This window comes from Nuphar pumila, chromosome 6 (genome assembly GCF_984573655.1).
Source record: "Nuphar pumila chromosome 6, dmNupPumi1.hap1.1, whole genome shotgun sequence".
In the NCBI taxonomy this organism is placed as follows: domain Eukaryota; kingdom Viridiplantae; phylum Streptophyta; class Magnoliopsida; order Nymphaeales; family Nymphaeaceae; genus Nuphar; species Nuphar pumila.
The window spans coordinates 133,815,719-133,959,897 of NC_143254.1; the positions used below are offsets into that span (position 1 = coordinate 133,815,719).

At 37.6% G+C, this 144,179-nt stretch overlaps 2 protein-coding genes across 4 annotated transcripts; one reads left to right on the forward strand and one right to left on the reverse strand.

Annotated features, from left to right (window-relative positions):
• Window positions 1-1,776: 1,776 nt before the first annotated feature.
• On the forward strand, window positions 1,777-97,677 carry LOC149836349 (kinesin-like protein KIN-UB). Of its 3 annotated transcripts, none has more exons than XM_090009153.1 (19): window positions 1,777-2,200; window positions 2,934-3,034; window positions 3,133-3,255; window positions 45,573-45,758; window positions 45,989-46,210; window positions 46,349-46,514; window positions 50,211-50,360; window positions 50,748-50,836; window positions 52,735-52,938; window positions 53,994-54,098; window positions 72,476-72,610; window positions 72,685-72,816; window positions 72,986-73,124; window positions 73,283-73,375; window positions 82,419-82,544; window positions 82,665-82,790; window positions 96,158-96,301; window positions 96,732-96,860; window positions 96,935-97,677. In XM_090009153.1, exons 1-19 carry the CDS (start codon window positions 2,038-2,040, stop codon window positions 97,093-97,095), a joined length of 2,694 nt encoding a protein of 897 aa, XP_089865279.1. In that variant the 5' UTR covers window positions 1,777-2,037; the 3' UTR covers window positions 97,096-97,677. The 3 variants fall into 3 exon arrangements, with proteins under 3 accessions (XP_089865279.1, XP_089865278.1, XP_089865280.1); XM_090009152.1 differs by having other exon boundaries at window positions 1,788-2,200; window positions 72,679-72,816; XM_090009154.1 differs by lacking the exons at window positions 96,158-96,301; window positions 96,732-96,860; window positions 96,935-97,677 and adding an exon at window positions 83,215-83,238 and having other exon boundaries at window positions 1,788-2,200; window positions 72,679-72,816.
• An 8,650-nt stretch (window positions 97,678-106,327) lies between these two features.
• On the reverse strand, window positions 106,328-107,282 carry LOC149836350 (AT-hook motif nuclear-localized protein 18-like). The gene has a single exon (XM_090010858.1). The coding sequence runs from the start codon at window positions 107,280-107,282 to the stop codon at window positions 106,359-106,361; it is 924 nt and encodes a 307-aa protein (XP_089866984.1). The 3' UTR covers window positions 106,328-106,358.
• Between the last annotated feature and the right edge of the window lie 36,897 nt (window positions 107,283-144,179).

Below are 144,179 nucleotides of genomic sequence, written 5' to 3' on the forward strand. Positions count from 1 at the left end.
TGTCTGCTGCCTGTGTGACTGCGGATTGGATTCTGCGTTACTTCCCTTGCTGTTTACAGAGTGCCACCTCATCTACTCAGGGGAGTGTTACCAGCAAGGTACTATTTGGCCGTTTGTTGGTGTGATGCCTTGATGGTTATGTGAATCCGTGATTGCAGGCATGATACTAATTTTATTAAAATCTCTGGTGAACAATAATGAATACCTGCATTATTTGTCATGTGGGCGGCGAGCCGAGAAAAGCTGACCATGCAGCACACCAAGGACCGACCATGCCTTGCCCATCTATCCTTGACAATCTATGTGGGTGGTTAAGCAGGTGTCCAAGTTCTCCGGTATAATCACAAGAATGCCATTATTTGTATCAATATATTATAGGAGGGTCAAATCTTGATGGATCGGGCTTTTGATAATACCAGTCCAATTCGGTCTTGCAAAACTTTAGGGGGCGTTTGGTTTGCGGAAGGCCATGGACAAGGACACCATGTCAACACCGCATCCCGTGCATTCAAATGCCCCTTTAGGTGGGCCATATTCAGAGACTTGCTACCAGTCGGTGACACCTAGTTTGCAGTCAGCACTCTGCCGGTGTTGACCGAGTTTCTTCAATTTCGAAGATAGCCACCACTTTCTTGGTTCAATTAATGGGAAAATGCCACCTTTGAATTAAAAAACCTTCAGTGGTCTAACCAATCCAATTGTTAAATCATTCTAAAACTAAGAAAATACACAAAACAACTTATTTGCAATAAGCTTGAATGCAAACCAAAAACCAAATTGCTTTCTCATCTTTTTCTTTTTCTATTAATGACTCTATACCCATCATCCAGACTGGATGCCCAACTGCTGTCATGATTCTTATTAAACGTTCATTACCAATTGTCTTTACTTTAATAGCCAACTTTATCCTGTCTTACATTTTTTTAGAGAGAGAAAGAGAGAGAGCACTGATCTCTCCCCCATGATTGATTGTTTTTTTTTGATAGTCAAGCTGGGGTTAGGAAGACACCTACCAGTATATTAAATGATTGAGAAGGAAACTGATTCTGAATACAAAATCATCCATCCATAAGTGGGTGTCAATCAAGGGTCCCTGTCCTTCCAAGATTGATACAAACCCCTCTAGCTAAGATTGATACGTTTATCTACTCAAAAATTGTATTTACAGTAAAGAAAACTGACCTAAAATTGTATTTACAGTAACGAAAACTAACCTGTACCTTTCAAAACTGACCTGTACCATGATTGATTGTTGGTAACAGTCAAACTGGGCCGTGGCTATTAACCCGTGTGGTAGCGAGACATCCCCATTTGACAATCCGACGAGAGCAAGACGCATGTGACAAAAGCGACCTGCAGGCCTTCCCCATGGCCATGGGTCGTGGAATTTAGGGCTCCCCTTGTTATTAACCAACGATAGCGATTGATACTTTGTTTCGAGACATCAAAAGTGTCCATCCACACCACACCCACCGCCACCGGAGTTGAGGGTGCAAAGCTAACCTCATCATCTCGTCTAGGCGCTGTCTATATCAAGTTCCCCATCTCGTCTAGGCGCTGTCTATATCAAAGCTAACCCAATTTTTTTTGGCCCAATTTGGGTTTGGAGTCTGGGCTGGGTTCCGGCCCTGGGCTAGGTTCATTTAGGGCCAATCTGGTTATTTCGTGCAAAATTAGTGGCTTTTCCGTTAGTCGTTCCATGAAAAGCAAAAAGGCTCCGACCCTGAGTTCTGAGCCAGGTTTCATTTTTTTTCCCTTTTTCTTTGGTTTGCGTCTGTCAGGATGACGGGTGGGCCACGCGCCCGAAAGCAAAGCTCCGTACGCGCGTTGAATTGAACCGCCCCCCCTCTCTCTCTCTCATATGCTCCTCTTTTCTCTCACTAGATTTGAAACGCAGGCCTCCATTTTTTTCACCTTTTCTTGTCTCATACGCTTCACACACACACACAGACACGTCCACACGCAGTTCTCTCTCTGTCACTCTGTGGTGGTTTCTGTTATAGTGAGGATGATGGAGTGAGTAAGGGGGTGTAAAGCATGGCTAGCAGCGGGAGCTACAGGAACGGGACTCCAAGGGGACAGATGAAGATCGAGAGGCCCCTCTCCATCAACTCCGCCGTCAAGTCCTCCGCCACCAAACCCAGGCAGCCCTCCGCCCTCCGCCGCAGCACCATCGCCTCCCCCAAGGACGATTCTGGTGGTCCGTACCTTCTCTCCTCCCTTTCTTTTCCTTTTCCTTTTCCTTTTCTGAGTGAGATTTGTGTGTTGTATGCTCTCTCGTGATCTCTTGTTTTTTCCCCCTTTTTTCTTCTACTGGGAAGTTTTGCGCCCATCGTACACGCGATTGCTAGAATTAGGGTTTTGTTGATGGGCTATGTGTTAGATGCAAATGGCCTACTTCTCTGATTTATCCTATTAGTCTCGCATTCTGTTCAACGATTTTAGGTTAAAGCTGATGCTACATTTCTTCTGCTTGGAAGTGAGCAATTGCTAGAGAGTGTAGTGCCTTTTGCTATGTGTTTTAGATCTTTCTCGAATTAAATCGTTTCAGTCTGTTGTCGCGGTTTGATTGCTTGCCTTGTGTTTCTGCAGTGGAACTTCTGCGCACGTGACGATGGTTGTCTGTGTTATATAGAGGGAGAATTCATGTTCTCTTTGCTTTGATGCCCAACTGGGCAGGGAGTTTTATCTCAATTCCGTTAACGGATTCTATCTCCCTGTGGAGTTTGGATTATGGGCGCCATTACGTTCTTTTCTTTCATTTTTTTGTTAGTTATGGGGACATATGCGGGTTGTTTGAGTGATCCTCCTTGTAATGTGGAGGATTCACAACCAAATTGCCCATCGAGTCTTGTTGGTTCTACTCGTTGCCAGTGCAATGTTGTTTGGCAAATGATAAATAATTTTTGTTTTATTTGTTTGCCTTTATCTAGTTCCAGGGAGAGTCCGGGTGGCTGTCCGACTACGACCTCGGAATGCAGAGGAGTTGGTTGCAGATGCAGACTTTGCAGACTGTGTAGAGCTTCAGCCTGAGGTGTGTCTCATCAGGGCTATCTGAGTTTTTCATTTCCTTGTTGGGGTTCGGTGCTTCTTTGATCACTTCTGTTCATGGTTTATTGGTTTATGATCCAGCTCAAAAGGTTGAAACTGCGAAAAAACAACTGGGATTCTGACACGTATCAGTTTGATGAAATCCTTACTGAGTTTGCCTCCCAGAAGCGTGTCTATGAAGTTGTGGCGAAGCCTGTTGTGGAGGTACGTTTACAACTAACCTATGAACCCTGCACAACATTGCCTAGACAAAATGTAGGTTACTTGTTATTTAAGGAATAACTAGTTTACATAAGTAGTTGAGGTTAGAATCCGATGTTTGCTTGCAACATTGAGAAAATGAAACCTTCGAAATTGTTGTACTAGCAACTATTCTTAGGATATGCAATAGAGGCTGTATAATTCCTGGGGTTGGTGGGTTGTATGAAAATGTGTCCATGAACCTCACTCTAACTGCATCTACAAGGTGTCTCATATTGTTTTAAAAACCATGCAGCTGAAGAAAAGAAAAAAACTCTACTTGGAAAACCATGTAGCAAACTTTCACAACATTTCGAGTGTCAGCAAGCAGTTGTTAGGACATGTTTCTCAAGCTCATAATTGGTTCAATAAATTTATATTTACTAGTTAGTAACTTTGTGTCACATTTCATATGCTTTATTAATGACTCTTATAGTCTACGTAACTACACTACCTTAGCAACATATCATTCTGTTTCCCTACAAACTAACATAAATAAACCAAATGTTCAGGCTAAGCCCAAATTTATCAACTAAATTAAACATAGAAGACGTTAAAAAGCTAACAATGTGAACGATGAGATCAATCACCAATTAAAGGGGTTAGGACATAATATGGAGCTCTGAATTGCTAGTTAACCACGTAAGTTGCAACTTCCAAGTTTGCAAGTTTCAATTTTCAACTATTTCATAACCTTCTCTAGTTTTCAGCTTTAAGCAACTTGGCCTTTTGGAAGTGTCAAATACTCTGCAGTGATAAGAAAGTGACCAAACAGAAATTCAATGTATAACCTAGTGAATAATGATTAAAAGTTCTGTAGTTCGACTTGTTGATAGTCTTTTTTTAAGGGTGCCACCTTGTCTTTCTTTCATTAATCTATTGCAAAAGCTTGTTGATCAATCACCTCGGCAAGGTAGGTATCAATTTTCAATCTTCAGTAGACTAAAATATATGTGTGATCCCAAATTACATTGTGGTGGGACAGATAAAAGTTTAATCTGTAACTTCATATGTTGTTAAGTTGTTAAATGTGCTAATGATTCCTCAATGGGCAGTAGAATAGTGTTATATAAGGCACTGCTATGGTTTCGTTGATTCTGTATGAATTGAGGATAGAGAACCTCTAGAATTGGGGAACAGTTGAGTTTGATTGCATGCCTAATTATATTCAAGTGATGTGGCTACATGAATAAGCTCAGTTCATGAAAGTGCAAGTTTACCCCACGTGTGTAGTTGGGTTAACTTCTAGTTACAATGGACATCATAGATAACAGGTCTTCTCAATCAACATTTAGGCATATTCTATTAGAGCAAAATATGAATACTACTTCTCTGTTTCTGAGCGGGGTTCTTAAATGTATAGCTCCAGAAAGCTAGGATGTGCCTAATAATCTTCTAGTTGGTCTCCCTGGAATGTGTGAGAGGTCATTTAATACATCATCAATCAAATGTGCCAGTAAGTTGGAATAGCCTTACTTCTCATGCATATAGAATTGAAAAAGGTATTTGACTGGACAGGCAAATTGAGTACTCTTGCTGGTTGTGTAACAATGGGAAAAAATGAGAAAGATGAGCAGTTAAACAACATGTAAACAAGTGATTGTTGAACCTTGAAGTCTCTATGCAGCAAACAGTAGCTGATGCATGGGGCATCTATTTTGCATCATTTCACTGTTAATGGTCTACAAGTTGCCAAATGCTACAGACCCTTGTTTGAGGATTTACCTAACCAAGACAATGTGATGGGATTTGATGGATGAAATTCATCTCCATCATATACCTCCAAGGCTATGTAACATAGACACAGCAAATGACCCACCGTACCTCTGTAGACACGCCTGGGTATGGGTACCGGGTGCGGCACAAGTCCAACTATGTCCCAACCCAAAACCCAGTTTCCTTTTTTACTTGAAACTCGTTTTTCTTTGATAATAAAAATGAGAGAGAGAGAGAGAGAAGAAGAAGAAGAAGAAGAAGAAGAAGAAGAAGAAGAAAAAGAAGAAGAAGAAACAGGGGAGGTAGAAAGCTGTGGAGAGAGAGAAGGGGGGAGGGGGGAGTGTACTTGGGCTTCTGTCTTCTTCTTCTTCTGTCGAAGGTGCCAAAGAGAGAGAGACAAACGTCACAAGCCCCAAACCCTCCCTTCTTGCATTTTATTTTATTAACCAAAATACCAAACAGCCCCCTCTTCTTTTAATTTTTTTTTGTCCAACCCCCCCAATCTCCCCAAAATATCATCCTCTCATATATGTATATATACACGATGGATTGGATCCATCCCGATCCAAGTCCAAACAATATATATATATGTATATATATATATATATATATATATATATATATATATATATATATATATATATATATATATATATATATATATATATAGCTGTGTCCCTGTACCCACAATTTTTGAAATCACCATGTCGTATACCCGCACTCGTACCCCTACCCATGTGACATAGCACCACGGTTTCATCTTCTTGCTCTGTGTAAGAGTTGTTGCCATGGCTTCTCTTAACATGCATATGATCAGTTTATCTTTGTCTATGGTTTTATTTGACTCAAACATGTCTCAGATGCATGGGCATCTGACATAGCACCAAGGCTTCATCTTCTTGCTCGTATAAGAGTTGTTGTCATGGCTTCTCATGCGTATGATCAGTTTATCTTGGTCTATGGTTTTATTTTACTCAAAAATTGTCTCAGATGCATGGACATCTAGCTTGCTGTTATTTTTTGACAGAGCCTTAAGATGCCCATGTGTGTATATACTAACATAAGCCACTACAATTACATCATCTGGCATTGGGCTGCAGACATGAATAGAATCATGATGGATATAGTTATTGTCTATAATAGAACTTTGAACATATTTGAGACTGGCCAATCATTAAGGTTTTCGATTAATGTATTCAAGACTGTGAATTTCTGGGTGGAAAAACAATCAAATTCATGATGACTGAGCAATCTAAATTTTTAATTTTTGGAAATAGGAAAAAGCTTTCTTGCGTCTGATAATCTAAAGAATGCTAATATCTAAGTGCACATTTTGGGGTCATATTAACTGAGAGGGCCTTTTTCTCTACACTTGCTGGAAAATAAAAATGGTTTTTTAGACATCTTTCTCTACAACTGTGTTGTTTGTACTAGCAAGCAGGCAGGAATGGCGCACTTTTTTTAAAACCCACCTGGTGTAGTGGTTCTTTGACCACATGTTAAAAAAAGAGTTCTTGAAGATTAGAGAGACGAGGACCAATCTTGGCAGCCTTACAGCTTGTTTCAAGTAAGTGGAAGGAAGAAGAGCCACGACAAAAGAGAAGGGAAGGGTTTAATTGCCAATCTTTGATCCGAAAAAACTATGCTAGTTGTTTGACTCATGGTTGTAAGTATGATATCGTTACCCATATCGGTCGGGCCCAAAATAAGATACGTATCGTAAAAATCGTAATTTTTTAATAAAAATTTTCAAAATTTATAAAAATTATTAAAAATAAGAAAAAATAGCATTTTTTTTAAAACAATTATAATACATGAAACAATGATGAATTGCACAAAATACAACCATAAAATCACATATGAAGCATTTATGTTTCTATGAGCTGCATAAGACATCATCAAACATCAACTGTCTCACAAGAATAATGCAAAATATTAAATATCTTGCAATTAAAAACATGCCACAAGATTCATACTTTCATATTACATAAACAAAAACAAAATAACCAAGTTTATGAATATTTAAGAGTTATTAAATAACCAAGTTTTTTAAAAATATAACCTCAATCATCATCATCACAATTGTCATCATTATGTTCTTCTCCTCCGTCTTCTTCAACATTCACATCGTTTTCAATATACGTGGGCTCTATCGTCTACCTCTTCTGTTTCTTTCGTATTGATCCAATGAATGTCCTCTTCATTCAAAATGTTTGCTTCTTCTTGAGCCTATGCATTTAATGTAAAAATATCTTCAAGAATATCAAGTCCAAAGATGACTTGATTAGCTCACAAGAAACACAAAGAGAATAGGTGCACAAAGGCACAAAGAAACACTCACAAAGGAGCACAAATGCACAAAGGCATAAAAAAGTTATCTTTTATTGAGGGAGAAAACAGGAAAGTCCCCTACTACAATGGGACCCAAGGAGGGGCTCCCATATAGATATTGGCACCCCTCCAATGGTCATATTTATGACCGTTGGAGGGGTTCCAACGTCTATTATGTGGACCCCTCATTCAATAATAAAAAAACAAAAAAAGAAAAAAGGAAAAAAAAAGAAAACGAAGAAAAAGAAAATACATATTCAATTGAATATGCGAGTTACATGTGAAAAGACAGATTTACCCTTAGAGGGTATTTATAAAGAAAATATATATTTATATATATATATATATAAATAGATAGATACACATACATATATTTGGAATATATATGTATATGTATCTATAGATACACATACATATATTTGGAATATATATGTATATGTATCTATATATATATAAATATATATTAGATACAATTTAACACTCTCCCTCAAACTTATGGTGTAATGACCAAAAGTTTGCCAAAGAGAAAATTGAATCTAGGAGAATAGAGTGCCTTAGTAAAAAAGTCAGCTGATATTACATAAGGAAGATCTATAACTTTCTTTAGATATTCTTCTCTAACATAGTGACAATCCATCTCGATATGCTTCATGCGCTCATGAAAGATGTGATTTTTAACTATATAGATTGTACTTTTGTTATCACAACATAACTTTGTGGGCCCTTGAATATGAACTCCCATGTTTTTCAATAGCTGGTGAATCCAAACAATCTTCATGGTTGTAGTTGCCATTGGCTTGGTATTCGGCTTCAGTAGATGACAGAGACACCTTTCGTTGCTTCTTGCATCTCCAAGAAATTAATGATTCACCGAAGAACACACAAAAACCAGTGGTGGAGTGACAACTATTTAGATCACCTCCCCAATAAAAGTCAAAGTCAATATAAGCAATTAAATTTAGCTCAAAAGATGAAGATAAAAATACTTCCTTATTCAAAGATCCCTATATATATATCTAATGATTCAGAGAATTGCACTCATATGAACTGATGTAGGCGCATGCTGGAATTGACTTGTAACATGAACAATATGTGAAATATCAAGTCTAGTGATGTTAAGATACATCAAAGACCCAACCAATTGATAAAATATGTCCTTGACATCGTCGGATCTGGATCCGTGCGTCTATTCATATTAAGAATGGGTTCCTTTATATAATGGCAATCCTGTAATTTATTTGTATTTTAAACCTATTGTAATATTTGTTTAATATATGAGATTAGGGCTAGGCATCTCTTTGGCTTGGCTGCCGATTTTTATTGTGCATCTTCCTCTCTCTTCTCAGCTGAAACACATCTCTGGTGTTTCATATAAATATGATATTACATTTCTTACATGGTATCAGAGCAGGGCTGCGGCTTGTCTCCAAACGGTATGCCATAGAGATCTGAAATTTGCTCTTGTTATAATCCTTTTCTTTTCCTCTATCTTTTCTAAATCTTCTTGAAATCCATCCTTTCCTCTGTATCTATTCTTAAATCTTCTCTCTTTCTTTCCCTGTTTATCTTTTTATTTTCTTAAATAGGGCATTTCTCTCATGTGATGTTAAGCTTTCCTTAAGTTTCAATATATCTATTGACGTCAAATTGATTTTTCTTTGTTTCAAATGCCCTAATCTGAAAATCTCTGATTTTCTGGTATTAGACCAGTTTTATTTTGGAAGATGAAAACTGATCTGAAGTCTCTTTTGTCGACATTTTTCTATTGATCGAATCAATTTTTCTTTCCTTATTTTCGTATATTTTCAGTCAACTCTTATACTTTGGCAGCACATTATTGTGATAGCAGGCCTGGTTGCTCCAACACAAAAAAGGGGCATATTTTATTTAAAATCTTCTGTTTTCCTGCTTATTTCTACCTTCATTGGCCTTTCTTCGAACTTTTTAAATCAACTTGTTTTCAAAAAGCTTAATCACTCTAATTTTCTAACTTGGAAGAGGCAAATTGTTCCTTTCATAAGGAGCCAAGATTTGTTTGGGCATCTGGATGGATCAATTCTAGTCCCACCACTGTTAGTTCGTTTCACGGGAAATGAAGGATGATAAAGGAGATGCACCTGTTCAATATGTTCCAAACCCTGATTTTACAACATGAATAAAGCGAGACCAGGACTTGGTTGCATACATTAATTCCACGCTATCGCAGGAAATATTGATATCAATACTTGACGATTGTACAACTGGAGAACTATGGAGCAAACTTGCACAAACATACTCTCAGATTTCAGAGGCAAGAATCTTATTTTTAAAAAGGGAGTTTCAGACACTAAAAAAAGGCTCAATGTCTGTTATGGCGTTTTTAAACTAGGTGAAATCTGTTAATCAACTTGAAGTTGTTGGAAGTGCAGTCTCTGACAAGGAAAAAGTGCAGCAAACTCTCAATGCACTGGGTCCTGAATATCATGTTCTCTCCACTTCTTTATTAGTTCTACTTGTGTTACCTAGCTTTGAGGATCTTCAAGCTAAACTTTTTCAGTATGAAATGAGCATAAAACTGTTAAAATGTATCTCCAAAATCTGTGTTGTAAGTATAAATATATATACTTATATACATAGAGATATGTATACATATAATTATTATATGTATACGTATCTCCATATATATAAATATATATATTTATATACTTTTTTTATTTCCTTTTTACCTGAAAAGGGTATTCTTGTAATTTCCCATTTTGCGCATATTCCATTTTGGAATATGTTGTAATTTTTCTTCTTTATTTTTTGTATTTCTTTTTTCTTTATTTTTGTTTTTATTCTTTTCATAAAAGGTACATTGGGGGTCCCCCAATAGAGTCGTTGGGGGCTCCCCAACGACTCCTTTGGGAGCCCCCCTTTGCACCTCCCTCTTCTTGTATAAATAGGGGTGTTTCCCCTTGTTATTTCCAAAGCTTGAGAGTCTCAAGCATTTGCTTCTTTTTATGAAATACATGCATTGTTGCATGTTTATTACTTTTACGCTTTTCGCGTATTTTGTTCAAGTATTGTGAGAGTGTTTTCGTGCACTTCTTTTATAAAGTATTTATGCTTGTATGCGTATTGTCTCTTCGTAGACAATTTCACATGGTGTCAGAGCTCGATTGGTGATTGAAGATCGTGGGATTCTCCTTTTTTCGAGTGCCTCGAAAACCGCGCCTTCGGATTTTTAGAGGTTGAAGTGGTGGATCTCGCTTCTCAAATATTTTAGAAGGATCTTGTGCAAGCTAGAAGTTGAAACATTGTGTTGGTACACCCTTTTTCTCCTTTTCTTTACTCCTTAATGGGTGAGAAAGAGTCTCACTTTGCTCTTGGCTTCAAGTTAAATGGGTCCAACTATCATATTTGGGTCGGGAACATGGAGGCTCACATAAAAGGAAAAGGATTATGGGGTTATATGCAAGGCACAATTCCGGAACTGGAACCCAAAATAACCGTGATGGACGGAAGTGAAATCAAGATTCTTGAGGGAGAGGAAAGGATCAAAGCTCTTGAAGAATACTCCAAGAAGCACGACGAATGGGAAATGAAGAACTTCAAGATTCTTTCTTGGTTCTTCGCATCCGTCGAAACAAAGATTAATGCCAACATTATCAAGTTCAAAAAAGCATCGGAAGCTTGGCATTATCTCGAGAAAATGTATACATCAAGAGATCTATCCCATAAGTATTACCTTCAAAAGAAGGCCCTCTCCCTTACTCAAGGTGAAATGTCTATTAGGAATATTTTGCCGACCTTTCCTCCATTTGGGATGAGCTTTCCATGCTTGAACCAAAATGGAGTGGAGAGACAATTGAACTTCGCCACAAGCAACTTGAAGAAGATCGGTTCTTCAATTTTTTGAATGGTTTAAAACCGAAATTTGAGCAAATAAGGTCATCACTTCTATCCTCATTTACTCCTCTCTCTCTTGAAGATGTTCTCACCAAATTAAGTGGTGAGGAGACTCGTATGAGTTTATGTAAACAAGGATCAAATGTTCTTGCGGTTCCTTGTAATTATGAAGAAAACAATGAGGTCAATGCCGTATCAAGACCCGAAAATAATGTAAAGACCTATCGTCCTCCTCATTTCAAATCCCAAAATCAAGGAGGAGATGGTGGACAAAGAGGAAAGAGGGACTATAGCAAGATTATTTGTCATTTTTGTAAAGAACCGGGGCATATCAAGCCCATATGTCCCAAATGGAAGAAGCTTTTCGCCATGGCTACCACCGGTGTACCACAAAAGGAAGAGACATCATCAAGTGGGTCACTCTCTTTAAATCAAATAGTGGAAGCCCTTCAACCTCTTCTCAAGGGAGCTACATCCGGTGCCGCCGTGTCTACTTCCTCCATTCGAGGTAAAGTCTCTTGGCTTTTGGACTCAGGTGCATCTTTTCATATGTCCCCAAACATGTTTTCACTTTTTGATTACTCAAAAAATGTTTCTCCATCCTTTGTTTCCACTGCAGATGGAACCTCTCTTGAAATTAAAGGAATAGGTAATTTTGAAACTCAAGATTTTTTCATTCTAAAAATTAGATTTATACCTAAACTAAATTTAAACCTTCTCTCTGTTTCTCAACTCTCGGACCATGATTGCGATATTAAATTTTTATGTGATAAATGTTTAATACAGGATCGTCGGTCCGGGAAATTGATTGGGGAAGGCTTTAGAAAAGGAGACTTATACTATATGGAATCTCTTCAAGTTCCAAAGTCTTTTTGTAATGTTGCCCGAAACAAAGATATAAATATGTGGCATAAAAGACTTGGTCATCCTAATATCACCAAGTTATCTTATTTACATTTTGCGAAGGATCTATGTAAAAGTTCGTTTTCTTGTAATGATTGTATTCTCGAAAAAATGCAAAGTTTACCTTTTGAGCAAAGAACTATGTTCTCAACCAAAACCTTCAAAATTGTTCATTCTGATGTTTGGGGACCCGCACCTGTTGTTTCAAAAAAAGGCTTTTCTTATTATGTTATTTTTGTGGATGATTTCTCCAGATATTCATGGATCTATTTTCTTAAGTTCAAACATGAAGTTTTTACGTGTTTTAAAACCTTCCATTCAATGATCAAGAATCAATTCAACAGTAATATAAAGATTTTTAGAAGTGATTCTGGAGGAGAATATCTCTCCAACCAATTTAAAGCATATCTTGAGGATCACAGAATTATTCACCAAAGGTCTTGTCCTAAAACCCCTCAACAGAATGAGTTGGCCGAAAGAAAACATAGACACATCATTGAGACCACTAGGACCCTTCTTATTTCCCAAAACATTCCTAAATTTTTTTGGGCTGAAGCAGCTCTTGCTTCTGTTTATCTGATAAATCGCTTACCATCTAGGATATTAGGAAAAATATCCCCTTTTGAGATCTTATATAATCTTGAACCTGATTATAATAGGTTACGAGTTTTTGGGTGTAAGTGTTTTATACTTACGGATAAAAATGACAAGCTCTCTCCCAAAGCTATCCCCTGCGCCTTTCTTGGGTATTCCGAAACTCATAAAGGGTTTCGTTGCTATGATCTTCGAGATGATAAGTTATATGTCTTTAGAAATGTAACGTTTTTAGAAAATGAAAGTGGATTTGAAAAAAATGTTTCTCAACAAGAAAATTTTGATTACTCATTCCTTTTTGACTTATTGACTAGTAATGATGATATATCTAGTGATGATGATGTATCATCAAACCATGATGAGGAAAATGATGGTGATGTTGAAGAACATAACCCACTCAATGAACAAGAAAACAAGATTTCAAGTGATCCTATAACCTACTCACGTAGAAACCAAGACACCTTTATAAGTGCCATTGACCAATATAGTGAGCTTGTTCCTGCTCTCGATCATTGAAGATCTGAGAGGAATAGGAGACCTCCAACTCGTTTTGTCTCTTTTGATTCCTTTTCACCCCGGTATAGGGCTTGTCTTACTGCCATTCACTCTTATTTTGAGCCAAGGAATTTTGAAGAAGCTAAAAAATGTATAGAATGGCAAGAAGCCATGCAAAATGAACTTAATGCTCTTAAAAAGGCTGAAACCTGGGATTTCCAAACTCTACCCATAGGAAAGAAAACTACAGGTTGTCGATTGGTTTTTAAGGTTAAAACTAAGAGCGACGGATCCGTGGAAAGGTATAAAGCTCACTTAGTTGCAAAAGGGTATGAGCAAAAGTATGAAATTGATTATGAAGAAACTTTTGCTCCTGTAGCCCGAATGGTTACAGTTAGATGCCTTATTATTATTGCATTTATTAAAAATTGGAACATTTTTCAAATGGATGTAAAAAATGCTTTTTTAAATGGTGACCTTAACAAAGAAGTGTATATGGATGCTCCACCAGGCATGAAGATTCCTAAAGATAAAGTTCTTCGTCTTCGAAAGACTCTCTATGGTTTGAAACAAGCTCCCAAAGCCTGGTATGACAAATTTACCAGTGTAATGCTGGAAAATGGTTTCTCCTCATGTTATACTGACACTGCTCTATTTACTAAAAAATCTAATGCAGGGATTGTGATATTATTACTCTATATTGATGACATGTTAATTACAGGTGATGATGTTCAAGGAGTCAAGGGTATTAAGTCCGTCTTGACTTCAAAATTTGAGATGTCAGACTTAGGTTTTCTGACATATTTTCTTGGAATTGAGGTTGCCTATTCGCAACGTGGTTATTTTCTATTCCAGTCTAAACTTGCTTGTGAGATTATTGAGAGATAAGGGATTTCTGATGACAAAGTATGTGAAACTTCTGAAGTTGTGGGAGCAAAAATGAAGATTGACGATGGTGTTCTTTTAACCGATCCTACTCCTTACAGACAGTTGGTAGGTTCTTTAATGTATCTTAGCATTACTCGACCTGATTTGTCACACGCTATACACATCGTGAGTCAGTTTCAGCACGCTCCCACAACCGTTCATATGAGTGTTGTTCTTCGCATCATCAGATACTTGAAGGGCACAATAAATAAGGGAGTATTTCTATCTTCTTCTTCTGATTTAAAATTACTTGCTTATACTGACTAAGATTGGGGAGGTGACCCTAGTAACCATCACTCCACCACTGGTTTTTGTGTTTTTTTAGGTGAGTCTTTAATTTCATGGCGATGTAAAAAGCAACAGAAGGTCTCTCTGTCATCCACTGAAGCCGAATATAGAGCCATGACATCCACCACCATGGAAATTGTATGGATTCGACACCTTTTGGAAGATATGAGAATATTTATCAGAGAACCAACAAAGTTGTGTTGTGACAATAAAAATGCAATTTATATTGCCAAGAATCACACCTTTCACGAGCGGACAAAGCATATAGAAATGGACTGCCATTATGTCAGAGAAGAATACTTGAAGAAGGTCATTGATCTACCATACGTGACGTCTGAGTATCAACTTGCAGACTTCTTCACAAAAGCACTATGTTCGCCCAGATTTCATTTCCTTCTTGACAAACTTGCGGTTATCGCACCGTAAGTTTGAGGGGGAGTGTTAAAATGTATCTCCAAAATCTGTGTTGTAAGTATAAATATATATACTTATATACATAGAGATACATATACATATAATTATTATATGTATACGTATCTCCATATATATAAATATATATATTTATATACTTTTTTTATTTCCTTTTTACCCGAAAAGGGTATTCTTGTAATTTCCTATTTTGCGCATATTCTATTTTGGAATATGTTGTAATTTTTCTTCTTTATTTTTTGTATTTCTTTTTTCTTTATTTTTGTTTTTATTCTTTTCATAAAAGGTACATTGGGGGTCCCCCAATAGAGTCGTTGGGGGCTCCCCAACGACTCCTTTGGGAGCCCCCCTTTGCACCTCCCTCTTGTATAAATAGGGGTGTTTCCCCTTGTTATTTCCAAAGCTTGAGAGTCTCAAGCATTTGCTTCTTTTTATAAAATACATGCATTGTTGCATGTTTATTACTTTTACGCTTTTCGCGTATTTTGTTCAAGTATTGTGAGAGTGTTTTCGTGCACTTCTTTTATAGAGTATTTATGCTTGTATGCGTATTGTCTCTTCGTAGACAATTTCACAAAAACACCCTACTGAAGGAAGTGATCAATCAGATTCACATAATGTTTTAGCATCTGATATATCTCATAGTTTTGGGCGAGGAAGTAACAATCTTCAAAGTGGTAGGGGTCGAGGTCGTTTTGGTCAGAGAGGACATGGTATTCTTCCTACTCCGAATATGCCAGGATTTTTCAATGCAGAAAATCAAAAAAGAGTGCCTACATGTTTTCAGTGTAATAAGAAGTGTAATAAGATAGGACATGTGAAAGCTGACTTTTGGTTTAATCCTCAAAACAAAGGAAATAATAATAAACCTGAAAACAAAAAGGAATCTGATGGACAAAGATCTTCTGGAAAAGGTAGTATAGTCACTGTAGATGGAACACATCATCACATTTCTTATGTTGGAAGTGCACAAATTTCGTTGTCTAATACTTCTCTTAACCTATCAAATGTTCTTTTTGCTCCCAATATTAAAAATAATATTGTTTCTGTATCTAAACTTGTTGATGACAAAAATTCTTCTGTCAAATTTACTCCCTCTTCTGTGTATGTTAAGGATCTTCAAACGAAAGAGACATTCACTGAGGGAGAATGACGAGGAAATATGTACATTTTCAAGGAGGATCCAACTTCTCATTCTTCTTCTACCTTGAAGTCACCTTTTTTGGAGTAGACATCTCAAAGTCTTAAAACTTGTCATTCAGATGTTTTTAGTCTTTCTCAATGTAATAAGCGAAATTTGTGGCAGAGTCGGTTGGGTCATTGTAGTCATGGTTTCATTAACAAACTAGTGTCAGAAAATTTGATTTCAGAGTCCTGTCTACATTCTGTCTTTGATGTTAAAAAATGTTCAAGTTGTCAGTTATGCAAGAGTCATGTACTTCCCTTTAATCATGTTAGAAAGAGCCTCAAAAGCCTTTGAAATTGTGTATTCTGATGTAGGGGGGTCAACTCTTGTATGTTCTTCATCTGGAAGTCAATATTATGTTTTATTCATTGACAGTTATTCTCGTGTTACTTGGATATATTTTATGAAACACAAGTCCAAAGTTTTTAGGTTGTTTCAAGACTTTTGTGCTCTTGTTAAGAATCATTTCTCTTTCAATGTAGTGCATTTTCAATGTGACAGTGGAGGTGAATATTCTTCAAATGACTTTCTTGTCTTCGAAATAATGGGATAAGTAGGCGTTTGTCTTGTCCACACACCCCTCAACAGAATAGAGTTACAGAAAGAAAACATCGACATATCGTTGAATGTGCCATGAGTATGCTTCATGATAGTAACATTCTTATTAATCTTTGGACAAAAGCTTTTCATACTGTAGTTCATGCGATTAGCCGTCTGCCCATGGGAATTTTAGAAGACAAGTCCCCATATTTTACCCTTCCTGAAAGGCATCCTGACTATAATAGCTTGCACACTTTTGGTTGTGTTTGTTATGTTCATATTGACAAATCTCTGAGGAATAAATTTCAGGATAAAGAAGTGAAGTGCAAATTTGTTGGATATGCGGATGATTATAAGAGATACAGATGTTATGATTCCGTAACCAAGCGTATCAAGATCTCCATAAATGTTATCTTTGATGAACAAAATTTTGAGAGCATGTCATTAGTTCAAGAGCAGAACTCATCTCGAAATGTTGAAGTTTATGATCCCTGGTTAAGTGCAGAACTGTTTGAGAGTGAAAAGAGATCTTGTCAACCATTTTATAAAGAATTGAATTCAAATGAACAATATCTCGAACCTTCACATCTTTCTGAAAATAAAGTGCCTAGAGATTTTCATAGATTTTCTGGTCAAGTTTATATCAGAAGGGCATGAGATAATGTCTCAGACAATGTGGTGCAAGATATGGGTCAACCTTCTTTGAGAAGATCGGAAAGGATTCACCATCCTTTTAAGAAATGGGTCAACTATGATAATTTTTTCATGAATTTTCAGCTATTCATGTCTCAAGTAGAGAAGCATGATGAATCTGTTAATTTTCATCAAGCTATTAAATCACATAAATGGATGGAGGCTATGAATGAGGAAATGAAAGCTCTTCATGAATGTCAAACATGGAAAATTGTTCCTAGGCCTGAAAAGAAAAATATTGTTGGGTGCAAATGAGTTTACAATATTAAGTATAAACCTGATAGATGTATTGAAAGATATACAGCAAGACTTGTGGCATGTGGTTTCACACAAGAATATGGGCAAGACTATGATGAAACTTTCAGTCCTGTTGTTAAGATGGGAACAATATAGGTTGTTATATTTTTGGCTGTTGATTATGGTTGGCAGTTAAGCCTGCTTGATGTTAAAAATGCCTTCTGACATGGAGATTTGAAAGTGGAAGTTTTCATGGAGCAACTGTATTGAAATATGCGGAAAAGCAAAGAGTGCATTAAGCACTTACAACATTCACTAATGAACAAACAAAAGGGCTAACACCCAAACCCACAAGAGACAACACAACATAAAAATATAAATATCTCTTATTGAAAAGAGAGAGAGCTCTCTAGAGTGAAAAATACAAGAGGGGGTCACCCCTATTTATACACAAAAGGAGAGGAGGAGTGGCCTTATGTCCTTAAAAGAAGAGCCACCTAGGGGATCCCATGGAGTCGTTGGGAGCCCCCAACGGTCACAAATGTGACCGTTGGGGGCCCCATCGACTCCATGGTGGGGCCCCTTTTAGGTGGGCAAAAAACCAAAAAATAAAAAGTAAAAAAATAAAAAAGGAATTTACAAAAAAGAAAGAAAAGAAACAAGTACCCCTATTGGGTACTTGTGAAATGACTAAAATACCCCTATCGGGTATTTTAGATTATACAAATATATATGTATATAAATATATACATATATATGAATTACATATATTTTAACACCCTCCCTCAAGCTTTACGGGGATATAACCGAAAGCTTGTTAAGGAGAAACAAAAAACGAGGAGCAGCAAGGGCCTTAGTGAAGAAGTCCGCCAACTGGTACTCAGATGTGACGTAAGGTAGTGTTATGGTTCCTCTCAGGTATTCATCACAGACGTAATGGCAGTCCATCTCAATATGCTTAGTACGCTCATGGAAGGTGTGATTGCTTGCAATATAAATTGCACTTTTTTTGTCACAACACATCTTCGAAGGGGTAGAGATGACAATGCCCATATCACTGAGGAGACTTTTTAGCCATACAAGTTCCATGGTTGTAGTGGCCATAGCACGATATTCCGCTTCCGTTGAGGACAAAGATACTTTGTGCTGCTTCTTGCACCTCCAAGAAATCATAGTCACCTAAGAAAAAACAAAAACCCGTAGTTGAGACTCGGTCATTGGGATTTCCTCCCCAATCCGCATCAGTATAAGCAATTAAATCAAGTGATGAGGAGGAGGAAAGAAAAACTCCCTTAGTTATGGTGTTTTTGATATATCTGACGATCCTTAAGACTGCACTCATGTGCACGGTTGTAGGTGCATGTTGAAACTGACTGACAGAGTGGACAACATGAGCTATGTCTGGCCGAGTAATGGATACGTAGGTTAGAGACCCAACAAGTTGCCGGTAGGGAGTAGGATCCTCGAGAGGTGTTCCATCTTCCAACTTTAACTTTGCATTGATGACTTCAAGGGTTTCTGTCTTCTTATCATCGGAGATATCGGATTTAGAACAAATGTCAGCAGCCAGTTTCATTTGAGAGAGAATGTACCCTCGAGGAGAGTACACCACTTCAATCCCTAAAAAGTATCTTAAGAACCCAAGATCAGACATGTCAAAATGTTCTTTTAAAACTTTCTTAATATCATAAATGCCTTGCTCATCACTTCCAGTGATGATCATATCATCAACATAAAGTAGTAAAATAAATACTGAAGACCCTGCATGAACGAAAATTCAAACTTGTCATTACATTACTAAATCTATCATGCCAAGCCTTTGGGGCTTGTTTTAAACCATATAATGCCTTTTTAAGTTTGAGAATTTTATTTTTACCAATACATACTCCTGGTGGGGGATTCATGTAAACTTCTTCATTTAATTCGCCATTTAGAAATACATTCTTAACATCTAGTTGATAGATAGGCCATTTTTTCACTGACGCAATGGCAATAAGAGTCCTAACACTAGTCATTCTAGCAACAGGTGCGAAGGTTTCTTCATAATCTATACCATATTCTTGAGCATATCCTTTAGCTACTAACCGTGCTTTATAACGTTCTAATGAACCATCACAATTAGTTTTAATTTTGAAGAACCATCTACATCCAATTGATTTCTTTTCAGTGGGTAACAAAGTTATTTCCCAAGTTTTTGCCTTTTCAAGGGCACTAAGCTCTAAGTTCATGGCTTCAACCCATTGGGGAATATTTTTGGCCTCATTATAGTGTGAAGGTTCATGAAATGAATGCAACACAATTAGACACGCTCTATATCTTGGAGTTACGGACTCATAGGAAACAAACCTATTAGGAGGATTGGAGATCCGATCGGATCTCCTTAAAGAGGTTTCTTCTATGTTGGATCCTTGAGAGTATTTTTCTAAGGCACTTATCTGAGTTTGTTGACCACACCTAACATAGGTTTGGATTGGTCTATCACTTTCATCTATAACATTATCAAGAGGACTATCCTCTGGGTCATTCAAAGACTTAGTAGAGATTTCCTCTTCTTGAGGAGTCTCATCTTCTTGAGATAGAAGATCAAATAAAAAAGCATATTCACTTTCGTCAACTTCTTTAGTTTTCACAAAACCATTTTCATTCTCCAAAAAGGTTACATCTTTGGATACATAGAGTTTGTTATTTCTTAAGTCAAAACATCTAAAACCCTTTTGATTTTCTCCATATCCCAAGAAAACACATTCAATAGCTTTAGGAGATAATTTGTCCCGTTTATGTGTAAGGACAAAACATTTACATCCAAAAATTCTTAATCTATTGAAATCAGGTGTTCTTTCAAATAATTTTTCATATGGAGATGTGTTTTGTAAGGATGAAGATATCATTCTATTTATTAAGTAAGTTGAGGTTAAGGCCGCTTCGGCCCAAAAACTCTTTGGAATTTCTTTGGAAATAAGGAGTGTCCTAGTGGTTTCCATGATGTGTCTATGCTTTCTTTCAGCCAAGCCGTTTTGTTGGGGAGTCCTCGGACACGATCTTTGATGACAAATTCCATTTACTTCTAAATAATTTTGAAATTCATTTGCTAAATATTTTCCACCCGAATCGGATCTAAGAGTAGAGATATTACTTGAAAATTGATTTTTAACTATCATATGAAATTTTTTGAAGAAGTCAAAGACTTCAAATTTTAAATTGAGAAAGTAGATCCATACATACCTAGTGTAGTCATCGATGAAAGTAACGTAATAGGAGTACCCTCCTTTAGACATGACCGGGGAAGGACCCCAAACATCCGAATGGACTAACTCAAAATGTCTTTTGGATACAAAAGTTCGGTTTGGAAAAGGAGTAGATTTCATTTTGCCAAAAATACAATTATTGCAAACAAAATGTTTCTCATTACAAAATTTCTTTCCAAATGGAAAGGAGTACATTTTTGAGAAACTTGGTTGTCCAAGTCTTTGATGCCAAATATCAATATTTTTATCTTGGACATGGTTACTAAAAGAGTTAGTGGGGAGTTTTAAGTTGCTCATGTAATATAGATCTCCCCTCTTATGGCCTTGCCCAATCTGCTTCTCGGATCGGGGATCCTGTATAGAGCAATCCGTAGTTGAGAAGGAGATTTCACATCCATGATCACATATTTGAGCAACAGAGAGGAGATTTAAATTAAGTTGAGGTACAACTCTCACGTTTGGCACAAAGAAATCTTTTGAAAAGTTTAAAGTTCCAAAACTTTTTACTTGTAAAGATGTACCATCGGCAGTTGAAACATAGGAGTTTTTATAATTATTACATAAACCTGAAAGCTCATTTTCAAGTGGGGTCATATGAAAGGATGCTCCAGAGTCAAGGATCCAAGACGACATACCTGGAGGAGAGGAAGAAGCTATGGCGGCACCCGAGGTTGATGGTATCTTGAGTAGCGTTTGTAGTGCTTCCGATAGTTGAGCAAGAGAAAAAGATTCCTTCCCTTTGACGGCTTCCTCTTTCTTTTGAGTAGCTTCTTCAACGGAAGCAACCTTATTTTTAGGCCCTTCATTCAACTTAGGGCAATTAGGTCTTATATGACCCGACTCTTGACAATGATGGCAAATGACTTTTCTATAGTTGCCATTATAATTGTTTTGCCTTCCAAAATGTGGAGGTTTGTAAGCTTTCATATGGTTGCCGGGTTTTGATACGGCCAAGACATCATCTCCTCCCTTAATCATGTCAAGACGAGTTTCTTTTTGGCATATTTCGGCTATGGCATCTTCCAAGGGAAGAGACTTAGATCTATGTACGAGGGAAGATCTAACTTGTTCATATTCGGGCCTAAGCCCATGTAAAAATTGGAAAAAGTGTTCTTTTTCCATTTGTTCCCTCCTTAATTCCACATCCACACTAGAAACCCATTTTGGTTCTAGTACAGATAGTTCATCCCATAGAGGACCAAGAGTGCTAAAGTAATCCCTTACACTCATTTCTCCTTGCTTGATAGTCCGGATTTTTTCTTGAAGAAAGAATTGACGAGCAAGGTCTTTTTGAGTAAACATACCTTTCATGAAGAACCATGCTTCATTCGCCATCCGAAATTTGGCAATGTTGGTTCAAATCTTGAGCTCCACATTGTTCATGAACCAAGCAAGAATCTTGGCATGCTTACTTTCCCAATCTTCTACTTTAGATTGATGATCTTCAATGGCCTTCATGCAGGCATTCCCTTCAAGAGCTTTTTCTTGATCACCATCCATCTTAGTTAGTTGGAGTTGCGGTTTCGGAATGGTGCCCATAACGTATCCCCAAAGTTTTTTACCTTTGAGGTTGTTCTCCATGGCGGCGGCCCACATCATGTAGTTGGAGCCATTGAGCTTTAAGGAGAGGTCAATCTTTTGTTCTCCTTCCATGTTAATCACTCACAAGAGGATAAATGAAGAGAGATACAACAAGAAAAATATAGCTACACAACTAGCTATATTAAGAAGAAGAGCATACACAAGGCTCTGATACCATGTAATGAAATATGCGGAAAAGCAAAGAGTGCATTAAGCACTTACAACATTCACTAATGAACAAACAAAAGGGCTAACACCCAAACCCGCAAGAGACAACACAACATAAAAATATAAATATCTCTTATTGAAAAGAGAGAGAGCTCTCTAGAGTGAAAAATACAAGAGGGGGTCACCCCTATTTATACACAAAAGAAGGAGAGGAGGAGTGACCTTATGGCCTTAAAAGAAGAGCCACCTAGGGGCTGAAATGAAATGGGGATCTTCGAAACACGAGCTTTGATTAACAAGAGCAAGTGTCAAGAATGACACTAAAGCATAACCCTTAAAAAGGGTATAACTGGAAACAAAATAAAAATAAAAATGTATTCTTTATTGATATGAAAAACCAATTGCTTAAGAAGCATTGGAGTCAAATACAAGAGGGGCTGCACCCCTTTATATACACAGCTGAAAGAGGACTCAATAGAGCTGTTGGGCACAGTCCAACAACTCTATTTAGAGCTGTTGGAATGTGTCAGTCCAACAACTCTATTAAGAGCTGTTGGACTGTGTCAGTCCAACAGCTCTATTGCTAGTCAAGTCTGGACAGGACTTGACTAGCAACAGTCATTCTAGTTCAAACTGAACTAGATGACATAAAGACAAAAAATAAAAATAAAGGAAAAAAAATACAGAAAAGAAAGAAATTAAAAATGTATTTATATATATATATATAATAATATAATATTATTATATATACATATATGTACAGTTTTACATTTTAACACTCCCCCTCAAACTTACGGTACAATGAGCGAAAGTTTGTCTAAGAGAAAGTGAAATCGGGGAGCAGCGAGAGGCTTTGTAAAGAGGTCTGCTAACTGATATTCTGAAGTGACATATGTCCGATCAATTATCCCGTGTAGATATTCCTCTCTGACGTAGTGACAATCCATTTCGATGTGTTTGGTGCGTTCGTGGAATGTTCTGTTACTGGCAATGTAGATCGCACTTTTGTTGTCACAACACATTTGTGAAGCCTTTGTTGCTTCAACTCCCATGTCAGCAAGCAGTCGTCGGAGCCAAACTAATTCCATGGTCGTGGTTGCCATGGCTCTGTATTCAGCTTCGGTGGATGAGAGAGATACCTTCTGCTGCTTTTTACACCTCCACGAGATTAATGATTCCCCTAAAAAGACACAAAAGCCAGTGGTTGAGTGTCTGTTATTGGGATCACCTCCCCAATCAGCATCAGTATATGCAATTAAATCAAGAGAAGAGGAGGAAGATAAGAAAAGTCCTCGTGAAAGAGAGGACTTGATGTATCTGATAATACGCATGACTGCTCCCATATGAACAGAAGTAGGAGCATGTTGAAATTGACTTGCTGTATGAACAACATGTGCTATATCTGGTCTGGTAATGGATAGATAGGAAAGTGCCCCGACAAGCTGTCTGTAAGGAGTAGGGTCTGCAAGAAGTTCTCCATCATCAATCTTCATTTTAACATTAACAACTTCTGGAGTGTCAACTTTCTTATCATCAGTAATACCAGACCTGAAAACAATATCAAAAGCAAATTTAGTCTGAGATAATAAATATCCTCTAGGAGAATAAGCAACTTCAATGCCTAAAAAATATCTCAACAAGCCCAAATCAGTCATTTCAAAATGAGATTTAAGAAGTGTTTTGATTGTTTCAACTCCCTGTTTATCGCTTCCGGTGATGATCATATCATCCACATAGAGAAGAAGCACAATGATCCCTGCATCAGAATTCTTAATAAACAAAGCAGTGTCAGTTAAACAGAATTGAAAACCAATATCAATCATAACACGACTAAACCTATCATACCAAGCTTTTGGTGCTTGTTTAAGTCCATAAAGAGCTTTTTCTAAGCGAAGGACTTTACCCTTAGGAATACTTAGACCAGGAGGGGGTTCCATATATACTTCTTCAACTAGCTTTCCATTTAAAAAAGCATTTTTGACATCCATTTGAAAAATAGACCATTTTTTGATAGAAGCTAAGGCAATTAAGGTTCGGACAGTAGTCATACGAGCCACCGGAGCAAAGGTTTCTTCATAATCAATCCCATATTCTTGGGCATAACCTTTGGCTACTAAACGGGCTTTATATCTTTCAAGAGTACCATCACTCTTGGTTTTAATTTTATAAACCCATCGACATCTTATAGTTTTCTTCCCTGGAGGAAGATCTTGAATATTCCATGTAGAAGCCTTTTCAAGTGCATCTAATTAACTTTCATGGCTTCTATCCATTTGATATCATTTTTTGCTTGAAAATATGTGGATGGTTCTTCATATGAGTGAATTAATGCAATAACTGCCCTATATGTGGGTGAGAAAGACTCGTATGATACAAACTTTTCTGGAGGCCTCGAGATTCGGGATGATTGTCTAGTTGGAATGTTAGAATATTTCTCAAGTGCACATGGAGTATTTGACTCTTGTCGCCTGGAATATTGAATACTAGTATCTCTATTAACTTCTTCATTTTCAACATTAAGATCAATAATTTTTGGATCATCATCAAAGTTACAATCAAGGTCATATTCATCAGATGTTGATGTTAGATCTAGCAAAAAGGAGTACTCAGTGACGTCTTTTAATTTTCTAAAATCAAAGAAGCTCTCCTTTTCAAGAAAGGAAACATTTCTAGACACATATAGTTTATTATTTTTGAAGTCAAAACATCTATAACCTTTCTGGTTTTCAGCATATCCTAAAAAGGCACAGGGAATCGCACGAGGGGAAAGTTTATCATTTTTGTCAGTAAATATGAAACATTTGCACCCAAATATTCTTAATCTAGAGTAGTCTGGAGAAATGTTCATAAGTTTTTCAATGGGAGTGATATTTTGTAACGAAGAAGATGGCATCCTATTAATGAAATAGGTGGCAGTTAAGGCAGCTTCTGCCCAAAAGTCTTTAGGGACTTGATTTGCTATTAATAAAGTTCTAGTGGTTTCTATAATATGGCGATGTTTTCGTTCTGCCAGTCCATTTTGTTGAGGTGTATAAGGACAAGATCTTTGATGTGTGATGCCATGCAATTTAAGATAATTTTGAAAATCTGTGGATAAAAACTCTCCCCCTGAATCTGTGCGAAAAATAGTAATATCATTTTGAAATTTGTTTTTAACCATATTATGAAAAGTTTGAAAGTATGAAAATACTTCAGACTTATGTTTGAGAAAGTACATCCACGTATGTCGGGAGAAATCATCGACAAAAATAACATAGTAAACAAATCCTCCTTTAGAAATTACTGGTGCAGGACCCCAAACATCCGAGTGTATTAATTCAAGTGGTCTTGAAGAGAAAAAGGTTCTGTTCTGAAATGATAATCTTTTCATTTTGCCGAGAATACAATCTTTACAATCAAATGATTCAGAGTTACAAAATTTCCCTAGATTTAGAAAATGTTGGATTTTGGCTATATGTGGGTGACCAAGTCTCTTATGCCACAGTTTCAACTCTATTTTTTGAATATTATAACAAAAAGCTTTCTTCGGCATTTCCAAAAAATCCATGTAATTGAGTCCTCCTTCTCTATGGCCTTCCCCAATCAGCTTGCCTGACTGGCGATTCTGTACCCAACAACCATGAGAAGAAAAAGAAATATTACACCCATAATCAGAAATTTGATATACAGATAAAAGATTTAAATTTAATTTGGGAACATGTCTAATTTTTGGAATAAAAAATTTTTTTGTTTTATAAATTTTTTCAAAATCTCCTATTCCTTCTATTTCAAGAGAAGTCCCATCAGCAGTAAAGACCTTTGACACACTTGTTTTATTTTTAACACATTTGGATAGACTTTGATTATTTGGGGTCATATGAAAAGATGCATCAGAGTCAAGAAGCCAAGAAATTTTACCTAAATCAGAAAAAGATGAGGCTGCTGCGCCGGTTGAAGCTTCAGATGAGGAAGAGGCACCTTTGATGAGAGGCTGAAGGATCTCCATTAGTTGGGCCAGGGAAACTGGTGCATCCTGATCTTTAGGCTCCGATCCAGCAATTGCAGCTCTTTTTTCTCTCAGCTCCTTAAGTTTGGGACATTGTGGCCTGTAGTGTTCCGGTTCATGACAGTGATGACAAATAACTTTCTTCTTATCATAGTCACCATTTTGTCGGTTAAAGTGAGGAGGCCTATATGATCGAACATGATTCCCTGGTCTAGACACGGCTAAAACGGAATCATCTTCAATTTTTAAAGAACCTTTCTGGAGACGATTTTCTTCCATTGTTAACTCTTCAATAGTTTCAACAATAGAAGGAATTTTTTCCCGGTGAAGTAGGGCCGATTTAGTGGTTTCAAATTCCGGCCTTAATCCAGTGATAAACTGGTAAAAATGTTCAACATCGAGTTGTTTCTGACGAAGCTCGATGTCTTCGGCACAATGCCACTTTGGTTCTAAAAGGGAAAGTTCTTCCCAAAGTTCGGACAACCCATTGTAATATTCACGAATAGTTTTGTCTCCTTCTGTCATCATTCGAACTTTTTCTTGGAGGTTGCACACGTGTGCAATATCTTTAAGGGAATACATATTCTTAAGGTATTCCCATGCCTTATCGGCATGATCAAATTTGGCAAGACTTGAGCATTTTTTAATGTCAACGCTATTGATAAGTCATGACATTATCTTCGCATGAGATATTCTCCATTCTTTCCATTTCTTCTCGTATGAGGCAATAGCCTTGATTTTCTCTTCTTCCGATAGAGGGACGTCTTTATCTCCCTCCTTTTTAGTAAGAGATAGCTTAGGTTCCGAATCGGAACCATCCACAATCCCCCATAAGCCTTTTCCCCATATATGGTGCTTCATGATTGAAGCCCATGTTACATAGTTCGTATCGCTTAGTTTCATAGGCATGATGGTGACTTTATCATTGTCATCCATCGATTACAAGGAGAGAAAGAATAGGGATTGAAGATAAACAAGAAGGAAAATGAGAAAGAAAGAAAAAAAAACAATACAACAAGATGTGAAATCTTCTCCAATAAAGTGATAAAACACTTCTCTTCAAGTGGCGAACACTTTTGCAAACGGGCACGGAAACCGAGGCAGCTTTTCCTCAAGATTTAGTACTTCCGCGGCTCTGATACCATGAAATGAAATGGGGATCTTCGAAACACGAGCTTTGATTAACAAGAGCAAGTGTCAAGAATGACACTAAAGCATAACCCTTAAAAAGGGTATAACTGGAAACAAAATAAAAATAAAAATGTATTCTTTATTGATATGAAAAACCAATTGCTTAAGAAGCATTGGAGTCAAATACAAGAGGGGCTGCACCCCTTTATATACACAGCTGAAGAGGACTCAATAGAGCTGTTGGGCACAGTCCAACAGCTCTATTTAGAGCTGTTGGAATGTGTCAGTCCAACAGCTCTATTAAGAGCTGTTGGACTGTGTCAGTCCAACAGCTCTATTGCTAGTCAAGTCTGGACAGGACTTGACTAGCAACAATCATTCTAGTTCAAACTGAACTAGATGACATAAAGACAAAAAATAAAAATAAAGGAAAAAAAATACAGAAAAGAAAGAAATTAAAAATGTATTTATATATATATATATAATAATATAATATTATTATATATACATATATGTACAGTTTTACATTTTAACAGGGGCTCCCATGGAGTCGTTGGGAGCCTCGAACGGTCACAAATGTGACCGTTGGGGGCCCCATCGACTCCATGGTGGGGCCCCTTTTAGGTGGGCAAAAAACCAAAAAATAAAAAGTAAAAAAATAAAAAAGAAATTTACAAAAAAGAAAGAAAAGAAACAAGTACCCCTATCGGGTACTTGTGAAATGACTAAAATACCCCTATCGGGTATTTTAGATTATACAAATATATATGTATATAAATATATACATATATATGAATTACATATATTTTAATAGCAACCTCCTGGATATGCTTAAGGAGAACATAAAGATTATGTCTGTAAATTGAAAAGAGTTATTTATAGATTGAAGCAAGCCTCTCGTTCTTTGTTTGAGAGTTTTTCTTTCAAAATTCAAAATTATAGTTTTCGCAGATGCTCTCTTGATCACTCTCTTCATTTTGAAATGTTGATGACATTATTCTTACAGGAAGTTCTAACAGTCATATACAGATTGTGAAAGAATTGTTGATGTAAAATTTCAAGATCAAAGATTTTCGTAACCTAAGGTATTTTCTCGGGGTTGAGGTGGATAGAAGAGATGATGTTTTAACTCATACTCAACATAAATATACTCTTGATCTTTTGAGCAAAGCAGGTATGTCAAATTGTAAACCCTTAAACACACCTTGTATTTTGCATCAAAAACTGAGTTCTAATGATGGAGATTTATATGATGATCCCACCAAATATCGGAGTATCGTTGGAATGCTTCAATATCTTACTTTTACCAGGCCAGACATTGTGTACTCTGTTAATCAAGTTTTTCAATTCATGCATGAACCAAGAATTGGCCATGTTGAAGTCGTAAAAAGAATTTTAAGATTTTTGAAAGGAACTATTGGTGACAGTCTTCTTTATCAAATAAATTGGATTGACAATAACATGAGATTAACACTTATACCGATGCAGATTGGGTTGGGGATCCGAATGAAAGGCAGTCTATTTCTTGGTATTGTATATTCATTGAAAAAATTTTGGTGTCGTGGAGTACCAGAAAGCAAAGAGCCATTGCTAGGTCCAGTAGTAAAGCTGAATATAGATCTATGGCAGCTGGGACAACTGAAGCTACGTGGGTCTGACATCTTCTTGCAGATCTTGGAGAAGGAATCTCACAATCATTTCTGTTATGTGATAATCAGAGTGCTGTTAACATTGCTTATAATCTTATTGAGCATGGTCACACAAAGCATATTGAGATAGATCAACATTTCATCAGACAGAAGGTTGAAGACAAAGAGATTGAGCCTCGTCACATTCGTACAGAAAACCAAGTTGCAGATTTGTTCACCAAAGGCCTAACAAAGCATCAATTTTAGTTCATGAAGAACAAGTTGTCCATGGTTCATAACCTATGTCACACGGACTCGGCTAAGGAGGTGCCGCACCCGAGTCGACACGCCCCGACACGGGTGCGGACTCGGGTGCGGCTTCGGACTCGGCCCGGACTCGGTCAACGCCGAGTCGGACTCGGTCAACGAGTCCAGGCCGAGTCCGTCCACATTTTGGACTCGGTCAACTTTGACCGAGTCCAAAAATGTCCCTAAAAAACTAATTTTTTATATTTTTTATTTAAAAAAATATATATAAAAAAGGCACTGTGACTGTGCAGTCTTTGCAGTGTGCACAGTCTTTGCAGTGTGCACTGTGCACAGTCTGTGACTGTGCACAGTGCTGTGCCTGTGCACAGTGCACAATGCTGTGCCTGTGCACAGTCACAGTCATAGTCTGTGACTGTGCACAGTCACAGTCTGTGACTGTGCACAGTCACAGTCTGTGACTGTGCACAGACACCTGTGGCATTTTAAAAATAAAATAAAATAAAATTATATATATATATATATATATATTTTTTTTTTTTGCCGAGTCCCCGTGTCCAAAAATTTTAAAATTGTGCCGCACCCGTGTCGCACCCGCACCCGCACCCGCACCCGCACCCGCACCCGCACCCATGTGACATAGTTCATAACCATGCACAACTTGAGGGAGGGTGATAAAATATGTTCTTGACATCATCGGATCTGGATCTGATCCATATCCGTGCATCTATTCATATTAAGAATGTGTTTCTTTATGTAATGGCAATCCTGTAATTTTTTTTGTATTTTAAACCTATTGTAATATTTGTTTCATATATGAGATTAAGGCTAGGCATTTCTTTGACCTGGCTGTCGATTTTTACTGTGCATCTCCCTCTCTCTTCCCAGCTGAAACGCATCTTTGGTGTTTCATATAAATCTGATATTACATTTCTTACACCAGTTGCCTTTAAGGAGTGGGATCTTTTAGGAGAACCCCAACATCAATTTTTAACTTTGTTCCTACCACTTTAAGAGTTTCACAAACTTTATTATTTGTAATTCTTGACCTGTCAATAATCTCAAACACAAGTTTAGTTTGAGATAAAAAATAACACCTGTGAGAGTAGACAACTTTAATGCCTAAAAAAAATGTCATAAATCCCAAGTCTGACATTTCGAATTTATCTTTTAGTATAGATTTTATATTCTTAATCCCTTTAGTATCATCACCTTTAATTAGCATATCACAACATATAATAATAAAATCACAATTCCTGTATTGGATTTCTTGACAAATAAGGTCGTGTTTGTAAAACATGAAGTAGATCTATTTTCTATCATTAAATTATTAAACCGATCATACCAAGCTTTGGGAGCTTGTTTTAAACTATAAAGATCTTTTCATAGGCGAAAAACTTTACCTTTAGGAACATCCATTCTTGGAGTTGCATCCATATAGACTTCTTCGTTCAGATCACCATTCAAAAAGACATTTTTGACATCCATTTGATACATGTTTCATTTTTTAATTGAAGCCACCTAATAATAATAAGACACCTAACAATAACCATATGCTCAACGGGGGCAAAAGTTTTATCGTAGTCTATTCTATATTCTTGAGTATACCCTTTGGCAACTCGACAAGCTTTATACATTTCAAGGGACCCATCTCTCTTGGTCTTGACCTTGAAAACCCATCTACATCCTATAGTCTTCTTTCTACTAGGAAGATCTTGAAATTCTCAAGTTTTAGCTTTTCTAAGAGCTCTAAGCTCATTATCCATAGCTTCCCTTCATTCGACAATTTTCTTGGCTTCTTTAAAGTTTTTAGATTCCACGTATGAATGGGTAGCGTTAAGGCATGCTTTATATTTAGGTGAGAAGGATTCATAGGATATAAACCTAGAAGGGATTCTTCTAGCTCTTTTGGTTCTTCGAGGATTTAGATCATTTGTGGAGGTAGGCTTACTAGATTCACTATATTTCTCAATTACACTTCTAAAAGTATTTCTGTCTCTATGTGTATAGGTGATAGGGTCACTAGATGTTCTTTCTTTGATAGGATGATCAATAGGTTCATGAGAAAAATTGTAATTCTCTTCTATATTTTCATTATCACTAAGATAATTATATACGAGTTCATCATCACTAGAAACATCATCATTTCTAGATAACAACTCAAACAAAAAAAAGAATAATCTAGATTTTGTTTATGAGGCTCACATTCTTAAAAACCACTAACATTTTTCAAAAAGGTTACATTCCTAAAAACATATAATTCATCATTTTTAATATCATAGCATCTAAAACCTTTTTGAGTTTTGGAATATTCAAGAAATGCACAAGGAATAACTTTTGGTGAGAGTTTATCATTTTTATCTGTAATAACAAAACATTTGCATCAAAGAACAACCTATTGTAGTCGGGTTCTTTTTTATATAGAATTTCAAAAGGTGAGATTTTATTTAAATTTTTTGAGGGAAGACGATTTATAAGATAAACGGATGTAAAAGCCGCCTCGGCCCAAAATTTTTTAGGAATGTTTTGAGAAATAAACAAAGTTCTAGTGGTTTCAATAATATGTCTGTGTTTTCTTTCGGCTAAACCATTTTGTTGAGGTGTTTTGGGGCAAGATTTTTGATGAACAATTTCATAGTTTTCAAGATAATTTTTAAATTCATTTGAAAAATATTTGCATATGGTTTTTATTGATTTAGAGAAGGCATACAATAGAGTACCTAGGGACGTTCTCTGGTGGACAATGATGAAGAAAGGTGTTTCTCTCAAGTACATTAGTATAATTAAAGATATGTATGAAGGAGTAGTAACCAATGTCCGCACTTGTGGAGGGGTGACAACCAATTTTCCGATAACGGTTGAGTTACATCAAGGATCTGTTTTAAGCCCTTTCCTATTTGCGATAGTGATGGATGAGCTTACGAGATCAATTCAAGAAAATGTACTGTGGTGTATGTTTGCTGATGATATTGTTTTGATTGATGAGTCTAGAGCTGGGGTTAATGCTAAGTTAGAATTATGGAGACAGACATTGGAAGCTAGAGGTTTTAAGTTGAGTAAGAGTAAGACTGAATATATGGAATGTCAGTTTAGTAAGCAACGAAGTAGTGATGGGAGTGTAGTGAAGCTTGGTGAGCAAGAAATACCGGTGAATGATTATTTCAAATATTTGGGATCCATCATTCAAAAGTATGGAGAAATTGATGGAGATGTAAATCATAGGATAAAGGTTGGGTGGATGAAATGGAAAAGTGCAACTGAAGTGCTGTGCGATCGTAGAATGCCATTGCGGTTGAAGGGAAAGTTTTATATGACGACTATTAGGCCCGCTTTACTATATGGTACGAAATGTTGGGCTGCCAAGAGACATCATATTCAAAAAATGAGTGTAGCTGAGATGCGGATGCTTAGATGAATGTGTGGAAATACAATAAAAGATAAGATTCGGAACGAGGAGATACGTAAGAAGGTAGGTGTTGCACCCATTGAAAATAAGATGCGAGAGAATCGTTTACGGTGGTTTGGACATATTCAGCGAAGGCCTAATGATGCTCCAGTTAGAAGGTTGGAGAAATGGGAAAATATATTAGTTAAAAGAGGTCGGGGTAGGCCTAGGAAGACTTGGATGGAGATGATAGGAAAGGATATGAATGCTTTGAACCTCACCGAGGACATGGCATTGGATAGAAATGATTGGAGGAAAAGGATTCATGTGGAAGACCCAAAATGAATTTCTTTTTTGGTTCATATTGCTGACCCCAATTGTTTTGGGATGAAGGCGTAGTTGTTGTTGTTGTTGTATTTGAAAAATACTCACCTTCAGAGTCGGTCCTAAGAATCTTTAAGTTACCATTAAATTGATTTTTAATCATTATGTGATATGCCTTAAATAATGCAAAAACCTTATGTTTATGTTTAAGAAAATATAACCAACAACATCTAGAATAATCATCAACAAAAATTACATAATATGCAAACCCTCTTTAAGATATAACGACTGCCAGTCCCCATACATCCGAATGCACAAGTTCAAATGGTTTAGTTGTAGACCTAGATCTTTGTTAAAAAAGCAAGCTTCTCATTTTTCTAAGAATATAATCATTACGATTGAAGTCACTTTTACAAAGATCTTTAACAAAATAATATAAATGAGAAAGCTTGATGACATTAGGATGCCCAAGTCTTATATGCCAAACATTTATATCTTTATGTTGGACAATATTACAAAATGAATGTTTTGGAATTTATAGAAACTCCATGTAGTAGAGATCTCCTTTTCTACAGCCTTTCCCAATCAATTTCCTCGACCGCCGATCCTGTACCCAACGTTTATTTGATGAGAACTTAACATCACATCCATAGTTCGAGAGTTGAGAAATCAAAAGCAAATTTAAATTTAATTTTGGTATAAATCTAACTTTGGCAATAAAAAAAACTTTTTTTTCAAAGTTTCCAACTTGTTTGATTTCAAGAGAAGCGCCATTTGCGGTTGAAACAAAAGATGGTAAAACATTTTTTGTATATTAAAAAAGTACTGAAATATTGGGAGTCATATGAAAGGAGACACCCGAATCTAAAAGCCAAGGAATCTTACTGGGAGGAGAAGAAGATGATATGGCGACACCGAAAATGGATCCTTTGAAGAGAGGTTGAAGAGCCTCCATGACTTGACTTAATTATAATGCACCATTGTTGGAAGTAAATGGATTTTCCTCATTGTGTGGTTGAAACGTGGTAAACATAGCCACCTTCTTCCACTTTGGACAAACCGACTTAATTTGTCCCGATTTTTTACAAAAATGTCAAATAAATTTTTCCATACTCCCTTCCTTGATTCCTTCTTCCATTTTGGCCTCCTTCCCTTCCTCTTTGATTTCGATTTTGAAACTTGTTGAAATGAAGGGGCTTATATGTTTTTAAATTGTTTTCCGGCCTAGAGACGGCATAAGCTCATTCATTTTCATCTTTGGTTGGAGGCATGGCTAAAACATTTTGATTGATTTTACCCATTCCAATGCGAGTTTCTTCTCCACTTAGCTTAGTAAGAACATCTTCAAGAGGTGAAGTGAAAGAAGATAAAAAAGGTCTTATTTGCTCAAATTAAGCCCATTCAAGATTCAAAAAATAAAAAATTCGTTTTTTTTATTGTTTGTGTCGTAGCTCAATGGCTTCTCCACTCTATTTTGGTTCAAGAATAACAAGCTCATCCCAAATTGATGATAATTCTGCGAAATATTATCTAATGGTCATTTCGCCTTGTTGAAGGGTCAACACCTATGTCACATGGTTGCAGGTGTAGGTGCAGTGCAATTTCAAAAATTTTGGGCACGGGGACTCGGCTATATATATATATTTTTAAAAGTAAACAACTTATATGTATAAGATTCACTAATTATATATAAAAGTAAACAACAACGTGCAATGCAGTTGCACAGTCTGTGCAATGACTGTGCAACTGCATTGCACATATATATATATATATATTTTAAAAAATATAAAAATAAATTTTTTTTTAGTTTTTTGTCTTAAAAATGGACCAAAATAGACTCGGTCAAAGTTGACCGAGTCTATAAAGTGGATGGACTCGGACTCGGTGCGTTGACCGAGTTTGACTCTTCGTTGACCGAGTCCGACCCGTGTTGGGGTGTGTCGACGCGGGTGCGTTGCCTCCCCAGCCGAGTCCGTGTGACATAGGTCAACACCCTTTTTTGTAGGTAATATTTATGAGATAAATCTCTCGAGGTATACATTTTCTCAAGATATTCTCAAACTTGAGATGCTTTTTTAAACTTCAAAATGTTGGCATTGATTCTAGTCTTAACCGAAGAAAAAATCCATGAAAGGATTTTGTAGTTTTTCATCTCCCATTATTCATGTTTTTTGTTATATTCTTCAAAAGCTTTTATTCTTTTCTCTCCATCAAGGACTTTTATTTCTCATTTTTCAACTATAGTAGTTTTTGGCTTGGGTTCCGAAATCGTACCTTTGATGTAGTCCCAAAGCCCTTTTTCCTTGATGTGAGTTTCCATATTACCGGCCCAAACATGATAGTTTGACCCGTTGAGTTTGAATCCGAGAGAAAAATGAGTCCTTTTCCACCATTGAGGAACTTTTATGGGAAACAAAAGTCTTTACAATTATAACACTTACGACTGGTCTTCTTTTTGCTATTTCTTGAAGCACATCAACTGAGAAGAATCTTGCAAGAGCCTTCCATGCCAAAATAAAAGAGAGAGAAGGCATGCTTTTCGAGGCACCGATCACGATGGCTATGGCATACACTTTCACTTCTCATAAACCAAGCTCTGATACCATGTAAAAATGTCTTCAAGAATATCAAGTCCAAAGATGACTTGATTAGCTCACAAGAAGCACAAAGAGAATAGGTGCACAAAGGCACAAAGAAACACTCACAAACGAGCACAAATGCACAAAGGCATAAAAAAAGTTATCTTTTATTGAGAGAGAAAACACTCCAAAAGCATAAAATACAATGGGTAAAGTGCCCTTATTTATACACTACAATGGGACCCAAGGAGGGGCTCCCATGTAGAAGTTGGAGCCCCTCTTATGGTCATATTTATGACCGTTGGAGGGGTCAACGTCTATTATGTGGACCCCTCATTCAATAATAAAAACCCAAAAAAGAAGAAAGAGAAAAGAAAACGAAAAAGAAGAAAAAGAAAATACATATTCAAGTGAATATGTGAGTTACATGTGAAAAGATAGATTTATTCCTAGAGGGTATTACAAAGAAAATATATATTTATATATATATATATATAAATAGATAAATACATAGACATATATATTCCAATATATATGTACATGTATCTCTCTCTCTATATAAATATATATTAGATACAATTTAACATTTAATACATCAAAAAATTTCAAACTAATGGGATTAAATTGCTCTTTGTGCATTCTTGATGATAACTTTTCTATTTGTCTAAACTGATGACATGAAAAAAATAAAATTAATTGGGTTTTGTATGGCTAGACAAGGTCATTGAGCCTTTTGTGTTCAAATCTGTTTATTCTTTTTATATAGATTTGCTTAAAGACTCTCCAGTTTTTCTCACGTCCACTTGTACTACACGTTTGAGTAAGAATGCGAATGACAAAAACTCTCAAATTTGGAACATCACTTCTAAACCTGGTCCACCACATGTCTGAAAAAAAAAACAAGAAAATGAGAAATCAATAAGACAATAATAGATACAATCATACAAAACATCATAACTAAATAAAAATATGAAATAAAAATTGAAATAAACAAAATAAATTACCTGGATGCATCATAACAAAGTTTCACACTGCTGTAGGTCTCCTCATATCATATAATGCATTATCATAAATTTTTATTTCTTTATGAATTTGATCTTGAACGCCATAATCAGGGTTCAACCTTAAATGCAATCTAAAAGTCCCTTGTTGACTTCCCTGTTCATTTTAATCGTAAGGGAATATCTAACTGAAAGATTTAAATAATATGCTACAACATGAAGAGGTTGTTGAAGTTTCCAGTCCACCTATGATCCATAATGTTCTATATGGGCATGTATAATTTTTTCTTTCCATTCAAATTATCTCTAATGACCTCTTTTACCTTATCCATGGCCTCATAGAGATAACCCATAGTTAGTTTGTCTTCACTGTCAGCCAATCAAAGTACCTTCACTAAGGGTATAGTTATTCTCAACAACTTTATGCATGAATTCCAAAATTTACTTTTAAATACAATATCTATAATTTTTCTTGGCTTTCTTTTTTGTGCATGGGGATAACATTTTTTTAGTGAAATTTTATTATTTACTAGTCTTTGCACTGTCAAATAAAAAAATTCGTAACTGCACTACGAATCAACTCAGCATCTCTAGTGTACTTTCTCTTTAGGCCCAAAATCCATGCATGATTGTAAATAAATTTAGTAACTTCTTGAAAACATTCATCTGTGTGCTTTATCTCATCCATGGTGCCGATGTCCTCAAGTGTGAGGTATATGTAATAGGCGGGGCCAGCACACGGGGTCTAAAAGATTGACCCATAATTTTCTGCCAATTCTTTACCTTCTACCCTATAATTTACTGCATTATCAGTAATGAATTGAACAATATTTTAAGGTTGAACCTCTTGCATAACTTGATTAAATACCCTGAGCAATACATTTGCTGTCTTAGGTGTATTAGACAGATCAATTGACTTTAAAAACACAATTCCTTTAGGGCAATAGACAAGAAAATTTATCATGGTCCTTGACTTTCTGTCTGTCCACCTATCTACCATAATGCTACTCCCAGTTTCTCTCCATGACTACCTCATCTCATCACATTATGCCTTCACTTCATTCACATTAGTATTTAAAATTTTTTCTCTCAAAGCATGATATAAAAGCATTTTGTATTCAGACCAGATACTGGTTATGGCATCAGCCATGACATAAAAATGAAAAAAATCTGCGCATTGAAAGGAACATAAGCATCATAGAACCATCTCCGAACCACAACATTCGCCTGCTCAACTAAATGTTAATTGTATTATTTCATCTCTTTTTCAAAAGAGTTTTGTATGCAATATACTTTCTCATTTGACCCTTGTGTGGGTGGTGTGATTATTCAATCAAGTTCTCCCACTTGATTGAGGTGTGTGTTGCATATTCTTCAGATTCGATCCACTTCACTACATGGTATCAGATTTTGGGTGTTTCAAAAGCTGTTTTTAGAGAAGATCGTGACAATATCAAGAGGAGGATCGTGAGCTTGGCAAAATACAACAAATCACGAATTGTTGCATCGGGAAGCGAACCACTTAAAAAAAAAGTCTTGTATTTTCTTCCTCGTTGTCTCTTTCTTTTTCTTTCTCTCTCTATCTACTTGTTGTAAATGGAGAATGAGAGGGAGGTAATAGTCCCCATTCCCATACACCTAAATGACACAAACTATGTGATGTGGGCATCCATAGTAAAACATAAAATATCGAAAAATGGACTTTGGGGATTGGTTGACAGCACCAAAAAGGAGCCTAAACTCATTCTTACAAAAATCAAGAATGAAAAAGAAGTTGCGCTTCAAGGGAGGCAATGGCTAAAGCCGTTTTCGACTATGAGAAAAGATGGAAGGAACGGAGGATGGGTTATTCTAAAATTATTGGATGACTCATCAATAGTGTATATAAGTGTTCTAGTTTGGCGAAGTTTGACTTCACTAGTGATGCATGAAAATACCTTAAAGACATGTATAGTCTTAAGGATATCACACGTATATATAACATCCAAAACAAAGTAAGGACCATGACTCAAGAAGAGATGAGCATAAGTGAATACTACAATGCTCTCTCTTTTTCCTTTGGGATGAATTGGCTCTTCCTGAACCAAAGTGGTATTGCCCACAAGATGTTGAACTCCGTGAAAATCAAATCAAACCGGGGCATTTCTATCAATTCATAAATAGGCTTAGGCCCGAATTTGAATGAACTAAATCCGCTCTTCTTCATAAAGGAGGGGTCCCTTCCATAGTTGAAACTCTTGAAGAATTAACGATGGAAGAAAATAGATTGAAAAAGCTATCCACTTCTAAAGATGAAGAATCCGTGCTTGCTATGTCAAAGCTCAAAAATCATACCAAGAGCTATAAACCACATCATTTTTTAAGAAATGAGAATGGTAGAAATCCCAACAACTATGAAAAGAGAGGTGATCATGATTTTAAAAGGAGTGAAAAAATTATTTGTTATCATTGTTATGATTTTAATGGGACACATCATACCTTTTTATCTCAAAAGAAAGGAGGATCATAAAGAAGAAAAAAAAGTGGCTTCGTTTGAAAGGGAGTGAAATGGACAACTTCAAATGCACCGGCTCACTCTCTTTAGCTCGACTAATGGAGGCACTACAACCTATGTTTAAAGCTCAAACTACTTATTCGGGTGCGGCCATATCTACAAGTGACAACCATGGTAAAGACCTCTTGGATCCTTGACTCTGGTGCTTCATTGCATATGACTTCTAATGAGTATATATTGACTGAATGCAAGTTTAATCCAAATGATTCTTGTGTTTCAACTGCGGATGACACATCTTTGAAAACTAAAAGTTTTGGTATTTATCAAAAAACACCTATCTTTCACATACTAAACATTAAAGTAGTATCAAAATTAAATTTAAATCTTTTATCGGTTTCTCAAATTGCGGATTATGATTACAAAATAGTTTTTTTATCTAATGTTTGTCTAATACAGGATCTCCAGTCCGGGAAGCCGAATGGGCGAGGCCATAGAAGAGGAGATCTTTATGTCATGGACAATCTTGAATTACCAAAACAACTTTTTTTGTAATTTTGTGGAAAAGAAAGATATAAAAATTTGGCACAAAAGACTAGGACACCCTAGTGTAACCAAATTACAATTGTTTTCATTTCTTTCAATTTGTAAAAAAAAAAAATTGTATGTGAAGATTGCATTCTTGGCAAAATGAAGTCTTTACCTTTTGGACCAAGATACCTTATAACTAAGAATCCATTTGAATTAGTGTATTCAGATGTATGGGAACCGACTCCGGTCGTGTCCAAAGGAGGTGTTTCCTATTATGTTGTGTTTGTAGACGATTATAGTAGACACTCTTGGATATTCTTTCTAAAACACAAATCAAAAGTATTTGATTGTTTTAAAAAATTTCATAGTTATATAAAGAATCAATTTAAAACCAATATTTAAATCTTTAGAACTGATAGGAAAGAATATGAATGCTTTGAACCTCACCGAGGACATGGCATTGGATATAAATGTTTGGAGGAGAAGGATTCATGTGGAAGACCCAGAATGATTTTCTTTTTTGGTTCATATCGCCGACCCCAATTGTTTTGGGATGAAGGCGTAGTTGTTGTTGTATTCAAATCTTTAGAACTGATTCTGGGGGAGAATTTGTGTCAAAAGAGTTTGAAAATTATCTTGACCTAAATGAGATTGTTCATCGAAAATCGTATTCATACCATGGTTGCCAGTCGAGGAAGCGGGAGTGGGAAGCGATACGAGAAGCGGGAGAGGGAAGCAAGGCACTTTAAAAAATTTAGGAAGCGGGAAGCGTGAGACTACTTAGAAGCTAGTCACGAACCGTCTCAGAAGCGACCTAGGAAGCGAACCGGAAGTGACCTAGGAAACGAGGGGAAGCAAAAAAAGAAGAAAAAAAATAAAAATAAAATGAAAAAAAGAGGGAAGCGTGGGGTAAGCGCGCTTCCCGTAAATGGGAAGCGCACTTCCCAAAAAAAGGGGATGCTTCCCCATGCATTTCGGAAGCACGGCGTTTTGCGCTTTCGAAGCGCGTATCGGGGAAGCGCGCTTCCCCTACTATAGGGGCAATTCCGATAACTCTGATTTATACACTATTCAACAAAATGGACTTTCCGAAAGAAAGCACAGACACATTATTGAGACCACTAGAACACTTCTAGTATCTAGAAATGTTCCAAAAGATTTTTGGGCTGAAATCGCCCTTACGGTGGTCTATTTGATAAATAGAATGCCTTCAAAAAATATTGAAAATGTCTTCCCTATTGAAAAACTTTGTAAAATGTATCTTGATTATAAAAGGTTGAGGGTCTTCGGCTGCAAGTGTTTTGTTCTTACCAACAAGAATGATAAACTCTCTTCTAAAGCAATTCTTTGTGTGTTTTTAGGCTACGCCGAAAACCAAAAAGGATATAGGTGTTATGACATTGAAAGAAACAAATTGTATGTTTCTCAAAATGTTATATTCCTTGAAAATGAAAACGGTTTTTGCAAAGAAAAAATCCAAGAGAGTTGTGATTATTCGTTTTTCTTTTACCTAGTCAATGATAAGTGTGAAAATATTTATGAAAGTGAAGATATGCATGAGTCAAATGAGAATGTGAGAAGGAATCTTGATGATATAGACCTATCTCACAATAATTTATAAACCTATGCTCGACGTACCAAAGGTCACCCACCATGTGCCCTAGAAAGATGCTCTCAAAACCAATAAGTAGATTCTTCTAGCCTTAGAAAATCTATAAGAATTTCAAAAGCTCCTAGTAGATTTGTATCATATGAGTCTTTTGAACCAAGGTATAGATCGTGTCTAATGACCATTCACTCGTATTTTGAACCTCAATCATAAAATGAGTCTAAACATCATCAAGAATGGGTTAAGGCCATGAACGATGAGTTTGATGCATTAGAAAGAGCAAAAACTTGAAAAATCTAAACATTACCTAAATGAATAAAAACTATAGGATGCAGATGGGTATACAAGGTAAAAACCAAGTACGATGGAACATTAGAAATATATAAAGCTAGGTTAGTGGCCAACGGATACAATCAAGAATATGGGATAGACTATGATGAGACGTTTGCCCCAGTCGCTCGAATGACCACGGTTAGAACTCTCATTGCTATAACATCGATTAAGAAATGACCAATATTTCAAATGAATATTAAAAATGCATTTTTGAATGGTAATTTGGATGAAGATGTGTACATGGATCCTCCACCAGGCTTGGCTTTAGCATATGAAAAAACTCTTTGGTTATGTAAGGCCTTATATGGCTTGAAACAAGCCCCCAAAGCTTGGTATGATAGGTTTAGTAATGTGATGACACAACTTCATTTTAAATCTTGCTTTATTAACACTACATTGTTTGTTAAGTCTTGTAATGCAGGAATAATGATCCTACTTCTTTATGTAGATATGATAATCACATGAGATGATAAGCAAAGAGTTAACCATATCAAAGATGTGCTTAAAGTCAACTTTGATATGACAAATCTTGTTTTTTTACGATATTTTCTTGGAATAGAAGTTGCTTACTCACATCGTAGTTATTTTTTGTCACCGACTAAATACGCAACGGAGATCATTGAAAGATCGGGACTCTCAGATGAAAAATTGGTCGATACTCCGGAAGTCATAAATGCCAAAATGAAGAAAGATGATAGAGAACCCTTGCAAGATCCAACACCCTACAGACAAATGATTATGACTTTGTCTTATCTTTCTATTACCCGTCATGATATATCTCATGCTATTCATTCTGCTAATCAATTTCAGCATGCTCCCACTACAATGCATATGAGCGCTGTAATGAGAATTATTAGATATATTAAAAAATCTATTAATCTTGGCTTTTTTTATCATCCTCCTCACTAGAAATCATTGCATATTTTGATTCTGATTCTGATTGGGGAGAGAATGTCAATGATAGACGCTCAACCACTGGTTTATGTGTATTTGTAGGTGACTCTAATTTTATGGCAATGCAAAAAGCAGCAGAATGTGTCACTCTCCTTCACTGAAGCTGAGTATCGCGCCATGACGACAACTACGTCTGAGTTAGTGTGGCTAAGACAACTTCTCGAAGACTTGGGGGTTCATATTGCAGAACCTTCAAGATTATGTTGTGACAACAAGAGCGCTGTATACATTGCAAGCAATCATACATTTCATGAGATGACGAAACACATTGAGATGGATTGCCACTACATTCGTGAAGAATTTTTGAGAAAGGCCATCACATTGCCCTATCTTCCGTCTCAATATCAATTAGCAGACTTCTTCACCAAAGCGCTTCCGTCTCCAAGATTTCACTTCTTCCTTGGCAAACTCTCGATTGTTCCACCATGAGTATGAGGGGGGGGGGTGTTAATATATATATATATATTGTAATTGAAATACCCAACAAGGGTATTTCAATCTTTTCACTGTAATAGGCGTCAGCCCATTAGGGGTTGACAACCTATTTTCACCTTTTTATTTTTTATAATTTTTTGTTTTTGACTGTTGGGCCAGTAGCTTTTGGAGTTGCTCCCAACAGTCATAAATATGACCGTTGGGAGCAGCCCAACAACCATATTGGCTGCCCCCTTTAGCCTCTTGTATTATAAATAGGCCTCATGGCCTTTGTATTATTTCATCTCTTTTTCAAGACTTTCTCATTTGACTCTTGTGTGGGTGGTGTGATTATTCAATCAAGTGTTCCCACTTGATTGAGGTGTGTGTTCTTGCATATTCTTCGGATTCGATCCACTTCATTAAACTTTCTACTTATGATGCTGTACTAGGCGTTGTATGATCAAAAGTAGAGAGCTTATCTTCGTTCTCCCAAGGATGTGCATACCCCATTTCTAACTTACTCATATCTTTTTTTTTTTGTTTTTTTCTCTCAAACCAGTGAGTAATTGCTGGCATTGCCATTTCACGACATTCGATAAATTCCTTGACATGTAGGGAAAATATTGAAATGTGTTCCGGCTAAATGATGCTTCAACCAAAAGATACCACCCGAAAAAATATTTTGACAATAGTTGCATTCGATTTTCAATCGGTTTTCACTCGTTACTTGAGTGCCCCATTGCCATGCCATATCATTTGATGCCATATTCTCCCAAAAAAGCCCAATAAGAAGCAAATAATATGTTTTTTAACCTTAACCCACTTCCTTGAGTGAAAAAATGGTGGAAATGCACTATTGAGTAAACCGCAAAAGCCCTCTCCCTTGCGCACGGATCGGCCCCGAAATTGCTCTCACGACTTTTAGGGTGCGTGGATACCCTTGTAATGGCCTCTACACTAATAAAGGAGTCGACCCTTAAGAGGTCTTTAAAACCCAAAAGGAAAAAATTACGATTTGGCCCTTTTTAAAGTGCACCAAAGGTGTATCGTACGTTACAGGGATGCATCGTACGATACATACGATACAGATGCAACACAAACTCGTAGCATTATTTGTCATAGTAACAATACGTATCATACGATACACTATGATACTTACAACATTGGTTTGACTTTCTCAAGTAATACCTTCCAAAATAAGCAAATGGATCAAAACGGGAAAATAAAAATCCAAAATCGGTAATTCATAGACACTGAACTATGATTTTAATGTTTCATTGGAGAAATCAGAACTCCTTTAATTTGGACAAGAGCCAGCCTACATTTCATGTTTTTTAATATAGAGTCTTTGTTGGTAAGTCTATTCTTATCCAAAGTTCCTGATAGTATTTCATTGGGTTCATTTCCACTTTATTGGAAGGCTTGTAGATATCAGCTAATGCATTGTGAACTGGCTACCATTTGCCATTGTGTTCAAGCTATCAATGTGTTAACTAATACACAACCAATGAAAGGTTGTTAACACCGTAATCAGTATCTGCATTCTTGTAAATTAACATGAATAATTGGGCATATATTTATCATTATGTTTATTGTTGCAAAGTTGTGAAATTGTATCATAACCAGGGTATTTTGATGCATCACCTGAATCATACTCATATTTATAATATAATCAATCAAATTGATATTAAGGTTGAGCCGTTTATTGTCGGATTGACTACTTTCAGCCTAACATTCTCCACTGCATCTCCATCCTTGTATAATTTGCAATGGGGTACAACCTGGCTTTTACTCAGAAAAAAATGTAAAAGTCTGGAAACAAATTAATATTACCCTATGAAGAACAGACGACACCAGGGCATGTCTGAATGGCTGCATGCGATAATCCAGGGAAGTAACTTACTAGCCATTGAGTGATCTTTGGCTCAAATGTGATTTGGCAGTTTTTTTCCTGGGTTGTGGGGGTTGTGCGGAGCCGTGGAGGAGGGTGAGGCATGGACGAGGAACCTGGATGTGTAATTTTTTTGCTAAATATTATGATATTGGTAGAAATGCACTTGTTTATCACGTCCAAAGCAACTTTCTAGGTACTCTTGAAGTAGATTTTGGGTTCATATGTCATCCTTATTTTGTCTTGGCTCTTTTTCTTTCTTTTGTGCCCATGTCTGTATTGTTTTAATTCATATGCTGTACCTTAAGTCTACACCTGGCTCTTACGGTTTTAAGTAGGTTTTGTTTTCCTCTGTCCACCTTTCTATCTGATGCCCTTTGGTTCTCCTTGGATGAAATTGGGCCAATGTTCTTGCACATGCATTTCTAACATGAGTGCCAAATTTGGATTGTCCTTTAGTTGTGCTAGGCCTTCCAATCCCTGAAATCAATGTTGTCTTTTGGAAAATTATTGAGTTCTTGAAATTTATGTTGACGCACAATCTTCTTGCAGAGTGTTTTGGAGGGGTACAATGGAACAGTTATGGCATACGGGCAAACTGGCACTGGAAAAACTTTCACTCTTGGAAGGCTTGGAGAAGGAGACACAGCAGCTCGTGGTATAATGGTCCGTTCGATGGAAGATATTCTAGTAGATATTTCCCCTGAGACCGATTCTCTGTCGGTTTCCTACTTGCAGGTACTTGACTATAATTACATATTCCCTAAAGAGCCTCTAAAACAGTCTTTTTATGAAAGACATGGTCAATTTTAATTGTATAGAAAGCAAATTTTAGTTATCGCACTTGTACTAACTGTAGTTATTTTTGGATCATTTATTTTCACATGGGTTACATACAGTGAACTCACATGTTGGCATTGTAAGATTTGATAAAGGTGCTTGTTGATGTTCCTATTCCTTGAATGCAGCTTTACATGGAGACCATCCAGGACCTCCTTGACCCTGGCAATGATAATATCGCTATTGTGGAAGACCCAAAGACAGGGGATGTTTCAGTGCCTGGGGCTACTATGGTAGAAATAAAAGATCAGCAAAGTTTTGTGGAGCTGTTACGTTTAGGGGAATCCCACAGGTTCGCAGCTAATACTAAACTGAATACTGAATCTTCTCGAAGTCATGCCATTCTCATGGTGAGTAACCTCTTTTATTTCTTGGAATCTTCTTCCTAATTTTATTTTTTCAAAAGAATTGGAGATTTTATTTCACTTTGATTGTTAATGCATTACTTAATAACTGGCTGTTGATTTGCTCACGTGTCTTTGTTGCAGGTACACGTTAAGAGGGCTGTCAAAGGAAGGCATGACCAAGAAGTAGCTCTTTCAAGTGAAAATGGCAATAGTTTGCTCTCACTCAAAGGGTTGCGGCCATCCCTTGTTAGGAAAAGCAAGTTAGTTGTTGTAGATTTGGCTGGTTCTGAGCGTATTGACAAGTCAGGTGGGTTCTAAGCTGTAATTGATTTAACTACTTGATTGTGTTTTTTGCTGAAGGTTTCACTTGTTAAATATTTGGTTTTTCTGCTGTGTTAATGCCATAGTTTATGGTTTGAAAACCTTATGGCTCATGACTCAACCCGTTTTGTCCCAACTCAGGATTCAGCTGGGTTAACCCTGTGACTTGGCCGGGTTTTACTAACTATAAAATGGTACTAGAAAATGGCCCCTCCTTACAAGCGGGTTCTACGTGCGTGCACACACACACACACACTCTTTCTCTCCAACATGAAAAATTATTTATAATTTGGTTAACCTTAATAAATGATTAAACTATTGTTAGGGTTAAGATAGAGATAAGGAAAATCCTTTCATATTGAAAGTTACCAACATGAGGACTTTGGAGTTTAGATTAGATTAACCTCTCTCTCTTTCTCTCTCTCTCACTTCCCTATAGGATCCCCATGCAAGTTGTTTCTCTCTCTCTCTCTCACTTCTCTATAGGATCCCCATGCAAGTTGTTTCTTAATCTCTCTCTCATGTCCCTATAGGATCCCATGGAATAGTTTCTCTCTCTCTCTCTTGGTAGTCTAATATTCTCATGCATATGATTTTCCTAAAAACTCTTTCTTTCTCTAACGTCCCTATAGGATCCCCATGTAAGCAGTTTCCTAATCCCTCTCTCTCATGTTCCTATAGGATACATGTAAGTAGTTTCCTAATTTCTCCCTGTTTCTTTCTCTCCTAATTTCTCCCTGTTTCTTTCTCTAGGATCCCCATGCAAGCAGTTTCCTAATCTCTCTCTCTTTCTCTCATGTCCCTATAGGTTCCCACTTGAGTAGTTTCCTATTTTTTCTCTCTCTTGTGTGTGACGGGGGTATTATGATAATGTTTTAGCAATTTTTAAAAAGATGTTTAAACCTAGCTTAGCCTATGTGTCATTTTAAAAAAGTTTATAAAGCAGGTATTTTTGTGCATCATTGGCCCTCATTGCTCCTTTATAAGTAGTATAGATGATATATTATATAAATGGAGTTATTTATATGCAATGGAAAAAATATGTATGGCATCAAAATATTAACATATATGTAACAGTTAGATAGCATTTACTTATATAACCAATATCTGACATAAAAAGATATGAATTGTAGAAAGTAAATTCATCATTTTCATGATTCACCAAAATAGAATATCAAGCATTAGAACCAACTAAATTTTATGATGTATAGACTACCTCAACAAATAACTGTCATAAAAAAAGCCTTAGTTGGAAAATTGTGATATTGCTATTGTAATCATGATTTTCAATTTAAAGAAATTTATAAAAATCTGAAATTGTAAATAATAGTAATTAGAATAGCTGAGATACTATATTTTAATGAAAGCTGAGTTGAGAATTGGTTGACATAAAACTTAAACAAGCAAAACTTTGCTTCTTTCATCGTAATTCCTATATATGATGTTAATCATTCCCATATATGATCTTAATCATGTGTAGTTAAAACCCTAAAAATGGAAAATGTGAAGGTAGATATACGGTGACTGAGCGGATTGGGTTGTCTTAGTAGAAGGGTTGATTCGATTGACTAAGACTGGGTCACATGGTCAACCTACCAGGTTTTTAAACTATCATTAATTTTATAAAGATCTGGTGCATTTTTGAAATTCTTCTAATATGAAAAGAATCTGGGTTATGTTTGTCTATGATGGAACATTTTATATGGAAATTAGTACATTCTAAAAAGGCTGCCTGGTTTTTGAAAAACAATAAAGAAAACAAAAAAGAAGGTTGCGACTGAGGGTATATGGAGATTAAGATATCTCGGCCAACTTGCTACAGTTGGCGTGTGTACTTACTTCTTTGCTGTTAGTGGTGTAAATAGGTCGGACTTGGTTCAGGTCTGGTCATTACTGAATCTGACTTAATTAGGTCTTGCCTAACCATATGTGCATTCGGATGGGAAAAGGTAATGCTGTATTCGGGTCCACTTACCTAATTGGGCATGTGTTATATGTAATGAGGTTGGATTATTTGTTGGTTCGGATGCAAAGTTGCATATGAATCTGAATCTGATTACTAATCAGATGGTAAACCCGATCTGTTGACAACCCTGTTTGTTGTCAACAGAATCCCATCAAACCGTAGCATATGGATTTTGCTATTGCTGAATCTCTCTCTCCTCTCTCTCTCTGTGTGTGTGTGTGTGTGTGTGTGTGTGTGTGTGTGTGTGTGTGTGTGTGTGTGTGTGTTTGTGTGTGTGTGTGTGTGACTGAGATGCGGGCCCAGATTTCCAGTGAACAAAAATATAATGATTTTCTTATCATAATAGTTGATCTATTTGTATAATTTTGAATCATAAAAAGAAAAAGAAGAAAAAAACTCCTAGGGAATTATCTGGTGTGTGACTCCAAAGATTTTTGATGAAATGTGGTAATTCACATGTGATGCAAGAGTACCTTATATGAGCTATTACAGGTTTCAGCTTGAAATACCTTCACACAACTTAGTGGTTTGCTCTGCTTCTTTCACCTTCCCTTTGTGCACTCCCACAAACCTAGTGCTGCCCTGCCCTGTCATATCTTGATGAAAGAATACTCCCTTAAATTGATGCTTCTACTGGGCATTTTGATCAAGGATATCATCATTGTAGAGCCTAGTGTGAGTTGTGACTATTAACCTATTTATTTTCTGCATGAGTTTAATGCTATCCATTTGCTAACAGTATCTTGGACCTTAAGTGCATTCCCTTCTCTTTCTTTCCATCCTGTCCTTTTTGGCCTTTATTCATTTTGTGCTTGTTGGATGGGTTGTGGAGACCTTCAAATAACATCTTTATTTTTGGTTGTGTGTTATTTTCTCTGTTGCAGCTGTGATTTTTTAAAATGTTTGCCTGCTTATGAAGTCAGGATATTTGCTTCCACTTCTACAGTTTTTGTTAATTTGGCCCCCAAGTCACTACAATCTCTCAGTTAATTCCTCAGCTGCCCCTTTGGTGTCGCACACGTGGCAGAACTACAAAATTTGCTTAGATTTTCACATTTTTCTGTTTTAGTGTGTGTTCTCCCAGATTAGATTTAGGCTCTGATTCATCATTGACATTAACAGCCACGACACTGCAGGCAATCTAAACGACCTCCTATCCATATTCTATGTGCTGTGGCTAAATCACTTCTCTAACTTCTTTTTATTTCTAGTGAGCTGTCTTCTTTCATTATTTACTGTTGTTCTCTTGTTTTGCTTACTATTGAAGTAGTGAAGCGTGTGAAATATAATATAATTCTCATTCTCTTACAATGCTAATATTAAGCTCTTCAATTTCCTTTACCTACATATACTGGTAAGTTAACCAAATCGCTTGCTACTAAAACTTTCCTGATATTGGATAAATTTCAGCTTATATTGCGACTAAGGACGTAAATATGCTTATTTTGTCCTATCTTATGGTTATCTTACCTCTGTGATGTTTCGTTGGCCGTGTTGGACCCTTCTATGATCGCTATCTTAAGGCGTGGGAAGCTGGCCCAGTTTGTGTTAGCAGTTAGCACTTATTTTGCAGGCATTATTAGTAAATAAATCAGGTCCTGGAAGATCTATGCCTTCCTTCAACCGAGTCCTCCTGCAGTCCTACTTGATTACATGCTTCCTAATTGGTTTGTCCCTAAGCATGGTGGTGAAGACTGTTTTTAATGTTCTTGACAGGAAGCGAGGGGCATAACCTGGAAGAGGCAAAGTCGATTAATCTTTCCTTGAGTGCCTTGGGAAAGTGCATTAATGCACTTGCAGAGAATAGTCCCCATGTTCCTGTCCGAGATTCAAAATTAACAAGGCTTCTTCGTGATTCCTTTGGAGGTTGGATATCTTTGGCTTCCGAATCTTCATTTACTTGCAGCAAGTTAGATTGTTTGAGTTCACAGTTACATAAACATTACATTGAGTTACATGCTTGGTTGAAACATCCTGCTATGATGTAATTTGTATTTAGTGTAAAAACATCCTGCTATCATGTAATTTCATGGATTGGGAGTTTTCATTTATATATCAGTTGATTACTCACTTCAAAGAAGCCTTTGAAAACTATACAGCAATTTTTTACTGTAATTTGTGCTTTTCAATGAAAAAAGATCATTGTTCGCAAGTTTCATAATACAATCATGTTATTCTTGTTTAGGATCAATCCTGTCTGCAAATTGATCTGTCTGATCTTTTGTTACTCGGCAATTTGTTGAAATGGTTCAGGTACTGCGAGAACTTCCTTGGTTATAACTATAGGTCCATCACCACGACATCGAGGAGAGACTGCAAGTACTATAATGTTTGGCCAAAGAGTAAGTTTCTTTTATTCTGTCACTATGCAGTTTCTACAATCTGCTCAGACATAATGTTAGTTTAACTGCATGCTACTTACTGTTGGCTAGTATATATTCCACTTCTTAAAATTAAGCTTTTGTTGTTTAACAATTCCTGATATCTTAGTGCTTTCTAAGCATCTTGTGGTTGTTTTGAATCAATTTCCGACATCTTCTCTCTAAGCATCTTGTGGTTCTTTTTGAATCATTTTTTTTTAGGCTGATATATTATAAGACCATGGTTCTTAATGGTCAAATATTATTCAATTTAAATAAGCTTGTAGGAATTCCAAGGTAATTGTTTTCCAGAGAATTTAGATAAGCGTCTAGAAAGATGTCTAAATTGGTGCAGTCTTAAATTTCTCAAAACATTCAGCAGAGCAGTTTATTGATTTGCTTGTTTGATGGTATTTTGGCCTAGAGTTTTGTTTGCTTAGTAGTCCTAGGATCATTCGGAAACTAACATTGGTGTCTGAACTGGGATTAGGTAGCCTGTGTCTAGCTTTCATCATTAGGATCACTGCTTACTCACCGCACTGAAGTGGCCATTTTCTTCATACTTCATAGGCAGCTGCCATTTTGTTAATGTGAACAGTTGCATAAGCTGTAAGCAGGCACTTAGATAGGTGTATCAGGTAACTAGGTGATATTTGCATACTATATGCGGATGACTAGATTTTTCCTCTTGTTGAAACTTATAAAAACTATGACATATTTGCTTCTTCAAATACTGCAAGAAGGTTGTGCATTTCAAATTGCTTTTGTAAATGAAGATGAATAGCTTTTGTTCAAAGTTTGAACATGCATGGCAGGTGTGGTATGCTTTTTTAGGAGACTAGACCCAGTCATTAACAGGAAGTTTTGTGAAGGCCAACGAATGCATCCTTCATCAACCACACTGATTTAAAGGGACTTCAATAAGTTTAAGATATGAGTAATTGTGCCACATCACTTATAAAGAAGATGGGAGGAGGAACGGTTCCAGGAAAGATTACAAGTGCCTGATTTGGCTGGTCATGTTGGTTCTAAGCTAGATTAGCATTCATTCCTCAAAATACTGGCTAATATTCTTAGGTGCCTTTTTTGATTATCCTGCAAAGTTTTGTGGTCTTTTCTAGCTGCAGTAGGCATATAACCAATCATGACGAGGGCCATTATAGCTTTGGTAAAATGACATGCCAAATCTTTTTTGTGGATAGTTTCAAGGCTGCAGTTATTTCGGTTATTCTCCTAGATTTTCTTTTAGAAGGCTTTATTACTTTATATCAAACTGAGAAATACTTGTACATGTTTTTGATCTTAAGAATCATCGGCCTCTTTAGTTTTGTAAACATATTCGGGTATAATCATGTTATTTGTAAGAGTTCAATGTTAAGCTGGTTATGGTTAGCAAACTTGATAATGGCTTGTTACTTTGTTGTTTTGTGTGTGAATAAAGTTGCTTGTACTTATGTTTGGGTTCCTTTGTCATTTGCTTCTCCTTATGTTTGTTTTTATGTGCATCGGCTTGATGCCTCTTGGTGATCCTTATTAGATGGGTTTTTGATGATGTTTGGGTCTGAAAATTGGTGTCCCTAGAAAATGCTGATCTTGAAAATGCAATTTTCTCAATATTGGAATATGGTGGTCATACTCTTAGTGGCAGTCATGGTACTATAGATGTCAAATTCCAGGCCTTCACCTAGTTCTTGAAGGCGAGTACTCTATTTTCCAAACATGAACTTCTACATGTTGAAAGGGTTGACTTTTTTTTTCCCTTGGTGTCTCTACCATTGTTAACATGAATTTCCTATGCAGTTGTTTGTTGAATGACACATTTTCGTGAGATGAACATCTTATATGTTTCATATTTTTCTGAATATTATGTGTTGTTGTAGGCAATGAAAGTAGAGAACATGTTGAAGCTAAAAGAAGAATTTGATTACAAGAGTATGTGCAGAAGGCTGGAGATACAATTGGACAAAATAATTGCAGAACATGAGAGACAGCAAAAGGCGTTTGAAGATGAGGTGGAAAGAGTAACTATTGAGGCGCAAAATCATATTGCTGAGATTGAAAGCGAATATGCACATGCCTTGGAGGTTAGCTCTCTCTATGCTTCTAATTTTCTTAATGCAATGACATTAGGATATCTTGCTTTTACTTGAGATTGACTGTGAATGTAGACCACATAACGATCATGGATCCCAGAGGTAATTCTGTTTCTGAATAGTGTTGTCTATGTGAGATAAAGTGTTATTTTTCTTTAGAAACAAAGTTCTGCATATTCACATCCTTCACATGTATTTATTTGACATATATTACAGTTTCTGTGTCATTTTCCTATGGCCTTGTCAAATTTGAATGCAAGCTACAGTGGCAGCATAAAAGATAAAGTTTGAGCATCCAATTGTTGCTTATGCACTTAATTCCAACAGGATCTTTCTGGTCTTACTATGCTTTATAGTTTCCAATACGATCTTTCCAGTATGTTTACAATGGATATCCTAACAGATCCTGTATCATGGTGCTTAAATATTCATATGACACTGCAAGATCGTTTAGCCATCACCTCATCATCTATCTTCCCATTAGGTTTACCCTCCATGTATTGTTTTCATTCTGCAGACTTTCAACCTCTTTGTTTTTGTTTTTGTTTTTGTTTTTTCTTCATGTATCTTTTTCATTTGCCTCCTCTTTTTTGATTGTTAAAACTTAAAACAATGTTGTCTATGAACATATACATTGTTGGAGACCCTCTTGTAGGAAAGCTATCAAAGGATAAATGACGTGTGGGAGCCAAAATGTTCAATAGCACCTGGACCTGCAATTTTAACTTTACAAACTCCTGCATAATCTATTCTTAAAAATAGAAGGTTTCAACAAGGAGTTTTTTACTATTCAACATGTGATTTAAGATCAAGGATTTGGTGGTGAAATGCCATTATTTAACCATCAAACATCGTGTTCAATTATCCTTTTGTGGCAATAAAATAAAGGAAAAACCTAAATGCAAATCATTGATTTCCCTGTAAATTGGTTGTTCAGTGTCTATGTACCTTGTTGAGGGGCTGTAGAAGGTTGATAAAATTTTGCTGCTTGTTGGTTGATATCATATTTGACCTAGAATGATGCATTTTTCCTTTTTATTTTGCAGAGTGAGAAGCTAAAGTTTCAAAAAGAGTACCTAGAAGCCATAAGGAAGCTTGAGGAACAATGCATGAAGAATCAACAAAAGTTGGCCGATGAACGAGTGAGCAAGGTTTGAATGAGTAACTTATTGTTCTATTCTGTTGTTTCACTTGTTGTGATGGATAAACTTATTTTGGATATTGTGGATGTGTTATGCTTAAGCTTCATGATTGTCTTTCTTTTTTTGCTGGACATTATACTGGTGCTTTTGATATTTTCCATACACTCAGGTCACATTTCTATACCTCATCAAATTTTTATTCTCAATTTATGATTCATGTCCAATTTTATGGGATACTTTTGGTGTTTCTCTGTATGTGGAGATTCAATTGCATTTTTTTATTTGTCCTTGTCATTAGTAAATAACAAATAATTGCCCTCATTTGTAAAGCTTATTGTTATCAAGCAAAAGAGAACTCCAAGACCTATATCTGACTACCTATGTCACATGGGTGCGGGTGCGGGTGCGGGTGCGGGTACGGGTACGGGTACGGGTACGAGGATGCGGCACTTCCAAAAAACCCGGGTGCGGGGGCGCGGTAGGGGCAAAAATGTAAAATATATATATATATATATATAATTTTGAAGTTTTAACAGTTTAACAGTTAACATTTTCATAATATCATTCATCATGCATGCAATATATCAACCTAAATATCAAATTATCAATCAAATAAGTAAAACAATTACATAAATCAACCTAAATATCAATCAAATAAGTAAAGCATAAAAGAACTGAATTACATACCAAAGTATATCCTGATGAAGTAATGAATGTTAATAATTTTCTTCTTCATCATCAAATGCATCATTAGAAGGAATACTGGGCTCAGCTAAATCCATTTTGTTATGTTGAAATCATGTTTTCCCTCGAAGTCACACTCTTCTGGGTTTACATCCCAAAATTTGGATGTTCCTTGTCTGCGTTACAAACCCAATTTGAAAATGTTAAATACAATACAAGTATATTTAAATGAAAACTAATAAATAATCAAATAACTAAGAGAGCAAATTAGTACCTGTATTCATCATTGCTTCACGAAAGTAATCGAAGATTTGAATGAACATATACTAAATCCTCTGCACGTTTGCTGGTGAGTTTGTTTCTCTTCATGTTGTGGATTTGAGAATGTATGCTTCAATTTCTTTCACAACAAGATGAACTAGCATACTGCAATAGCAATCTTAATGCAAGACGTTGGAGAAAAGGTGTTTCTGATCCAAATGTTGACCACCATGTGATAAGATCTATATTATCTTCTTATCTCGCGAATAATGCCGGTCCATATAATCTCGAAGATGAAAAATTTTCAAACTCTTGTGTGACTTGATGTAGAAGATATGCTTCTGAAAAGTCTTGTCATACAAATATTTCTATGTCTTGATAGCTCTGAGTCTAAATTTGGAGGGACACGACCAATACCACCAGCCCGCCACTTATTTGCATAATATTTTGGATTAAGAGAATGTGCCATGCAATGCAAATGAGTATTGCTCTTATCCCATCTTCTGATTAAAATTGAATGAATATGATTAAAAAAATCTGAATCATCCAATGCAGGATTTTTTTCTTCATGCTTGAAAACTATAACTTGTATTTTTTCAATCATATTATCCCACATTTCATAAACTCTGTGAAGCATGGGCTCATCCTTATCAACTTCTCTTAACATTTCTCAAATAGGTTGCGTAAATTGAAGGAAGTATACCACTCTGTCCCAAAACTCATCATCAAGAATGAATTTTTTAATTTCTTGAGCCTTGATATCATCATTAGCACGATAAAATGTCCAATTTTCATCAGTCACCATGTTAATCAAAGCATTCTTCACTCTTTTAATCCTCTTCATTATCACAATGATGGACGCAAAACGTGTTTCAACAACCTTCAACTATTTCAAATCAGAATGCCTATTAAATATAACATTAGCACGACGGTGGTTAACAACAAAATTTCTAATGCTTTTGACATTTCTTTCTAAATCTTCAATCCATGAACATAAAGCATATGCTTGTGAATTTTCTTCTTTGGGGGTTGTAGATGCTCTTTAGGGTTAAATTTAAGCCGTGTGCTACACAGGAAGTCCAAAAAATATGAGGGTACTCACTCTCCAATCTCAACGTTGCACTTTTACAAACTAGAGCGTTGTCTGTAATGATTTGTACCACTTTCTGATCACCCAATTCTTTTATCATTTCTATAAACAATCCCTTCAAATACTCTGCATTTTTATATTCCCCAGATGTATCAAATGCTTTCAAGAATATTGGGCCACTAAGCGAACAAACAATGAAATTGATTAATGGACGCCTTTGAATATCTGTTCATCCATCAGACACAATAGCAACTCCATTTTGCTCTCATGAATATTTTTTAATCTCCAGCAACCTCTCCACATTTGCCCTCTCTTCTGCAAGAAGTGTGATTCATATTTTTCTGAACTTGGAGGCACATAACCACTCAAATTACAATTTGCCAAGGATGTTACTAAATCCTTTCAATAAGGATTTCTAGCCGCATTAAATGGGAGTGAACCAGAATAAAAATACCTCCCAACTTTTCTATCAAATTCTTCTATTCCATATGTATTGAATGTTGATTGTATCGTTCCTCTACCTCCTACATTGACTTTTTTTTTTCAGCATCTTCTTGGTGGCTTGCAAGTGGCACACTAACTGCACAAAAATCGGCCATTGCCTTTCTCTTCTCATATTCTTCTTGTATTTTCTTGTATTGTCTTCGCATTGCCTCATCAACTTTTCTGCAAGTTGAAATGCCATGTCATGGTATCTTCAACAAATGAGCCTTCACTCTTGTGTAAGACCCAACAAAATCTCTTTCGCAGAGCTTGCATCGAAATCTCTTGTTTCCACCACCTCCTTCTCCAGGTTTTGCAAGTTTATCTACATGTACCCATAGTGGCCCCACATCATCAATCTCACTGCAACTATCAGCAAAACTAGCAGCATAACTCACATGTTGGGATGATGATGATGCAAGTCCTTTCCCTTTATCCATCATTTTTATCCTAAAAACACAAAAAAAAAATACATTTAAATTTTCAAATCAATTATACTCGACCCCCTCCCCCTATCGAAAACACAGGGAGAAGGGGGGGCTCAGCCCCTCCCCTGCCGACCCAACAAGAGAGCGAGAGGGGGGGGGGTGGTCTCGGCCCCTCCCCTGAAATCAAAGGGAGTAGGGTGGGGGTCTCGGCCCCTCTCCTGCCAAAAACAGGGAGGGGCTCAGCCCCTTCTCTACCGAAAACAGAGGGAGCAGGGGGTGCTCAGCCCCTCCCCTGTCGACCCAACAAGAGAGCGAGAGGGGGGAGGGGCTTGACCCTTCCCCTGCCGACGCAAAAAAAGAGCGAGAGGGGGGGGGGGGGCTCGACCCTTCCCCTGCCGACCCAAATAGAGAGCGAGAGGGGGGGGGGGGGGGGGCTCGACCCTTCCCCTGCCGACCCAAATAGAGAGCGAGAGGGGGGGATCGGCCCCTCCCGTGCCGAAAACAGAGGGAGCAGTCGGGGCTCAGCCCTTCCCCTGCCGACCCAACAAGAGAGCGAGAGGGGGGGGGGGGGGGGCTCGGCCCCTCACCTGTTGAAAACAGAGGGAGCGAGAGGGGGGGGGCTCGACCCCTCCCCTGCTGACCCAACAAGAGAGCGAGAGGGTGAGGGGGGGGGGCTCGGCCCCTCCCCTGTCGACACAAGAAGAGAGCGAGAGAGGGTACGTACCTGCGAAATGAGAGGAGGAGCCTGGAAGGTGGAGCTGGGGCATTAGTAGGAGAGAGCTCGAGCTCGAGCTCAGGAGGAGAGGAGAGATTAGGGGCAATTTTTTTTTGCCCGAATCCTCCTTTTCATTGGGGATTTTTTTTAACGCCAAAAAGTGAACAAAAATGACCCTGGGTGCGTTGACTGCTGTTAAGACATATGTAATAATACATCTATATATATATATATAAATATAGATGTATTCACCATAATACCTGATAGGGGTATTATGGTCTTTTCACAAGTACCCAATAGGAGTACTTGTTTTATTTCTTTTATTTTCCTATTTTTTATTTTTGTTTTTTTTATTTTTCTAAAATGTATTTTGGGATACCAAAAGGGGCCCCACAATGGAGTCATTGGGGCCCCCAACAGTCACAATTGTGACCGTTGGGGGCTCCCAACGACTCTATTGGGAGCCCCCTTTGGTCTCACTTTTCTTAAAATAGGGGGAACCCCCCTTGTATTTTGTATTGCTTTAGAGAGCTCCTCTCCAATAAAAGAGATATTCTTTTTATGTGTGTAGCCTTATTATAAGGCCCTTCGTATATCCCTTGGTGGATTTCCTCTCTTATGCTTGTTTCATTTGTCCGTGTTGGACATAGTGAATGCTTTGGCATTCTTGAATTCTTCCGCATACTTCATTACATGGTATCAGAGCCATGCGATCTTCTAAGGTAAAATCGTGTCTCTCTCTACGTCCTTTCTTTTTCACATCTTCATTTTGTAGCAATGGAAGTCAAGATCGATCTATCATTCAAGCTCAATGGGAAAAATTACATGATGTGGGCATCCGCAATGGAGAATAATCTCAAAGGCAAGAAGCTTTGGGGTTATGTAATGGGAACCATTCCGGAACCCCAACTTAAGCTCACAAAGATGGAAGAAAATCAAGAGAAAGCACTTGAAGGTGATGCTCGTCTCAAGGCCATAGAAGATTATCATCACCAAATGGAAGATTGGGAGAGCAACCATGCAAAAATCCTAGCATGGATTATGAATAATGTCGAACTTAAGGTATGTGCAAATATTGCAAAATTTCGCCGGGCAAATGAAGCTTGGTTTTTTATGAAGGGTATGTTTACCCAAAAAGATCTTGCAAGAGCTTATTTTTTGCAAGAAAAAGTGAGAACCACAAAACAAGGCGACATGAGCATACAAGACTATTATAGTGCTCTAAATCCTTTGTGGGATGAATTGGCTCTTTTAGAGCCTAAATGGGTGGCTATGGAGGATGTGAAACTAAGACAAAAACAAATGGAACAAGATAGATTGTTTCAATTTTTATTTGGGCTTCGTCCCGAATTTGAACAAGTTAGATCCTCACTTCTCCATAGATCTAAGTTTCCTCCTTTAGAAGAGGCTATTGCCGAGATTACTCAAGAAGAGACTAGGCATAGCATGGGTAAAAGCATAGATGAAGTTCTTGCCGTATCTAAACCTGGCAATCATGTTAAAACATACAAACCACCTCATTTTGGTAAGCAAGGGAGTGGTGGAAGAAAAATGATTATATGTCATCATTGTTATGAGCCGGGACATATTAAACCCGTTTTCCCAAAGCTAAATGGGACATTCAAGCCAAAGGTGACTTCCGTTGAGGAATCATCCACCAAAGAAGATGACGACAAGAATGGGGATCTCAAAGATACTCTTGGTCAAATCTCCTTGGCTCTCCAACAAATTCTAAAGGCTACTTCTTCCACTTCCGGTGCTGCCATTGCCTCATCATCACCTCCCGGTACGTACTCTTGGATTTTAGATTCCGGAGCCTCTTTTCACATGACTCCTCATGAAAATGCATTAACCAACGTGCACACCAATTCAAAAATATCTTGTGTCTCTACGGCCGATGAAACTTTTCTCAAAATAAATGGTATTGGAACTCTTGATTCTAAAAATGTTAAAAATTTTCTTGTTCCAAAAGTTAGAATAGTTCCTAAATTAAATCTTAACCTCTTTTCCGTTTCTCAAATAGCCGACCATGGATGTAAAATATCTTTCTCATCCCAAGGGTGCTTTGTGCAGGATCTCCGGTCCGGGAAGCGGATTGGGAAAGGCCATAGGAAGGGAGATCTTTATTTTATGGATAACTTAATGCTTCCAAATACCTCATTTTGTACTTATGTCCAAGACAAAAATATTGAAACTTGGCATAAAAGGCTTGAACATCCAAGTTACTCTAAAATGTATCTTTTTCCTTTTGGAAACAAGTTTTGTAAAGAAAAAGATATCAATTGCAAAGATTGCATTTTTGGAAAAATGAAGTCTATTCCTTTTCCTATTAGAACCTTTGTGACAACAAGACCTTTTGAATTGGTGCATTCCGATGTATGGGGACCATCTCCAGTTCTATCCAAAGGTGGTTATTCATATTATGTTACCTTTATTGATGATTATACTAGATATGTATGGATTTACTTTCTTAACCTTAAATCGGAAGTTTTTAACTTCTTCAAAGAATTTCATGCAAAAGTTCAAAATCAATTTCAAAGTCAAATATCCATTCTTAGATCCGATTCGGGTGGAGAATACTTATCAAATGAGTTTCAATCATATTTAAAACAACATGGCATTTGTTATCAAAAATCTTGTCCAAGAACTCCTCAATAAAACGGCCTAGCGGAAAGAAAACATAGACATATTTTAGAAACCACTAGAGCTTTACTCATTTCTAAAAATATTCCTAAAAGTTTTTGGGCCGAAGCCGTGTTAACCTCCACCTATTTAATCAATAGAATGCCATCTTCAAAATTGAACAATATCTTTCCTTATGAAAAACTTTTCAATATGACACCCGACTACAATCGTCTTCGTATTTTTGGGTGTAAATGCTTTGTTCTTTTACATAAAAGAGACAAATTGTCACATAAGGCAATAGAATGCGTATTTTTAGGATATGGTGAAAATCAAAAGGGCTATAGATGCTTTGACTATTAAAACAATAAGTTATTTGTCTCCAAAGATGTGACCTTTTTAGAAGATGAAAATGGATTTGAAATATTGGAAAAACCAAATGAAATTGATTATATGTTTATCAATGATCTTTTGGAAGATTCAAATGATGACTCTTTGAGTCATCCAGAATTTTTAGAAAATACTCATGATTCTCATGATAATGATGTATCACCAAGTAATGGTGACAATCACCAAGTATACACTCGGCGTGAGGAAGCACAACCTATTAGTGCTTTAGAAAAATTCTTGCGGCTTAATGAACCCCTAGAAGAAACCTCCCTTAGGCGATCTTCTAGAGAATCAATTCCACCTAATAGGTTTGTCTCATATGAATCTCTCTCACCTAACTATAGAGCTTGTCTAATAGCCTTGCATTCTTACTATGAACCTTCCCATTATAATCAAGCAAAAAATATTCCTCATTGGGTTGAAGCAATGAAAGTTGAACTAGATGCTTTAAATAAGGCTAAAACTTGGGAAATAGTTCAACTTCCTCCAAATAAAAAAGCTATAGGATGTCGGTGGGTCTACAAAGTCAAAACAAAATGTGATGGTTCCCTAGAACGTTATAAAGCTAGATTAGTTGCTAAGGGATATTCACAAGAATATGGCATCAATTATGAGGAGACTTTTGCCCCCGTGGCTCGCATGACAAGCGTTAGAACTCTAATTGTTGTAGCATCATCTAAGAAATGGCCTATATTTCAATTAGATGTTAAAAATGCCTTTCTTAATGGTCAGTTGAATGAAGAAGTATATATGGACCCTCCGCCGGAAATTAGTGTTAACCAAGGTCAAACTCTTCGATTATTAAAAGCTTTATATGGCCTTAAACAAGCCCCTAAGGCTTGGTACGATAGATTTAGTGCTATCATGTTACAATTGGGATTTCGTTCATGTTATACTGACACTGCTCTTTTTGTTAAACGTGCAGGTAATAGTATCATCATCCTTCTGCTTTATGTTGATGATATGATCATCACTGACAATGATGAAAGTGGTATTCTTAATGTTAAAACATAATTTTGATATGTCTGATCTGGGTTTTCTCAGGTACTTTCTTGGTATAGAAGTAGCATACTCTCTTCGAGGGTATATATTGTCACAGATGAAGCTTGCTGCAAACATATGTTCCAAATCTGGGATTTCAGATGACAAAAATGTGGAGACTCCCGAGGTTATCAATGCTAAATTATGACTGGAGGATGGAGTTCTTCTGGATGATCCTACGCCCTACAGGCAACTCATTGGCTCTCTCACTTATTTGACTATCACCAGGCCTGATATTGCTCATGTTGTGCACTCTGCAAGCCAATTTCAGCACGCCCCTACATCTGTGCATATGAGTGCTGTGCTTCGGATCATTCGATACATCAAAAATACTTTGACTAAAGGGCTATTCCTATCCTCACTCTCTTCCTTAGATTTTTTGGCTTATACTGATGCTGACTAGGGAGGAAACCCAAATGATCGAGTCTCAACTCCTGGCTTTTGTGTTTTCTTAGGAGATTCGCTAATTGCTTGGAGGTGCAAGAAACAGCAGAAAGTCTCATTGTCTTCTACTGAAGCAGAATACAGGGCTATGACAACTACTACAATGGAGCTTGTGTGGCTTCGAAGCCTTCTTCAAGATATGGGAGTCGAAATTACCGGTGCTTCGAAGCTTTGTTGCGACAACAAAAGTGCCATCTATATTGCCAGCAACCACACCTTTCATGAGAGGACTAAATATATTGAAATGGACTGTCACTATGTACGTGATGAATATCTTCGTGGGACAGTTACACTGCCATATGTCACTTCTGAATATCAACTTGCAGATTTCTTTACCAAAGCCCTGCCTGCTCTTCGCTTTTTGTTCATTGGCAAACTTTCGGTCATCTCCCCGTAAAGTTTGAGGGGGGGGTGTTAAGACATATGTAATAATACATCTATATATATATAAATATAGATGTATTCACCATAATACCCGATAGGGGTATTATGGTACTTTTCACAAGTACCCAATAGGGGTACTTGTTTTATTTCTTTTATTTTCCTATTTTTTATTTTTATTTTTTTTATTTTTCTAAAATGTATTTTGGGATACCAAAAGGGGCCCCACAATGGAGTCGTTGGGGCCCCCAACGGTCACAATTGTGACCGTTGGGGGCTCCCAACGACTCTATTGGGAGCCCCCTTTGGTCTCCCTTTTCTTATAAATAAGGGGAACCCTCCTTGTATTTTGTATTGCTTTAGAGAGCTCCTCTCTAATAAAAGAGATATTCTTTTTATGTGTGTAGCCTTATTATAAGGCCCTTCGTATATCCTTTGGTGGATTTCCTCTCTTATGCTTGTTTCATTTGTCCGTGTTGGACATAGCGAATGCTTTGGCATTCTTGGATTCTTCTGCATACTTCATTACAGACCGCACCCAGGGTCGTGTTGACCGCACCCAGTGCCGCACCCGCACGCACACCCGCGTCGCGTCGCATTGACGCGGGTGCGGCACCTGTTTTTCCGAGTCCCTGTGACTTAGCTGACTACCACCTGAATACTCAAAAGAATCCACTACAAGAGAAGTAACAGACTACACTATTTTCCTATGTGAGTTCTTACACCTGTATTACAACTCCAGAATCTTCTTGGTCCTCACCTTGTCCACTTGGCTGTGGTGATGGAGACAAGGGTGGCCGACCACTATTGCTATCCATCTGTCCATCCTTAAGCTTAGTGATCTCTCCACTAGAAAGTATTTCGAATGCGCCACCCTTCTTTTTTCTCAACACTAGGAAGAAAGTTTTCATATGCTCATATCTTCTACAATACCGCCACTAAACTGAACTTATATCACCTCTACCACCTTCAGATCTACCACCCCCTCTTCATCCTAATTGCCTAATCACATTAAATACAACCTCCTTTAATGATTGAACACTGAGACTTAATCTTACTCTCTTTTGCCAATAGCTCAGACAAGGTCTAAACTAGGGTAGGAAGGAAGGGACGGTTTAGAATTCTGTTGCAAATGCTATCAAATTCAGGATGAAGTGCCATCAGAAAACTAATGACCTGCTGTTCTGTTGCAAATGCTATCAAATTCAGGATGAAGTGCCATCAGAAAACTAATGACCTGCTGCGGATCCCTTGCTTCGCTATCACGATTCTTGCACTCCACACAATCACCACAGTTGATAATTTATTATAGGGTAGCATCAGGTCCAACACATCAGATATCTAGCATGAAATGCCTGAATGAATTCATTTCCTTGTCTCAATGCCTTGAATTCTTACTCCAATTGATATTTTGGGGCCCAATTGTATTGTTCATAGATTTGATTAAATTACCCTCACACATCCTTATCAGCTTCATACTTCAAAATATTCAGAGCAATATTTTGCTCCACAGAGCCTATAAGTCATGATTTAATCTTTGCATTTTTTTTCTCCTATTTTACAATATCAGTGTCATAATTGGGATCACCCTTCTTTGGCTTCACTTTACTGCCATCCATATATCCTCCATAACCAAAGTCCTACACCACGGTTTTCACTTTTCACAAATTCAGACTAATAGGCATAGCTAGTGCCATCAAGCTTAACAAGAATGACTTGAATATGTAATGAAATAGAAAGAGAGAGGTGCACACACAAATCCACTATGGGATGGTGCACATAAGCCACTAAGGGCTAGAACAAGCACTCAAGAGTTCACAAGCCACTAATGGGCATAACACAAAGATAAAAAAATATAATTTTATTATATTAACAAATGCTCAAGAGAAGCATAACAACAAAGGGGATGAGATGTCCCTTATATAGGCTAGAGATAAGGACTAAAGGGGGGCCACTATAGCCGTTGGGGAGGCCCCAACAGCTATATGGCCTAAAGACCATAATGCCGTTAGATAAGAGGGAAAGGCAAAAAATAAAATTAAAAGAAATAAAAAATATCAAATCTGCCTCTAATGGTCTGGACCTATTTACACATGCAGATTTTCAAAAATACCCCTAGAGGGTATTACTTATTACAAGAGAAGAAACACACACATATATATATGTGTGTGTGTTTGTGTGTACTATATATATAACAGAATAGTCTCCTTTTTCTCCATCTCACACAAATCCCCAAACTACAATATAAAGCCTTGCGCAAGGCACCAATACAACAATACAAACACCAAGATATGCTGTTATAAATACAACTGCAACAAGAATGTTGTCAAAGCCAAATATGCTCTAAAATCACACTACTGGTGGAGTACCAATAACACCGAGTAAGCAAGAAGCACCACCAAACATCACAATATTGTGAAATGCTCGATCGGACTGCATGATTCTTATATTGTGAAAAACTCCATCGGATAACAATCAGTTTTGCAAAAGCAGCCCAGAAACTGATTACTGCCAGAAATAAAGCCCCAAATCCTCAATAAAACTCATCCAAAATCACCAAGATAATGATAAAAAATTATATCAATGGCTTCACTAGGTAAAAATCACCAGATTGCAACCATGGTTTTTAGAGGCTATATTTGAGGCATTGGAGGCTTACGCGGCTACGCCTCATGGGTCTACCTGCCTCAGAGGCGTAATCCTCACCTATATATATGGAATCCTAAGTCTCTTATGTAAAGAGGTTTAGGCCTTTACATGAGGCTTAAGACTCTATGGAAAGGCTTAAGCCTCTAAAAAATGAGTTCATTAAAAAGTCTTTGTACAATTTAGTTATTTTTAAGGTTTTCTTTTTAATTGAAATAAAAGCATTTAAAAAATAAAAATCTTGATGTAAACACAAAATTTTGTAGACTCTCTTTGAGTAGATAACTCTTATAATGATTGATATCCTTTATTATATAAGGAATTAGGCTACATAACTGCATCAAATTTACTAGAGTAAAATAAAAAAGATGAGAATCAATTTGCAAAAAGTGCATAATTGATAAACAATAAAAAAGTTTCCTCCATGCTTACATTGCTAATCTCAATTTTTGGTGTTTGTTTTTATAAAAATGATTACAAAAATCATTAATAATGAGTTAAATTTTCATGTAAAAACTTTTTCAAAATCGAATAATAGTGTAGATTAATATTTAACAATCATTTTGACACGAGAAATTCAAACAATTCAGTTTTTACTAGTATTTTGATTTTGCAAAACATTAAAGAATGAAGTCTACAATTGCTTATATTTATTGTTATTTATTTGTCTTATAAAAAGGGAATATTTTTAATATTTTTTTTTTTAAGATTTAAGCTTTAAATCTCAAAATACATTGAGGCTTATGCCTCAAAACGCCTTGTTTATACTTTTCAAAAATGTCTTGTTATGCCTTCTGCCTTTAAAAACCTTGATTGCAACTTATTTGAGCCAACAAAAACTACTGATGAGATCTAAACCAAAAGATTTCTGAAACTGGACACTATTCACCTTCAATTCCAGAAAATAGAAAAAAATCACCAAAAATCCAAATCTCATAAAAACTTTACATTTTTTATTCATATGGTTCCTAAAATGAAACACTAGCAAATGCCTACCTCAATCTAGTGAAATCCCACAAGTCTGTAATGAAATGGTGGTCTTCAACAAATGCACAAATAACTCACAAACAAGTGTCTATTGGAGACACTACAAGCATGACCCTTGAAAGGGTATAAAAGGAAGAACACTTGAAAAATAAATAATACTTTATTCATGAACAAAATGCTTAAGAAGCATGGTAATATACATTGAAGGGGTTCACCCCTATATATACAAAAAAGTGGGAGAGAGGAGAGCTCATTTTGAGCTCTCCAAAAGAGACGTTGGATTCCAACGTCTCTTAATATAGCTGTTGGATTACAGTCCAACAACATTTATTATTATAGCTGTTGGACTATAGTCCAACAACATTTATTATAGCTGTTGGACTACAGTCCAACAACTATTTGCACAGTCAAGTTCCAACAGGAACTTGATTGGATCAAATATCTAGTTTCTATTAAACTAGATGCTAAAAAAGAAAATAAAGAAAAATAGAAAAAGAAAATAATAAAAGAAAATATAATAATATTAAATAATATATATATATATATATATATATATATATATATATATATATATATATATATTACAGTTTACATTTTAACACTCCCCCTCAAACTTACGGTACAATGAGCGAAAGTTTGTTTAAGAGGAAGTGAAATCTGGGAGCAGCGAGAGGCTTGGTGAAGAAGTCTGCTAATTGATATTCTGATGTAACATATGGCAGATCAATGGTTCCATGTAAGTATTCCTCTCTGACATAGTGACAGTCCATCTCAATGTGTTTAGTGCGCTCATGGAATGTCCGGTTGCTTGCAATGTAGATCGCACTTTTGTTGTCACAACACATCTTTGAAGCTTGCGTTGCTTTAGCTCCCATATCCGCCAGCAATCGTCTGAGCCAAACAACCTCCATAGTGGTGGTTGCCATGGCTCTGTATTCAGCTTCGGTGGAGGAAAGAGAGACTTTCTGCTGCTTCTTGCACCTCCACAAAATTAAGGTTTCACCTAGGAACACACAAAAACCAGTAGTTGAGTGTCTATTATTGGGATCACCTCCCCAGTCAGCATCAGTATATGCAATTAAATTTAATGAAGATGAAGCAGACAAGAAGAGTCCTCGTGAAAGAGAGGATTTTAAGTATCTAATAATACGCAAAATCGCTCCCATGTGTACGGAGGTGGGAGCATGCTGAAACTGACTGACTGTATGAACCGCATGAGTTATATCTGGCCTAGTAATGGAAAGATAAGAAAGAGATCCAACAAGCTGTCTATAAGGAGTAGGATCATCAAGAAGTTCTCCATCATCAATTTTCATTTTAACATTGACCACTTCTGGAGTGTCTACTTTCTTATCATCTGTAATTCCAGACCTGGAAACGATATCAAGAGCAAATTTAGATTGAGATATCAAATACCCCCGAGGGGAATAAGCAACTTCAATGCCTAAAAAATATCTTAATAAACCTAAGTCAGTCATTTCAAAGTGAGTTTTAAGAAGAGATTTGATATTTGCAACTCCCTGTTTGTCGCCTCCGGTGATGATCATATCGTCCACATAGAGAAGAAGAATAATGATGCCTGCATCAGATTTCTTAACAAACAAAGCAGTGTCAGTTAAACAAGGTTGAAAACCAATATCAAGCATAACATGACTAAATCGGTCATACCAGGCTTTTGGAGCCTGTTTAAGACCATAAAGAGCTTTTTCTAGACGAAGAGCTTTACTCTTAGGGATACTAATACCAGGTGGGGCTTCCATGTATACTTCTTCAACGAGATTCCCATTCAAGAAAGCATTTTTGACATCTAATTGAAAGATAGGCCATGTTCTAATGTAGGCCAAGGCTATTAAAGTTCTAACAGTGGTCATACGGGCCACAGGAGCAAATGTTTCTTCATAATCGATGCCATACTCTTGAGCATATCCTTTTGCTACTAAACGAGTCTTATATCTTTCCAGGGTCCCATCACTTTTGGTTTTGACTTTGTATACCCACCTACAACCTATAGGTTTCTTACCCGGAGGAATATCTTGTATCGTCCAAGTATTGGCCTTTTCTAGTGCATCCAATTCTATTTTCATGGCTTCTATCCATTCTATATGATTTTTTGCTTGAGAATAGGATGATGGTTCAACATATGATTGTATTAATGTAATGGCGGCCCTATACGTGGGTGAAAAAGATTCATAAGACACAATTTTTTCTGGAGGTTTAGAGATTCTAGACGTTCTTCTCAGTGAGACTTCAGAGTATTTTTGTAATGCACATGGAAGATTTTGCTCTCTACGTCTTGAATATTGTAGACTAACATCCCTATGGATTTGCTCTTCATTATCATCATTTTCAACAACAATAGGACTTTGATCATTGTCAAGGTCACATCCAACATCACATTCATTGGATTTTGATGTTGGATCAATTAAAAACGAGTATTCAGTGACATCCTTGGATTTTTCAAATTCAAAGAAGCTTTCTTTTTCCAAAAAAAATACATTTCTTGACACATATAATTTGTCATTTTGAAAATCGAAACACCTGTAGCCTTTTTGATTATCAGCATATCCTAAAAAGGTACATGGGATTGCACGAGGAGAGAGTTTGTCATTTCTGTTGGTGAAAACAAAACATTTGCATCCAAAGACTCTTAATCTAGAATAATCTGGAGTTAAATTAACAAGCTTTTCTATTGGAGTTGTATTCTTTAATGAGGAAGATGGCATCCTATTAATGAGGTAGGTGGCAGTTAGGACCGCTTCAGCCCAAAAACTTTTTGGAACTTGATTTGCAATTAACAATGTCCTAGTAGTTTCCATAATGTGCCGATGTTTGCGTTCGGCTAGGCCATTCTGTTGTGGAGTGTGTGGACATGATCTTTGATGTGTAATACCATGTAAATTGAGATAGTCTTTGAATTCGTTGGACATAAATTCTCCCTCTGAATCAGTGCGAAAAACAAAAATATCATTTTGAAACTTATTTTTAACCATTTTATGAAATATTTGGAAGTTAGCAAAGACATCAGATTTATGTTTAAGAAAATAAATCCAAGTATGTCTAGAAAAGTCATCAACAAAAATGACATAATATGTATAACCACCTTTGGAAATAACTGGTGCGGGGCCCCAAACATCCGAATGTATTAACTCAAGTGGCCGTGAGGAAACAAAAGTTCTACTAAGAAATGGTAACCTTTTCATTTTGCCAAGAATGCAGCCTTTACAAGAAAAATTTTCAGAATTACAAAATTTTTCCAAACTTGGAAAATATTGAATTTTAGACATATGAGGATGGCCAAGCCTTTTGTGCCATAAATCCAATTCTAATTTCTGAATATTATAACAAAATGCATTCTTGGGTAATTCCAAAAAGTCCATGTAATAAAGTCCTCCTTCTCTATGGCCTTCCCCAATCAGCTTCCCTGACTGGCGATCCTGTACCCAACAACCATGAGAAGAGAAAGAGATATTACATCCATAATCAGATATTTGCGAGACAGATAAGAGATTCAAATTAAGTTTAGGGATATATCTAACTTCTGGGATAAAAAATCTTTTGGATTTTTGAAGATTTTCAAAACATCCTATTCCTTTTACTTCGAGAGATGTGCCATCGGCTGTAAAAACCTTTGACACACTTGAGTTATTTTTAAGACATTCGGATAGACTATTAACATTTGGGGTCATATGAAAAGAAGCACCAGAATCTAAAAGCCAAGGAAAGTTACCTGGACCGGAGAAAGATGCAACTGCCGCTCCAGTTAAGGCTTCGGTTGAGGAGGATACCCCTTTGAGAAGAGGTTGAAGGATTTTCATCAGTTGAGCCATAGACACAGGTGCATCTTGATCTTTTGACTCAGATTCAACAGATGCAACTCTTTTTTCTTCTCTTCTTTTTAACTTTGGACATTGAGGCCTATAGTGCCCCGGTTCATGACAATGATGACAAATAACTTTTCTTTTATCAAAGTCGTCATTTTGCCTTCCAAAATGAGGCGGCTTGTAAGTACGAGTATGATTTCCCGGTCTAGATACAGCTAAAACAGAGTCATTATCAACTTTTGGAGTATTTTTTCTAAGTCTATTTTCCTCCATAGTGAGCTCTTCTATAGTATCAACAATAGAAGGAATTTTTCCACGATGTAAAAGGGCCGATTTGGTGGATTCAAACTCCGGCCTTAGACCATTCACAAATTGATAGAAATGTTCCATATCGAGTTGCTTTTGGCGAAGCTCGATGTCTTCGGCACAATGCCATTTGGGCTCAAGAAGTGCCAACTCTTCCCAAAGTTCGGACAACTCATTATAATATTCTCGAATAGTTTTATCTTTTTGAGTCATTGTCCGAACTTTATCTTGTAAATTGCATACATGTGCAATATCTTTAAGGGAATACATGTTTTTGAGGTATTCCCAAGCCTTATCGGCATGCTCAAACTTAGCTAGACTAGAGCATTTTTTAATGTCTATGCTATTGATGAGCCATGACATAATTTTTGCATGCCCTATCCTCCATTCTTTCCATTTCTTTTCATAAGTGGCTAATGCCTTACTCTTCTCTTCTTCCGTTAGAGGAACCTCTTTATCACCCTCTTTCTTGGTAAGAGATAGTTTAGGTTCCAAATCGGAACCATCCACTATACCCCATAAACCTTTTCCCCAAATGTGGTGCTTCATAATCGAAGCCCACATTACATAGTATCATTTAGCTTCATAGGAATGATGGTGATCTTATCATTGTCATCCATCTTTTACAAGGGTAAGAGAGGAATAAATAGGAGGAGAGAGAGAAAAATAAAAAGAAAAGAAAAAGAGTAGACAAAGGAATAAGAGAGGATACAAAACCAAAATTTTTTGTAGCACAAGTTCGCCTTTCTTCAAATAAATCTTCTTGAGCCAAGAACAAGGTGATGAAACACCTTTTGTAAATGTGGCACGGAAATCGAGGCGGAAGCACTTCAAGATCTAAGGATTTCGTAACTCTGATACCATGTAATGAAATGGTGGTCTTCAACAAATGCACAAATAACTCACAAACAAGTGTCTATTGGAGACACTACAAGCATGACCCTTGAAAGGGTATAAAAGGAAGAACACTTGAAAAATAAATAATACTTTATTCATGAACAAAATGCTTAAGAAGCATGGTAATATACATTGAAGGGGTTCACCCCTATATATACAAAAAAGTGGGAGAGAGGAGAGCTCATTTTGAGCTCTCCAAAAGAGACGTTGGATTCCAACGTCTCTTAATATAGCTGTTGGACTACAGTCCAACAGCATTTATTATTATAGCTGTTGGACTACAGTCCAACAGCATTTATTATAGCTGTTGGACTACAGTCCAACAGCTATTTGCACAGTCAAGTTCCAACAGGAACTTGACTGGATCAAATATCTAGTTTCTATTAAACTAGATGCTAAAAAAGAAAATAAAGAAAAATAGAAAAAGAAAATAATAAAAGGAAATATAATAATATTAAATAATATATATATATATACATATATATATATATATATATATATATATATATATATATATATATATATTACAGTTTACATTTTAACACATATTGACGTCACTCATGAGGCATGCAATCTGAGGGTACACAGCAACAAGCCAACGATGAACCATCTTCTTCTCAATGACACCCTTACATGACACCCTCTTTGCTTGAATATTGCTCTGATACCATATCAAAGCAAAAGAGAACTCCAAGATAGAGAAAGGAAGGATATCAAAGAAGGAAGAGACTTCATTAAGCCAAAAAAAAGGGTTATGACAATATAAGGGGATTACCCCCTCACTAACAACCAGTCTGAAAAAGGAGTAGAAAAGGCTCCTAATTTTGACTTTACTACAGAAAGCTGAAAACTACAAGAATAACTCTACATATAATAAAATATACATTGAGGGGGTATCACAACCAGAAACAATACAGTATATTTTGTTCCTCAACAATTTTGATGTCCTGTGGTGGTCTAGGATCCCAGTTCTAACTCTAGAGTATAAGATAATATTTTATAAGGATTGTCTCCTAGAATGCATATTGCAGCACTTGAATTCAGAGACATTTGGTTTATGGATATCCCGTAAATTAAAGTCAAGAACTTGGAAAGCATGAATTGTGACTTATATGTTGTTTTTTATGTTCAATATGATTAAATACGAATTTTCATATTAAGTTGTTTCATATGCCTTTTTTTTGGCACAGGGATCAACATCATCTGTAATGGAGGAACTGAACCAGGTCAAAGAGTTGCTTCGGAATGAATCTCAATTAAGGCATGCTTCAGAGGAAGAGGTCAAGGCCCTTAGAAATCAACTTCTTCAGTTGAAAAGGCCAGAGGTATGGGCAATTGTGATCATTTGCTAGCATAATTACCAATTCTCAATACTGATGGAAGGATATTTCAGAAACAGATTGCTGATAATAATGAGATTTCAATGCTACGCAAGATGTTGGAAGATGAATCCATTCAGAAAGAGAAACTTGAAGATGAAATTGCAATGCTTAAGGATCAATTATTGCAACTAAGTTTGGAAGCTGATGAGGTCAGATAATTTTTTATTATCACTTCTTTTGATTAACAGTTTATTTGAGATGCTTGCACATGGTCTCTCTGATCAGTGTATAAGCCAGTTATTATTTTGGCCCATATCTAGTCTATATTTTAAAGTGATTGGATTCACATTTTATTTAACACAATTTTAATGTTTCTAGACAAGGAGAAGTCTTGATAGAGGAGCTGCTGGAAAAGTCCTTGCTGGCATGGAGTCTCTTATGGCTGCAATCAGGCATCCACATGCAAAAGAAGCAGGAAATGGGCAGAAAGCTTCAATTGCCAAACTCTTTGAACAAGGTGTACTGTCGATATGTAACTAATTTACAGAAATCTAGATGCATATATTTATATGACTTCACCTGTATACCATTACTACAAACTAGGTTTTCATAATTAGTGTGTGTGAGTCCACCTTCCTCTTGGTTTCTTTCTGATAAATTTCCATTTTGAACTAGTTGGACTGCAAAAGATTTTATCATTGCTAGAGTCAGAAGATGCAGATGTTCGAATTCATGCAGTTAAGGTGGTTGCAAACCTGGCAGCTGAAGGTATTTTAACATTTTGATGTATGATGAGGTTCTTGGTTTGCGTTTTGTAAATTTTTTGATGCTGTTGGGTTACTTCTCTTTCCAAAAAAAAACTCTCCTTTTCTTTCAAATTAGGGTTTCAGAAGCATTGATTTCAATAACTAATGCGTTGTTTGAACCTGTGTGAATCCACCCAATGACTCGCCCAAGTTTATCAGATAGTGAGTCGCCTGGACTTAATTGAGTCACATGTTTACTTACTTATATATATATATATATATATATATATATATATATATATATATATATATATATAGTGAGAGAGAGAGAGCTTCCAGACCATTTATCTCCCATACAGTCCCAGACCCCTTTAAAAAACATACTTGCATGTATTTTTTGCTTAATCTAAACACATAGATGTGATCTATATGCTTTTATTAAGTAGAAAACATGTATTAGTTTTAACAATTTCTATTTAGATGTGTTTTTAGATCAACAAAAAAATCAACAATTCATATTACAACAAAAACTTGATTAACTAAAAAAAAATTCTTGTTCAATTGATTGGTTCCAACACATGGTTTTAGTGAATAAGTAATGATAAATGCATCTACAGGTTTGGACTAAGCAAAAAAGGCATGCAAGTACATTTTTTAATGAGGTCTGAGAGATAAATGGTCAGGAAGCTGCACATTTCTCTCTCTCTCTATCTATATATATATATATATATATATATATATATATATATATATATATATATATATATATATATATATATATATATATATATATATCAGTGTTGTGAAAAGCATTGAGGCGTAGTGAGGCACTCCACCAAAAACCGAGGCGAGGCATAAAGCGTAAGCCTCAAATATTTTTTTTGAAAACTTAGTATAAAAAAATATCTAAAAATACAAATAAATAAAAAAATGCTTTATTGATGAAATAACAACCAATAAGAAATAGAAAATCTCAAATAAGTACTAAAAAATATGAGATTAACATATAAAAGTAACTAAAAACTGATTACATAACTGGAAAATATATGAGATTAACCAAAAAAAGTTAAAATATACAAAGAAACTGATTACATAACGGAAATAACTGGAAAATATATGAGATTAACCTACAAAAGATAAAATATATGAGATTATTCTAAAAAATATGAGATTAACATATAAAAGTAACTGAAAAAATGATTACATAACTGGAAAATATATGAGATTAACCAACAAAATATAAAATATACTAAGAAACCGATTACATAACTGGAAAATATATGAGATTAACCAACAAAAGTTAAAATATATGAGATTATTCTAAAAAATATGAGATTAACATATAAAAGTAACTAAATAACTGATTACATAACTGGAAAATATATGAGATTAACCAACAAAAGTTAAAACATACTAAGAAACTGATTACATAACTGAAATAACTGGAAAATATATGAGATTAACCTACAAAAGTCAAAATATATGAGATTATTCTAAAAACATGAGATTAACATATAAAAGTAACTAAAAAAATGATTACATTGTTAAATTATGTAATCAAACTTGTAATTTCGCATATATATTTTATATATATAAGGTAATACATATACATATATATAATATATGTATATGTATTTACCAATTATATATATAAAATATATATATTCCTAGTAAGGGTAGTTTAGGAATTTTACACATATTCTTTTTCGAGAATATGTTTTTGCATTTATTTTCTTTTTCTTTTTTCTTTATTCCTTTTTCTTTTTGCATTTAATGCATTGTACTTGCATTGGGAGGGGCCCAACCCACTAGTCGTTGGACCCCTCCAACGGTCACATTTGTGACCGTTGGAGGGGCTCCAACGATTATGTGGAGCCCCTCCCAAGGCCTCCTCAAAGCCATATATATATGGGCAGCTCCTCTTGTATTTTCTCAAGGGATTTGGGATTATAGCCCAACCTCTTTAGTTGTTTATGAATCTTATGACTGCATTTGCACATTTGTGATTCGGTGTGTGGTGCTTGTTGTGCACAAGTGTTCTTGGGTGTGTATGTTCACACATTTATTCTCAAAGTTATTGCGTTATCGACTAAAGTATCTTGTTGAAGGTACTTTTACATGGTATCAAAGCCTCGTTGAAGAAGAAGAATTGCGATTCGCCTTCTCTTGCATTCCTCGAAAAGCGTGCCTTCAAGTTTTTTGAAATCAAAGAGGATCACCTTCTTCGAGCAATATTTTAGGAGCCTCTCTTGTCAAGAAAGACGCGAAAAGTAATTAAGGTACGTACTATCCCTTGCATTCTTTCCTCTCTAATGGGCGAAAAAGACTCTCATTTCTCCCTTGGGTTTAAGCTTAATGGCTCAAACTATCATGTTTGGGCCGGTAATATGGAAGCCCATATTAAAGGAAAGGGGCTTTGGGGTTACGTTCATGGATTTATACTGGAACCGGAACCCAAAATTACCATTATTGAAGGAGGGGATATTAAGATCCTTGAAGGGGACGAAAGACAAAAGGCTCTTGAAGAGTATTCTAAGAAACATGATGATTGAGAAATGAAGAACTTCAAGATCTTATCTTGGATTTTTTCATCCGTTGAAACTAAGATAAACGCCAATATCATCAAATATAAAAGGGCTTCCGAAGCTTGGGTATATCTTGAGAAAATGTACACCTCAAGAGATCTATCCCACAAGTACTTTCTCCAAAAGAGGGCTTTGACTCTCCAACAAAACGACATGACCATTCGGGAGTACTTTGCCGAATTATCTTCTATTTGGGACGAGCTCGCAATCCTTGAACCTAAATGGAGTGGTGAAGCAATCGAATTAAGGCACAAACAACTTGAAGAAGACCGGTTCTTCAATTTTTTAAATGGCCTTAGACCCGAATTTGAACAAGTTCGGTCCTCTCTTCTCTCCGCCTTCACATCCCCCTCACTTGAAGATGTTATCACCAAGCTAAGTGGTGAAGAAACCCGTATGGGGATTGGCAAAAATAATCCTAGCATTCTTGTTACTTCCTGTACTCAAGAAGATGGTGAAATGGCTAATGCCGTGTCAAGACCGAGAAATAACATGAGGACCTATAGACCTCCTCATTTCAAGAATCAAGGTCAAGGAGGAAATGATCAGTATGGCAAAAGAGACTATAGCAAAGTGACTTGCTATCATTGTAAAGAACCTAGACATATCAAACCTTTGTGTCCTAAATGGAAGAAATTGATTGCAACGGCTATGGCATCTCAAGTTGAAGAACGACCTTCTTCATCAAGTGAGTCTTTTTCTCTTCAACAAATCGTAGAAGCACTACAACCTCTTCTCAAGGGAGGTACTTCCGGAGCCGCTATGTCATCCTCTTCCCTCGGTAAGACATCTTGGCTTTTAGATTCCGGGGCATCCTTTCACATGACCCCTAGCTATTGCTCTCTTTCAAATTTTTCTAAAAATTCTTTTCCATCCTTTGTATCAACCGCGGACGGAACATCTCTTGAGATTAAAGGAATAGGTAATTTTGAAAAACAAGACTTCTTTGTTCCAAAAATTCGTTTTATTCCAAACCTTAACCTAATCTTCTTTCCGTTTCCCAACTCTCGGACCATGGTTGCAATATAAAATTTTCTTCTAATAAATGTTGGATACAGGATCGCCAGTCCGGGAGATTGATTGGGGAAGGCTCTAGAAGAGGAGACCTCTACTACGTAGATTTTCTTCAAGTTCCCAAGAGTCAATTTTGCAACGTCGTCCAAAACAAAGATATTCATGTATGGCATAAGAGATTGCGTCATCCCAATATAGTTAAAATCTCCTATTTGCCTTTTGTTAAACATCTTTGTAAAAGTAACTTTTTGTGTAATGAATGCATTCTTGGGAAAATGAAATGTTTGCCTTTTCCTCAAAGATCCATGTTTACGACAAAACCATTTGAAATTGTCCATTCCGATGTATGGGGACCGGCCCCGGTAATGTCAAAAGGAGGATTTTCATATTATGTGATCTTTGTGGATGACTATACTAGGTTTTGTTGGATCTATTTCCTTAAACATAAACATGAAGTTTTTTCAACCTTTAAAAGTTTTCACATGATGATTTCAAATCAATTCAATGGATGTTTAAAAATCTTTAGGTCTGACTCTGGAGGAGAATACCTCTCAAATGAATTTAAGAGTTATCTTGAAAATTTTGGTATTCTTCACCAAAAATCTTGTCCGAAAACCCCTCAACAAAATGGGTTAGCCGAACGAAAGCACAAACACATCATTGAAACAACTAGGACTTTGCTCATTTCTCAAAACATTCCAAAAAATCTTTGGGCTGAGGCAGCCCTTCTGTCTATCTCATAAACCGACTCCCATCGAAAAATTTAAACAAAATTTTCCCCTTTGAAAAACTGTATGATAAGGAACCTGATTATAGCAGGTTAAGGGTCTTTGGGTGTAAATGTTTTGTTCTCACTTATAAGAATGACAAGCTTTCCCCTAAAGCTATTCCTTGTGCCTTTCTTGGCTATTCTGAAACCCAAAAAGGGTTTCGTTGTTATGATATCAAAAGTGATAAATTGTATGTTTCCAAAAACATGAGTTTTTTGGAAAATATTAGTGGATTTGAATGTTGTGAACCCCATAATGAAAATATGGATTATTCTTTTCTATTTGATTTACTGAATAAGGACGATGATACTAGTGATAATGAGTCAGATCAAAGTAACCCAAATGAATTTGAAACCGAGGAAAACATCTCCTTGCCTCCTTCGTCACATCAACCTATTGGATTACCTAGAGATCCTATCACCTACTCTCATAGAGATCAAAACAACTTTAGGAGTGCTCTTGACAGATATAATGATGCCACTTCCAGTGCCTCTCAGAATGAAGTAATCCCTCGTAGAACTGAGAGAAGTAGAAGGCCTCCTTCTAGGTTCATTTCCTATGACTCTTTTTCACCAAGATATAGAGCCTGCCTTAGTGCCATCCACTCTTATATAGAACCTAGATATTTTGAAGAAGCACGAAAGTGCCCTGAATGGATTAATGCCATAGACAATGAACTTGAGGCTCTAAGAAGAGCCAAAACCTGGGAATTTCAAAATCTTCCTGAAGGCAAGAAAACAATAGGGTGCAGATGGGTTTTCAAAGTAAAAACTAAAAGTGATGGATCCCTTGAAAGGTATAAAGCTCGCTTGGTTGCAAAAGGATATAGTCAAGAATATGGTATTGACTATGAAGAAACTTTTGCTCCTGTAGCTCGTACGGTCACTGTTCGATGTCTTATAACTGTTGCCTTTATCAACAAATGGAACATCTATCAAATGGATGTGAAAAATGCCTTTTTAAATGGCGACTTAAGCGAAGAAGTTTACATGGATGCTCCTCCTGGAATGGAGACTCCTAAGGGAAAGGTGCTTCGTCTTCAGAAAACACTCTATGGCCTAAAACAAGCTCCCAAGGCTTGGTATGATAGATTTAACTCTGTTATGATTGTGAATGGTTTTTCCTCTTGTTTTACTGACACTGCTCTATTTGTTAGAAAATCCAATGCAGGGATTGTAATTTTACTTCTGTATGTTGATGGCATGCTCATCACTGCGAGTGATTCTAACGGGGTTAAGAGTATAAAATCTATCTTAAAAGATAAATTTGAAATGTCTGACTTGGGTTTTCTAACTTACTTTTTGGGAATTGAAGTAACATACTCTCTTAGAGGATATTTCTTATTTCAAACTAAGCTTGCTTCTGAGATCATTGACCGGTCAGGTATTACAGATGAGAAGCTTTGTGAAACTCCTGCGGTAGTAGGAGCAAAGATGAAAATTGATGATGGGGTTCCTCTTTTGGATCCTACACCCTACAGACAACTTGTAGGATCTCTGATGTATCTGAGTATTACCAGACCAGATATATCCCATGCAGTTCATACTGCAAGTCAGTTTCAACATGCGCCTACATCCGTTCACATGAGTGCCATCTTACGAGTCGTAAGATACATAAAGGGTACTCTAAATAAGGGAGTTTTTCTGTCCTCTTCTTCTGACTTAAAATTGATTGCTTATACTGACTCAGATTAGGGAGGTGACCCAAATAACCGTCACTCCACCACTGGCTTTTGTGTGTTCTTAGGAGACTCACTAATTTCGTGGAGATGCAAGAAGCAACAAAAGGTGTCGCTCTCCTCAACTGAAGCTGAATATCGTGCCATGGCAACTACTACCATGGAGATTGTTTGGATTCACCAACTGCTAGAAGACATGGGGATCAAAATTGAAGGACCCACCAAGCTATGCTGCGACAACAAGAGTGCAATCTACATTGCAAAGAATCACACCTTTCATGAGCGGACTAAACACATCGAAATGGACTGTCACTATGTTCGTGAAGCATATCTCCGAGGAGTTATTGATCTCCCTTATGTCACGTCTGAATATCAGTTGACAGATTTCTTTACTAAAGCCTTGTGCGCTCCGCGGTTCAACTTCCTTCTTGGCAAACTTTCGGTCATCTTGCCCTAAGTTTGAGGGGGGGTGTTAAATTATGTAATCAAATTTGTAATTTCGCATATATATTTTATATATAAGGTAATACATATACATATATATAATATATGTATATGTATTTACCAATTATATATATAAAATATATATATTCCTAGTAAGGGTAGTTTAGGAATTTTACACATATTCTTTTTCGAGAATATGTTTTTGCATTTATTTTCTTTTTCTTTTTTCTTTATTCCTTTTTCTTTTTGCATTTAATGCATTGTACTTGCATTGGGAGGGGCCCAACCCACTAGTCGTTGGACCCCTCCAACGGTCACATTTGTGACCGTTGGAGGGGCTCCAACGACTATGTGGAGCCCCTCCCAAGGCCTCCTCAAAGCCCTATATATATGGGCAGCTCTTGTATTTTCTCAAGGGATTTGGGATTATAGCCCAACCTCTTTAGTTGTTTATGAATCTTATGACTGCATTTGCACATTTGTGATTCGGTGTGTGGTGCTTGTTGTGCACAAGTGTTCTTGGGTGTGTATGTTCACACATTTATTCTCAAAGTTATTGCGTTATCGACTAAAGTATCTTGTTGAAGATACTTTTACATACATAACTGGAAAATATATGAGATTAACCAACAAAATATACAATATACTAAGAAACCGATTACATAACTGGAAAATATATGAGATTAACCAGCAAAAGTTAAAATATATGAGATTATTCTAAAAAATATGAGATTAACATATAAAAGTAACTAAAAGTTGATTACATAATTGGAAAATATATGAGATTAACCAACAAAAGTTAAAATATACTAAGAAACTGATTACATAACTGAAATAACTGGAAAATATATGAGATTAACCTACAAAAGTTAAAATATATGAGATTATTCTAAAAAATATGAGATTAACATATAAAAGTAACTAAAAACTGATTACATAACTGGAAAATATATAAGATTAACCAACAAAAGTTAAAATATACTAAGAAACTGATTACATAACTGAAATAACTGGAAAATATATGAGATTAACCTACAAAAGTTAAAATATATGAGATTATTCTAAAAGATATGAGATTAACATATAAAACTAACTAAAAAACTGATTACATAACTGAAAAATATATGAGATTAACCAACAAAAGTTAAAATATATTAAGAAACTAATTACATAACTGAAAAATATACGAGATTAACCAACAAAAGTTAAAATATAGTAATATACTAAGAAACTGATTACATAACTGAAATAACTAGAAAATATATGAGATTAACCTTCAAAAATCTTGTCGATGATGTCTCAGAAATCTTGTTGTAAATTTTTTTTTTTGCGCCTCAAGCTTGCGCCTTGAGGCACAGAGGGTCGCGCCTCAAGGCGAGGCGTGCCTTTTGCGCCTCAAGGCGCGTTTTTGATAACACTGATATATATATATATATATATATATATATATATGATGATGATGATGATGAAAAATATAAATAATGTAGAAAACAAAAATAAGTTTTTGTCATGATAATATTTCATTAATATTGCAATAAAAATGTGATATTTTTAAAAGAAGTGATATTTTGAAAATATCGCGCTTTCTCAGCATTGTATAGGCCTTTGAAAGTCTCATGATAAACTCTTGATATTTTAAAAATTTGCTGATATTTGTGATTTTTGTATTAACTTTAGAGACATTCAACTACCTTAAAAGCACAAAATTACATTCAAGGGTGCAGTTGTCTTTCAGTTTTTTTTTTATTGTCAAAAGTGAAACAAGATTTTTAATAAGTAATCAGGGAAAGTTTGTTAAGAATTTAGAACAAATGTGACTTCTTTATCCTAAAAATTCACCACAAATTTTGATACTTTAGTCTCAGCTATATGTTGACAAGTCAATTTCTCATGATTTCATTGGCCTCCTTGTAAATCATAATAAAATCTCAATAAGATTGTGCAGCTTTTCAAGGTCATAAATATAAGAATGATCACAAAAGAAGATGAAAATATTTCCCAGTCATCAATTAGTAATAGTATTATTATTATATCATTGATGCTATAGAATGTCATAATTTTAAATGATATTTATGACTTTCTATATTTCTAAGACACATAGTTTACATGTTTTTATTTGTTAAACAAAACATCATAAATCACTTTTGATTCAATATGACTTGTCTGAATTACAAGTCAAGAATAACCAAGTTACTTTGGCTTTCGAACCTCGTTCAACAGCAGTGAGGTTGTCTTGGGTTAAAGGGTAATATCATTAGCATTAAAAAATTTAGTCCTCTATTTCTTTTGAATTCTAATTTTGGAAAGTTAAAGTAGTCTTGTGTAACCAATCTATTTTAAAATAATAATTTAATTGTGTGTATCTGGAAGCTTGAGTTCTGTAGATGGGATGAAGGTTGATAGTGATACTAATGGTCTTATCATCTGGGTGTTTCATTACTACCTTTTATGGTTTCTGTGTTTCTATTTCTGTTATTTTTATCAGACAGCAGATGTAATTTTCTCAAGTGCCAGTATTATTGCTTTTTATTGAGTGATACAAAATTTTACCTTCATTACTTTAATTGTAAGCAGAATCAAATCAGGAGAAGATTGTTGAAGCTGGTGGTCTGTCTTCATTGCTGATGCTTCTTAGAAGTTCAGAGGATGAAACAATACGGAGAGTAGCTGCTGGTGCAATTGCGAACCTTGCAATGAACGGTAACCTGGTTTTGTTAGTCCATTTATTCTTCACAGTTTGTTTGGTTCTATTTTTATTGCTAATTTGTTTATTGACTTTGTCACTCATTTGTAGTTCTTATCATGATTTCATTTCAACAGAAACCAATCAGGAGTTAATAATGGCACAAGGGGGTATTGGCTTGTTGTCAGTGACGTCAGCTGAAGCTGAGGATCCTCAGACACTTCGGATGGTTGCAGGAGCCATTGCTAATCTTTGTGGCAATGGTATGAATTGTTTCCTTGCTTTTATTTTTTTGTATAAGCGTTTTTCCAGTTTTGGATGATCTGTCTTAGGTTTTTTCCGAGCTATTTTGTGTCAAGGAAAATGGTTATTCACAAAGTTTTGAAGCCTTTCTTGGACATCTATGGCCAAATCGGGAGTCTTGATTTCAAAATTCAGCTCTACTTGCTGGCTTCACTATCATCTTCTTGGTTCCAGACATGGGACTGGGATTAGTTAAGTTCGATCAATATGGTCCTCTTTAGTATGTTCGTGTTGATATAGGCTGATTTGATTTCTAGACTTGCCTAATTTCCTAGCCTGAAAAGGGTTGTGTTGGTTTGATTGTATTGACTGGTTCTAACCACTTATTTTGAAGCAATAATTCTGGAATGAAATGACCTCTTTTGTTCTTCATTTTCAAAACAGAGACCTAGGGAGCATAGTTGACCATTCCTCCGCTTTTGGAAGAATCTAGATTAGACTTCCCATTTGACAGACTTCATATGCTCTAGCAGCACCCATCACCAAGCATCTTGGAAACTTGCTTCTGGAATGAAATCACCTCTTCTGTTATTTATTCTCAAAACCAAAACTAGGGAGCATAGTTGAATACTTCTCTGCTTCAGGGAGCATCGAGACTAGACTTCCAACCTTGATATGCTCTAACAATGGTCATCACTTAGAATCTTGGAGACTTCATTGGCTGTAAGTTAGGTTCCCAAGTACATTGCTTCTTTACTGTTTGCTTAGCATCTTGGAAAAAAGCAACCTTGATAACTTGTTTGCCTCTCCATAAAGGTGATTACACTTTCATCTTTGGGCCCATTCTTTTGACCTCCGCTGCGTTGTAGCACCTCCTGTTTTGGATGCTATATTACTTGGATGCTCTATTCTGCCCACGATATGTGCCTTAAAGCAAACAAAAGTAGGACATGATGGGGGTGTATGGGGGGCATAGTCAAAGGTATGCGAGGCAGCTATTTGATTGTATCTAGACATATACGGTGAATTTTGAATGCTAACAAGTTGGTGACAGCAATATTTTCCATTTTCTCTCCTTTTTATGGGACAGTTATATCTGATTAATTGCTTCTTTGTATTATCTCCTGTATCCCATGTGTTAACTTTGCAAAAAATTCTGTATCATATTTAATTATATGTATATGTTTTATTACATCATAGTTATTATTGTTGTTACTAGTAAAAAGCCTCCCTAATGGAGGCATCCAAGCCAAATATTTCAAAATTTAGAAAGAAGCTAAAAGTTTGTGTTCTCACTAAATTAATTTAAACTCTTTATATTTCCTTTAAAAGAAGTGTTTTACTAAGGGTGCCAATGGGTCGGGTTTGCTTTGGACCCAGGTGAAACCAGACTTGGACCGGATTTTCAGGTATGGTATCGGGTCCGGACTCAGGTCTAATCGGGTCTACTATAAGAGAAACCATACCGGACCCGATAAGAACTACATGAACCAGACCCGGAGCATACCAGGTAAAATAATATTTTTTTTATCATTTTATCATTGAAAAATTGCGGGTCTTAATCGGAACTCGGGTTGTGCCTGGGTCTGGTATAAAATTTCACAAACTATACCCGGATCCATGTATTAATTGGACCTCTGGGTCTGGACCAGGGTCTTAATCGGGTCTTCTTATTTGTCACCATACCTGGACCCTATAGGGTTTGGTTCGGGTCGGGTCTGGGTAAAACCGACCCGTTGACACCCCTATGTTTTACTGTATAAAAAGGGAAAAGCATGAGACAAAAAAAAAGAATCCAACTTCTCTTTTTCCTTAAATTTGCGATAAGAACAGGTACATATTATCTCTACCTAATAAACATTAGATGGATCAGACTAAGTAGATTATATATATTTTTCGGATTGAAAATAGTTTTATGTTCCCTCTCCGAAATAGATGTTGGATAGATCAGATTAGCTGGGTTGTAGATATTTTTCCATTAAAATTAGAAGTTATCTCTCTATATCGATCTCTGTCTGTGTTTCAACATTACCGAAATCTACATAAATACCGCTTGTCCAAAGAAAAAACTGAATTTTGCTGTAAACAAAACATGCTAGATGTTGTTTTAAAAAGTTCATTTATTTTGTGCCAAACTGCTTCTGCATCAACTGAAAAAGGTGAAATAGGATCCGACCCGATCCACGTCGATCCATGGATTGTGTACAGCCATGTAACGTACCTAGACTGTCAGGTCTGGATACACCAGACCTGGATCCATATCTCTGTGTTGTAACATTATAAAAGCACTGTGTAGGTCACGATTTCAACATAGAAATCGTGACAGCCAAAGTTTTCGGTTCTTTCTTCGTCTCTCTCTCTCTTCCTCTCTCTTTTCTCTATACAGGTGAAAAACTTACATGGTATCAGAGCATAGATTCATCTAAGGCTGAAAAGGTTTCCGGCAAGAGCGCCGTTCAGAAAATCGAGGTCTTTCGTTCCTCTCTCAAGTTTGGAAAATCGAGGTTTTTCGTTCCCCTCTCCCTTTTCTTCTGTTCCTCTCCATTTCCTCCCCTCTTTGCTCATTCGTCCCCTCTTTCTGAAATCTCCTGTGTACCCACACCTCACGTGGGTTTCATTTCTTTGTGAAACCGTGATCCACGTGAACTCTATTCACGTGGGTTTCATATTTGGTGAATCTGCGATTCACGTGCTCCCTATTTACGTGAACACAGACTGTGGGTGACTGTATTTCACGTGAATTGATTCACGTGAAACACCGAATCTTTCCTTAATTTTTTTCTTGACCTCCTTTTACCCAATCTCTTCTAAGTCTGTCTTTGCATATTCAAATACCTTTTTTTTATGATTCTTTACTGCTATGCTGTGAAACTTATTTCTTGATTATCCATTTCTATTCTTGTCAAAAAGGGGATATATTTAACATGTGAAGGCATTCTTCATCACGTTAATCTCAGTTTCTGGACTGTATAGAAAATGTTCAGAAACTGAGTTCCCTGAATCCGACAGCCTGCGATTCTCTAACCTTAAAAAAAAAAAAGGGAAAGCAGGCTGAACTTTTTGTGAACACTCTGGTTGACATTCTCGTTGTTTTTTATTCTCAAATGGACCCTTATCTCTCTCAATCAAATCTTTCAAGTTTTCTCAACCAACTCGTTTCTGAAAAGTTGAATACCTCAAATTTCTTGATTTGGAAGAGACAAATTATTCCTTTTATAAGGAGTCAAGGTCTCTTAGGTCACCTGGATGGAACCACTCTCGTTCCACCAGAATTTGTCCCGAGAGAAGAGAAAGATGATCAAGGGGCGAGTTCGATCGTGTATGTCAAAAATGTAGAATTTCTCAATTGGAAAAAAAAAGATCAATCAGTTGTTGCATACATCACCTCAACCCTGTCTCAAGAAGTTCTAGTTGTCATTCCCGACAATTGTACATCGCTACAACTCTGGGAGCGACTGGTTCAAACGTATTCGCAGGTTTCTCAAGCAATGATGGTTTTCCTAAAAAAAGAATTTCAGTTGTTAAGAAAAGATTCCATGACCATCATGGAATATGTGAACAAAATAAAGACCATCACAGATCAACTTGGAGTTATAGGATGTGCCGTAAGCAACAATGACATGGTGCAACAAACTCTGAGTGGATTGGGATCTGACTACAATATGATAGTCACTTCACTATTGTGCCTTCCTGCTCTTCCTTCATTCGATGCGTTACGAGCGAAATTGATTCAGTATGAAATGACTCTGAAGGGATTCTTTGAAGAAACTCACATTCACACAAATTCTCAAGAAGTTTTTGCCACATGAGTGACTTATGGTAGAGGACGAGGAGGACAAGGGCAAAGTGGACACGGAGGGCGTGGTCTGCTCCCCACTCCAAATATGTCTGCTCATGCGCAGGGATCAAGATCCATCCCCACTTGCTTCTTTTGTAACAAAAAGGGGCATATCAAGGCGAATTGTTGGCATAATCCAGAGAATAAAGGAAAGGGTACACATACAGAAACGAAAAGAAAGTTCACAAATACCAGAGATAGTGGAGAGATCAAAGATCTGCTAATATCTGCCTTGTCAGAGTTGAAATTGAAGCAGAGTGACGAAGGCACTTGGTTTGTTGACTCAGGAGAGCGACTCATGTGACAGGTGATGCAAGTAAGATTTCTAATCGTATTCCTTATTTTGGAAAAAGTAAGATTGTCACTGGAGATCGATCCCACCATCCTGTTTCTCATGTTGGAAAAATTGTCATTCTCATGTCGCATTCCACTCTTACTCTTTTTGACGTTCTTCATGCTCCTGACATTAAGAAAAACATTGTCTTTGTCTCCAAGCTTATTGATGATAATAATGCTTCTGTTGAATTTACTCCCTTCTCTGTGCAGGTCAAGGACCTACGCACGAGGGAAACATTCGCTGAAGGAAAAAGACGAGACAATATGTATGTCTTTGAAGAAACTCCATGTCATGTTGTTCGCCCTGCTCATCTGAATTCAAAGCCTTCGTTAGAGCTGTGTTCATCCTCTTCTGCCTGTGTTTTTAGTATCTCTGAATGTAATAAGCCATTTTTATGGCATAGTCGGTTAGGACATTGTGGAAGTCATTTTATTGAGAAACTTGTCTCTAATAATATCATTCCAAAAGAAAGTCTCAATGGGAATGAGAGCAGTCATAAGTGTTCCCGTTGTCTTTCATGTAAGAGTCATGTATTGTCTTTCCATTCCATTAATAAGAGAGCTTCAAAACCTTTTGAGATTATTTGTTCTGATGTATGGGGACTCACCTCAATTGTCTCTGGATCTGGGAGCAGATACTATCTAATCTTTGTTGATAGTTATTCTCGATACACTTGGATATATTTCATAAAGAATAAGTCAGAAGTCTTCTCTTTGTTTCAAAATTTTCTTTCCTTGGTCAAAAATCAATTTTCTGAGTCCAATTCAATTTTTCCAATGTGATGGAGGTGGGGAATTCTCATTCCGTGATTTTGTTTCTTTTCTTCGAAATAATGAAATAGGAAGAAGGGTGTCATGCCCCCACACTCCTCAACAAAATGGGATTGCTGAACGAAAACATAGACATATCGTTGAAAGTGCCATGAGTATGCTTCATGACTGTAATCTTCCTATCAACCTATGGACAGAAGCCTTTTATTATGCCGTGCATGTGACTGCCCATGGTTGTTCTGGAAAATAAGTCTCCTTATCAATGTCTTTTTGGAGCTCATCCTAGTTATCATGATTTGCGCGTCTTTGGTTGTGTTGCTATGTGCATATTGATCAGTCTTTGAGAAACAAGTTTCAGGACTAAGCCCAGAAATGTAGGTTTGTGGGATATGCAGATGACTACAAAGGATATACGTGTTATGATCCCACCAACAAACGTATCAGAATCTCAAGAAATGTTGTCTTTGATGGACAAAATTTTGATGACGGAGCTGATACAACAAATATGCCAACTGAAGTTTACTATCCTTGGTTGAGTTCAGAACTTTTTGCTGACTCCAATGAAGCATGCTCCTCAGATTGCGTGCAGCTAGAAGAAGAGAGTTTTAAAGACACTGGGACATCGGGATCACATAATGCAGAAGAAGTACCAAGCAGATACAAAGGCATTGTCTATTCTAGACAGAGACCGACAGCATCAAGCCATTCAGATCATGTCTCAGTCGGCAACCCAACTCCTTCTCATACTCTTGAGGTCAGAAAATCAAACCGCATACGACATCCCATTGACAGGTGAGTTAGTTATAACAACTTCTCATTGGATCTTCAACTATTCTTAACTGCTCTCAATAAGGAAGATGAGCCCATCATGTACTACCTGGCAGCCACTTCTACCAAGTGGGTAGAAGCCATGAATGATGAAATGCAAGCCTTGCATGAATGTGGAACTTGGGAAGTTGTTCTCAGACCACCTAACAAAAATGATGTCGGGTGTAAATGGGTCTACAAAATAAAGTACAAGCCAGATGAAACCATTGAACAATACAAGGCAAGGCTTGTGGCAAAAGGATTCCACTCAAGAAGCAGGGCAAAACTATGATGAGACCTTCAGTCCGGTTGTAAAAATGAGAACAATTCAAATTATTATTTCCCTGGCTGTTGAACATGGATGGAAGTTGAGTCAGCTTGATGTGAAAAATGCATTCTTGCATGGGGACTTAAAGGAGGAAGTATACATGGAGCAACCCCCTGGGTATCATGAACAAAATTGTAAAACTCATGTGTGCAGGTTAAAAAGAGCTATCTATGGTTTGAAGCAAGCATGTCGCTCATGGTTTGATAGCTTCTCGCTAGAGATTCAAAAACATGGATTTTCATGTTCCATGCTGGACCACTTATTATTTATTTTTAGAAGTCAGACTGTGAGCACTCTGTTATTAATTTATGTCGATGATATTGTCATCACAGGAAACTCTGCGACCCACATCCAAGAAGTAAAAGACTTACTAGGTCAGAGGTTCAAAATGAAAGATCTTGGAGTTCTATATTATTTTCTTGGTGTAGAAGTTGATAACCAAGCTCATGGCTTGACACTCACTCAGCACAAGTACACTGTAGACGTTCTCAACAAGGCAGACATGCAAGACTGCAAACCTCTGGGAACTCCGAGTGTGCTTCATCAAAAACTTAGCGCTCAGGATGTAGATCTGTGTGATGATCCCACCAGGTATCAAAGCATAATAGGAATGTTACAGTACCTCACATTCACCAGACCTGATATTATTTATTTAGTCAATCAAGTGTCTCAATTTATGCATGCGCCACGTACTAGACATATGGAAGCGGTCAAGAGGATCCTTAGATATCTGAAAGGGACTATTGGGGATAGATTGATATATTCACCACAGTCATATGGCAAAGATGAGCACAGACTCACTGTATATTGTGATGCAGACTGGGCAGGAGATCCTGATGAACGAAGATCTACATCAGGATATTGCGTCTTCATTGAAAAAAATTTAGTCTCTTGGAGCAGTAGAAAACAAAAGGCCATCGCTAGATCAAGCACTGAGGCTGAGTATAGATCTATGGCTGCTGCTACTGCCGAAGCCACATGTATCTGGCATCTACTAACTGAAGTAGGAGAAAAGATCTCCCACATTACCTTGCTATGTGACAACCAAAGTGCTATTAACATGCCATTCAATCCAGTACATCACAGTCGTGCTAAGCACATTGAGATCGACCAACACTTTGTGAGACAGAAGGTTGAAGAAAAAGAGATTGAGCCTGAGTTCGTCAATACTGAAAGACAAGTTGCAGATCTATTTACCAAAGGGTTAACAAAGGATCGTTTTTGGATGCTTAAAGGCAAGTTGTTCATGGTCCAAAACCATGATCAACTTGAGGGGGGGTGAAAAAGGTGAAAAAGGATCCGACCCTATCCACGTCGGTCCATGGATTGTGTACAACCATGTAACGTACCTAGACTGTCAGGTCTGGATACACCAGACCCGGATCCATATCTCTGTGTTGTAACATTATAAAAGCACTGTTTAGGTCACAATTTCAACATAGAAATCGTGACAACCAAAGTTTTTGGTTCCTTCTTCGTCTCTCTCTCTCTTTTCTCTATACAGGTGAAAAACTTACATCAAGTTTAATGCATGTTAGATTACTGTTGTTTCTAGATGAATAATTGATGGGACTTGACAAGAATAAATCAGAATTAGGGGAAGATTCTAAATCTTGCAAGGAGACTGAGTAGGGATAATGAAAGATTTTTGGTTGGCGCAGGTTTTAGATCTAGGATAGAAGAAATTCAAGAAATGGAGAAATATGAATTGTAAAGCCCAGGTTGGGATAAGATTTGATAATATGATGTGATATACTATAAATGTATGTCATTAGGCAACTATGTGTGTGTGTGCATGCGACAATAACTTCTTAACCCAGGCCATTCCGAACTTGGTTAAATGACACTATTATATTCATGTATTTATGTTGTATCTGTGTCTGTGTACCATGTCCTAATTATTAGAATATAGATTGGATATGGATCAAGTAGAGGATCCATATAGATCACGTGTATGTTATATTGTAAGGTAATATACATTACTAACTAAGGGTAGTCTTGTCATTGTAAAAGATTTGTAAAACCTATTTCACCTTAATGAAGTTTAGTACAGCTACGGGAAATCTGTGTGGCTGCCAATTCCAAGAAAAGAACGTGCTCTCTTGTTTCTCCTCTCTTCTACCACTTCTTGGTTTTCAAGACAAAGTCTGCCAACCCAAGGCAGTTTTAACATGGTATCAGAGCGGTGCAGGTTCTGGGCGTGAAGAAAAGTTGTCAAGCCCGTGCTCCATCAGCGTGAAAGGTCGACAGGTCACGTTTCTTTCATCTGTCTTCTTCTTTTGCTTCTTTCTCCCTTCTACTGAAATATTTTTTTCCTTTCAACGACATCATCCTCTGTTTCTTCTATTTTCTTTCGCTGAGTTTCTCTGTCGCAGATTTGAAACATAGATCTGTTATCGTCTCTCCTTAAGCTGAGTTTCTTTTCAATCTTATAAAGTCGAGTTCTGTTTTCTCTATTTTCATCTGCAGAGTTTCTCTGTCGCAGATCTGAAGCAGTTTCAGATCTGTTATTGTTCCTTCTTAGAGTTGAGTTCCCTTCCAGTTTGATTCTCATATCACGTAAATTGATTTGCAGTTTCATTCTCATATCACGCAAATTGTTTTTTTTTCTCACGCTACTGTTGTTTTTTTATTTTCTTCTCTATTGGTTCTGAACATCACGTTACTGCTGGTCTGAAAACTTCCTTGTCATGTCTGCTCTATTCTCATTTATTTTGACCTTTTATCTTACACTCTTGTCAGTTTTTCATCTCAGTTTCAGCCACTAGTGTTTTCATTTTAGTTTCAATCACTAGTGTCTTTCCGTTGTCAACAAGCTACCAATGGATACTTCAGGCAATTCGGGTCTTTCTTCTAACTTCCTGGGACAACTAGTTTTGGAAAAGTTAACTACCAACAACTATCTGACTTGGAAAAGGAAAATTGTTCCTTTTATTCGAAGTCAAGACCTTTCAGGCCACTTGGATGACTCCACTCTAATGCCTCCAAAATTTATCACAACCGAAGCCAAAGAGGATGGAGGATTGCCGAATATTATTCGCAATCCTGCATTTGTTTGTTGGATGAAGCATGATCAGGCTCTTGTCGCATACATCACTTCCACATTATCACAAGAAGTATTGATGCACATCCAAAGTTTTGTGGGAGGTTTTATGATGCAGGGCATCTAGAGACAAGCGGATTTGGATCTCAATCCAAATATCCAGACCCGTTCCGAACATCGCTACCCAAGGCGATCCACACGCTTGCAGGACATCCGTGGTCCTAGTGGATCTCCTAGTTAGTTGATGCTCATCGTGATCCTTTTATTGCTTTGATTCCATTACAGAATCATATTTTTGGATTTTACTTTATCAATAGTTATTTCATGTAATTTTTTTATTTTTTTAGGAGCCGGATTCTACGGATCCAGATAGTTTTGGTACCCTGTAGGATCTTTTTGTGGTACTAGAGGGTATATGGGGTCCAAGGGTAGTTTTTATTTTTTTCGCAAATTTCGCTTCTCTCTTGGTGTTGGTGCAGGATTCAATTCACAGCCTATTTGGATCCGGATCTTGATCCGTCTCCATGAGAGGGGTCCTAGGTGGCACCACTTTAGTGTGGTCTATCTTGGACCTCATTTGAATTCATGTTGACCAGCCCAAAATAAAAAATGGACTGTTTGTGGAGTTATTAGCATTTGACAAAATCTAGGCTTGCACACTCGTTTTTGGTGCAAAGCTTGGGAAGGCCAAGGTCTCTTTATTGTGGCTTTTCCCAAGCAACCTAAGCCCTTAACTAGGGAGGTAGTCCAAGGGGTGAGGGGTCTTGTTCAATTTCGAAATTGGTAGTGTGGCTGGTTCTAGAGTGAGAAAATTCAAGTTTTTGGTGTAGTTGGTGCTAAAAAGAAAGCTATCTTGGTGTGAAAGAAAAACCGAACTTCGTTTTTGTGTGGAAGGTGCTCTTGTGAAGAGGTTCTATTCGTGGTGGTTGTTCTAAGTTTGATCGTGGTGGTTGGTAATCCATCCCTACTGTTCGTGGTTTATCTTGTGGCGTCGGTTGCTTCCCAACGACGACCATTATCGATTTCAGCCCGGATATCAACATTGGGTCTTCGTTCTTGTCTTTTACTACCTTGATTCGCATTTGCTTGCAATTGTTCATGTTTTATTGTTGCTAAGTTGTATTGAATCATTAGAGAGTTGCAAATACATGCTTAGAAGAGTTTTATATTAAAATTTGTCTTCTTTGGTCTTAAGTTCTTTCGGATTATTGTTGTGTGTGAATGAACTCGGTCACTACCAAAAAGACCAAAACGCTGTTACGAGATAACAGAGGAGTCTCTGATAAAACATCTGTATCGGACTCAATACTGAACGAATTTTCGTGTTCTTTAGCTTCCTGAAAAGCTAAAACAATTTCCTACAACTTTGTAGTTGAAAAGTTTCTGAGATTCGTCCGTTTGAACCTCTGAAATTGTCTGTCAAGTTGTCGGACTGACAGAAGTCCCCTGTTACATTTCTGCTACAGAACCAACTTAATAGTGTTCGGTATTTTCTGTTTATCTGGAGATTCCCTGAATGAAATTTTGATTTTTTTGCTTCTATGGAAAGTTATAATCTAGACCTACAACTTTCATGTTTTTGGTTTTGATTGAATCGTTGCTTAGTTGCCTCAAAAATATTAATCTTTTCTGCTACTGTCGAATCTTTGAATTTTATTTTCTGAAACAATAACTCATATCATTCCGAAATTCAAAAATTGGTAGAGGACTGTAGAAAATTCCAAAAATTGCGATCTTTAGTGTTCTGGAAAGGTCTGGATCTGACCTTCATTTCTTCAGTTGTAAGTTTGTCCAAACTCTGACGTTTGAATGGTCAAAATTCCCTTCAAACAGTCTACCCCTGAATTTTGATAATCTTGTTGGACTTGTTTAGCAGTCTCGGTGTCGAGTTCGTGGAGCGGTCGTTCTTGCTCCGAATTTAGTATTTTTGGATTCGTTGGAAAGCTGTGTGAATCACGCACAACTTTCATTTGGATCTTCTCTGTCGAAACAGAGCGCAAAGATCCCAAAAATCAGTTTTCCAGAGTTCTGTCTGGACTCTATATCATTTCAGCTTCCGTGTGCGTTTGGATCGTGGATCGGTGTGTACCGAGTCCACCGTAGCATTGCATCATTTTAGCTCAGATATATTCTCAGATATCAAAGGCTAAAGTGTTGTTTCTCAAACGCGAATTTCAAATGTTAAGGGGGCAATGAGCATCATTGAATTCTTAAATCAAGTCAAAAGTATCACAGATCAGTTAACCATGGTTGGATATCCATTGACAAATAAAAAAAAAAGGTGCAGCAGACACTGAATGCCCTAGGATCAGAATATCATGTTCTTGTGACCTCTTTATTGTGCTTGCCTACGATACTCAGTTTTGAGGAATTACGTGTCAAACTCTTTCAGTACGAGATGACTCTGAAGAGCATGTCTGATGCTTCAGCTGGACAATCATCTACGCATGAGGTTCTTGCCACAGGGATGATAGTTGATCGTGCACGAGGAGGACGTGGCAGAGGCAGGGGAACTCCCTTCCAGGGTGGACGTGGGTTACTACCTACAGCAAATTCCACAATCAGTTTTTCAAGGAATGTTCCCACATGCTATCAGTGTAATAAATGAGGTCACATCAAAGTCAATTGTTGGTTCAACCCACAAAATCGAAATAGAGCGCAAAACAATAGAAATGTTGCTACATCAAGAACTGCAGGTACATTTCGGGTCAGTGATGATGCTAAGGATCTTCTCTTATCTGCGATGGCCAACTTGAACTTGAAACAGAATGATGATGGAATATGGTATGTTGACTCTGGGGCAACGACTCATGTCACCTGCAATGCAGGTTCCTTATTTTGGTAAATCTAATATTGTAACTGGAGATGGGACTCACCACCCTATTTCAAACATAGGCAACGCCCTTATTCCTTTGTCTGAATCATCTATTTCTTTATCTGATGTTGTTCATGCATCAAATATAAAGAAAAATATTGTCTCTGTATCTAAACTTGTTGACTCTACCAATTCATCTGTGGAATTTAATCCTACTTCTGTCTTTGTCAAGGATCTTCAAACGAAGGAGATGTTCGCTAAAGGAGAGCGACGTAGAAACATGTATGTCTTCAATGAAGATCCAGCCTCGAGCGTCTTGAAGCCCAAGTCTGATCATGTCTCTAAAAACATCCTAAGTATATCCAAATGTAATAAGTCATATCTCTGGCATTCTCGTCTTGGTCATTGTAGTCAAGTCTTTATTGAAAAGTTAGTGTCCAATGGTTTTCTTACAGAGATGGGAGAGAGTATCTCAAGTTCAACCCTCATGTGTGATAATAGAAGTGCTATACAAATTGCGTTCAATCCTATTCATCACAGTCGGATCAAACATATTGAGATTGACCAATATTTCATAAGACAAAAAATAGCAGACAAAGAGATTGAACCGGTTTATGTGTCTTCAGAAGACCAAGCTGCTGATATGTTCACAAAAGGTCTCACAAGTAGCCGCTTTTGGTATCTGAAGAACAAGTTCCACATGGTTCAATCCCATGCACAACTTGAGGGAGGGTATTAGAATACAGATCGGATATGGATCCAGTAGAGGATCCATATAGATCACGTGTATGTTATATTGTAATGTAATATACATTACTAACTAAGGGTAGTCTTGTCATTGTAAAAGATTTGTAAAACCTATTTCACCTTAATGAAGTTTAGTGCAGCTACAGCAAATCTGTGTGGCTGCCCGATTCCAAGAAAAGAACGTGCTCTCTCCTCTCTCCGCCCTTCTACCACTTCTCGGTTTTCAAGACAAAGTCTGCTAACCCAAGGCAGTTTTAACACTAATAGTATGACTTAGCAGTCATGGTGCAGACCCCGGAACATTGCTGAACAATTGTGTACAACTGACTTTGTATATCTTTCCCTCCAATGCAGTTTTGGCCTGACTAAACTTAGCATTCGTTGCTTAAGACACTGGGACTGTTAAAGCATAAATATCCAGGCAACATGTGAAGCCCTAAATTCTGCTATCTGAATGGAAAATGATTCTTCCTGGGGCATTTTAGTCTATTCCTGCCAACCATGGCAAGATCTGTGCATTAGAAGAAAAGTGGCTTTTGCTTATTCTGTCTCTAGTTAAATTATAACTCTGGCTTGACTGAGACATCAGCATCTCCAAGCAATCCTACACCTTCCACTTTTACTTCAAAGTTAAAACCTGACAAAATTCTACACTTTCTGATTGACACTAGGATGCCTTTGTTGTTTGTTTTTTTGGGACAGATAAATTACAGACAAAGCTAAGAGGTGAAGGTGGCATCAAGGCTTTACTTGGCATGGTGAGATGTGGACATCCTGATGTTCTTGCTCAAGTTGCTCGTGGAATTGCAAATTTTGCGAAGTGCGAATCTAGAGCAGTTAGTCAAGGTGAGTATATGATTTTGGTGATATCATGCATGTGCTGATCGCTTATTCTGTTCTTGGCTTGATTCTGATTGTTCATGATCCATCTCTAGAAAAAGTGAATGTTGACAATTTTCATGTTTGCCAGTTTGCTTGATCTGGTTCTCTGTGAATTAGCTTCCATTCCTGTTAGGGTAGATTGTCAGTTAAGGTGTACAAGCTACCTTTTGAATAGAATCCTAGTTATTTTGTATTTTTAGGGGATTCCTAGTTATTTTGTAAAATACAGTATTTTGCTCTGTGAAGATATTGGTACTCAAAAGTGGTACTTATGTACCCTTTTTCTTTATTACATTCTCTGAAGGTCTATATTAGTTATGATTGAAAGCAGTCTTCATGAAAAAGTTTAGAAGCTAATTATCTAAACAGATGATGGTTTGCCCTGTCAATGCAGGAACCAAAAGCGGATGTTCACTTCTAATTGAGGATGGGGCTCTTCCATGGATTGTCCATAATGCGAACAATGAAGCATCACCTATAAGGCGCCATATTGAGCTGGCACTTTGCCATTTAGCACAACATGGTTAGTATGATCTCACCTTCCTCACCTTGATGATTCAATGGTCTAGAGTTCTGATGATGAAATTTCCTGTTTAGAAGTGAACGCCAAAGACCTAATTAGTGGAGGTGCTTTGTGGGAGCTGGTTCGCATTGCTCGTGACTGTTCACGAGAGGATATCAGGACATTAGCACATCGGACTCTGATTTCGAGCCCCATATTCCAGACGGAACTGCGAAGGCTAAGGATAGAGTGCTGATGACTAGCAGCAATGCATATGCATATGCATATGAACGATACCAAATGCCAGCTATTTTATCCTGGAAGGAACCTCTGGTTTTTATGTGATGATGCTTGCCCTTGGTTTTGAGTGCATCGTGTGATGCAAGCTGATGACATCGTCAGAAGAGTTTAGAGAGAGAGAGAGAGAGAGAGAGAGAGAGAGAGAGAGAGAGGTGGATTGGTGGGCAAGGGAGTAGGAATAAGGGAAGAAGACTGGGGGCTTGAGGAGGGGGAGAGAAGGGGTTGGGTGCATGGGAGTGCGCAGAGGTGGGCGATGGTATTTGATGTGGTATACTGTTGCTGCTGGGGATGTCCTATGGATGACTGGTTGTGATAGGTTCTTGCATTCTTTTGGAGGTGAATTTAGATTTGATTCTTCCCTCCATTTATATCTCAGAAAATGCAGCATTGTATATGTAAGATCCAAACAAATCTCTATCCATTGTAAGAATTTACAGTATGTAAAGGCAGGATTAGTGAATTTCGTTTTTGGCTTCTCAGTCTGATTGTCACAGGATACTGGAAAGTCGTTATCCAATAATACACGTAGTAACCTCCACATAAGCAAGTCTTCGTAATGAGAACCAAAATTGTTGATAAATGGTGCCAACACTTATCAGACTTCTCTTGCACGCTTCATCGTTCTCATGTCAAAAGTTTGAACAAGAAATCACGAGCTGATGCTCTCTAGGGTGCTTAGATTGTTCTTCTTGGTCCTCCTGCTTGGCCTGTCTTTCTCTACCTGTAATTAATTTCCGAATCTCTGTTCCGGTCAGTTATTCAGATTGCTGTACTATGGGCTTCATAACGTTCACCTACGTGGTAATGGAAATGGGGAAAATACTAAAAGCACAATTGAGTTGCCTCAAATTTTTGGCTTGACTGTGACAGCATTTAATTCAGCCAATGGTGGTAGCACTCTCGGGTGTAGCGTGCATGTCATGTTTTAGAGTGGGACATTAAATAATCATAAAAAGCTTTACGTGAGTGAAACTGTGAAAGTTACCAGCGGGGGCTCCACTTGTTTGGTAGGAGCAGTTAGTGCACGACACCTTGTGTTGGGACCTTGCAAGTTCAAAACCCAATGGTACGGCTGCGCAACTGTTGCGGGCCTGCCTAACCTCAGCTTGCCTATAAAAAAAAAAGTGAAACTGTGAAAGTTAGCGTACGCTGTGCATGGTGAATAATAGGTTAGGAAGCAAGGCTATCTAATGATTGCTGGCCTCTTTGTGTTGGTATTAGTAAATTCTATTAAAGTTGCACCCATTATTGCATCATATATTGTATACATCTCAACACCAACTTCTGGCGTCAGATAAAGATCCTGTGAGCGGCAGGCCTTTCACTTTCGCTTGCGAGAATACAGAAGGTAGTGGCTGTGCTAGAAGATGTCCCCTTTGTTCTCTTTACAGCAAGTACACATTTTTTTAGCCACGATAGGTACAGTCCAAAACAGGCCGGCCATTCATTGTTCCGGGGTTGGGTCGGATAGGATCAGACCAAATCGGCTGGATCTGTAGAATCTGAATAGATCAGATCCAATCGGATCTAATCATAGCTTCGGGTTCAGGTGAGTAACTATCTCCGAAATCTTGTCTTCATTGAGATGAAGGTTCGGGTTCAGGTACCATACCATGGCTGGACCCCATACCAGCCTGGTAGGGATACCGGCTAACTAATTAGAAGGGGTGCTGCCCCGCCCACGTTACTTATTCCATTGCTGGATCGACCTTCCAGAGCAGTTCAGTCTCATGGAAAAGAGTAGACTGAACTAAAAAAAAAACTGTTAACGTTGAACCAACCAACGCACTGTCATGTTTTTTACCCCACGCAGCTATGCTCAAAGTTATAGTTTGCATAACATGGAATAGTCTGTAAGATCCTTGCTTTGGGGCTCACTTAGTCCACAATGGTAGGCTCGCTCGCAGACATGGCTTTTCGTCTCATTTTCTATAGCCGTACTCTACTTGGCTCTAAAAAGCCTAGGCTATGTTTGAATGTTCCACCTCTTTCTTATTTCTGCGTTGGTTCCTCCCTGTGAAGGCTCACGAGTAAACTGCAGACACTATTGGATCCAATGGGACATTGTTGAGAAAGAGATGTTTTTTTCAGATGAAATGAAACGTTTGATTCATAAAAATATTTTCCATTCTTTAGTTGCACGCAATCAAACAGTGACATTGCACCATATTTTTTTTCGCTCAGGACTTTTAGCAACGGTCTTAACCGCCGCTAAATCTTTGGGTGAAAAAACAGAGACTTTTTTAAAAAAAAAAAGGATGAGCGGCACTACACCATGCATTTGAATGGTTTGAAGGAAAACTCGTTCGAATATATATATATATATATATATATATATATATATATATATATATATATATATATATATATATATATATATATATATATATATATATATAGAGAGAGAGAGAGAGAGAGAGAGAGAGAGAGAGAGAGAGAGAGAGAGAGAGGAAAGAAATTCAACATTACCACTCATGAAGATCAACAAAATGTTGAACCCATGAATTGAACAAGAGCAAAGTCAAAACAAATAAGGAAAACAGAAGAGAAAAATAACATCAGACAGATAAAACGGGCTCACCCCGGAGCTGCTTGCCCAGATTGCGGCAAAAGAGAGGTAGCGTCAGCAGGAGGGAGCAGAAGATCACTAAGATGCATACACAAGATCGCATAAACATCTACCAAGATTTTATGCACCAGTTTTTGAATGTTAATCGAAATTTGATGAAAATGAGCATCGTTTCGTGCCATCCAAACAAATCACCAAGAAGTAATCAACCACGTTCGCTAGATGAACCTCCACCTCATGCTGCACCTAATACAAACCAGGCCCAAGATCAGATCTAGCGCAAAAGACTCCTCCTTAACAAACACTTTTGGATGCCTCCAGGTCCTGCTAAAGAGTTCCACAAATATTGGGCAAGACCAGAACAAGTGAAACGTAGATTCTTCTGCAGCTTGACAAAGCACGCACCAACTCAGGAGCTGAATGCCCCACTTCTTTAAATTACTGTGGGTCTTGATCCTATCGTGCAAAATTAACCAAGCCAGGACTCGAGAACGGGGAAAAGAACCCTTCGCTCAAAGCACATCCTTAGGCAACCAACCACCCCCCGGGGGGAGCAACGATCTATAGACTTTTTTAGTGAGGAACTCTCTGCTTGGCACCAGCTCCCACTGCAACCACTGACCAAAATTTCTGGAGTCCTCAAAATGGTCTCTAAAGAAGGCTAAAACCTTCAACCACGATTTACACAAGTGCGAGAACGCCAAACCCCGGGTTTCCAGACGAACTGGGATAAGAGCAGAAGCCCCATATTTAACAAGAAGCAAACAAGCACAAGGATTATCCGGTTGGTGGGCCAACCAACATTGTTTGGCGATAAAAACAATGCTCCACAGTCTGGGTGCAAAAATGCCTAAACCAACCATACGTTGAGGTAAGACCACCGAATGCCAACCAATCAAGTGACGCTTACCCTTGATTTGACACCCAAATCATAGAAAACCTGCCAGCAAGCGCGTCATCTGTTTCTCTACTCCCACAGGCATCACAAACATATACATGAAAAATTCTAGAATAGTTGAAATAACATGTCTGACTAGGTTAGACGGCCGACGATAGAGAGATAAAACGATTGCCACGAAAGCAATTTGCGCTTCACTTTTTGAAGCGTCGGAGCCCAAGCAGCAGAAGAGATGTGCTTCACATATAAGAGAGAGAGAGAGAGAGAGCAGTTGACAAGAAGCTGTTAATGTTAAGCAGTGCTTTTTAAGCTGCTAAAACTTCAGAAGTTTGTTACAAGTAAAGTCGTGTGCATGAGCCTTGGTGTTATGCCGATAAATATGTTTGAGACTTGCCTCTTCACATTGGCCCAGTTTTCAGCTCTACATTGGTCCAATGAAGAGATTAACCCAAAATGCCATGCTATTATGATGATGATCAGAGTATATAAAAAGTAGGGTGAGATTGGATCCTTAATGAGTTTTTGTTCCACTTTGTGTCTCATGAACATTGCGTATGGTTCAATATAAAGAAATCTTACCTAGGCAATTCAAAAGAATATGACCTAATTGCCCATAAGGGACCCACTCATCTGGTAAGGGTGACTTGTGAATGTCACCAAGTTGAGGGATGCCACAAGTTTGTCACAAGTTTCAAACCCACAGGTGACATCCTTGTTGCAAGATCGAAGTTGGGTGTATTCTCTGGTGGCAAGGGGAAACCTCAGGGGTTTTACCAACTGGATGCCAGCCAATGCGCGATCAGTGATGAAGGTTTTTTTTTCCCTTGCCTATCCAAAAGAAAGAAAAAAGAATATGACCTAATCATATGTCATCTCCCTTTCACATGGTGAATCTAGTTACCATCTGCTCCGATGGTTTCCTTGGTCCATTTTGGTCCTTAAAAAGAAAATGTATTTACTTTCTTAGTTTAAGCAAAAGAAAGAGAAGCAAGGCAGGATGCGGGAAAAGGGAAGACTGATGTCAACCATGTGCAAACTCCCTTTGACCAGGGAAGTCCAAACACCTTTTCATAGAGATCGACTCCTTGGGTCCATTTTGGCTCCACATAGTACTTGTCTCTATTTAAAAGAGCCCAGAAAAAAAACTAAAAAAAGTGAAGTCATCTGACTAAACACCTAATCTCAAAGTTGTTAAGAATCATTCTACATAATCTCAGCAGGAAATGGATCTACAACATTAAGGGGGCGTTCGGTTCGCGGGAACCTGAGAAAGCCATTCTAAAAGCCTGAAATCTCATGTTCAACCGAACATGAGATTTCAGGCAGCCTGTGAAATCATATCTCACGGGTTGCCCTGGATTTGGAATCAGAATGAGTCGAGGCACCCGAAAGCACCCTAAGACTTAGGCCAACCTGAATAGGATGGGCCTTCACATGGCCAGTAAGTGTTTTTTTTCGTGTGGGGTACAGGAAGAAACAACTCTACCGTCAAGTGGGATGTATTTTTCAAGGAATTTGCTGTATACGTGCTGGGGAGACATTAACTTTCAGTAGGAAATGAAACCACTCTCAGGGCGCTGCTACCATTCTACATACTCTCAGCATTGCATTGCAGCAACAGCTCTCATATTGAACCAAACTGAAGTGGCAGGGGTAGATATCAGCTGGAATTGGGTGCTAGAAGGATGGGGGTCGGCTTGACCTCTGTGATCTGAGCCCGGCATTTCAGGTTTTGTTCTCCATTTTTTGGCTTTTGTTTGGTGTTTTTATTTTTTGATTTTTCTTGACTGTATTTTAGGGTGATACCTCATTATCCCATGTCTTGTACCTTATTCTGGCATACAGGCTTTATTTGATTATTTTTCTTTCAAAATAATAAAAAAAAATCTAAAACAGGGGAGGAAATATAGGATCGTTGATTCTCTCACGAATTCCAATCATGTGTCCCCTCAATCCTTCTTTTTCTTATGCAAAAGACATACCCATTTACTCCACTCGAAGTCTCAAGATTTCTAGGAACTGTATCTCCATTTATTTTCTTAAGTTTTCTAGGAACTGTATCCCCACAACCTTTTGCTTGTAAGTCTGCTGATCCCACAATTTCAACTTAGTGGTGACTCATTACAAGGCATACGACCCGATGTAATTTTAAGCTCCTACCACAAATTTCGGTAAAAAAGCGAACAGGTAACGAACATTTAGAATTGAAGAAAATGGAGTATAGTTTAGGACAAGGACTGGTAAACGGGCGAGCAGCTCTTGATTCGGCTTAGTTCTTCTCGTCACAAACTCCTTCATGATTAATTTGTATAGGCCGACGAGCAGAGCATGAGAAGCTCGTTTAGCTTAAATGCGTCTCTGTATGGGTTGGGCTCTGGTATAGATAAAATACATATTAAATATATAATAATATAATTTAAATATAATATTTAAAAAGAAAAATGCATAAAATAAGCATACAAAGAGAACTATGCATGAAAAATATATACATGAACAATTAAGTGTTAACATACACATATATAAACATGGAATGCTTTTACACAAGCCAGATTATGTTGGGCTCATTTCATTCGGGTATGAGCCAACACGAACACAAGCCGAGCCACGAGCTCAATCCACTGGTAAATGAGCCAAGCCTTGGCTCGTATACCAGCCCCACAGAGAACCCAGTGAAAGGCAAAGGCACCCGACACGAGCCCAACAGATGCCTGCACAATAAACCCACTTATATTTGTGTTATCTCGACGATATTCAAAAGCTTATCTCTTGCATGGAGATGCGAGGGAATGCATGGTTCTCGCCAACATATCAGTCAATTGCCTGGACGTTTGTGGGGATGCACCCACATCCCATTGTCCTACAAACCTATCCATTTACGGTTCTTAATTTTGAACAAAATGAGTCCAATCTCAACCAGACTCAAGTAAACAATTGTGCTGATTTTTGTTTGAAAGACTAGTGCACTTATGATCAACATTTCGGCAATAACTGTTTGTTCCAGACAAGAAGTGATGGGCCAAATTGCCTAATCTTGTCAATAATGCTTTTTAAGCATACCATTGATAAATGTGTCATACAATACAAAGGAAATAAATGCATTGAATGTGTTTAAAAATTAGACGATGTATCTAGGTGTCATTACATCAGCTATTATCAGCATAATGGAATTTAATGATTGAGAGACGTTACTAGTTCACATGTACATGATCTATCTCCTATTTAGTTGCGCTCTTTTCATGTGACTTGGTATTTAGCAGTAAGTAAACTATTAGTGGCCTTGCAGATCAACAAAACACCTTTATGAACATCTAAAAATCATAATTTTAAGTATTTTCTACTCCATCTGAACCATTAAATGTGTTTATAATTGCTTATTGACTAATATTTCAAATTGATTTGATCTTAAAATGTAAATATTTATCATCATATTTTAGTATAATATTAGCCATTGATTTTTTTTACCTCTTTAAAATATAATATGAGCATAAAAAATCTTAATCAAATACATGTTCTCTATTGACCAAACAATGCTAAACACATCTGATGGTTCAGAACAAGCAAAAAAATACTTGAAAATAGGATTTTTGGAGGGTCCTAGTAGGAGTAGTTCCATCCCCTTCTCTCTCTATATATAGTAACTTAATTTCGGCAGCTATCTCCACATCCATCTGAACATAAAAAAAAGGATTGTTTCACATGGAGATACAGTAAAAGCGTTATAAACCAAAGTCTAAATTGAAAGTTTGATACCTATAAACATTATGCGCATTTCTTTATCTTTCCGGAATGAAGCTTTTCAGATTTGTGAGAGGTTTTCTTTTATTAAGGAATCATCTTGTAGGTTGACACATTTTTCTAGTTATAACGATTTGTGCCTTAAAGTCAGTGCACATTTTAGATACTACTGCGTAAGCATATACCTAAAGAGGAAAAATACAGAAAAAGGGAGGCGCTTTACTTTACCAGCAGTCTCCAACATAATACCAATTACCAAAGAGACAACTGAAAGCTTCGGTATCCCTCGTAAAATCATGCTAATTAATACAGATGTTCTTTTTATTTAATGATTTTATTTTATTTATTAATTTTTTAAATGAGCCAACACAGATGAATTTCATTTTTGAGAAGAGCCACAAAACCATTGAGATTCAACAAAGATATGATAGAAAACACACACAATAAGACTGTTCCCGTACTCACGGTATCAGACAGTTCCTGATTGCGACTCACATTTGTAATTTCTACAAGAAGCACGGATGGCGGACGACAATATGGAACGAAGGGAATGGAGCACTTAGTTTACTTACAGTTTTGCTTGAAAGCCTACAAAAAGACGCTACCAATAGAGAGCTAGTATAGCCTCCAGCCTATTCTCTTACTGCTATAACATGCCAAAGCGCCGGAGAAAATTGAAGATGATGCTGATGGTGACTAGCTGCTAGGTCTAATATAGGTAGGAAAGGAAGAAGAAATGATACACTTAGACCATCACTGCAGCAGCTCAAGGATGATTCAAGTATTCTGAATGGAAGTAACGAAAGAAATGAAAATGGTCGGAAGAACGAATCATCTATAAGTTAATGCCAGCATGAAGATTAAAAAGTAAAAAGGAAAAACAAAGAAAGAATAGAAAGCTGGTTTAACGTGTAATCAAGAAACTAACGATGGAATGGATGAACGGGAGGGCGAAGTTTTCAGTTTTTTGGATTTTTCGTTCTGCCATTTACTTCTTTTCAGTAGGTTTCTTGGAAAAGAACGACTACAGACGAATGCACGTGTAAGGAAGTCTTGATGGTTACACCTATCACCTATTCAACCCTCAAACATGGAAACAGTAGAAAATGTTCTACCCGAGGAAGGGAGCATCAGACACGAACAACAATCTTTGCTACGAGGGAAGGTGTGAGCTCCACGGAAGGGAGACAAGTAAACACCCTATGTACAGTTGTTTGCCTATTTTCTACCGGTGACGGTTATGGATGCGACTAAAGTTAGTCGCTCAAACATTAAACTGCTTGTTGACAAACCCCCACCACCATCTCCCTCTATCAAGCAACAGTACCAACCTGTGTCAGTGGGCAAATGGACTGAAAAAAGGTCATCATATGCGAGAATTATGAGTTTTGAATTCAATTCGTATCCTGCAGATCTTTCTATGATGCATGGGAGGGGGAGGCTCAGAAGATCCTAACGAAAATAGATTACTTTTCTCGCAAGAAATTATTTATTTTTGGAAAGCGTAACAAGAGGCACAAGAAAACACTCGTCTCTCTCTCTCTCTCTCTCTCTCTCTCTCTCTCTCTCTTATGAACACAAAGTACAAGAGCAAGGATAAATTACCAAGAGAACGTCACCATCATCCCCATTGCAGTTTCTGAACTATGCTTTATTCCTGGTGTTGTCAATTTCCTCATCTTTATTCTGGAAGACGATTCATCCTTGCCATCATCATTATCAATTGGTCATCGGCCAACGAGAAGAAACACCATCACCCAAGTCACGAATTTGTAACGAGAGGAAGGCAATCTATTTGACAAACAATAGAGAACACGGACGAGAGATATAAACGCATTCAGTGACAGTAGACCTAATTTTTTTCATCACCAATCCACTCATACATCCTCCAGAGCAATCTATTTCGCTTGATAACCAAGTAACCAACAAAAGGAGAAAAGTAAAAAAAAAAAAAGACATGGAGAAAGAAGAGGAAACAAAAAAAACGAAAGAAAAATTAGAGGTAAGAAGAGAAATGTCAATACGGTGGGCGACCGGCGGCCCAACCATAAACATCAGGAGGTAATTGACAGCTATCGAGCAGATTGGGAGGTAGGCTACGGAACAGTGTCGTGTTTGGATCAGGCAGAAGCTGTTGCTGCTGCTGCTGAGCTCCGATGCCGGGTGGAGATCCCAAACCGGAGGAGCCACCACCGGTGGAGCTTCCGGGGGCCTGGATTTGCAGCGGCGTCGGCTCCTCCTCGTCGAGCGGCAGCCGTTCGTAAGCGGCGTTGCCAAAGCAGGCGGCCATGATTAGCACCGGGCCGGAGGCGACGAGCGCGCCGACGACGCTGCCTCCGACGACCTGGCCTTGTCCGCCGGCGAGGTAGATAGTGAGGCCGGTGGCGGAGGGAGGGGCGGGGGGAGGAAGGAAGGAGCCGGAGAGGGAGAGGATCTCGAAGCGGCCGTGGAGGGTGACGATTGCACCGGGGGCGGAGGGCTGGCGGAGTGTGACGTTGGCGACGGTGCCGCTGCCGCTGAGTATGCAGACGCCGCGCTGGCGCCGCCTGGCGAAGGTGGCGACGCTCTCGCCGACGTCGCAGCCGCTCGCGATCTCCATGACGTGGGCTCGTAGGGCGTTGGCGCTATCGCGGGTGATGATGATAGGGGGCTTCGGCTTGTTCTTGGAGCCAGCCGGCCGGCCCCTCGGCCGCCTGGAGATCTCCCCTTCCACCAATTCCCTGCTTTGCCCTCCGCCATCGCTGTTCGATTCCCTCTCTCTCTTCTTCCCTCTGTTTAGTCCGTTGCTGCCGCTTTGCTCGTCTTCTGAATTCTGCTGTTGTTGTTGCTGCTGTAGCTGTAGCTGTTGCTGCTGAAGATGGTGCTGTTGAAGATGGTGGGAATGGAAATCTCTGCTGTGGAAGGGAGGAGGAAGTGAATGACCTCCTGTCACCGGATCCATCTTATTCCTTCTTCTTCTTCTTCTACTACCTCTATAACTTAACGCATAAGAAAACAAGTCCAACAAAGAATGATAGGAAACAGAAAGAAAAGCAGAAGTACTATCTATGGAAATCAATCGCCATCTTTCATGATCTATACGAAGTTGGGAATTGGTATGAGGAATTTTCAAGGGAAGGAAGGGGGATTGCTGTCGTTCTTTCCCTTTCCCTGGACTGGAAATGTGAACAATGAAGAGAAACCTTGGTTTCTTCTTTTCTTCTTTTTTTTTTTTTGGAGAGGGGGAGAGGGGGTGTCTGTTTTTCTGGGTTAGGGTTGGGTTAGGGTTAGGTCATGGATGTGGGTTGATGATGGGTTTGGTTCGGGTAGGACAGGACAGCGTGCGCATGGGCGGTGGATGGGCCCCTTTCTCTATCTCTATCTCTAACTCTCTCTAACTCTAACCCTTCTTTTGTCCCCTCTCCTCCAAATCCCACCTTAAAAAGTCCTAAGCCTTCATCATCATCACCATCTTCTTCTCCTAACCTCTCTCTCTCTCTCTGAATTGTTATCTCACTACCTCTCTCGTCATGTCTAATGTGTCGTGCATGACTGCTGGATTCTTCTTTCTTTCCTTCCTCCTCCTCCCCTTGTCTTGATTCTTGAATGCTCAAAGCATCGACAAAGCTGTCCCCAATTTGGGTTCTACGCTGTCAAACTCAAGTTCTATATATGGTAGGAACCGAAAGACACCCTTCGATTTGCTGAAAACTAGAGAAACACCACTGGGAGGTTATTGTTGGTCATATTTTTTAGTATTACGAGGCGAAAATGTCCCGTATCTTATTACAAGGCAAAGCCTTCTTTTCCACGGTAATGCCACCTTATTTTCTTTGCTTGCTTCTGACGTTCAGGAAGTCGCTGGAAGCTGTTTCATATTGGAATCTACAAGACATTTCTGTTCCTTTCATTACACTCGAAAGAACAAGTAATTTAGTAAATAACCGTAAATATATTAATTAAATCTGTTGATTTAGCTCCCTCTTTTTTAGAATGATCAAATGCAGTGTGTTAGAGATTGTTGTGAAATGCAAATGCCAAATTAACCTGAATATTTTCTTTTGCCTGTAATCCGTGAGCACAAGTCATAAAAAAGAAAAAAATTAGAACTAGCAATAGTGTTTTCGTCAAAAGTATAAGTAAATAAATAGTGGAAACAAGAGGGGCGTGTTAAAGAAATGAATGAAACATAATGATCTATAAATGCATGAGGTGTGCTTAAATCATCTTCTGTTGACAATGTCAACATTTATTAGTAGAAACTGATGCAATCAAACAATTTAGCAGAAACTGGCGACTTCCGCAGTTCCGCTCCCAAGTGAAGTCGAATTTACGGTGAGTGGAAGATGATGTAAAAAGTAATGACAGTAAAAAAAAGGAGAGAGAGAGAGAGAGAGCAGGGAGGTGCATGTGGGTCATGGGAAATCGAAGCGGACGATAATAACAAGGTCAGTGCTGTCTAGAGCTGGCTCGAATCTCGGTTTCTCTTCCACCCATGAAATGTCTATGGGCCTTTCTCTCTCCCTCTCAACCAACTTGGTCCACAGCCCACAATATACGTGTTCTTCTTGTCCACTGATGCCACCCTCTATCCTTTTCACTGATTTTGAGCTCACCGTTTGAAATAAAGATCACTTATTGTGAGAAGAAAAAACAAAAAAAAACATTTCAGGTTTGATTAGATTCAACTTTCTATCCTAATGTTGGGCGCTAAGCAGATGTTACAAAATACATTAGATGGTCCGTTTTGCAAGATTAAAATCGTGAAATAATGGACCTAAAAGAACCAATTAATGATCTACAATAATGGAGCCCAAATGAACAATTTCTTTTGACTCGGTGAGCAAACTTGTACGTGGAGGAGCTGAGCAAATATGCCATTTTAGAAGCCTCGCTTGAAAGCGATTGTTAATCCTCTTCAATTTCCGTTTTAAGAAATAACAAGAAAAACGTTTACATGTAGAGATTTTGCTCCATTGGGCCAGTTACCAGTGAGTGGCCTTCAGAGAAGCCAAGCCATTGTTGAGGAATTGGAGCGGATCTGATGGGTGGTTTGGTCATTTGAGATGCCTGAGAGGGGGTCGAAATTTCTGTACCCTAAGTTTTGGAGCTTAAAGTACAAAAGTGACGGCCACCCTCTTAATAAAGAAAATGACAAAAATACCCCTAGTTGGGGATCGGAGGTGACCGGATGAAAAAGGTCGAAATGACAAAAGTCACTTCACCGCGTTCAAAAAGGTACCATCTGCAGTCCGGTCATTTCTTGAAAAGTCCACGGACTTTTGGGTACTTGCCTGCGACCACAGACAGATTTTGGGCTTTCAATAATACCAAAGAGGTGATGTCTCTTGTATTACCATATATTCTGAAACCCCCGCGATATGCTCGGCCGTGGTCTGACCACCCTCCTTCTTTGACGTTTTTAAATGACCAAAAGGCCCTCCAAACCAAGTACGAAAGGACACAGTAAATAGAAATAATACATGCTCACCAACTCGATAACGTCTCTCTATCTTAAGCACGGGTACCATCATTGTTTCTCTTGTCTTTTCCGTCAACGCAATTTCTTTGCTCTTCTCCTTTGAAAACGAAACAGCACCCAACTGAGCCCCTTAAATTTTGAACTATTATGTTATTGGCTCTCACATTTAATAAAAACTATAGAGAGAAGGAGCGATTTTTTATTTTTTTATTTTTTGAAAAGCAAGCTGGGGTTAGGCAGATATCTATTGTAGCCTCATATGGCAAGTGGGGTTAGGCAGATCCCTAGCTTGGCACAAGAACCCGCTTTGGGATACCTGGGTGGAGAGAGAGAGAGAGAGAGAGAGATTGGTATGTAATTGATGCTCCACGTTAACAAGAAACACTTTCAGTTATTTTTTGTTTTCAATATCGACTGCATTGGTAGGACGTTGATGTTTGGAAAACAGTCATTATAATCCTGTTATTGGGTTGCTATTGTCAAATTAGTTAAGGTTATCAACCCGACCCATTAATTTAATCCACATTGTATAGCGTTGTATGAAATATCGTGATAATGGGTCTTGAACTAAAAAACAAAAGCCATGGAGGGGTCCAACAAGCTTGGAAATGCACCTTCTCAGTGAAACGTTGGGGTATACTAATCGGGCCACACGTTGGTTCCCAATAAGTGTAAAGAGCTCGAGTGTACTGTTGCTTAGTAGCAATGAGAGAAATGAACAAAGGTGTTCAGATCGTGAGTTAATATCCGCTCGAGGGGCCACGATGGTCATTGTACCTCGATGATTGCAATCTCATCATCACTTGCAGTTGCAGCAGCAGAACATTGAATGAGGACATGGCTGTCATTGTTGGGAAGGGTCGGGGACATAGCCGACCCCCGTCATGGGATGGATGAAACGGAGTGGGCAGGGTTTGACCGTATTCGGGGGATTGCCAACGAAGCAGCGTGATGGCGACTTCTCGGGAGCCACTCCTGTTGAGACTCCCAAGAAACACAGAAGAGGAACAGGACGCGTGGGGCGCGCTGACAACTCATATCGACCGAGTAAATCAGGGGCACGTTCCACCTCCCCTCCCCCCAAAACTTCCAGTTCTATTCCCCTGCTCAGAACTTGCTCAGTCAGTCCTCATTAACTTGGAGAGAGAGAGAGAGAGAGAGAGAGAGAGAGGCTATAGCCCAAAGTTCAACAAAATTCACTCTCTCGGATGAGGGGGATAAGAGGGTGTGGGAGGGAAGAGGGAGAGGGGGTAGAAGGGAGGACACAAGTAGGAAGAAGGAGCTAGTTGTTGGAGTTTGAGTAAAGCCCACGAGTGGGTTTCAGCAAGATGCTCTTTGTCGAGCATTGAAGTCTTCAAACATATGTGTGCATAGGGAGAGGTGGTGGTGGTCCACCCAGACCCAACCACAATTGCAGGGAGAGAGAGAGAGAGAGACGCTGTGCTAAGGACCAGGCCTGCGGGCACATGTATCAAGAAGCAGCTCCCCAGCAAGCGCATGCTCCCCCACGGAACCATACACTACCTTCAACCTCAAACACCACCCCCCACCTCTCTCTCTGCCTCTCATTATCCATTTCATTTTTATTGTTGAAAAATATATAGTTAGTGTTGCTTCATTTTATTTTAGCTCATTTTCTGTTTCTCCAATCGCTTTCATGACTGTCAGAATTTCACCAAAGAGGCATTCCAATCTCTCTCCTCTCGTCTGCACGTTCCTCTCCATTAAGTCCATTGTAAGATGAAAAAAAATCCAAAACTGGACTTTACTCTCATCTCCTTCCTTAGGCTAGCTGGTCAAAGTCAAACAGGCAGATTACTGAAAACCATGTCATCCCACACGTTCTTGTTACATCACCCTCATCCCATTTATTGCATTTGTCATCATTTGCAATTCCCCTATTTTACAACTATTGAGTGATTGTGTATGAGCCACCCCCTTCTTCTCATGTACGTTAAATTAGCTTGCTTGGACCTGCCCCACATCTGGGCCCGAAAATATTCAAGAACAAATACCCCAGATGCATTCTACCAATATATATATATATATAACATTACAAATTACGAAAATGATTCATATGCTATTGAACTATATGTGATGTTCTGTCGTTTCCTTTTCTGCTTTGCTTGTACATGTAGTTTCATTCCTAAGCTTCTAGAGAATCTTGAGGTTACATGCATAAATGGATAGCTATGTATAGCCACATGCATCAATTCGGATGCTTGTGTTCTCAAAAGACTCGGGTTGATAAGCCCATGTATGAATGAGTGGGGAATGCTGGGTAGGAATTCCACATGCTGCGTGTCTTAAAACCTAGGCCGAAGCTTACAAACAAATTAGGGCAACTTCGTAGCAACCGACACAAGTGTGTTTCAATCAAATATAATATGCTGCCCGTTTGATTAAAAAACAAATTCCATCATCGGTATGTGCTTACAAAAACGATGCTCATAAGGCTGTTGTAAGGACCACTAAAAAATAATTTGGTCCATGTGATAGGCACCAACGACCTGGATGCTGTGCAATGCTCCACTTCCTAACAAGTCTACTTTCCGTGCAAATGATCCGCAATGGTCGCTGCACATATGTTTTATCTTGAGAAAGGGACCAGCTAAAACCATTGTTTAATACTTAATTAATCACAACATGTTGGGTTCACACGCTATTCTATGCCCTAAACAACCGACCACCCTTAGGTTGCCATGTGATGGATGGTGATTGATTTGGATTCATTCTAACCTCACTTCACCTGCCCAGCACGACCGTGACGATCCAATCATCAGCAATGTCATAAGTAATATCATATTTAACCGATCACATAGCACCATTGCATGGGCTCGACTCAAACTCAACTGCTTGCGATTGGTTTTATGACTTATGAGATTGCTCGTGCTAGGATGCCCTCTTAGGGAGATAAGAAGCCAACCCTCTGTTAGCTAGTTACAAGTCGAGGGTCAGGATGCGGCCGGGCATCCTAAAATAAAAATAGGCCTGGCCTTAGGGTCTGTTTGTTTGATGCTGAGGAATGGAAACTGGGTTTTAGATCGGGAGATATTGAAAATTACCATGATTGTGATCTTCATTGTTTGCACCGGACGCCCGAATCCCTAAAAGTTTTTTTGAATCAGAGATTTGGCATTGGGCCCTTGACCCACCAAGATGAACTACAACAAATTAAAGGGGATTTAGCAGCGCTTACAAAGGTGAAAATGTGGGTCCTAACCAGACGGGCGGTGAATATTGATAGTCACCATCAATGACGTTTTTCTATATCACTTGATCCCCATCTCTGGAAACAGACTTCAACAGAAAAGGGCACATATTTCTTAAAGATGCTGCTGGCGTGACTTTCCCATAAAAATCCTTTCACAGGAGGAGAAGAGAGATGTGAAGAAGTTCTCTCATAAAAGGGAGGGGAAAGTTGGGGCTCACACTACCAGCATGAAATTTTTCCATTAAGATGCTTTGAAACAAACGGGCCCTAAGGGTACTTCCTGCAAACTATTTTCCTTTCTGGGATATAATCATGTTGCGGCCCAAGGGTACTTTCTGCATTCTTTTTTTTTTCCCAGGATATAACCATCTCGCTGTCAAAGTTAACTTAATATAGGATATTCGCTTGGACAGGAAGTGTAAAGCACCACATCTACTTAGTTGGGAGGGACATTTAAAGTGTTGGTTACTTACTTGGACCTACCCTTTATAGGAAGAACAAGCTCTAGGAGGCAATTGTTGTGAAAGGAATACAACATTATTTGTGCTTCAACTCCCAACAAAATAACAATTATTCAGGATAGTGTTTCGTACATGTATAAAACACGTGATGCCCGTTGCCATGCTTTGCAAAGCCAGATTAATATATATACCTTATGCTAGTAATTAACCTTTTGGCTTCTTCAGATCAATTTCTTGTTTCTTGATTAATTAATAAAGGGAATGGATAATTCTACTTTTTAATATGAAACATCCATTCTACCAATCTCTAGGAACAAGGAGAAGAAACCTTTTTTATCTTCATTTTCTGCTTTGAAGAATGGGTAGGAGAAGAAACATGGATAAAGACAAAGCTGCTACTTGTTCATAAAATTCATATACTAAACCAACTTAAAAATCCATAATTTATATCGAGAGGAAGTAATCAAAAGATTTTGGTGATGTACTTTGTGATTCTTATAATTGTTAATGTAACAGCACATTCAAGTGAACACTGAACTTTGGGAAATTGGAAAAAGTTTGTCCTTGCTCAAAAAAAATGTGCTTGATTTTCCTACTTATAATTTAATGTTGCATGTCACAATAACCTATGACTAGGGAAAAGCATAGTTGAGCTGAAAAGTGTTGGATATTGTATCTTTGAGAAGAGTTTCGTGTCACATATTTAAGATGTTCTAATCGAATAAAATAGCTCAGAGACTAATTTTTAATTGGACATACAATCTCCCAAGAAAACCGTTTTAGGTGGCACTCAAATTTTATTAATAAATCATAAGATATATAGGCGCATAATCAAATGAGTAAATAACAGATAGTTCAATGTGCAATCATTAGCAATGCCATTGTAATGCTTTGGTAAAAGGCATAAAGAAAACGTGAGGGACACCCAAGAAACCGATAAGATTTATTAGAACAGGACCGAGCTACAAAAGGGAGGACATTAAAAGCAAAAGCAGTTGTATTTTTCTGCCTAAATATGATAGGGAAGAACTACGAAACTCTAGAAGTTTTTGGCTGTCTTGTGTTGGGATCGGTTAATTAATTGTTATCCTTTCTTTATTTTCTAGCTAGCTTGTTTATTTTTCTTAAAAAAAACAAGTTAACTAGAAAATAAAGAAACGATAACAATTTTTAAACACTTTGATATGTTTATAATACTCATAATCTTCTACTGTTTCCATGATCCTTAGCTTAAAATATAACCAATGGGTTAACTGGCTGCTTCGTTGGTTTCTACAGAGTATTGACTTTGGATGAGAGCCATACCACACTTTGGCCGACCAAAGTTGTGTACGGTAGATTTGATTGCATAATATACCTTAATAAATTATCAACAGAATTAGAAAAAAAAACTGTTTTTTTCTAATGAAAACTTGCAGTATTTGAAAGAATACATAAATGGAACTTGGCTTTTGTGTGACGAAACATGAACCATTAAAGGAGTTTGGTTGTGGATACCATTTAGGAAAGGACTTGGCTTTTGTGTGACAGGCGGCAAGGGATGCACACCGTGGGTATTGAAATTTCAAAGTCCTCCAGCCTGAAGGCCTTGAGCCTTTCCTCCTCGCATACGGAGTTTGTCACAAAATCACATAGGTTTAGTGCCTTGACTACACCTGGATTGTCAAGTGGAGTGCATCTTTCTTCCTATTAAATATTGTTGGTCAAATTGCTAGCTTCCTCAGCCTTCTGAAAACGTGTAGCATGGGGGGGGGGGGGATAAATTGCAGAAACAGCTCGACTGTACCCTCTCAGATGTGTTTGGGCATCATGTGAACCGTGATAAAGTTCATGAGCTCCAATTTTTACCTCCCAAGTTCATGAACAACAATATTTCCCTTCTAAGACTAGCACCATCCAACTACTCATGTTTCATATTAGATCTCAAGGATCGGTGAATTGGCACGAGATTTAAGTTGAAAGAATAAATTAAAGAAACTTGTATCCATTCAAGATGAATCTAATGCAGTCTAGGTTTTCAACTTTAGAACATATTGTTGCATTAATTTTGCTTAGGAGTTTCTGGAGTATGGTAAGGTTACTGTACATACATGAAATATTTCTTATTAGTTTAACAACAAATATAAGTTATGTGCTTAGGAGGGTTTAAAGGGGTTAATATTTGATGCTAATGAAAGTGAGGGCTTAAAGGGGTTAATATTTGATGCTAATGAAAGTGCCAAACTGTTGAGTAGAAATCACCTTTTCCTATTAAGAAAGCGACCTGACCAAGTCGATAAATCATTTGGGGGCATGGTGGAGGTCTGGGTCCTATAAAATGCAATTAGCTAATCAGATGAATATGGCTAAGGTTACTCAAACCAGTATCATATCTGACCCTGAGACGAGTCCATCAAATAATTATGATCTGTCATGATGTAAAATACATATATATGTAAAACTCCCAATGGAAACTGCCCTGATCAGTCAGCGACCTTATAATAATTAGACTTTGGATCCACAAAGGAGGGTTAATATTTGGTGCTATTGAAGGCACACAATTATTGAGTTGGAAATCATATGTTCAAGCTGTATTGATACAATCTAAACACATACACTACAAGAAAAACGTTAATTAGCGATGGAAAGTTGAGACACATTATTTCTGTCGCAAATTTGCGACGGATTAGCTAGAGAAAATTATTCGTCCCCTAAAATCAGAATTAGTTGCAGAATTAGCTACAAAAAAATCTTTCGTAAAATCCATCGTTAATTAGCAACAAAATTTTTTCATCGCAAACTCTGTCGCAACTTTGCGACGGAAATTTTCAATCGCTAATTAGCGATCACTACAAGAAAAATGTCAATTAGCGACGGATATTAGCGACGGCATTTTTCCGTCGCCAATTAGCGACGGCTTAGCGAGCGTCACTAATCCGTCGCTAAGTTTCGTGATATTCACAGATGTAGCGATGGAAAATGGTCCGCCGCAATGTAGCGACGAACCGTTTTTGTCGCAAAAACACGCTACGGTTAGCGACGGATTGGGCGACGGCATTTTTCCGTCGCTACTTAGCGACGCCGTTAGCGACAGACATATTCCGTCGCTAAGGAGTTGTATACATTTACGCCGGATTAGCGACGAAATAATTCTGTCGCCAATCCATCGCTAATTTTCGCGTAAATCTGATCAGAACCCTTTTCCCTCTTTTCCTGTTTTCTTTCTCCCACCCTCCCTACGCAGCCCGACGCCTTCCTCCGCCGCCCCGCCGCCTGTCGCCCCGCGTTCCGCCCGAGCCGTCGCCCCGCCGACCGACGCATTCCCCGCCGGAGACAGGTTCGCCCGCCCTCCCTACGTGTTTCAAGCAGGGGTTAAACCCCCTGCCTTTCCGGCATGGGGGGTCGACCCCCTGCCGGAAAGGCAGGGGGTTAAACCCCCTGCCGTAAAGGCAGGGGGTCGACCCCCTCTGACCCCCTGCCTTTACGGCAGGGGGTTTAACCCCCTGCGTTTCCGGCAAGGGGTTTAACCCTCTGTCGTGCCGGAAACGCAGGGGTTTAACCCCTGCATTTTCGGCATGGGGGGTCGACCCCCTGCCTTTCCGGCAGGGGGTTAACCCCATGCCGGAACCGGCAGGGGGTTAACTCCTTGCGTTTCCGGCAGGGGGTCGACCCCCCCTGTCTTTCCGGCAGGGGGTTGACCCCTTGCGTTTCCGACAGGGGGTCGACCCCCCTGCCTTTCCGGCAGGTCGACCCCGGCAGGGGGTCAACTCGCTGGCGGAAAGGCTGGGGGTCAGTTAACCCCCTATGTTCCGTAAGGGGGTCAACCCTCTACCGGAACAGCAGGGGAGTCGACCCCTTGCCGGAACAGCTTCCTTTTTTGTGGCGATTTTTTTTTTAAACTGCATTTTTTTGTGCAGATTTTTCAACGGAACCAGCTCGTGCTCAGCCACCTGTGGTAAGTAAGTGACAAAAACAATGCAAATCGGGTAAATACCCGTGGTGAGTAAGTGATGCAAGCGTATCACATGTTATTTAATTTATTAGATGTAACACTTTATTATTCACACACTCACTTAGTTGTTGATATTTAGGATTGCTTTGTTGGAGTTCGGAGATCATGCTGAGCATGATTTTAATGTATGAATATGGAAGTGTTCTTATTTTTGGAGTACGGAGTCCATGCTAAGCATGGTAGTAGTTAGTGAGATATTGAAGTGTGTTTGCTGCAGGTATATGTTTGCCATTTGTTTGATATGAATGATTACGATGTATTGCAATGTTTGATGTAATTGTATCTATGCTTGCATGTAGTTACTTTCAATTTGATTTTGACTTCCATGTGAAATTTTATAATAAAAGCATGCTTCAAATGATTGTATCGTGTCATTAATAGTTTGCACATGAAAATATTAAGTTATCAATGCATGCATCAAAATTCTTGTTATTGTTTGACATAGTATATTGCATGATAAATTTGATATTTTCTTCATCGTAGCATTCTGATTGTTTTCTTTTAATTCGTTAGGATACTATTCGTAACATCATACGACAGAATGACTGCAAACCGTGAATGGATGTACCATAGGATAGTGGACAATGAGTTATCGCATGAATATATGGATGGTGTTGACAGTTTTATTGAATTTGTAACGGCAAGTGTCAGTACAGTGGATCCTACAGGTCAGATTAGGTGTCCCTGCAAGATTTGTAAGAATAATCGATTTGTAGAACCTCATAGCGTTAGACATCACCTATACAGGAAGGGTTTTGTGAGTGATTATCAGAACTGGATGTTTCATGGAGAAGAATATATGTGGATACATGACTTGGTAATATAAGTATTTGTGGTTTGCAGACAATTTGATCTAGAGTTGCAAAGCGAAGTTTCACATCTCACTGATGTAGAAGTACAAAAGGAACGTGAAACTAAGTTTGTGGAGTGGTTGAAACAGTTGGTAAAGAAGCTAACATAAATTTTGTACTTATAAACAACACTAAGTTACTTAATTGATCGTGATCACAATCATTGTTTATGTCTGTGCATAGGTTCACCATGGTGATGTTAAAGATCAAGGAATATGTGATTTAGAAAATGGTCAAACCAAAGTTGTGCAATGCTACAACGGATATATCGTAAATGGTTATCGATTCCATACAAAAGACTACGGTATAAACAAATCAACGATAAATAGTGGCGTGTGTGTCAAGGGTAGCAGCTACGGTGAAAATGAACATGATTACTACGGTGTTATAGAGGAAATAATGGAGTTGACTTACTTAGGCATGAATAATAGGGTTACGATATTCAAGTGTCATTGGTTTGATCCAACTGCAACAAAACTCGACAAAGCTTCAGGCATTGTGGAGGTGAATCATAAATCCAGGTTTGGAACATATGAACCATTCATATTAGCCTCGTAAGCTCAACAAGTTTATTATACTTCATATCCGAGTATAAAAAAGTCAGATAGAAATGAATGGTGGGCAGTTTGCAAGGTGAAATCCAAACTATACCCCGAGTATGATCAGTTACAGGAAGATGAGTTAGCTGAAGACAACGATTACTATCAATCAGATGATGTCTGTGACCTCGCTTATGGTCACGATGTTGTGCATGATATGCATGTCATATCTCCATTGGCCGATGAAACATTCATAGAGGAATGTGATCCAAATGATGTACCAAGTGGATGGGCAAACAATGAAGAAGAAGAAGAAGAAGAAGAAGAAGAAAGTCAAACTAGTGACGAGGAAAAATTCTCAAGCTAGTGAGCAAAATCTTATACTACAAACCTCTATTTAAATGCATTGCAGTACTTGATGTGAGTTGTATTGCAATACTTGGTGTGAATGATTAAAAATTTTATTTGAATGTATTGTAATACTTGATACGAATGATTCGAATGCATTGTAATACTTGATGTGAATGATTTCAATTATTTGAATGTATTATAATTTATGCAACGAATGATTTGAATTAGTGCAATACTTGATATGAATGATTTGAATTATTTGAATGCATTGCAATGCTTGATGTGAATGACTTGAATGCATTGTAATACTTGATGTGAATTATTTGAATGTATTGTATGACATATGTTATTTGTTAGAATATGGTTCATAGAGGTTATAGTGGTCGTTCATCTAGTAGTAGCCAGGCTCAACCTTCATCTTCACGGGCTCCTGTGATAGGTATATCATATAACTAATTGGATGCTTGATTAGTTCAAATGCGCATTCTGAGAATTTCTAATGTATTTTTTTACAGATGATGTTGCGCCTGTACACGACCCACCTACACCAGTTGATCAAACAAGTCAACAGCCAACACAGGAAACAGGGTCTTCTCAGGCTGGCACAAGAAGACTCATTCAAATAGTGTATATCGATAATCGACCGTAAGTATTTTGTTTTCAATTATTGCATATCTTTTAAATATTTTATATTGATATTTACTGTGTAACAATTCATGTGCAGCACGAGGTTTGAGCCACAAGAAGTAGTACGGGAGATTATGAATTCACTTCTTCAACATCTACCAGGACCAGTTGCTCAATGGAAAGAGTACCCAAAGGAGGTGTTAGGCAGATTGTGGTCCTTATTCATGGTATACAGTTGTTCCTCATAGTTAATGTGTTTCATATTTAATTTATTTAAGCAATGTCTACTAACTTTCTGAAAATATTTGTAGGCTTCGAATTGCTTCGCAACTACGGTGGAAGAAAATGATGCAAGGAAGGTGTGGCAGAAGGTGGCTGCCAATCGATTTGCAGACATGTTGCACACTATGAAGACTGCAGCAAAAACAGCATCTGGCGTAGTAGATGATCCATTACTGTGGAAGGGCCATGGTCCTATTACTATCAGGAGAGATTACTGGGATGAAATGTGCGATAAGTGGGCAGGAGATGCATTTAGAAATCGCTCTGCGAAGGTTGCACAAAATTGATCGAAGATGCCCGAAGCCCATCTACACACAGGTGGATCTAGGATATTTGGGAGCCACCTGAAGAAAATGGTAACTCATTAATATATAATATTAATTTTATAAGTATTGTTGCAAACTTGTGTACTAAATCTTTTGTTATTTAACTTCGCAGGAAGCAGAAAAAGGAGGTAGTGTACCATATAAGGATGTGTTTGTAGAAACACATAAACGGAAGACCACGGGAGTCTTCGTATCAGAGAAGGCGAGAACGACAACGGTATGTATTAATTCTATTAATAATCATTGCAATATATATGCAAGTTATCATAATGTTATCATTAATTATTAATGAATACTTTAAACATTATTTTGTAGGAGGCATATGAGCAACAGATGGTAGACCGATATGACGATGACGCTACTCAACATCCATCATTTGATCCTACAGCATGGGTGACTGCAGCAGGTGAACCCAAAAAAGGTCGCGTGTTCGGGTTTGAGAGTAATATGAAACTTCACCAGTTATTGGTTCTTCCAGTTACGGCTCGTCGACTTCTTGCGCCGACATAAGCTTCAAGCAGCCGACTATTCTTTCCGGTGATGATGTACGCCAGATCGTTAATGAATCACTGAATAACTACTTCCAATACACTGTCGCCCCCTTTCTCCGAAATGAGATCAAGGCCGTTGTTCTGGATAGGGGATCTTCGATTCCAGGTCCCTCTCAGGTATAATCACATATTCAGTTTTTTGTCTGCCTTAGAACACATATGAGCATAATCGAATCACATATATAACTTTTTGCCTACCTAAGAACACATATGAGCATGTTATAATCACATATTCAGTTTTTTGACTGCCTTAGAGCACATATGAGCATGCTATAATAACATATAGAGTTTTTTTATTGCCTTAGAGCACATATGAGCATGCTATAATCACATATAAAGTTTTTTTGCCTGCCTAAGAACACATATGAGCATGATAAAATCACATATAAAGTTTTTTTGACTGCATTAGAACACATATGAGCATGCTATAATCACATATTCAGTTTTTTGACTGCCTAAGAACACATATGAGCATATTATAATCACATATTCAGTTTTTTGACTGCCTTAACACACATATGAGCATGCTATAATAACATATAGAGTTTTTTTATTGCCTTAGAGCACATATGAGCATGCTATAATAACATATAGAGTTTTTTTATTGCCTTAGAGCACATATGAGCATGCTATAATCACATATAAAGTTTTTTTGCCTGCCTTAGAACACATATGAGCATAATCGAATCACATATATAACTTTTTGCCTGCCTTAGAGCACATATGAGCATGATAAAATCACATATAGAGTTTTTTGCCTGCCTTAGAGCACATATGAGCATGCTATAATAACATATAGAGTTTTTTTAATGCCTTAGAGCACATATGAGCATACTATAATCACATATAAATTTTTTTGCCTGCCTTAGAGCACATATGAGCATGTTATAATCACATATTCAGTTTTTTGACTGCCTAAGAACACATATGAGCATGATAGAATCACATATAAAGTTGTTTTGACTGCATTAGAACACATATGAGCATGCTATAATCACATATTCAGTTTTTTGACTGCCTAAGAACACATATGAGCATGTTATAATCACATATTCAATTTTTTTACTGCCTTAGCACACATATGAGCATGCACAAATCACATATAGAGTTTTTTTACTGCCTTAGAACATATATCATTTATGATAGAATCACATATAAATTTTTTTGCTTTGCCTGCCTTAGAGCACATATGAGCATGCTATAATCACATATTCAATTTTTTGACTGCCTTAGCACACATACGAGCATGATCGAATCACATATATAGTTTTTTGCCTGCCTTAAAGCACATCTGAGCATGGTAGAATCACATATAGAGTTTTTCTAGATGCCTTAGAACACATATGAACATGCTATAATCACATATTCAATTTTTTGACTGCCTTAGCACACATATGAGCATGATAGAATCACATATATATATAACTTTTTGTTTGCCTTAGAGCACATATGAGCATGATAGAATCACATATAGAGTTTTTTTATTGCCTTAGATCACACATGAGCACATGATAGAATCACATATAGTGTGTAATTTATTTCATTATATTTTGTTTATCAATACTGACTGTTCTTTCCTTGTGTAGGCTGCTAGCGATAATCAGCGTAGTGGAGCTGAATGGACAAATAAAGACAATGAACAAGAAGACACACAAAATCTTGGCGATGATTAGAGAACTGTGTTGAAGAAGTTCTATTTTTTTATGTTTCCTAATTGTAATTGTGGAATTGTAAATAATTAAACTTGTTAATTTTAAGGTGGAACGATTAATTGTTGTAGATTCTTGTTTTTGTGTGGTTTGTTTTTTATTTACAGGAAATATAAATTGTACAGGAAATATAAATTGTACAGTTCTCGGTATTTAATTTTCAAATAATTTTTTTTTAATTTTTTTTCGTGTTTGCGACGGATTAGCGACAGAACCATCCGTCGCTATTCATATTAATCTAGCGACGGCATAGCGATGGAAGTAAATCCGTCGCCAAGCCGTGGTCGCCGTTTAGTACCGGCGGATTGGCGACGAAATATAGCGCTCGTTATTCCGTCGCAATTAGTGACGAACCTGGCGACAGAATAATTTTGTCGCCAGTTAGCGTCGAAATATTCGCAACGTAAGCATACTGTCGCCTCGTTGTCTCTAATCCGTCGCTACCCATGTTAGTGACGAATTAGCGACGGAATGTGGTTGTTGCTAATCTACTGCTTTGTTGTAGTGGATGGATTTTGCAACAGAATTTTTCTGTCGCTAATTCAGCAACTATTCGATATAAAACGACTCATCTAGGATGTGAAAGTCTCTCTCTCTCTCTCTCTCTCTCTCTCTCTCTCTCTCAAGCTCCTCCTCGCCCCCTTTCCTGCTCCCTGTCTCTTCTGCATTTTCGGCGGGCCTCCAAAGGCAGCAACTCGCATGCGGTTGTGCGGTTACGACCCCACTGCCATCCCCCTCTCCTCTCGATCGTCGGCCACGCCTTGCATCCATCGGGTAACCCTCGTGGCTCCTCTCCTTTCCTGTCCCCCTCCCCCTCTCCTTTGTTTTGTTGACGGAAGGCTGACAGAAGGCCAACAACCTCTGTCGTGCCTCTTTCTGGATTGTCGTAGGGTCGGTAGAGGCCGACGACCCCTGCTAGACCCTCCTTGAGATTCTCGTTTTTCACCTTTTTCCCACCTCATGGACAGGGCAAAATTGCTCTTTTTTTTCATAAAGAACAGTTTTGCAATGTCTCTTTAGTGTCTCCGGCTGCCACATATTTGCCATGCATAAACGAGGGGGCGTCATTTTGATCGACGGGGAATATTGGGGTTTCTGCTTTGGGCCTCAAACTCTCGGAGGAGAAGGCTCACTGTCCATATTGGTTGGTCTCTTGTGTGTGTTTATTTTTCTTTTTGTCTTTTGATTTGGGGATTGGTTTTTACTTGTTGGTTTAGTGTGTGTTGACAATTTTAGTTCTTTCTGGTGTTTCTTGGGGTGATTATTGCTAGTGAGAAGTGAGTTTTCAAATTTTTTGGGTTTAAAAAAAAAACTCTCTCTCTCTCACTTGGATGTTTGGTTATTGGTTTTCCTAAACTGGGGTTGTGGGGTTTTGTTGGTTTTAAGCTTTTCTTTGTTGGTTCTTCCTTTTTATTTTCTTTTTGGTTCCTAGGCATGTGGTGATGCTGGAACAAATGATGGGATGTCATGTGGCTTCTTGAGGATTAAATTTTTGTTCTGGGTGTTATAGATTCAGTGGATACTTTGATGGCTGAAACTCATGAATTGGAAGGTTCAATAATTGTTGTCGATTGGGCCACACCAAAGGCAACTCATTTTCCCTCTATGCTTCCTGAAAGATGTTTCCCCGCAAGCATGTCTTTTTCTGGAGTTGCATTTATTTGTTGCATATCACATAGTGGCTTCGTTACTATGATAGTGATTCGTATTTAGATAAAAAAGATAGAATTTCCATTGAGATGTGCACATCTGTGGGTCATGTTCTTAATGAGGTAAAAATTTGACTTTCTGTTTGTTCCTATGAAATATTGAATTCCTTAGTAATCTACTCCATTATAGTTCAAGTTATATCCCAAATATCCATCTTTGCCAATTTATAGTTTTTCTTTATCCAGGTGTTTGAGACAATTATAGAACCAACACTCGTGCAACTAACATTTGTGCTGGACTATCCAATTGGGTATCACCTCTTGCAAAGCCACATAGAAGGTATTGTTCAATTCAAAATCCAAGATGGTTGCTCAACTAGTCAAATGACTTACTATTACTTCTGCTGATTTTTTCTGCGTGCTTCCAAATTTTTGCTTTCCATGTGTTTGATATTGCCACCAATCACATATACCATATTAACAATTTCCTTTTTATTTTTTCGTGGCTATGAATTTGGGTTGATCCAGGGAAACAACCTTTGTCATTGTAATTTGATGGATGCAAGAACATGTATGGTCCACTTGAAGTTTAATGGACCATTTAGCAAAAAAAAAACACTCTTCCAGTTCAAACATGTGAGGTATTAGTATGCTGATTTGGAGTCTACTAATGCTTCGACGTTGAAAACTTTCTTTTGCTTGTATGCTTTATTAATCACAAAAGTTATGCACTTAAAATTGTTGTGCTTGTGCATGCATGTGTATGAAGATGAATGGTTTGGTGGATCAGAAAAGGATTGTGTGTGTATGGGACATGGATGAGATTCTTATATGGAAAGGCTATTAATGGTTCAAAAGACATTAAAAAAGGAAGAGAACTTGGTAAATGTTGGGCAAAGCACATTCTGCAAGTATGTGATAGTCTTTTCCTTTATCAGCAGATAAATTGTTTTTTCCTTGTTTATGTAATTATTTCTGATGTAATAAAAGCTCTAATAAGCTTGTATTTTGGGAAAATGTTTTAGTTTCATGTTTGATTTATATACATTTTCCTTTTGTTCCCCAGTTTACAGTGCTTGTGATGTGGGGAAGGCTCAATGCTTCTCATGGATAAGAGCCCATCATGTTTTGCGATGACAGCACACCGAGCTTTCCAATTCTGTAAGCAGTACAAGCAAACCACTGAGTTTCGTCGGTTATGTGAAATTATAAGAAATCATTTAGCAAGCCTAAACAAGTACAAAGATCAAAGGGATAAACATGATTTGTCAGGTCTCGAGAGCTTACAACTTTATCAAGACACCAGGTTTGAGTAGTTAAAAGTTTCCACTGAACTTGAACTTCTTTTGCTGCAATGCCCAGCGAGACTTTTCAGTTCCTAGATCTACTGTGGTTACGTGTGTTACAGATGAATCAATCATTGCAACACAATCAATTGATCAACACTTCTTTTTCAAACTTTTATTGTGAACTGCTATGCTTTAAATTTACCTTTCTAACATCTTTGTTAGTGTAGTCAAGACCCAGATTCTGCAACAAAAGGCTGATAAAAAACAATATTTAAAAAGAGAATGTAGGGGATTGAAAAACATATGATATGTCGACTAACCGGATCAAAAATTTCCTGTCTTGTGTGAAATATGGTTATATTACAAAACTTGATAACCTTCATTCAATTTGTCCAATTCATTTTGATACAAAGTTTCCTTTGCTTTTCAAAATGAAAAAGTGAAGAAGAGAGAGATAATCAAGAAATGTTGTCTGAGATGGTTTGTGCAGGTCACTTTTAGACCTTGAACAATAATGATAAAAAAATGGGGGGCATAGTACATGTTGGAGGAAGTATGAAAAGGAGACCAGTCAAGACTTTTTTTTTATATTAATTGCTATTATTGATTTGGGGTCTTTGCCCTCCTTTTGTCATGCTTTTGCATTTGCTTATTTCCTTAAGCATATATTTTTACCATCAGATTGTTTGACTGATGAGTTGTGGAGCCTGATTCAAAGTTTTGGCCCTTGCAGTAAGGGGGGTCCGGGGGCTACCTCTTCGATGCAGGATCAGGAGGGACGCCCCTGGTGGGGGGGTCGTGGGGGGCAGTGCCCCCCAGAAGAAATTTTTTTGGGGGCTTATGTTTAAGACCCGATGTCTTATGGATTAGACCCATTTTTTTACTAGTAGCTTAGTTAAAACTACGTAAAAAAATCCTAATTTTTGGTCAAATAATGACTTTGACCCTCATTTGACTAAAATATTCAAGGCATGTACGCCTCAGGTTGAGGTGCATCTCACCTTGAGGTGTGCGCCTCAAGACGTATAAGGCACATGCCTTGGGGCGCTTTTTTATTTTATTTTTTAAATTTTGCAGCGAAATTAGCGACAAATATAATCCATCGCTAATATTCAATAATGAATTTTTGATGTTTTATAACAGATTATATTATGTTGCTAATTCTATCGCTATTTTAGCGACAGAATATAATCTGTCGCAAAACCAAATCAATGCTTATTTAGTGACGAACTCACGACGGAATATGACATTCGCTAATCCGTCGCAAATTAACAACGAAAGTTGCAACAGATAAGTTCTGTCAGTCATTAGCGACCAGGAAATTGCGACGGACAATATTTGACGCTAATCCATCGCCAATCCACATTTTTCTTGTAGTGATATATGTGTTTAACATGGCTTTGTTTGCTAAGAATCGAACCTTGGATCATGTTTTTTTTTTTTATCTAAAACTATGAATGTTGAGTCATAAAATTTAGTGCATTATAGGCCATTGATTTTTAAAGTTCTTAAAAAACCTACTTATGTATCACAATCACATGATTCAAAACTCATTTTCTACTAAATAAACCTTGTAGATCACATTCATAAGGTCTGATATACAAAAAAAATCTAAGAAATATGAAAAGGAGATTATACTCCATAGTTCCATGCCTTAAATAACACCAAATATTGACTCCATAAAGGATGTCCAATAATGTCACCACGTCGAGTTCACCAGATTAAATTTCATGTCAACTGCCTAGGCCTGAATAAGTTCAATGAGAGCCCAACCTGACGATATATGGGCATAAATGCATGACAGCCCAGTTTATCTTCCATTAGAATTTGGAGCATCCCAAGTCGGCTCAAATCTTGATTCATGATCCAACTAGGGCAATTCAAGTTCAGATTAAAAAGGAAATTTCGTTGACCTTCTTTCGTTAGGAATCTTGCTTCTAGGGATCCCTTCTTATCTATGGTACTAGTACTCACTGTTGAGCTTTGGGTTGTGGGTTCCATTTAGGCTCTGTTAGGTTGAATCTTGCACGACTATAGAAACACCACTTTCATGTTGTTAAGGCTTTTTTTTTTGTGTCTTTTTGACTTGTGTAGAGAGGAAACTTAACGGGATTTTTGAGCCATATAGCGTGCAACTTGCTTTAGGCGAAGAGCTATGTAAGCTTAGCAGAAGCGGATTCGAGGCAGTGCATATCTCATACACACTTAGCACATGAGAATATCTGAAGCGACATAGTTGAACAGGTCAATAAAGCATAGCAATGCCAAAGTCTTTGATGTACGAGCGTTCAAACCAATAGAGGATGAGTATGTCACCTTCCTGTGACAAGTACATGAACAATCGTATATCCAGTTACGCGTTCGAATAAGCATCACAAACATTAGAGTGAGTATCAAGTTTCAGAGATGCACCGAATATGGGGCATTGATTTTTGAGACTTGTGGACCCCGTGGAGCGCATTGCAAGCTCCACGGGTAACCCCTTGCTATGATAGAGAAGACCTTTTGACCTCCAGCCTAAGTCAATTGCTAGTATGACGTAGTGGAGCTCTCTAGCCAAAAGGAATTACCGTCGCTCGACATGCACTCGTGAAGCCTCTCGCATGGGTGCAAGGTTGGGTGGCAAAGCGGGCGACAAGAGTGGGTGTAAGGTTGGGCGGCAAGGCGGGTGACAAGAGTGAGCCCGTGCATGCCTGAGATGCCTATGGGGTTGTCCACTCTGAACCGCAACATGGTGTACCAATGCAAGTTAAGATGAATGTCCCCTATATAGATGTTATGGGCGCTGGCCCCTCACAAATAGGAAGAACCCTAATATCCTTTGGAAACACCTCATTTCTGTTATTAATGAAGTTCTTGAACGTAGACTTTATATTTCGTCAAAATGATTGCACTAGGGTCTTCTCCACATATGAATGTGTCAGCAAGATTTTGATCTTGACTTGATAATACTCAAAATGCATGAAGATATGTGGCCCTAAAGTTCGGGCAGGCCTGTGTGAGCACCAACATGACACCTCTGGATGGAGTAGCTCATTTATGTGTTCTGAATTCATGGTTGCGTTCATCACATATGATTGCATGGAAGAATACTCGACTGTGATACATGAAATCTGCATGGAAGTCTTATATTTGGGGACATGAAGTTGAGATAGGCCGCAGGTGGCATAACACCCCTGAAGCATGATACATGACCGCAGGTGGCCGGAGAGACCCCTATGACATGGAGCATGAAGCTGAGCCGATGCACTTGAAATATAATGTGCACACTAAGGTTTGCTTCCTGAGTTGCTAAGAATCAATGTTGTATTGTCTCGTGCTGCTGCCTTATGCCATAGCCAAAACATGAGCTTTCCACTTAGCAATGCACGTGTCACCATGAGCCCTACCGAAATGCACACACATGTATTGCTTTCAATCCAATGTAGATATACTTATTCAATAGCTTCATCAAAGAATATACCCCTTCACCCTAAGCAAAGGGGTAAGCAAATCCAGAATGATGGGTGTTAATTGAGCACTATCCTCTAACTAGTAGAATGACCGAGGGTGGCTGCGATGGAGGTTGCTAACTCTCTGCAGAGGACAAAAACAAAGGTTGAACTTATATATATATATATATATATATATATATATATATATATATATATATATATATAGAGAGAGAGAGAGAGAGAGAGAGATTAAATTATTGATGATTGGAAGAATAAGTACAAGAAGCAAGCCAGAGTGATGGGCTATCACTAGCTCAGTCATCGAAGATAACAATCTCTTACATATGAAGGACACAAACATTTACTCTAGGGAATTCAAGAGCATGATAATATCGTCTTTTGGCAATAATGTCCCAAAAGACCAATTCTAACTTCCCTTGCCTTCCTCCAGCCATAATGAATTTTTGGAGATAGTTGTTAATTCTTTTCAACATCTTCTTTGGTATATTAAATATCTGAATATAATGCATTGTGACACATGTAAGGACATGTTTAACCAAGGTGGTAAATCCTGCAATTGAAAGAGAAGTAACAGAGTGCCTAAATTCTTCTCCGGATTTTATTTTCAACCATCTCCCAAGATAATTGGCAAGGAACCGTTGGGGCAATAAAAAATAACTTAGCTGCTATTTTCCAAAAACTCATTGCCGTTAAAGACCATTGATTGGCTTTTGCTGCCATTAATTTTGAGGTTGAAGATTTCCGAAAAACTTCTCACCATCAACCATAGATTCCAAAAATTTTCTTCAGTGGCTTTGCCGAAGATGAGAACGTCTACAAAAAAATATGAGAAAAGGAATCCAAACAAGGCAAGGTGATTATCTTGAAGGAGACATAAGAGGTGCTCGATTGAAGTATTTGTGCAAATGCTTCTATAACAATGAGAAAATGAGATAAGGGGCCCTACCCGAGACCCTTATGCATTTTGAAAAACTTACATCTTTTGCCATTCTTACTAATAGCCATAGATGATGATTCTAGCAATTTCTGTTGGCATATATCGCAAAACCAAATCAAAGATGATAATTGCATACCTGTAGATGCCATAGAAATGACTTGTGGGTGCCTGGCGTTCTCCTCAGCCGGTCGACGCCCACGATGAGCCCAGATCTTAGGTCAACGGTGAGCAGGACCCTGAACCCAAAAATTTTGTATGTGGGCACTGTAGGAGTTAGAGGGGCTGAATGCACTCATCATACGTACAGTCCCCTTCTCCCTTTTATAAGGAGAGCAGTGGGCAGTTACGTGAATGTAGTCTCTCCACATTCACGTAACCTCCACCCACTTAAAGCTATTAACTCTCTACTATTAGCCACTAGCCCACTACTTGTAGTGTCAAACTGGGTCACATATGGGTTGGACCCAAACCCGAAATGTCCAACATTGTTCCACTTGACTCATTGACATTAAAAGTACATTGACTCAAGGTTTATACCGTTATCTCAATTTAATGGGTTCACATGCTATCCTGTATCACAAGAATGAATCATATGAGTTATGGAGATGAATACCTTTTTATGAAATGTCATATTTTCATATACTATAATATAATTCATTATCAGTGCTTTAGTATGTAAAAAATTACCTTTATGAATAGATTGGTCTCTAACCCATTTTTTTGGTCCTTTAAATATTGTTATTCTGCTATTCTCTCTAACCAAAATGAGATATACCTTATGCAAAATCAACAATACACAATGTCATAGAGAATTCATTCATTTTCATAAATGTGATCACATATAATGTATTGTTATACATCAGAAGGAATAGAAAAAACTCATCCCCTTTACATGTTAGAAATACAATCCTAGTGCTAGCCTTTTAGTAAGAGGATCCACAGTCATTTTCTTCATTCCAATTGTATCAATACATATAAGATGATTTTCAGTCATTTCTTTAACAACAAAATATTTTAACTCCATGTGTCGACACGAGGTTGAGATCTTATTGTTATTAGAGAAGGACACGACTGTTTCATTATCACAAAAGATCTTTAGTAATCTCTCAATAGAGTCCATACTACCAAGACCCATAATAAAGTTTCTTATCTAAATGGCCTGAGATGAAGTCTCGTATAGAGCAATAAATTTTGCCTCCATGGTATGAGTAGCAGTTGTAGACTGCTTTCTACTTCTCCATGAGACAACACCACCTACTAGTAGAAAGATGTATCTAGTAGTGGATTTTCTACTGTCAAAATACCCTCCTAAGTCTGCATTAGAGTATCCAATGACCTCTAGGTAGTCAGTTTTTTTATAGGTCAACATGTAGTCTTTCATTTCTTGCAAATAGCGCATGACCTTCTTTGCTGCCTTTCAGTGTGCAATGCATGGATTTGACTGATATCTTCTAAGCATTTTCACAATAAATGCTATATCAGGTCATGTGCAGGTTTGCGCATACTGCAAACTCACAATCGCTGAAGCATATGAGATAGTTGCCATATCAGCCTTTTCATTATCATCCGGATGACAGTCCTTTAGGCTTATTTTTTCTCCTTTAACTATGGGTGCCGAACCAGGAGAAATTTTTTTTATCCCATATCTTTTAAGAACCTTAAGGATATAGGATTTCTGAGAGAGACCAATAACACTGTTAGTTCTGTCATGACGGATCTCGATTCCAAGGACATATATGGCCTCACTCATGTCCTTCATATCGAAATGAGAGGAAAGAAAATCTTTTATCTTATATAATAGAGTCAAATCATTAGTTGCAAGAAGAATATCGTCAACATATAAAACTAAAGTTATGAACTTACTCTCACTAGTCTTAATGTAAATGCATTGATCAACAATGTTTTCAGTGAATCTAAAGTTCATAATTATCTGATTGAACTTTTTATACCACTGGTGGAAGGCGTATTTAAGTCTATAAATTAACTTCTTCAACATGCAAACTAAATTATTCGAGTCATCTACACTGAAACCAGAAGGTTGTTGCATGTATACCTCCTCTTCTAGATCCCCATTCAGGAAGGCAGTTTTCACATACATTTAATGTAGCTCTAAATCAAAATGAGTTATAAGGGTCATGATTATCCTCAACAATTCCTTAGTTGAGACAGAAGAAAAAGTCTCATTATAATTAATGCTCTCTATCTGTGTGAAACATTTTGCAACAAGCCTAGCCTTGTACCTCTCTACATAACCTTTAGAGTTTGTTTTAGTCTTATAGACCCATTTACAACCAACAGGTCTAACTCCATCAAGTCGAGGTACAAGATCCTACACTTGGTTCTTTGTCATAGAGTCAAGCTCTTCTTTCATGGCATTGATCCAATGTATTAATCTTTCACTTTCAATGGCTTCTGTAAAGGTGAATGGATCATCCTCAATATCTATGAAATTATTAGACTCTTGCAAATACACCACATAATCTGGATGGATGGCAAATTTTCTGGTTCTCGTGAACCTCTATATAGGTGCTACAGGTGGTTCAAAATGAACTTTTGTATCTTGTTGTTGTTATTGTATATCCTCATCAACAATTGACTCTATTTGGAATTGATGTTCATTGACCAAAATTTTCCTGACATTATCCAAAAAGACAATGACAGAAAAAACTAAGTCTTTAAACTTAGCAGTTATGAAACCTGAATCCTGCATTTCCTCAAAATCAACATTTTAAGATGCATCTATCCCAACAGAACTCTTTTTTAGAAATCTTGCTTTATTTGTTTCCACTATTTATGGTGTATGAGATGAACAATAAAACCTAAAGCCCTTTGACCTTCTGGATAACCAATGAAAATTCACTAGTCATCCTAGAATCAAAGGCTTTTATATGTGGGTTATACAATTTAGCTTCAGCTGAACATTCTCATATGCGTATACATGACAAAGAAGGTTTTCTATCTATTTATAACTCATAAGGAGTCTTTTGAACAACTTTCATAGGAACCTTATTCAAAATATGCACTACTGTCTTAAAAGTTTCACCTCATAAGGTTAAGGAAAGATTTGAGTGATTCAACATCGCTCAAACCATTTTTTTAAGCATACGATTTTTTCTTTTAGCTACATCATTCTGGTAAGCACTACCAGGCATGGTATACTGATGTACAATTGTAAATACCCCAAATTTTCATCATCCATTCTCAAACAACCCTTCTCGTGCAATGCCAACCCTGTTAGGTCAGTGTAGGAGTCAAACCCCGAGTCAGTTTCAGAAAATTACCATTTTACCCACTTTTATTAGGAAAATTACCATTTTACCCCTAGGTCATCCCAGACCCTAGTCAGTCGGAGTCAACAAAGCTCACTGGTCAGTTCAGAACATTTAGAATATCAGTCATTCCAAGCTCATCTGAGCTCACAGTGAGAAGACTATTTTCATTTCTGACAATTCTTGCCAAAATGGGATCATTTCTTCAAAAATGAGCTCATTTCTCACTCAAATCCAAGCCAATTGTCTCTGACTCGGTCATTCACAGTCAATCATGTTTCCCAGAGTCTAACTTGAGCTCATCAAAAGTTCAAGTGCTCCAGTTTTAGTTTAAAACCATTTCCAAGTGTCTAGGAGCCCATTTCAGCTCATTCAGCTGAAATTGAGCTGAGTTCAGTCAATTAAGCTAGTGTTCGAGCTTTAATTTTAGTTCATCTCAGTATTACTGACCTTTGTTTCAGCTCAAACCCAGTTCAGGTTCGTAATTTGCTTCATTCCAGTTATCATTTCGTACCATTTCTCTAAAAATGGCAGCTTTTCTTGAAAATTCAGTCGGAAAGGTCAGTTGAGTCAGTGCTTGGTCAGTTTATTTGAGTTCTGAAACTCTAAAATCCAGCTCAATCTAGCTCATCTCAGTTTAATCCAGCTCGAACCCCAATTTTCAGTGTCACTCTAACCCAGTAGAGTCCCGAAAACCATTTCTTGAGCTATTTTGCAAATTTTGTCAATTTTAACACTTTTAAACTGGTACAACTGCCAATCGGGGTTTAAAATCCAAAATTCTTCATTCAGGGTTAGCATTTCGCATGTCATTTCTCATCATCTCATATCATTTCTTAGCATTTCAGAACATTTCATTTCATTTTCGAAGTCCAGAACTCCAGTTTTATAAATTTCAATCCAGATTGAGTTTTAAAAGATTTCAGAAATCAATTTCAAACCCCGGGTTTCCAAAATTGACATTTTTACCCACGGGATTCTAAATTTGGAAATATTTTCTCGAGAAAAACAATATGGATTTCTTTCAAAATTAAATTTTTAAATTCTACATTGGATTTGCTTCGCAATGAGGTATTGAACTTCAAAATCTGAGCTCGTTTCAAAAACTACCAAAAATAGCTCGTTTCGGCTGAAAATTTTCTGAAAAGACTATTTTACCCCTCTAATCGTCAAAATGATTTTCAAAAGTGGAATCTGGACCTGCTCTGAGATGGTCCATCTATTTGCATTTTTCGTTTGAATTTATATATAAAAAAAAGAAAAAAATACCTTTTTCTTTATTTTTTTGTTTGTTTTATTTTATTTTTTTATTTTATTTTTTTTCCTAAGGTGGGACCCACAAGGGGGTCGACCACCCTAGCCCTCAATCCAGCCCATTTTCTTTCTTTCTTCCTCCATTTTCTTTTTTTTTCTTTCTTTTTTTTCCTTCTTTCTTTCTTTTCTTTCTTTCTTCTTCCTTTTTCTTTCTTTCCTCTCCCAGCCACTCACGTATACCCCTCTTTCCAGCCCCTTCTCTTCCTTTCCCTTTTTTCCTTTCCTTTTCCTTCTTCCCTTCTTCTTTCCTTTTTCTTCCCTTCCTTCTTTCCCCTTTCTATCTTTTTCAAAGGCAAAAGCCATCTAAAGCCATATTCATGGATGGCTCATCACACACATATGGAAGACTTAGGTTTTGATGTTATCAAAACCTAAGTTCTAAAAAAAAAAGGGGATACAGCTGCCTCCAACTCATTCAACGCCTCTCTCTCTCTCTCTCTCTCTCTCTCTCTCTCTCTCTCTCTCTCTCTCTCTCTCTCCTTGGCTGCTACAGCCACAACAGCCTTCCAACCTCTCTACAGCCACCTCTTTGGATGCCCAGCCATCGAACAGAAGCTTCAGCCGCCACTACCAGTTTGCAGTCACCATTACCACAGCAACAAGTCACTCTCTTGGCACCACCTTCAACCGGTTCCAACTTTCCAGCCTCTTTCCTGTTGCAGTCATCAGTCCAGCCGGCACACCACCTTGTTGCCTCTCTCATGCTCATTCACCTCCTTTGCAGCCATCAGCCTTAGCAGCCACCTGCGCCAAACACGCCTTTAATCCAGCTCCAGCCAACACTAACTCCTTGCACCCTTCTTGCTCCAGCTGCACCAAGGCAGCACCACCCCTACCTACAGCCATCTCCAAACGTGGTGACTACCACCATGGTACGTACCTCCAGATGATTCCCAACTGCAGCCAGCCTTCATCATCCAACTGCAGCCCTCTTTGATCTCTTCAAGCACCCATACGTTGCAGCAAAAACCTTTTTTTTAGCCTATCCAAGGTAAGGATATCCCCTTTCTCTATTGGACATTCATTTTGATTGCCCTCTTTATAGCATGTCAATATGAGGTTCTTATTATTTTTTTTGTATGACTATCATGAATATTAACCTGAAATCCAGTTTGGAAACTAGATTCATGTTGATATAAAACTCCTAATGAGAAGTTTAGAGGAGGCTAGATTCTCGTTGTCCTCTTATGACTATGTGAATGGAGTGATTCATCTATTCGATGGATCGAATCCCCCATTTCGTTTGGTTGATATTAAATGAATCATGTCCCCCATTGAATTTCATTTTGGTCTTATATTTTATGAAATTTTATTCAAAAATATGCATGTAGGTCGGTTTATTAGCCATTACATTCATGCCATATAGACTTCATTACTACTTAACTTAGAATGTGTAAATTGTCATTTTGATATAAAATCCATGCATTATTTCACATGAATTTCTTCATCAATAAATTTTGTAAATTTTGTGGCTATCACATTTATGTGTCGTTGATCTTTTGCAAGGAACCCAAATCAAATCAGATTTTGTAACTCTATTTAGAAAATCAAATCTCAATTCGGGTTTTGGACTTCTCTAGAATTTTCAATTTCTGTTTTATCATACACAAACCTCCGAGATCCCCTAGATGGGAGATTAAAATTGTCTTACAAAACTCACAGTAGATTTACAATTGAATCTACTAATGATCTAAAAATTTTGAGGTTTTTCCAATTAGTTTTGACCTCTGTCAAAAATCGGATTTCCCAGACCCCTGAGAAAATCTCGATTTTCTTTTGTCAGGGTATAGGCAGACCCTAATACACCAAGTCCGTTCAATCCGTATCCCGTCTGTAAAAACTTTCAACATGAAAGTTGTTTCTAACATGTTTTCCTATCATTTCCCAAAATTTGGAGATTTTTAGAACTGTTTCAGTATTTTTCCCAAAATTTTATTTTCTATCTGACAGATTTCAATATCCCAAAATTTCAGAGATTCGGGTCTCTGATAACAGTGTGCTCTTTTACAAACCGTAACCCAAATCCCAATGGTGTCAAAAGATCAAACTTTCCCCTATTTTTCAGAGACATTTTCCCACAATTTCAGCCTTTTTACCATCTGTTTACTATTTTTCCCACATTTTCTACCGAAACCTGTCTGTTTCCTCCAAATCCTAGAGTCGCCGGATTCTGATCCGACTTGCCGGAGTGGTACAGCTCCGACCATAGGTCAAAACTAGAAAGTGTAAAAGGAACAAATATTTGCCTTACTGTCCTTTGTCACCCCATAAAATGTGGGAAATTTTTATGGAAGTTTGATATCTAAAATTCCCTTTAAAATCAGCATTTTAGGCAAAATTTTGATTTTCTTAGGATTTTAGCTATTTTCTATATTAATAAAATACAAAAAAAAAATAGATTTTAGAGCTTAATTCTGTTTCTAGGGTTATTTTAGGTGTCCATTCCAAATTTGGCTCAATTACAAGTTTATTTGCTCTATATGTTAGTTTATCTTTAAATTTACAAGCGAAAATCAGGCAAAAATCAGGTTAAATTTGATATTTTATGATATTTTCACCATTTTAGGGTTTTTATCATGTACATAAGCATGTAGAATCATATTAGGGTTAATTTCAATGTCATTTGCATTTCACATTTTCCATTTTTGCAAAATTTATTTCAGAAAACCCTGGTTTCAAGGCCATAGTCTTGTTATCAGGGGTATTTTGGTCATTTTGATAATAATTTCGAAATTTCAATTTTGAATTTCATAAATTTTCATAAATATCATCATATTTCATCAAATTTCTTTCAGAAAACCCTGATTTCAAGGTTATTAGGGGTATTTTGGTCATTTTGACCCAATTTCGAATTTTCAAGTGTATTTTCGAAATTTATTCATTATTTATCATGTTTATATCAAAGGGGGTATGAATCTGGGTTTATGTTTGAATAATATCTGATAATTTCTCATATTTTTGGATAAATTCAGAAAAACCTACATTTTTGTGCTAACATTGTTTTCTAGTTTTGCAGAAACATTCAAGAAGAAGACTTAGTTATTTTATTTCTTTATTTTATTCAATTCAATGTAAAAAGAAATGTAATATTTGGAATAAGAGTTATATTTATGCTTAGAATAGGGTTACATTGCATATAGTTTAATTTATGCAAGTTTCAATATCCAATGTAGGATTCATGTGCATTTATTTCAAAATTACTATGATTTACACGAATGGAACGTGCACAAGCTCTTATGGAGTTTATAAACTCGGTGGGATTCGTATTTATGGCCATAGTCAGAATACGAAGAAAACCAAGATTTATGATCTTCATATTAGCCACATTCATCCTACACTCTTAGGCTAACTTCAAAAATGCACTGCATTTTTCAAAGTTTTAAAAGGATTTCTCAATTCCTCAATTGAAATTCTCTTTCAAATTCATATTCATTCATATCATTCAAATTGCATTATTTTCAAATTCATTTTTAATTGAAATTTCAAGAAAATCAATTTTCTCAAGGATTTCCTAAGTCTTTCTCAAGATTTGATTTTCTCAGAATCCTAAACTTTCAAATGAGATTTCAAAGCATTTCCCAAGTTCAAATTAAGATTTTCCAATGTTTTAAAATTCTCGAATTTCAAAATCCCAAGTTTTCAGAAATCAATTTTCTCAGATTTCCCATTTTCCTGAGAATCCAGTTTCCAGATAATCCATTTTACATTTCAAAATCATTTTCCAATGAGCTTTCTTGATTTTTTCAGAATTTTCAAATCCATTTCCTCAGAAAAGCAATCTAAATCTCAAAATCGATTTTTCAAAGTTCAAGTTTTCTTGAGAAATCACTTTCCAATCCAATTTTTTATTTCCAATGAAACTCAATGATTTTCCTAGAAATTCCAATTTCAAGCACTTTTCCAATCATTTTTTCAAGCACATTTCAATTTTCCAAAGCAAACATCATATTTTCTCAAACTTGCATCTTTTCAAACTTTCATATCACAAGCCTGATTCTTTGTGCATTCTAGGAAAAATAGAGCTTAATTTAGATATTTGAGTCAAGTTAAAGAACGTAATTGATCCTTGGTTCAATTACCCTTGGTAAAGGCGCCAGGAACGGTTGAACCTCGTACCGACAGGCGGATCCCATTCCACGAAATTTTCCTGCAAATTTTCAAAACGGAGGCGAGTTAATTTTCAAAACCATTTTCAAAACTTTGGTCGAGTTTGACTCGCGAAATTCGTTTCTCTCTCGCAATGGAGGGAAAAATTTTTGTGATGATAACAACAATGCCTTCTTCTTTTAAAAATCATGTTAATGGCCCTTTCTTTTGTCACATCTCAGTGAAACAATCATAATATTCACCACCTTTATCAGACCTGACAACCTTAATAACTTCACTGGTTTGTTTTTCTACTTCTTTCTTGAAGTTCTTAAAAACCTAAAAGACTTCTGATTTTTTAAATAATAAGTAGAGATACATATACCGTGGGTAATCGTCTATAAAGGTGACAAAATACTTTTCACCTGTATAACACGGTGAAAAAGAACCATACACATTTGTATGCACTACCTCTAACTTTCTATTGTTGCATTTGGCATTTTTCTTATATGTATTAGATTGCTTAGCCTTTATGTAGTCAATACATGACTTTATATTTGTGAAATCAAGAGATCCAAGGATTCCCTCTTTAACGAGTCTTTAGACTCTCTCTTTTGAGATGTATCATAACCTTTGATGCCAAAACAAATATGATTGATCTTTCTTTAGGCCACATTTATTGTCAATCAATGTGTTCTCAACATAATGTGATTCTTGAATTTGGACTTCAGTTTTTAACTGATACAAACCATCACACACATATGCAAAACCTACATTAATAAAATTTTTGATAATAACAAACTTAGAGTTTTCAAATTTAAAACTGAAACCAAATTTATCAAGTTTTGAAATTAAAAACAGGTTCCAACTATATGATGAAACATAAAATGTATCGGCCAAATCTAAATTGAATCTCGATTCCAACACTACTTTGCAGGTCCCAACGTTTTTGACATGCAAACACATTTTATTTTCTGAGAAGATGCTTCTTTTATGCTCTGTTGGTTCCCTTTTATTCAGAAATGCTTGTAAGGAGTTGACAATGTGCACCGTAGCACCATAATCAATCCACCAACTATGCAATGGAACATGAATCAAATTGCACTCATGAGAAATAAATGACTTATTACCTTTATTTTCGAGCCATTTCTTATACTTCAAGCAATCCACCTTCTTATGCCCCTTCTTGCAGAAAAAACACTTTATAGAAGAGCCTTCTGACTAAAATTTAGTTTTCGCCTGAGAGTTTGAATTCCCCTCAGTGGCTTTCTTCTAATTCTTTCTCTTGAAGGAGCTTTTTTTTAGCCCCAACCTCTGTTTTTCTTTATAAGAGGCCATATGTGTGCTAGGCACCCTCTCGAAAATGGCAAACTTCATGTCATTCAATTGAGATGCAATATTCTTTATTTCGAGAATATGTTGTCGGATGTGAGTGTCATCGATATATTTCATACATACCAACTTGGACATCAACGTACTGGCCATAGCCTTATTAGAACTAACAAACTGAGCCTCAATGGCTCTCAAAAATTCCTTCATTGTCCTGCAATGAAGAATAGTACCTTGAATATTCTTAGCCACTCTTGATTGCAAAATTAACACGCTAAGTCTATTTGAATGCTCCCACTTCTCAGAGGCAGCCTTCTGTTTGGTTGTGCTCTGCTCTGTAAAAGCGGGAGTTTCGTCAATTCTAAGGGCCAAGTCTAGGTTTATATATCCCAAAGTGAATAACAAATTTCTTTCCAGTCTGAAAAATTAGATCTGTTTAAAAGGAGAATATTACTACAACCGTCGATAAAGAAAGAACCTGATACAACAAGGAACGAAACAGAAAGACGTTATTATTACTCAGACGAGACTTGTGATGAAAAGGTAAAAAGTGAGACCCTTTATTATTCACCTTTTCTGAGACAAGCATAATTGAGTCATTATCGTTCCACTTTGGGGGAAACAACAATACTTATAGTTGCTTTGTCTCTTCAATTCACAAGAAATTGACTTCAGTTAGTGAAACTAGTAGATCATGTAACTAGAGACAATTCAGCACTATACATTTGAGTACGAACATGCTTTATGGGCTGGAATACACATTTGCTATAACACCCTGTGTGAATTTAGAACACAACAACTTACCTTTAGTTAGAATCATTATTTCACAAACTCACACACAAACATAATAACAAATTTTAATACGTTCCAAAGAATCCTCAATCAACACAACTCAGATCACTTTGGTGATTGCATGAATCGGTCAATCAAGATCTTTTGCCTAAAATATATTCGTATTGTAGAGCATGCCCATGCACACATGTTAATGCATGTATATTCATGACAAAATATACTTTATATCATCAAAATACAAGTTTATGCTTCAACTTATATGCATAAACTAATTTTGATGTTAAAATGCCATGAATTTAGTCATAATTCATGCTTAAAACATCATGGATAACTTAACCAACATAAAACACATAAATTAATATGCATAAGTCATGCTTTCTTAATAATGAACACTTAAAAGGCATGAAAAATAATAAAAGCAAGCTCATATAGGTAAAACTCGGGGTCCTCAAGTTGGAACCGATCTTAAAACACTCTGAACCGGTCTGAAATGGTTCTGAACTGACCATCTAAGAGTCTGAACTAGTTCATACCTAATGAACCGATGTAAAACATAAACAAAAGCTCATAAAACCCTATAACCGATGTAGAAAATTCATGTATCTTCATGGATTCATGAAAACAAGGACTCTATATCTCGAAACCGATGAAAAACTATAAGAAATCGGTTAAAATGGCTCTGAACCAGTCCCGTAAAGGACCGTATCGGTCACAGATCCGATTCAGTTTCAAATAGTGCCTGAATCCTGGACCATATTCAGTCTAAACAGGATCTGGGTCAGACCTGTTCCAAATAAGATTCGAGCTTGCTGGATCAGACCCGGAACCCTTATGGGTCTAGGTCTGATCCTGGGTCAGGACCGACTCAGTATACTGGAAGACTCCATCCACTCAAAATGGGTCTGGATCGGGTCCGACACTGGATCAAAATTCTTGGTCCGACTCAGGTAACCAAAAATAAATTAAAGAAGGTTTTTGACTTCTAAGAAACCGAAAGGGCAAATGCCATCTTGCCTCTCTCATTGGCAGCAAAATCGTCGGCAAAACGGTGATGCCTGGTGTTAGAAGCCATTGTCGGCTCCCCAACGACTGTCCATGGCCGGAACCCCTTTGAAAGAAAACCCATCCAACGAGGGTTTTAGAGTTTCGGCCAACTCGGTGGTCCGACGATGGCGGTGCTGCCAGCGAAAACCGATGAAAGCTTCTGACAGCCAGCAATTTCGGTGAGGATGGCAGCTATATCTACACACCTCTCCGGCAAAAAGCCATCGCCAGCACAGACCTACCTGCCCCCAACAAGGCGCCATAGATCAAAGCCACTGTCACTGAAGACGATGTCAGTGAGGCCGCCATGGAGTCAGCGACCCCTGGCAGAAGTCACATTTTCCCGCGATGACCCACAGTGAAAAACACCACCAATTCTCTGACAATGGGCACCGTTCGAAACCCCAGCCCGACGGCCGTAGAAAACAGGGAAATAAAATAGGGGTTTTCAAAACCCTGGTTGCCGCACATCGTCGGACATCAGTGATCCGATGAAAACATCTTCCCACCCCGCAGAGACGTTCTACGACGACCTCGGCGCCGGTCGACCACCATGCAACCCGACAACACAAGTAAAACAGTTCGATCCTCTATTTTTTTTTTGTATGGATCTACCGTCGGGGATGGTAATCGCCCCACGGCTACCATCTTCTCCTACCGATGACTGTCACCCCACATCGCCATCTATCGGTGATCCACGATGACCCACGTCGCCCCACGATGATCGACGGTCACTAGTACCAGCGCCTGGCCAAGCAAAAGAACCCTACTGATGCAAGGGTTAATTTGGGGTTTCATCGGTTACGGTCGGTGGATGACGACCCCTTGCTCGCTGGCAATCACTGAATGTGTGACTCCCCCATTCGCCTCTAATAAAAATGGCAAAGGGATACACACGACCACAGACAAGCCATTTAGCAGAACAGGCATACCCATATGCTGGCCCTGTTTGCTACATGCTATTTCCAGCACCCGTAACTGTTACCCGTCAGCGACACTGGAATGCGACAGGCGTCAATAGCGAGAACAAGAAGTCGACATCGGCGAGCAAAAACTGGATACTCCCGATGCACCCACACACACAGTGAGTGGACCCATAACCTAATGTTGGCATATATCGTAAAATCAAATCAGAGATGGTAATTGCGTACCTGTAGATGCCATGGAAATGACTTGCGAGTGCTCGACGTTCTTCTCAGCCGGTCGATGCCCACGATGAGCCTAGGCCTTAGGTTGACGGTGAGCAGGACCTTGAACCCAAAATTTTTGTATGTGGGCACTGTAGGAGTTAGAGGGGTTGAATGCAATAATCATACGTACAGTCCCCCTCTCTCTTTTATAAGGGGAGAAGTGAGCAGTTACATGAATGTGGTCTCCCCACATTCACTTAACCTTCACCCACTTAAAGCTATTAACTCCCCACTATTAGCCACTAACCCACTACTCGTAGTGTCAAACCGGGTCACATATGGGTTGGACCCAAACCCGAAATATCCAACATTCCTTGACCCAAGAACACCATGTGAATTCAAAGTTCATTTTTTTAAGGCATGTTAGAAGAAAATCCTATTTGACTGAATCAAAGGCTTTCTCGAGATCAAGCTTCAAAAGAAAAGCTTGTTTCCTTGAAGTATGAATGGTATGGATGGCTTCGTGAGCGATGATGTACCCTTCATGCAAACGGCGACCCGAGATACATGCAAATTGAAAAGGGGAAATGAGGCAGTGTAATATCTTTTTGTGTGTAGCTGCCAGTGTTTTTGTTATTACCTTGAAAACAGTTCTCGATAGAGCAATCAGTCTCAAGTTGTAGATGTCTCGACTCATCTTTTGGAACCAGGAGAGTGACCGATCTGCCCAATGTGTTGGGTAGCTTACAGTTGGTGTGAAATTCTTGTAGAAGCTGTAGTAGGTCACCCTTTACACACATCCTAAAAAAATCGATTGAAAAAACATCACAGTCGGGAGCATTATTAAGTGGAAGAGACCAAACTGAACTCCCAAGTTCATCTTCTTCGAACGGTTTTTCCAGATGTACCATCTCAAGGTTCTCGAGGCAAGATCATGAATATGGCAGCGAACTGAAGCAAAATTTTCCTCAAAAAATTCATTTAGGCCGTCCAATAAGGTGTCCCCTTCACTTACTCTCCCTGCAATGCTAATAGATGACATAAAATTTATCCTTCTAGTTTATGCGTAGGTCACCCGCTTTGAGCCATTGAATACAAGCTCGTTGCCTCCATCGTAATTAATTCCTCCCTGAGCCTTCATTCTATTTTTTTTTTTTTTGTTAATTCTTCTTGCTGGGCCT

Bases quoted from the DNA above. Each gene is read 5' to 3' on its own strand.
- LOC149836349 (XM_090009152.1), top strand. From the start codon at position 2,038: ATGGCTAGCAGCGGGAGCTACAGGAACGGGACTCCAAGGGGACAGATG. The intron at 2,201-2,933 runs GTCCGTACCTTC...GCCTTTATCTAG, and splicing joins CCCCAAGGACGATTCTGGTG to TTCCAGGGAGAGTCCGGGTG. The intron at 54,099-72,475 runs GTTTGAATGAGT...TTTTTGGCACAG, and splicing joins CCGATGAACGAGTGAGCAAG to GGATCAACATCATCTGTAAT.
- LOC149836350 (XM_090010858.1), bottom strand. From the start codon at position 107,282: ATGGATCCGGTGACAGGAGGTCATTCACTTCCTCCTCCCTTCCACAGC.